Genomic DNA, 144,179 nt, shown 5'->3' on the forward strand with positions numbered 1-144,179 from the left:
GCAAAGAGGTCAAACCCGGAGGCCACTAATTTACATCTCATGGATTGAACAGCAGACCTACACTCAAGTAGAGAAGGTGACTGGGACTTGGCCCACATGTGTAAAATTTTAAGCCATTACATAAAGCTCAGATGAGCTGAAACAACTATAAAGGATTTAATGTCTTTGTCAAAATGGGCTCAGCAAACAGTCTACTTCCTTAAAATAGGATGACGACTTTTTCCGTCTGCAACGTATGAGTTATAAAAGTCATGTAAATTTGAAAAAGATTTAATAGTTAAAGGCACAGACACTACATCTTTGATGAAAATCTAAGCAGATAAGTTTAAACCTGTAATGCATACAAGCCCTGGCCATTTCTTTTCTTTCAGTTCAATTTCAAGGAGCGTGAACTGCCAGGTCATTTTCCAAAGCTCAAGGTACCTACATAAAAATTTATCAATATTATCATCATATTCTGATCAGAAAAATCAAACCGAAATTATGGAGATGCTGGCCTTCAGAAAAGAGAGACATAGTGAAGGGTGTTTTGCAAGGTCAGTTGAGTCCTTCGCGGCAGCAGGAGAATGACTGGAGCAAAGCAGGCAGAGATATGTGGATGCTTGAAAAATAAGAAAGACAATAATTCTCATTTCCAACTCAGCCCCTCTAAAAGATTCTACAAATGAAGAGTTTCTTGTCAAATCCTATTTTCGTTAGACCAGTAGTGGGATTCATATAATTTCATTTTAGCTATCCAAAAGTGAGTACCTGGTCTAAGCTAGTTATTTAGATTCTCTCTCCAATAAGTGAAGAAAATTAGGTACTTTGAGAGGATTCATCATTTTCATGTCATTCTAGGATTGTTGTCTGAGGTAGTAGAATTAATTACTCTCCGTAGCAATTGATCTTCATTTTATCTCTATTGATTACAGAGTCTAAACATTTACCTTTGATGAGATACTTGTTTTTAGATGGCTAAAATTAGGTAGGAAAACTCCCACTTGTTATGCCTGGGAAAGTAATCTCTGATCACGGGCCACAATTTAATGGGCAGGAGTCTGAGCAGTTTTCAGTGTAGCACAAGTCAAAAAATAGCACTTCTGTCACCTTCTCCCTACCACTCCTGTTATCCTCAAGTGAATGGAAAAACATATCCAAATACTGAAGCACACATTAAATATGAAATACAGACTCACATTCTAATCTCTGTTTAACACTACTGAATTGATGGATGACACCAAAGAGCATGAATCGGCACGTACTGGCTTGGATCGGCTTCTGTCCAACTGGGAACTGTGAATGAGTTTATGTACCACAAGACCAGTGCGGTGATAACTAGGGATGGCACATGTAGCAGCAGCTGGAAGAGGCTGCCACTCCAGCTAGACCAAAAAGAATAGGTGAAACTTGCAATAAATAGTGCAGTTAAGTACAATGGTGCAATATAAAATGGAAGGAAAGAGAATGCAGTCAGTCTTCTTACACAAAGGGACATCTAAAACTGGAAGTTGAGCTCCCAGGATAGGAGAGAACTAGAATTAATGGGCTTACAGCCTAAAAAATAGTGATACCCTGACTCGGGAGAGATTTTCAGGTCCCTGTTACAGCCCTGGGTTTTTAAGAGCCTAACTGTATGGCATTAATAATCAGGTGTGTTTGAAATCCCGTGTTAAATTAAGGAAAATTGTTCCTGGACGTGATTTTTAGTACTAGCTGCGTGAAGGGAAAAGGACAAAAGGAAAAAAGAAAAGGAGGGAACTTCTAGAGCCTGTTGGAGGCTGTAGAAGGATCCAGTTGCCATGTTGCCCAGACATTTCCACCAGGTTTTGCTGACCAAGATGATTCGAGTGAAGCAGGGCTCCGTAGGATTTTTTTCTCTAAGTAGCTGCTGAACTACACCCTCAAGGCTTAGTTTACATACAGCTGTATAGGAAAGTCACCAGTTGCAAACACCAGCAAAATTAAAATGGGTGAATAGCTGCTATCATAAGTTTTATCATCCCCTGATCAGCACTCTCCCTGATGACTTTACTCATATAAAAAAGTTACCCTATCCTCAAGAGTCTCGTAAAGTTGAAGGACATTTTAAAAATAACTCACTCAGTAGGCAGACCTTTAGCCTCTAACATTGCTTTATTAAATCACAAAACGCGATATATTCAGATAACATTAAGGTTCTGACCCTGGATGTACAAAAGTAAGGAAATTCAGAGGAAAGTTTGAACCTCTCTCTGTATCTAACATCCGACTTTTGCCTACTGTTTGCCCTGAGGTCTTGGGGCACCTACCGTAGCTGCGAAAGATCTCCTGGTGGTTTGGTGACCCTTTCAATTTGTAGATACAATAGTTTAAGGGTATGACTTTAAACTGGACATGTATTATCTTGTGCTTTAAGGTTGAAGTCAGATCTTTAGCCAAGTTTGGAGACATTTTGAGTTCAAATGTTCATGTGTTTTAAAGGTATCAAGATAAAGTGAAGAAAGACCCTTTATTGACAGCATGCTGTGGTGGTTAATGTAGAAATACGAGGTCTTTACAATCAAACTGCATGAAGATTGAAAATGTCTCCTCTTGCCTGAGAATCAGCAGGAGAATTTTCAGGACAGAAGAAGGGACTTTTTCTTACTTTCTAAAGGATGCCAGAACTGGGGTTTGATATAAAATTATAGTTTAATCAAGCATTCCATTATTCTCTAATGAACTAAATGGAGAAACTCACAGTTAGACATGTTCCCCTTTCCAAAACTTTATTGGGGGAGTTATGAAGAGGTTAATTCCCTAATTTAAAAAAAAAATTAAAAACACATTAATAATTATTGTCCCTCAGGTAAAACTGTAATACCAAATGTTATCTCTGAGTATGCCATTACAGGCCATTCATAATTTCTTTACAAAATTACACATATGCTAATATAAATTTAAAATAATAAAAAAACCCTGAACACCTATTTCCCAAAATAAAAATCATTGCAGAGTAACATAGGATAGCAAAGATTCTCCTACACTGTCAGGAAGCTCTGTGAGTGAGAGAACAGGTAAGCCTCGTTTACTTCGGATGTGTATTCCTAATACCATCATCTACCTCACTCTCTGATTCCTTCCACCGCAAGTTCCTCTGGTTCTTTCAGTCCTTCAGCATTGTCTGAGCTCCCACCACGCTGCTCACAACTTCCCCGCATCCCCAATGGAGTCCCCAGGTGGAGAGAGTGCGGGAAAGAGTGCACACATGTCCCACGTGAGTCTCATGGGCTGCTTGCTGGCCAGGGAACCCAAGGGTCCCACAGGCTCCACAAGACCCCAAGACCATGCATCTTGCGAGCCTTTGTGGTCTCTACATATCTGACAAACATGACTGAAATTAAGCAAGAGGTGACAGCTTGAGAGTGGGAGGATGACTGACTGACATACTCACAGAGAGTAATCCACTGATCTTCACTGCCTTTGAAAACCAGATGTTTAAGAAGGCTCCCAAAAGAGGAAATAACCCCCTAACATTAGCTCCACACTGCCTAACTCTGTGTTAATTAACTCCGTGTTACTTACCAAGCCACGTGAGTCCTTGGCAGGTTTAACCTTCCCTCTCAAAGCACCTTCATATCTGCAGGCCTTCCATCCCTCCCAGCCCTGCCACTACCCCACACTCACGCGTGTGATAAACTGCATCCCCCCAGACGAAGTACCTTTGCTTCCCAAGTGGTCCCCTCGGGGTGACCTGCCCACTGTCACAGAACACACCAGTGGGGACATGGGGAAAACACCATTCAGTGTGGATTTTCACCCCTTTAAAGGGTGCTGCTTTAATACTTGTTCATTTCCTAACTGATGCTGGTCTCATTAGTTCCACATAATTACTAGTTTATAATTACATTGTTGTTTACAAATGCTAGACAGGTGCGATAGATTTTGTTCTAATTTTTTAACACAGGGTAATGCATTAAAATGAAGTGAAAGAAAAAAGCTAAAGAAAAAGAAAAATAAGTTTAGGGATCATGCAGAAAGATAAGAGAAAAATAAATTGCATTTTCAGCTTAAGAACTTTGATAGTTTCCTAATAACTACAACAGGGAAAGCTAGCGTTCTATCTGTACATTTAATTTAGACTCTTGCATGCAGGTACTTCAAGATTTCAATTTTATGCTGCGTATCATCTAAAGTCTATCTGGGATATTCGGAAATGTGTTTCTAATTGCTTTCTTCATGCAAAAGAGATGCCATAGATTACCAACAGCAGACCTATTAATCATCAATCTAAGTGCAGCTAGTCTTCTGCATACAATATTTATAAGTGTTTATATACCTCTGGCTAATGCTCACAATCAATGACTGTTTGACAAGGCATGCTACAGGGTTATCAAATGTCTAAATCTTTCCAGGAGATTCAGTCTGTAGTTGACCTTTATTCCAGATTATATTTGTGATAAAAATATTTTTTTTTAAAGTAAATTATTTTTAAAACATTTACTTTCACAGGGTACTAAAAAACTATCTGACTGCATATTTCTTGTAGACTTGGGGGACTTGTTATTGCTGCCTGTCTGGTCTTTCAAATCATCATCAGCTACTTAATGAGCAAATACGATTTCTCTCTTGTCTTTGTAGTTTCAAAAGGTATCATTACGAAATAGGCCTTATGTGAGATATGGGGGGGGGGGGGGGGTGCGGGAATCCAATTACTATATTAGTTTAATTGTGTCTCCCCACACCCTGTGAGACCAAGTAGGAGTCTAATCAATTTGCAAATAAAGTCTTTTCACGTTTTACGTATTCCTGGTTGGTGGAAAAAAAACTGTTTACGTTATAAAGAGTGCATTCATCAGCTGCTAGTCAAACAACATCTAAGCATTCACTTTTTCCTTTCACAGTCAAGCGCAAAAATTTGTTGTAATTCAGCAATGATGACTACAGAGTCCTCTTTCATTTCTATTGAGCTCTCATGTTGAGAAACAGAGCCAGCCAAATGACTTATTTCATTTATTTATTTATTTTGCAAATAAACTATGTGATGATATTCATCCCTTTTTTGCCCCCTGCTTACAAATCATTTGTGAACCAATCCAAATACTGTGGCTGTATATCTTATTTACAGGCATTTCCACAAACTTATTCCAGTCTTTGAAACACTTGCAACCTCTTTGCTTTGAAAATGTGTCATTTGGTCTTCTTGGTGTGCAACCAGCCACATGAGAGATACTAGAGGACAAACATTAAATCCCTCCAGAAGTCATTTTGCTTGCAAGCAAAGCAATTTCCCAGACATTTCCATAAAACAAACCTGGGTGGAGAGTCATAAATGGGGGGGGGGGAACAGAGGACGGGGGACCGGACCAAAATGCAGCTGTTTGGAACTATCCACAAAATACCCTGTGCCTGACCCCACCTCTTGTTTATACTTCCTAAGAACTGTGCTTCTTGCCGTTGCTTTTAAGAAGCAGCGTTAAGACCGTTGCCTTCCAGACCCCTGCTGCTGGGCTGGACTCCCACGTTACCAAAGCATGGGGCTCTGCACTTGGCAGTTGCAGCACGGCTCAAGAGAGCACTCGGGCTCATGTTTGCCCATTTGTCTGCAGCTCCTGGCTGGAAATACAGAAACCAGCCTACAGCTATGAAGCTGGCAATGGGCAGCTGCGTACATCACTTGAAGAAAAGAAGGGAAGTATTTCTGGAGGTCACCAAGCCACAGCCAACACCTTTGAAATGCTGGATGAAATGCTAAGTTTCTGTCATGGATGTTAAAATTTCATGTCAATGGCATTCACTGCTCGATTCAGCCTAAACTCTGCTGGCTTTCTACTACCAGAAGACTGGACTTTGGAAATTTTTTGCTTCTTCCTCCGGTCTAGCTCAGACTTGATCCTCCACTTCTTCTATCATCCAGTGACAACAAAATTGTAATTACACGAAAAGAGGCTAATGTTCAGCAGCAAGCTGTGCTTCAGCAGTGCATTTCCTTTTGATTCTAAGGTAACTCAAGGCAGTGGCAGGTAAAACGATTTTTCAAGCATAAGCAGAAAAGCCCCTGAGGAAGAAATATCCTGTATAATCCTGAGAGGAAATACAGCACATTTTATTGAGGACACCGTCCCTCTACTCTGTGCAGACACAAAGGCCCCTCTCAAAGGAAACATAACCAATGTTTTTAAACATTCTGCTCCCTTGCATCCAAATTTGAAGATATTTACAAGAATTCAGAGTCTTAGTATTGAAGAACCGACACCTGGAAAGCAGTGATACATTTCTCCATGCGAGTATGTATTTGTGTGCTCCAGTGAAATGTACACCCAAGCCCAAGCACATCACTCTGGTAGCCTCAAAAGTAACATCAAGCTGTTCAGGCTGGGATGCCACAGGCTACACAAGTTAAACAGCTAAGAAAGATGCTCCGTGTGCACAAATGCACACCAGGCAGACAGCTGTGCTTTTAAGCCCCTAATTAAACACAATATTAAGCACACACTTGACTTTAAACTTGTAGGTTTTGAAATGAGCAGGGTTACTCATCTGCTTAAAGTAAAGCGACCGCTGAGGGGCCCGGTGCTGTCCCCCAGGAGTCCCTCGCTGACCCACCACTGCTCATCCAGCACTGGTCCCCACAACAAACCCCGGGTTGCAGGAAATGTAACCTCAGCATGTCATCCCCAGCGGTCATGAGTGCTTCACACTTCATGAGCTCATGTGCCAGGGACATATTTAACAGCTTAATCATCTTGTTTTCCATCTAAGCACACATGACCTTTGTTTGGGGCTACAATGTGAAGTCCTTACACTTCATAAGGAGCACTTTGTCACAGCCTCGTTCACCATCAATGCTAAAGCTGTCAGCAGGTCGACTGGGCACTGACTGGCAACTGATACCCGTAACCTATTCCACAGAGCAGTGCGTTGTTCCTACAGTGTATACCATGAACTTGGCAACACATACAGCACACATAGGCCTCTGGGGCTGGACTGCCGCTTTGTACACACACAGGTCACAACTTTACCCTTGTATAGATTTCAAGTTACGCGTGTTAAAGTAGCCAGCCTCATGCCACAGTAGGTGATATGTTATGTGGTGTCAGCTGTTTTAGGACTGCTTCCATTTTTCAGATCCCAAAATGAAACATCATGTGCCTGGGTTTTTTAGGTATGTTGAACACCATGAGGCTTAGTTCATGCTCTGGAAGGGAAAAGTAATACATAAAAAAAACCTAAAAAACAAACCAAAAGACTACACTTACCCCCCCTCTCAACCCTGTAAATATTTTTCCAGTGGGCATCAAAATATCAAAGCATCATTCTTTTATTCACTGGATTTCATATAACACTCTCTTATGTGTTTGGCTGCTCTTGCTGAAAGGAGCATCAGGACCTTCCAGAAAGGCAAGCACCTTGCCCCCATTTCCTTTAAATGCATTGCGTGTAAACTAGTTTAATTTATTTCAGCTTCAGCATCTCCCATTGTGTTCACCATCAATATCTGTGCATACACAGATTGAGCTAAATGACAAGAGCCTTTTCCATCAAGATACTGTTTTTTGAGTATGTATACATTTGTTCAGCTTTGTTGCCAGGCACCTATCCACTCTAATGGAATACAATTATGCCCAGAACATTATTTTTGTAATATTTGAGAAGTACCATTTCACACAAACCTGCTATCTTTTCCCCACATGCAAGCTATTTACAATTTCAGCAAACCTTTTCAATGCTTGCTTCAGATTTCATCTCCAGAATTAGAAAGAGAGAATATTAATCACTAAACTATTTGTGCTTGAACATGATCTAACATATTTTACAAAAAATGAAATTTTCTAATGCTCCTTGAGCAATTAGATCCATTAGGTATGCGTCTTCCTTGAAGGCAATAGCTAACCTAATAGGATGGCCAAATATAATATTTTATTCAGATGACATTTTGGATTTTAGCGCAGTTAGCCTTTATGAGAAGAAGCCATTGCTTAGTGAATCTTTTAAAAAGATCCAAACAGACTATCTATCATCTCCAGAAGTCTCTAACAGGCTGTTTATGTTTCACTTAGACTTAAGTAAGGTGACCATTTTCTGGCCACTGAGCAATTTTTAATATACCTTTCAATAATACTTTCTCAAAAGCTATTATCAGCCTGTGTGCATATAGAAAGACTGTCACCAGTGTGTCGGCAAACATCCGAATGTAAACATACTTTGAGAGAGAGATGTGCTAAAATTATGTCAAGGGACAGGTGAATGTTGGTTCAGGAAGACTGCCTTCTTTTGAGACTACTATCCATAAATTTTAGGGCAGCTATGGGCAGACACTATCCAGAACAAAAACCAGGCTCTTTTAATTTAGTCTGTGTGTTCTGAGGTAGTCATCGAGCTACTGGTGAAGTGCTTTTTCAATTAATTTTGAAGGCAAGATAGGATTGATACTAGCCCCAAGTTTCCCAGATGCACTGTAGAGTGCTTATTAAATCAAAGATGTGATCTCGTCAATCTTAAGCCTGCTGAAAAAGAGCTTGTACAGAGAGGTAAGTCACCTAACTGTGCTAGAGGAGCTGCACAGGACAGAGGTTCTGCCTAATGTGCTAAGATGACCCAAATGAGAAAAGGGAGAGGGAGGAAATCCTGTCATTTGTGGGTTAGAAAAAAAGAAAACGGATCTTGGTTGTCTATGGCTAAAAATCAGAAGACCCAATTTTTAGAAGATGCTTAAGTCTATTTAGATCTTTAGAATATTGGGTTAAACCCTAAAGTGCAAAACAAAGTATAAATGCCAAAAGAATTATTTAACATGAAGTGATAAATTCCCAGCTACATTTAAGGCATTTGCTTCAGCTGATACAGAGAATGACACCCTTGATGACACTCAGAAATGTTTCTGTTTAATTCAGTGTACTGCATTAGCCGGTAACCACCAAAGCTGTGTCTTCAAAGATCAGCTTTCAAATACATTCTAACTTAAAAAAAAGGCTGAATTGCAAGCACTTGTCTAAAACCCTGAAATTCTTGAACTGCTTGATTTGGGAGGCAAACAGGTACTGAATATTTTGCTTCTGCCATGCAGTTTGTCTATTGCGCTGACAAACAGGCTGATCATAAAGAGCTCTCCAAAACCAGTTCCCTGCTCCCTGTGTTTCCTCTACGTCCTAGCCATTGCCTTGTGGTCAGAATCCCTTGTCCAAAGGCACCAGAAGGCAGGCGCAATGGGTAGCTGAGGACTTTGCTACCTGACTGACCAAAATTCATAATCAGGACAGGCTTCTTCCTCAGAGATCCACAAGTGAAAATGGCAGAATGGCTAGATGAACTGTGACAACAGCATCTCCCCAACATTGCCTCAGAGGTTAGCTCCACATCCCGACATCTGCAAAAACATGGTACCAGCCTATGACCCTTACCCTCAGCTGGTGTCAATCAGTACAGTAACACCAGCTGATAGAACAGAAAATTTGACTTTGCAGCTTGCACCCTTGCAGTGTTATAAACTGAGAGTCAAACTCAGGGTTTTCAGCACCAAAAAGCACACATTTATACCCTGAAAGTTTGGAATAATCTTTTAGCTGTAGCTAGGCAATAGAGTCTTCCTGTCAGTGAATCAGCTGCTGAAGGAAGACTTTGTTACACATACAAGACACTGCATTTACATTTTGACCCACTTTAAAGATGGCTGAGGGGGAGTGACAAGTCAGTCAGATATCCTAATATTTTGGCAGAGTTCATTCCAGATTCTTAACAGGAAGAAAAATAATAGTCTATATTTAAATATAGTAGAGTACTCTTATGTTTTATTTATAAGAATCACTTAATTAGCAGTTCTTTGCCTCTACTCCACTCCTATCCTGAAATGTTCTAGCTATACTACACGTTCAAAGAGCATGCATACCCTCCTGGGAAAAGCAGAACGGGCACTGGGCTTTCTGCTCGAAGTGGCCCTTGTGATAGTTCTTAGTTCAGCTCAGTAAAGCGGCTTTGAAGTTACTTTCCTAATGTTTCCCCTTCCTGCACTTGAGTTCACATTGCAGAGGTCTCTGGGCTGCAGACTGGGTTCCCTTCAGATGAGGCCAAACGAAAAGATGCACCACTGAGGTGCACCTGGCATGGTCTAGCTATGAACGCACCTTGGGTCGATGGGCAGCCTGGAGCTAATCTGAGGTTAAAGCCACCAACAGGCAGGTAGTGCAGACCTTGAGTATCCAGGAGCTGTCTGACTCTACAGATCGCTGCTCTTGCACCCCATTGCGCTCTGATGCAGACATATCTTCATGTGTCCCTTTCTCCATACCTTGAAGATAGAGGGAAATTTGATCACCAGGGGCCAACAGCTTCTATGGATTAAACTGCTGGTGGAAAGTCACAAAATCCTGGAAAGCCACCTTCCAACCCTGAGGTGTCAAGCAAGGCTTTGTGTCCCAGATCTGGCTGAGCTCTTCACAGAATCACAGAATGGTGGGGGTTGGAAGGGACCTCTGTGGATCATCTAGTCCACCCCCCCTGCCAAACACGTTCACCTAGAGTATCTTCCTGATGGAGAGAGTACCACGGCAGTGAGCCCTATAGCTTCAGCAGGGGACAGAGTGTTATCCACCTTGTGCGTCCCCCTCCCTTCTTCTGACCCACTGCTAATCTGCAAAGTACCTCTTTCTCAGATCTGTGGTTGTATGAATATTCCAAACTAGAATTTGATTCTTCATACGTGCATCAGAGATGCAGTGCAGAAAGAATTTGAAAGGGGTGGCAAGGGACTGTGTAAAGACCACTGCAGCACCTACGCTTCACACAAGACTATACCACTGGGAAACTCATAAACACTTCTCTGCAGCTCACTTCTCTTTCTGAGGTACACAAAACTGTATTCATATTCCTGTCTGCCACACCACCAACACAAAATGTACTGCTTCCATCTTGTCCCTGGTATAAAGAAAAAGGAAAAGTCCCCAGAATGACATCACTCCTATATTTTTTTTAATCATCTTCCAGCCCTCTCCTCAAAGACATACTGACTGGGAATCATGGGAGCACATATCCCTACTAGGAGTCCTTATTATTCAGCAATAATCTTAGGGAACTAGTAACTAATATCTCAAGGGGGTAGGAGGGAAAATGGAAAACCTTTTTCCCAGGAGCACATGGAGAAAATCTGTTTTAATGGCAGGCTTATGCACACGCACCACTTTTTGCAGTCTAGTTCAACACAGACATAGAAGACAACTGGACTAATAATGAAATTAGGAATGCTGCATTCAAATCAGTCTGTCGCTTAACCCTGATGTGCATAGGAGAGCCTCCAATTTCAAAGACAAATCGTAAGTTGCACACATACAAATCTTCATTTCATCACATCTTCTAAGGCAGATAAACTGAATTCCATATCAGTCACTACGTTCTGATCTTCTAAGCCTTTCATCGTTTTAACACAGCACTGAAGTAATGGTACCAAATACTGCAAATTCCAATATAGCGAAGCTGGGTAGTCTGGAGTTCTTTTTGTAAAATATTCATCTCATTTATATATAAGTTTTGATCTTAAATTACAAGATGTTCTGCTTACTTTGTGTTAAAGTTGGTAGGGACATTTTGTAACTACAAAGGTGTGAAGAAAGTGTCTTAATAAGTACTTTATTTAAAGAGAGACACTGTATGTAGCCCACTAATACTCTTATGAATGTGAATCCCTGAATTTGAAGTGCTTGGTACTTTTCAGGCTGTGTTACCCTATGCACGGAATAAAGGACACAGCGGCATTCAGTTCCAGGTCACCACTTGCAAGACAGAGCAGGGACGCTTTGTTGTGTGCTTTTTGATGTCAAAGGCAAGATGCAGTCATCGGCTGAGCTGGAAGCACTCCTTTTCCCCAATTCTCTTTGCAAGTTTTCCGTACTCTGAGGTGTTACGGTCCGGGAAGACTCAAGCTGTGGAGACTCATTGCTATTCCCAGAATGAGATTAAGACACAAATGAGGTCAAACACCTCCAATCAAACAGCTTTATTAATCACTTGTTCAAACGAAGGCATGAGGAAATAGTGACAGGAAAGAGAGGAAAAGACAAGAAAGAAAGAAACCTAGCAAGCAGTCAGGATAGAGTCGCAAGAGATTGTCGCCACCATGGATCCAGCGGTGTCCCGTTGGTTCGTAGTTCCTGTGTGTGTCAGTGGTGGGGGGTCCCCTCACTGTTTGATCACACGGCCTTTCATAAGGTGCTCGGGGAGATTATTCCCTAGGCAATGGCATGTACTCCACATTCCCCCAGTCCCATGCATGTGTGTTTTCTCAGTCCTGGTTCCAGCAGGTCAAGGAGGGGGTCGGAGTCTAGACACATCTTCCACAACAATGTACCAGTCCTCCAACTCCCTTCACAGCTGGTTTCAGGTGGCTGTTTCTTCCTTGTCTGGCTTGCATTTGGCTGGCCTGCCAGGAGGTCGAGCTGGGCTCCAAACAAGATTTGCTGGCCTGCCAGGAGGTCCTGCAGCAAGCTTTGCAAAAAAGCTTTGAGGCAACTGTACTAAGATATGGTCTCAGACATGAGGTTCATGAGATAATTGACTTTAAAAGGACAAATGTTCTCAACTATTGTCTTCCAGAGAGAAGTGCATTGTCTCTTGCCTCCACTCTCTCAGCACGTTAGGCTGCCAATGAAGCCTGGAGGGGGCTGAGTGACTGCTGCAAGCTCCCATCTAGGCAGGAGAACAAATCTCAGCAGGATGTTCCATTGAAAGCCACCTTCTTCCTGGAAAAGTAGATGTTGACTCATTCCATGGGAGAGTAGCATAATATCCCTTACCATCTTGTTCAATTTAGAATATTTGTGTTCCTCTGCGTCTTACCACTGGGAATGTCTTAGCTGGTATTTAATGTTTTGGGTTATTTAAATTGGATCCAAATCTTATTTATGTAGGTATATTAGAATTCCCAATCTGTTTTTACTTATTCTAAGTTACAACTTCAAAGGTATCCTTCTCACTCCTTGCTTAGTTCAGTCTGTGTTTCTTTTTCCTTAAAGGCTTCCTCTCCTTCCAAGACCAAATATTTGTGAATTCCTTTTTTTTTTTAATAAACAAAGAAGTACAAACGTGGTCCCTAACCCTAAAATCTTCCAGTCTAATTGCATCAGCATGTCCAGTCTCTCTCAGTTTCTCTCCCAGAACCACCTTTTTCAGAAACAATGCCTCTGTGTGCAAAGCTGAAATGTCCAGAGGACCCTGTGCTGCGCTGTCTCATAACTGACACTGCATCAGCCCTCTGCACTCATATGCACAGATATTTTTAAAGGACAAACTGGAAAAGGCCAGTAGTGGGATCAGACAAAAGTAAGAAAAAAATATCTTGTTATCTTGAAAAGGACTTGTATGGTACAGTTATATCTTTTCTTACTTGGCCACATAATGGTAGATTTGCCCTCAGGTAAAAACAAATTGAAAGGAAATGGAAAATAACCTATAATTTCTCTGTCTCTGCAAGCATTCCATGCTACCCAAAAAACACAAAACTAATGGAGTTTATAAGGTGAGGGACTTACTAAGAGGGAAGGCTTATAAGAAGTTAATGAGGATTTCAATCAAATAAATAACCACCTTTATAAATACCCTCAACCAAAGTCACTCAAAAATATTTAGTTTGAATAAACACACTTCTAGTTTTTCTTATGTGTGCACATATGTGTATATATTTTTATCTTTATTTTCCTGCTTAGTGAGAGAGATAGCACACACAGGCTGAAAAGCTGGATAAGGAGTAGCTCTGATTTCCAGCCAGAAACAAATACAAAATCTTAGCTGGGAACAAGTCAGGAAAGACATGTTGGTAGGAAATATATGCAGGGGTTCCCACTGGAATAGGAATGACTCCTCTGAAAGATGACTGGGGACCCTTCTGAGAGACAGCCTTTTCCCATTCAGAAGTCCGTTTCCAGCACCAAATCCCATACTGTCAGGGGCACCCGCAACCCAAAAAGCGTAGGAAAAGCCCTGTTGGATCCAACCTTCTAGCCCGGTATTCTCCAATACCAGCAAAACAAGCAGCTATCTAGCTATTTATTCTCCTCATACTCGTGCAGCTTCCACAATTTTTGGACTGAAGACATTAGGGGGTACATCCCTGACTATTTCCATTAGCATCAGTTTATGGGCCTAACTAGATGTCCATGAATTTGTGCATTTCCCTTCTGAGTCCATTGATGCAATCTGCCTCCAGAGCCCCCTGTTGCAAGAGATTCAGAAGTTGTTTCTCTACTGTGCAAAAAGTTTCTTTTTAGTTTCTCTTCATAAGGTAATTTCTTCACCCTCTTAGCTGGTTGCCCTTCCTGGTATCTTTTCTATATCCACTATGTCCTTCTTAAATTGTGGACACCTGAATCTCACAAGGTACTCAAAAGATGCATCAAGGTTTTATATAGGAGCAAAATAGTGCTTTCTGGTTTGCTGTCAGTACATTCCTAATGATGCCCAACATTGTGTGACTTTTTGGCTGACACCACATCCAAGCAGTGATTTTAGAGGGTTGTCAAGGAAAACTCCAAGATCTCTTTCCTGAGTTGTAACTACCAGTTAAATGCTCAGCATTGTATAAGCACTGTCACAAATGAGTGATTAGGTCACTTAAATGATTACTCCAAGGTTTTGCAAGAAAACTGAAATTTTAGAAAAATGTGATTTTACAAAGTTTGATAGCAAGGTTCACACTATTATTAATTAAATGAATAGACTACAAAATTGAAGCAGGTTTTGGGCGGAAAATTATTTATACAGAGTTAGAGAAAAGTGTAAGGGGTAAGGGAGACCCCCATGTTGAGTCACCAGGTTCGGACTGGACCCCCTTGCTTTCTAAACTCCTTCTCAGAGAGGAGCTTGGGTGCGGCTGGATCCAGAACCGGCCTTAGACTACAATGGTTTATGTCTAAGGGACATGCTTAGCAGCAATTTAGGGTGTGTTCACAGTTTAGTGAGAGAGAGAATCACAGGAATTTGGCAGCTATTAATCACTGATTAATGTAGCAGTTACAGAGTGATTAGAAAGAATTTGCTATTATAATCACAGTATTATGTTTTGAATCAATTCACACACACACACATACAATCATAAAAATTCCCCTCGAGTTCAGTGAAATACTCACTTCAAATCAAATGATTTGTCGACCGGCGAAGGCTGAGTCTCAAGGAGATCAGCCCATGTTCACAAGTTACCCTGAGAGGTGTCCCCCTCAGAGGGAGTTACTGGGCACAGCCCGCTGCGGACCAGGAGAGCTCAGAGGGCCTTCCTTGGTACCGCTGTTTATGGGGTCTCAAGATGATTGACATTGGGCATCAGTAGTTTTCCATCCTGGTCACAATTCACATGATACAATCCTGATATGTAGACAGTGACTATACAATGCCAGTACTACCTAGAACGTGCAGTTCTGACATTTACCAGGCAGGTGAGATTCCAGGCAGCAGGAGTTTCAGGTGTGGTCAGGGAGCACCTGATCAGCCCAGCTCACTGCTCTTGTACAAAGACAAGGAAAGTGCCAAGTCATCCCGGTTCAATGCACGCCAGCTAACGATTCTTGCAGTGCAAGCAAGAGTACAACGTTGTCTGGTTTTGGGATTGTTGGGCAGGGGCTGCACCACCACAAGCACAATTTAGCTTATTTCTCTCTAACTGCATCACCTTACATTTGTCTACAGTGAAGCTCATCTGCCACTTTTTTCACCCACTGAGTTTTGTGGGCAACACTTCCTGGAGTTCCTCACCATCAGCACAGTATTTCACTAACCAAAAAAACTCCCAGTATCATCTGCCGATTTGGAGATGTCCCTGCTTATTCTCCTGTCAGTCAGCTGAGGATTGACCATCTCAGTTTGCCTTCCCTCTTCTTTGCAGTTTTGCTGGTCTTTTTGGAGATGCAGTGAGGGCTGTATTAGTTCCATACCTGTGGGATCTTCTCTGGGTTCTAGTCTAAATATTATTCTGTGCTTTTAATGAACAGTGCCAGCAGCTCAGCAACAACCCTTAGTGAAGGGCATCCTCCCTCCCATTATCAGGGATGGAAACTTATGCTGGTTCAGCTTCCCCCTCGCTTGGGAAGTCAGGTAACTCCTGTTACTAAGCTAGTTAACAGCAAAGTGAGATCTGGCCTGGCTGAAGTGCATCGGTCTAACTCACTTTCCAGGGACCAGTTCCACTTTTTCCCCTCACCTTTCTCAGCCAAAGTGCCATGAAAACTGGCCTGCTTCTGGTCCTCTGTTCACTACGTTTCTGTGTATGCAAGTCTTACTTCCGTGGTTTGTTTTCACTAGTGCAAGAACTCCCAATAAACATCGGCATACGCTAAGGCCAAGGTATAAAGGGCTTGAACCAGAAATGCACTACTGCAACCTGCAACTTCTTGCTCGTCTAGCAATAACTTAATAAATCTAGCAAGTACCATCAGACAGATGACTGGAAAATATAGTGTCTATATTTAGGAAGGGGTTAGCCAGCAGAAGAGAAGGCATGTGGATAACCACAGTCCTTGAATTCTGACGTTAGTGGTATGCAAAACTTCAGAACAGCTTTTAAGTGAAAAGATAATTAAAGACATGGAGGTCAAATGAAAATGGCATAAAATACAACATAGGCTTAACGAAAGTAGATTGTACCAGATTAACCTCATACATTTCTCTGACAAGATAACCTACATTCTAGACAAAGGACATGTGATTGATCCCATCTGTCTTAACTTCAGTGGAGTCTATGATAGCACACTGGGAATTATTAGTAAAACAGGAAGAGATAGGGATTAGCAGAGAAATTTTGAGGATGAAAAGCTGTCTTGACACAAAGTGTACTTTTTGAAAGGGAAAGTTTATGGCTGAAAGAAGATTATAAATGAGGGTCCTCAAGAATCAGCTTTGACCCCACTCTGTATAACTTTATAAAAGTCACTAATGAGCAGGGAATAAACATTAGGAAAACACTGATGAAAAAATTACTCACGAATGGAAAGCGATTTCAGTGCAGGGAAAAAATGGACAGTACTCAAAGAAATAGATAACATTGAAGACTAGATCAATAAAATGGAAAGAAATCTAAGTAAAAACTGAAGGGTCACAGTCTTTGGGACTAACAGCAAGAAATTATCCTATAGACTGAATGCTCCTCCCTCAGAAATGGCTAAGGAGAAGGAGGACTTTTTTGCATTTGCTGATTTGTGGGAGGGCTCTGAGCCACTAATATGAGGGTGTTGTGAAAAAAGCAAATGCCATCCTAGCATGCGTAAAAAAGAGCTGTTTCTGTAGAGGTAGGGAAGGAGGCTTGCTATTTGGAGAAATAAAATTTCAAACGGAAGAGGTACAAGGAGGAACCACAGGAGTAATCAAAGGAATGAACAGCCTATTTTTGGTGAAAAGTCTAGAAGAAATTTGAGATAGGCAGACTGAAGGGAGCATGATTGTTATACGCTAAATTATTTAAGCTAAAATCAGAGTTTATCCAAGAATGAATGAGAAAAAGCTTTAAATTCAATTCCTTGGGCTTGAAAAATATGGACTCAAGAATTAAATTAATTTTTTGGTGTGAACAAGAGGGATGAGAAAATTTGTTTTAACAGACAGTCTTACAGTGAAGGAGATCATGTGATACAGAGCTTACAGTTAACCAGGGATGGCACTCAATTAACTGTGAAAGCTCCTTTTCAGTCCTGTATGTTACCTGTAACAGAAGCAGTAATCCAAATCTGCCACTTAAAAAGAGCAGTTAGAGGACAAATTTCTGCAGAGCACAAGCTAATTCTCTTGAGGTTGTGGGTCTTTTTTAGTCAATTAAATTTAATCTGACAGACAATCTTGATATTCAGGAAAGGCCAGTGATTTTCTGTTTGTAGTGGCTACCCCTTGTGGGAGCAGAGCAGAGGAGGGAAGGCAGTGCAGGCCCTTGCAGGTCCACAGATGGCTGTGACATGTGGCCGTCACCCACCATGGTATACAAACCCTTAAACCTGTCAGGAAGGAGAGAGTCTATCAGAGCAGCGGTGGGGGTGGACACACATTTGTTTCTGGTAAGAGGTTTCCTTCTGTTTTATATTCACACCATCTCTGTGCAGCTGGCAAAAGCAGGCTTGAGGCACAGGCTGTGAACTTGTCCTGTGTTAGATTTAATCTAGGTAGTGTAAGTCGCAGGAAGCGTGGAGATGTGCAGCGTGGACTCCAGCGGGACTGCAGTAGTCCTGCCAGGGATCACGGGCACGTGTACTCCAGTTTAATCAACACCAGCAAAATGTGCTTCCCATGCTGCCATTTTTTATGTAGACATATCCTCCAAACTTAATAATGCTTACTATCCAGAGGATTCTGCATCTAGAAATACACCGCGGTTTAATTTATATTTGATACTGTATGAAAACAAGCAGGGAGCTGAGTGCTAGCCTCTCTAGGTTTCTGCATCCTAATATAGACACATTTCATTACTTTTGTGCAATTTATTGGGGTCTTTCTCAGTCCACTGATGGTCTGCGTTATTCATGTGCATGAAACCAGTAGAAGCGATATATTAGCCAAAGACTGTGATGCACTGAGAGGAGATTGCCCAACTGAGACAGTGCTCAAGTGCTTCCCAGCCAAAGCACCACTGCAATTCTAGATGCAGAAAGAGTAGTTTTTTCCCCATCTCTATTTTAATCCTCTCTCAGTTCTTTAATGACCCAAACAGTTATCTAAACATAGAAAAGTGTTTCAGTAAACACACTTCAGGGAGGTTTAACAGATCTGGGAAGTATTGTCTCACAGAATCATCACAGCTATTCATGCTGGCAACAGTAACTCAGTTGTGATCTGAAATTTGACAAAAAACACATGAAATAGAAGGGTCATAAGTGAAAATGGTTAAGTTTTCAGGATCAGGACAGAATATGAGAACTAATAAAACATCCTTGCTTCTGCAGAATTAAATACTTTTGTGGGAGATGGCTCTCTATGACAGAGATGAAACTCATTTAGGATGACAAAATTCTATGATTCTCTAACCTCACATGATGAAGTTCCTCATATATTACCAAAAAATCTACTCTTCCCTAACTCATGCCTGTTGCTCCAAAATTTACTTTAGAAGATGCTTCCTGTAGGGAAATGCTGGAACATAGGAGAGAAGGCTGTAGATAACAGACATCTGCTATCCACTTTTTAAATGACCTGTAAGGGCCCAGACTTCCCCCAGGTAGCTCCATTCCCATCAAGCTCTAGCCCAAATCTGCATAATATTGCAGCTTCTTTGCACCACATTAGAAACACAAAGAATCAGGCTGGGGTTATCACCAAAGAAACAAATATAGCCTGCCATTTCATGGTCAAAAAGTGGAGATCACAGCCAGAAATATTTCCTCTGAGTTATGGAACAAGTCTCACAAGAACAGTCGAAATTCATCACCCTTGAACTGGAATTCTAAAATTCCTTTTGCCTCAAAATCAAGCTCTGAGCACTAACCTACAGCCACTACAGACCAGTGCAGTGCCATGTTGATCTCTCTTTAGTGCAAGGTGTCAGCACTGACTGCCTTTTGGAGGAAAATTATCCACCAGGGGCTTCTTAATACATGAATATAAATTCAGAGGCCAACTTGAACACACAGCTCTTTGCACATTACTGTGTTTTTTTCTGAGCTGAAAGCCTGAGTCTTTCTGCCATTGGTATACGACGGCAAATGGAGAACAGTCTTCTGTCTCCCAATGCTGGTACCCAAAAAAACAAGGTTATAGACTCAGTTGTCAATGGCAACAGCAATATCATTGTTTAGCCTCTAATTAATAGCATAGAGTGAGTGCAATTATCACCAAGCTTATGTTACCGCAAATAGCAATTCTGGTTCCTTTCTGCACAAATATTATGCAGCACACAACCCTAATACAGCTGCCCAGAATGGTGCTTACCTGTGAAGTCTGTAGCAGATGACTCCCAACTTTAATTTTCAAGACCCTTCCTAATGATAAACAACAAACCCTTCCACACACTGAAAATATTTTTACTTGCATTTCATCAGAGTTGTAGATTTCCAAAGGGCAAATTCTGAGGATTTTTGTCTCCAGCTGAGCTGGTTCACACAGAGTACAACACCCTCACTCTTTGCACTCGAAGGCAGAGAAACTGCTTTCACGTGAATATTTAGCCAAACCACATCTACGTTTGTGCACCCTTTGAACAAGCCTCCTTCCCCCTTCCCCTTCCCTGTTTCCCTGCCTGCACAAGCAAGGAGTTTTAGAATCACAGGAATGAATGTCAGCAACTCCAACAACAAATTGCACTGATGTGCAAATTATATTTCCCTAATGCTTTCTTACTTTACCTCCAGCAATCCATACTTTCCTTTTGCAGGATATTTATGGATAAGATGATGCAAAGATGTACTACCCTTGGATAGAAGGCACAAATCAGTTAAAGCAAGGATGAACAGGTTTTCTTTGGGGAAACTAAACCAGTTCACACTCCATTTCTTTGTTTTCTTTCAGAGGCAGGAGAAGATCACGCTGTGACCACACTGGGAGGGGTGACACCTTCTGAGGGATGTCTGGTTGTAGCCAAAGATATCTCTGGTCAGCTAGGCGAGCAATGCAAAGGATTTCCAAGACTTTCAGTTTCCCTCTGGGCAAGCAACCACAGCATATGATTCTAACATCTGAAAGTGCATCCTAAAACCAGGAAAGATTTTGACCTTGTGACTCTGTCTTAAAGGCTGCTACATTGTTTTAATAGAAACCTTCCCATTTCCACCCTATATTTATTTACGGCCCTTTTACATCTGTTTCCTCTTGCACCAGCATTGTCCTCTACCTTAAATATCTCTTTTCCTTTGTAGAGTTTACCTCCCTAATGTATTTATAGACAGCAATCATATCCCATTCTCAGCCTTCTCTCTGTTCATCGTAATAATTCTAAGCATTTATATAGCATTTTTTATGTCTGAAGTTTTGCACAGACATTATGAGTTTCTCCTCACCAAGAAGATAGGCAGATAAGCAATATGAGAGTTTTCATTTTTTCATTTTTGGATCTTCATGTGTGTGTGTGATGAGATCATTCAGGCAGAAAGCTGAAGCTGTCACACTACAGAGAAGCATCACATTGCAGCCAGGAGAAGAGTCAGAATTCACAAGCACCAAAGAGCATCCCAGGAAACAGCCTGAATCAAGGCCTATTTCAGCTTGGTTTTCTTTATATCCATTTTCCCATCCTCCTAAAAATAGGTGTTTCATAATAGTCCATAATCTGACCTATTAAAGAAGTGACATATTAGTAGGAACACCATTACTAAATTTGCTAGTAACACATAAAAGAAAATAAACTTATAATATATATCCTTTTTGTATGACATTTCAGTACTCTGGCCACACTATTGCTCACCAAAAATCCAAGGGTCACAGCTGAGCACACTTTGTTCTGAAAATCTTGGAGGATCTTATGTTTAGAAATTTTCAAATGAGAGAATAATGGCCTCCTGCCTCCAAAAGCAGAGGAATATATCTGGAGATACTGAAAGAACGTATATTAAACAGTAATGAAGAAATGAGATATGTCTGGCTAGTTTTCATATACATAGCAGGGAACATGTAAATGTTTAGTGCTCAAAGAGCTGAAAAAAGAAAGCAAGGAATCAGATCTTATACACACAAAAGACAAAATCTGAGCTTTCCTTTTCAGAAGCTATCCAATTCCTGTTAACACAACCCAGCGAGTTTTTAATCAATAAGAGTCCAAGCAAAATCAAAGTGTTGGACATCAATTGCTCAGTAAAAGGGAATTTCAAATATCTGGGTATTCTTGTATCTGATTAAAAAAAAAAAAACACACACACACAACCACAGACAAATTAAATCAATGGATGAGAGTCTTTCTTCTAATGAAGTCCTATTTCACACTCCAGATGATTTCCAATAGACAAGTTTCATTGCCTCCTCATGACCACTGCAAAATTGCACAAAAAGTTGGCTATGTTAACAAAAATGCAGATCACTGTTACTGTAGGTACACTAAGGCTTTCTACTTCCTCTTTTCCCAATGATGAAAGTTGGTGGGGGAGGGGAAAGGTTCTAAATTGGAAAACATGCAATATTCCTAGTATAAATTATAGCATACTTTTAAAACCAAAGAAGACATGGTAGATTACCATCTCACTTGAGATTTGCATCTTTTCCTGAGCTCCAGCAGGACAGCAACCTCCAGCAGTTATGGGTGAGTCCAAAGTGACTGTTAAATGCCAGAATATGGTAATTGCTTTTAAATCTATCTGGGCTTCAAGAGCAAGCACGCGGTCAAAAAGGGGGTGTCCCTCCCTGCTTTATTCCCCAGTCCCTGGAGCACCCGAGCACACCCAACTCAAACCCTGCAGCCAGGCCTGAGCGTCCTCAGGACTCTCTTACACCCAACCACAGCAAAAAGCAACCCAAATGCCAAGCTAATGACTGCACCTACCACATGTTGTTTTTCTCACCAGGGAATGCCAGAAAAGGTGTTACACATTAGTAGTTAGCTAAATACATGTAGCAGCAGACTCTCATGCAAGCCCAACCAAGAAAATCCCCAAAGCAGGCCAAAAAGTAAATCCTGTTGTCAACAGGAGGACCTAGACCTACCAGACTGGTAGCAAAACAACTTGTTTACTGACCAGTCATCAAACCAATAAAAGACAATGTAATACAGACTGTTAAATTACAAAGACATTATCCAACAACAAATGGTAGAAAAGGGCTGCATGATTCATATCAACTTAAATTAAAGGTGAGACAATACCGGCTCATAATTACAGTCTGTTTAGTCTGAGCAGGTCAGCTTTAAGACCTGCTCATTAAAGTCAGTTGAACTGAAGATCTCAAGGACCTCAGAGAGGCAAAAAAACGCCCTCCAAGTCAAATGGACAAAATCAAATCCAGTACATGCACTCTAAATGCAGACAAGGGAAAGACTTCATAGACCCTGCTGGACAGACATCCAGATGAAAAATGACAGTGAAGATGCCTACAAGAAAGGGATGAAGATGGACCAGTAAAGAAAACCACCTCTTAACTTTATACTGAGACAACAGCAATCAGTAGATTGCTAGAAAAATGGAAGAATGTATTTAGTGCAGTCCTGCAACTTTGTCCTCAGTCCAAGACCATTCAACATTTTCATTAATGATGCAGATGATGGAATACAGCATATGCTTATTAAGTTTACAGACACGGACTAAAGCGGTGAGAACAATGCAAGAAAGGACTGAACATCAAATTGTGTTGGCAAATTCAATAAATAGTTTGCAAAAATGGGATTCAACTCAACCGGGAGGACAAGCGTGAAGAACAACACTTAGGCAGGAGTAATCAGTTTGCCAAAATACAAGATGGGGAACGAGTGGTTAAGTAGAAATTCAGAATAAAAGGATGCAAGGACTATAGGGTATTACAAAATAAGTGTAGTTCAGCAATGTGGGGCTAATACAAAAGGCACAAACACACAAAGTACCACAATGTGCAAGCAGGAGGATAGTCTGTGAAATGTATGAAGCGGTACTTCCTCTCTCAGTGCTGTGTAAAATCTTTGCTTTAATATTCTGTCTACTTTGGATACTTTAAAAAAGACATAGACCAGAGTCCAAGGAGAAAAAAATAACTAGAATGGTCAGAGTTTTAAAATATCTGACCTCCACAGAAAGAGGGAATGAACCAAAACCAAAAAAAAGATGGAAAAGACATGATGGCAGTTATTGGAGGGATATATAAAGGATAAATCAAGAACTGTCATAAGGCAAGTGGAAAGTGTTCGAAGGAAAAGTAAATGCACAGTAAACCTTTTTTTAGCTTGATACATAAATGGTAAAGAAAAGAGCAAGGTTATTAGACACTGAAGATGGGATCAATATGAAACATAATCTTGGTAGGGCCCATAAACTAAACGAGCACTTTAGCATATTTTCACTAAAGATGATGGTACAGAACACTCGTATGATATAGAATAAAGGCACAAAACCAGGGTCACTATAAAACAGAGGCTAAAGTGAGGTGGAACAAAAAGTCAAAGGGCCTTAAGTCATGCAGTTGATGAGTGCAAATCACATTCATCCCAAAACTCTAGGAGAACTGTCATATGAAATACACTATGACAGCAATATTTATTTTATTGGACTCAGCAAAGAAAGTATGAAGGCAGTTAAGTAATATGCTGATAAGACAAAGCTTGTGAGCATTGCCATAAAATAAAACACCAATAATTACAAGAAGGGTGGTGACAACAGATGAAATACTGCAGTGGAAGGCCACAGTAGCAAGGGGTGGATGAGAAACGCATGCAGAAGACGGGAGGGCATCAGTTAGAGGAGAAGGAAGACTTGAGTGAGCTATCTTATCACAAGTGATAATGAGCAAAGGTAATTGCACAAGACATGTGGCATGGGGAACTGCTGAAATGTCCTTTGGAGCTCTGTGAGCAGCCCTGCTGATTCACATTCAAAAAAATGACAAATTTAAGCTATTTAAACTGAAGTAGTTGCACAGATCATCTTCTAGGATGATCAGGGTAATAGAAAGCTTATCTGAGAAGAGAAACAGTTTAACAAATGAAGGCTGAGAGGGAATATAATTGTTCTCTATAAACATATCAAAGAGGTAGACACCAGGGAAGAAGAGCTATTTAAACTAAAGGCCAGCATTGGCACAAGAACAAAAAGGCAGAAGCTGGACATAAATAAGGTTAGGCTGGAAGCATGATTTCTAACCATCAGAGGAATGAAATCCTGGAGAAGCTCTAAGGAACAGGAAATCTAGCTATTTTACAGTGAAGTTTTATTGGTTTGTAGAGGTAACATGTAAGGTGGCTGCCTGGGACTGCATGGGGACTTAATTCAATGAGACAGAGAAATCCCTTCAATCCTGTGTCTCATAAAAAATAGAGAGGTCTCTCTAGAGTAGGCTGAACATGAATGTATAAATCACTTGTGCTCATCACAGAACCATCTCTTCTAACATGCACAGTGCAGGGCACAACCAACCATCCTGAGGGGACCTTCAGGACTCTGCTGTCATAAGACAAATCTGAGAAAACTGTGCTATGGAACTTTCCTCTAAGAATTGTCAAGTCCTCTGCACTATAAGCTTTCCAACACTCTGTAGCAACACATACATTGGTAACACTGCACATACAGCCTGATGCAGCAATAACTTATCAAACTGCATCGAGAAAGTGGCTATGCACATGTATAATCTCTTCAGGTTAAATCCTGCCATTCCAATTTCGTTATTACTACCTAAACAGAAAACTGCAAGAATTTGATCTCTTACATGATGGTGCCTTTAAATGCACAAGTACTTCCAGAGGAAGCCACAGCATACACAAATCTACTTTGCAACAACTAGAACTGGTCAAATCTAAAAACCAAACCCATCAGGAAGTAGTTCTACAACTTTTTCTGTCTCTTAAGGCATGTTTTTGACCCCTTTTTATTCCTCAAGTTACTTCATGAAAAATATTGCTTATAGTGAAATAAAATATTATGAAAGTTTCTGGTTAAATATCTACGAAATGCTTTAAAATTTCAGCTACTAAAAAGTCTCTTTATAAATTAATTTTATTTGAATAATAGTTTTGATAAAGTTTGATTAAATATTCTATTAAATCTGAAGTAAAATGAGTGAGATACAATTTATTTTAAATTTTGTAAAAGTTAGCAGTTTATTAGTTGTCAGATGACCTTTTTGAAAAAAAAAAAAAATTTTAGTGAGAAGTTAGCAATACTTGACACTCATTTTCTACTCAGCACTTTGCCAAGGAGAATAACTTCAAGTCTTGTATGACATTATAAATGGGGATGTGGGGAAAGGAAGATAATTTGCCCAAAGAGAAAACAGTACCGTAATAAAGTACCGAACCTCAAGCTTCCAGACTCCAAAGCTCATGTCTTTTTAACAAATAATTTATTTCTGAAAGTAAACATGTAAGTATATGAAAAGCAGTAAATTTTTTTCTATCTGTGCAAAAAAAATGGCTATATATGATATATTTTGCAAAACTATATAGCTTTTGAAAGTTCTCTTTGCTGAAGAATAAACTCCATTTTCCAAGGATGGACATAGGCCTGGTTATGACTCTAAGAAATGCTGTGAAATTAAGTTTCGCTTTGAGACAGAACTCGAGCGAATTCCAAAATTCACAATGAAAATCACATCTGCACACTAGATCTGTACAAGTCTTCAGGAATTACAAGAACCCTAGTCAAGTTCTGCATTGAAGGGTAGAATTTACTCCTCGGCACAAGGATGATACGAGTCGATGAATCGCTGAAGTTCCCAAAACACAACCGAAGTAAGATGTAAGTGAGAAGGGAGCTTACTTCTGGCTGCCTAACCATGGGGGGAGACTTACTGCAAAGGTGTGCATATTGCAACCCATGTGCTGATGCTGGGTGGGCCCTCCTCGCTGAGGTGAGCTCAACATCATGTTCAGCCAAGTTTTGCTCTGTTTCAGATAGGAGTCAGCATACAGCACACAGCTCTCCGCTGAAATTAGCTGAGGTGTGTTCGAAACCTCCTTCTGACCTGCTAAAAGATCTCGAAGTATCAGAAAGCCTTGTTTGAATTTGTGGCTTATAATTAAACTTCAATCCACAGCTGATTCATTTAGCATGGTTTCTTTATTGCCTTTCGCACAGAAAAAAAAAACCAATCTCAATGGGCCAGTGGTAGGACCCTGGATTTAAGGGAGCTTTAGTGCTATAGCACTTGTCGACAGCATGTTGTTTCCTTTAAATGCTATCATAAAAAAGAAAAGAAAATTAAGCTATCAAACAACCATTCTCCAGTGTGTTACAGCCAATACACAAGGAAGGGAAACCTTTTATTTAAGAGACTGAAGCAGGCATCTGGACATCTGAGAATGTCTATAATAGAGAGGATCAGATGAAGTCAACTACTCATGCCCCTGTCAGTCAGAAGGGAGGTACCTTCAGTGCATAAACTGGAGCTACATTACTACCCTGACAGGCCTGAGTTTAAAAGTCCTGGAAGCAATGACATGGATGTTTGGCTTTCTGAGACCAGGTCAGATTTTCCAAAAATCAGGATAACATTAAAAGTGAGTGAGGATGAATGTTACATTAATGAAGTGCCTCACAACCTAAGAGTTTTTTTTTTCCATCAGCAAACATACTGATGGCAGCACAGACACTTCTATTCACGGATGCTCACACTAAAATGTAGATAAACATTGTATGAACAGTGGAATGGGCTTGGGAATATGTAAAATTCAGGACACTTAACACTAAGCTTGTTCTTGGCGCAAAAGAGGAGGATCTCTGAGGGATGCCTACAAAATCACAAATGCTTTGGAGGAAGAGGAAAGGGAACGCTCTCACATGGCAGAGCTGGAAGAAAGCCATGGGAACAATCAGACAGGAGGTCAAAAAAAAAAAAGGAAGATTCCTTTCTTCACTCAGAACAACTGAATTGTGAAGGTTATGGTGACACTACATTTACAAGGCAGTTTCATGGAAATTCATGGAGCATCAGTTCATCAGTTGCAATGGTGCAACATCCATTTTGGGGTGTTTGTAATCTGTGAAGATATGAGGATATATCATGATTTTCACCTCCTAATTCACCCTGAATCTACCCAGTTCATAATAAAATTTCTTTAAGTATTCATTGCTGGCGGCTGCATCCTGAGCCTTTGGTCAGATCTGTTACAGCCCTTCGCTCCTGGTGTGCCACAGGATCACTGTATCACTGAGGGTCTCCTTCATTTTCTGCCCTTTCCTTGTCCTGGTGACTCAGCCAGTGAGTTTTCAAAATCAAAGACAGTCTGCTAGCACGGACTGTCAGTACTTGACAGACTGGGATGTCAATCTTATTTAGGGTTTATAAATACTGCCAATACAATTTGAAGATAACAATTACGAATTTTGGAGGTTTTTTGTCCCATTATGCTTGCACAGGAAATGGGCACTCGGTACCAGGCAATTTGTCTGAAAATGAGTGTTTAATTCCTTATTTAAACTTTCCTTTGTACCTCACTGCTGAAAACTGTACCTAAATCTCTTCAGATGGATATTATCTTACCTATGTGAAAAATGGGCATTGCTGAGAAATCCATCAGCTCTGAGCTTCCCTTGGAACCTGATTTCCCACGTAATCTTGATTACCAAAGCAAGTAATTTCTCCAATGCCTCCAAAAATCCTTTCCTACAGTAACAAAGAATGCATGTTTTATGTACACAGAATGCAGCCAAAACCAGCAAGTTTTGTAAGACTGATTTCCAGGTGCAAATGAAATATTTTACTGCAATAAAATAATTTGCTTGCTTTTTGATCTCTAAAAACAATAAGCTGAGATCCGGAGGACAAGCAAAACTTGTAAAATTCCAGCAAGAAAAGCCAACACCTATCAGCTTCTGTGGCTATTCTTTCTCATGGCAGGTCTTCAGAAATTTCTGTTATGAAACTTTGTGGTGCCACAGAGCAGCGTGTGTTTTCACTCTCTGCACATGTATCCAGGATAGGCATAAGAGAGAAAATTAAGCAAAGCATTCAACTTCAGGCAGACTTTTCTCGCTTTGGTGAGTTTCAATCACAGAATTAAAGTTGTTTGTAGTAGCTTATGTGTACTTTAATAGTCTAAGGGCTCCAACCACTAGAAGTAGGTCAAATATACACAAAACCTTTCAAAATCAGAACTCAGCAGACAAAAAAATCCAGTGTAGTTCAAAATGTTAATATCTCTCTGTAATTCACTTTGCTGTCCTTTTGTAAAACTCTGCCACCGACATAGCCATAAAAAGATGTATATATAAAGTGCAGCACAACTGACTTTCAGAAATTAAGTCACTTAATAAAAACAAAACGCAGACAAGTACTTTACATCACATATTTATGACTTAGCTTGCTAATTAAAATAGATAATGAATATGTTCACATGAAAGGCATCCCATATGATTTCCTGTCTCAACTCAGTGACTTCTATTTTTTCAATGCTCTAAAGCAAAAAAATATTTATCACAACTAATTATCCAGATAATTCCTTTAAATGTCCTTACATTTAATTATCCTCTAGCTCAGGGTCTTCAGTAACTAACAACAAGAAGCAAGCTTGAGAAACAGACAATAACTTGCAATCCATACTATCAAAATTGCTCAGCTATATGGCTTTGATAAGGAAACATCATATTTTATAACTGAGTGCCTCGAAAAGAGGCCCAGTGTGCAAGCATTTCAAAGCTGTCCTTTCCAGTAGTCTTAATGCATTTGTTTCAATACCTCTTAATCACTGATTTTACTGGCATTTGCTTTCTTTTATTTGATACTTTATTCTCTGCTTATCATGACGCACAAATTTTCCATATAAATCAGACAGATTTATAGGCCTTGCATACTATGTAGGGCACAAAATGTTACACAAACAACATTTTAGTCTGATTAATGGGTTTGTGCACCACATTAAAAACATCTTGCTTGGCTCCTGCTTTTATTACCTTAGTCAGTCCCTATATTTAAGTTAATCTTGCTCATCATATCACATTTGTCTCAGGGTGACTATTTTCATCATTCAGCATCTTTACTCTGCTTCCCTTCTTGCTTGCCTGTCAAAATCCACTGGGAGGTCTGTGTTGCAGGTGGTCTAGTCTGCTGGGCTCTCACCACTGCCAGGAGATGCAGATACAGCCTTCTCAAAACATGGGGAGAAGCCACATCTCAGGTCAAGACTCTGGACAGGGATGTGAAGCGTCACACATTAATCAGCAGGAAACTTGCGGGGCTCCTCAGCTACACCTCGGCACAGGGCAGGGCAGAGAGGGTAGGGTGGAGATCATGATGGAGACTTCAGGCCACCTGATGCAAGCAGAGCTGCACAAAAAAGCCCTCAAGGCACTGCTAGAGCAGGGCCAGCTTAACCACTACAGACTGGTCGTATGGCACATAAAATCTGGCACAGATGAGTTGCACATCCCACAGTGCCCAGTTACAAAATCATAAAAGATTAGTCTGGCAATGTCTATAGACATCAAAGTTCTGTCACTTTGCACCCCTCCCAGTACTCCAGACCAGCGGTTTGGCCCCACTTTTTCATTTCTTTCCTGAAGTACAGACGGTCCTATCAGTTTTCAGTCTGAATTGTAACACGAAGGTAAAACCTTCACAGTCACAGGAGATATTCCAGATTTGTAAGAGCACAGACAAGACGAGAGTTTTACTTTTCTTATCAAAATTTAATGTAACAAGTGATTTTATTAGCCTAAAACTTCCTTCTTGGAACCTGAAGCCCATATGTTTATTCGAAAGTCTCCTGGGATACCGCTGGCTCAAATAATATAGATCCTCCCCTATACGCATCCATGGCCTCATGACGATTTTACCCTTCACTTGCAAGAGATCAAGACCAACCAGAATGTAAATTAATTCTGTCAATGCTGTTCCAATAACCTGCATACTGTGCCACCATCTTACACTTAAAATCAATGGCACAGAACGCTGCCATCAGGAGCAGAGCTGGTGTGCCCCAGGGGGTCAGCCATGAAAATCCAGCACTAGTCAATTAAATCCTGTTAGTTCTCTGCTTCAGTTTACAGGGAGAGTGCTGTTGATACAGAAACAAACAGAGCCACGTTGCTCTGTGCTCTGTAGTAGAGCGCGCTGATAGCAGGGGGTGAGGGCTGATACCCTGATGGAAATACAACAAAGTTGTGGAGAACAGAAAAGTTTCTGTCAAGCTCGTAAGAGACGAGGCAGCATTAGAAAGGATATTTTTTGCCCACTTTACAGCAAAGAATGGGTGCTTTGATTGCTCTCTTCTTTTTACAGGTTGCCTTAACTTTCCTCAGGGTGTTAGGGAATAGAGTTATTTGCGAAGCAGGTGAGGGTAATACTGAAGTCAGAGAGAGCACAGTGACCTGTTGGGGTTGATGTGCTTTCTGCTGGACAAGTCTTCTGGTGAGTATTTTCAAGTACAGAGTCTCATTGTGTCAAGCACAATAGCACAAGCAAAGCAGGATCTTTTATGGGCCACAGATTTGCTTGCTATATACCCATGCTTCTTCCTACAAGAACTCCTGCTAGCTGCTGAAAAGGGGAGTGAAACCTGTGGTGAGATGAGAGACATCCTTCAGGGAAAAACAAGCATTTTGTCCAACTACATCCTCCAGCAAATATCTTGGACAGGACAGAAAAATAAGGAGGCCCACCATCAAATTAATGGAAGATTTTGATCAACACGATGCCAGGCTGCTGCCAGCTCCAAAAGGGGCAGAGATCACCTGTGTCTCAGGCTACACAAGGACAGTCAGGTCTCCATCTTCTCCTGCATGGCATCAAGGACATCGCAAGAGCCATGACAATCAGCAGCACTGAATTGCCATCCTCTCCTCTTTTGCTATGTCCTCAAAGGTGAGAGAAGCAGGTTGCCAAAGAGGCAGCCCATGTCGAGCGAAGGCGCTAAGGAGCCAGGAACCAGGTGCCACTACCAAGAGAGATGCCATCACCTCTCTCCTGCCCTTGTAAGAGACATGTTAATGTGCAGCTAAGATCTGAAACACTGGAGCCTATCTGCTCTCTCCTGGGGAGTAAGTTGCCCAAGAAGAGGCAGAGGGATGGCCCAAGTCTGCCTGGGTTTAGGAGACAGATCAGCTGACAGGATGAAGTGAAAAGTAGGTGGGAAAACACAAAGTCCCAGCCCATGGCCCAAGCCTTTGGCCCACCATGATGAGCCACAGCAGCGCCAGGGCTAAGAAAGCCCATGGCAGGGACAGCGGGATGTGTGCCTCAGTTTCCCAACCCTTCACTGGAGAGTCCCGCAGCGCTGAGCCAGGAGGGGCAGCTCCCAACCTTGCCTGCAGCATGAGTCAGTGCCTGCTGCTGCCTCCATGCATTGCCTGCACTCTCCCAGCACGGCACCTTCCACGCAAACGGCAGTGCCTCCACTGAGGTGGCACCAAATCCCACCCTATACCAGTAAGCCTTCAACCACTTTGATCGCACCAGAAAACCCCATACCTGCCTCACAGCACAGGGTTTGCTTTGCCTGTGAGCCAGCACTAATTAAAGCTGCAGTGTATTGCTTTCCTTAGGTCCAACTGTTTCAAGCGTGATGTTCAGCCAGTTTTCTCTCCCGGCTTGGTGAGTTCTGGTGGTGACCAATTGCAGAAGCTCATCCATCTCCACCACTGGCTCCTTTTCACCAGCTCTCCTGTAGCTTAGCAGCATTTACAAGCTGTTCTCAGCCACCTGCACTACGGACATTTCTAAACCTTGCTTAACACAGTAAGGTTAATCAGCAGTTTTGCAGATACATGGCAAGTAAAGTTTCTCACCAGCACATACTACCAGATACACCAGACCTCTACAGCTGAGCAGTACCATAAACATCTACCAATCGAACCCACTACAATATGTCAAAACATATTGTCTCCTTCCCCTCCTACTAAGTGATAGCACCTTTTGATCTAGAGCATGGTAGCAACTGGGATGCAATCAGTACCATAACCGGCTTTCCAGTAAGGTTACAAGTTGGAGCTCAAGTCAGACAAGGAACAGTCCTTTCTCATTGGCTTTGAGTAATTCAGTGACAAATAATTTTGCACAGAAGACAACTCAGGAGCAAACTGAAAGACATCAGTATTTCACCTGTGTATCAAGACTTCCAGAAAAGTTCTGTATATTCTACTGTATTATGTATTTTCCACACACCTGGATACCTGTGCAAAAACATGGACTACAGCAATATTTCCTAGGACAGTACCCTGCTAAATTTCACAGCCAGGTCTAAAAATTTAGTTCTTGACCTGCAGTAGATCACTACAACTCCTTGCTCCACGGAGCTCTGTATGTACAGACGAGCAAATTCATCTCCAGTAGTTCCATAATATGAGTGATTGTTGCTTTTTATGCTTAAATCACATCTTCTCCTAAAATTGACTACATATTAGTCTCTAACAGAGCTGACCAGCTAAGCTTAAGACTTGTTGGGCAAGGCTTTATTAAGATTCTAAATCAATTCAGTTAAGTCACCTCTTTGTCACTTCATGAAAGTTAACAACAAATACAGCCATAAGCAGCGTCAATCTGTTCCTGTGGTAGCCAACATTATTCATTCCCAGCAGGGAACAATTTTTTCTGCCTCCAAAAACAAACACAAACTAACTGCAAAGGTCTTTTAGTGAAAGCAAAATCTTTTTCACTGTATAGAAACAACTAATGTTTCTCCAAGGTTTCTACAAGAGGAACCAAGGGAAGCTGCAGAAAAGAAACCTTGCACCAAGACCACCTTTTTATTACATTTTCAGTTGACCATATGATGAGTTGACTAGCAGGGCCGACATCAGTATCCTTGCTTACTCATATCACCTCCTTTCTTCAGTACAGCATGAGGATGGCCAGCCAGAGGAAACCTCTTCACGTTTAGCAGAGCTTTGCACAGTGGTAGGTAGTTATCCATCCAATGTCATCAGGAGTAATGCAGTAGCACAGCCCACCTGCAGGAACACTTGGAGACAGCTCTGAGGCTCAGGCAGGTGCGGCTCATGCTTCCCTCCTGGGAGGCAGGAGTTGCAGAGAGAACACTACTTCAGTCCTCCAAAATCTTCATTAGCTCTCTGTTTATCTCAGGAGTCATCTCAGGATGTAGATGCTCTTTAAAGCTCTCAAAGGTCTGCATGTGAGCTCTCCTCCATACCAGAGAGAGTCATCAGACTTGAAAACCTGGAAGTTGCCTGTGGGGGTCTTAGTGGAAGAGCTCAGTTTAGAGCTTTCTTCAACAAAACTTTCAGCTGTTGAACAGGTTCTTCGGGTCGCAAGGCATATGAAGAAGCCTACCATACATTTTTGCCTGGGAGGATGGGCCTCTCGCTGATGAGCGATCAGCCCACTTTTTGCACACTGTTGCCATGTATATTTTTCTCCATAATCTCCACGCATTCTACAAACCCAAATATAAATACAGAAAACATACCACATGCGTTAAGGAACAAGATCCTGCTCATTTTCATTTTTCTTTTCATATGGGAGATTACTTTATCACAATGAATTAATTTGCTAATATATTGTCCCTTAGGGCCTGTACTTTTCCTTCATTGAATTAGTTATTGAAATTGATTATAGTTTAAAACCCACCCCGCAACATGTGCAAGGCCCTGACTTATTATTAAATGGTTTGACTTCTGTGCATTTGTAAAATGGACATACTGTGGATTTAACTTAGATATTTTGTTATTTCACTGGCAATAAAGCTGTGGATGTCACCCACAGTTTGCATAATTTTGATCAATGCAGCACTTGCTCTTCCTATAAAACTAACCGGTGCAGCAATTGCCCACTTCAGTGTAAACACATTTGAGGAACCCTTCCTATTAGGCTGGGGAGACAAAAGACATTTTCTCCTTTGCCAGTGAAAAGGAGAGGCGCAGGATGCATGGAGCTCTGTGCAGTGCAAAGGAAAAAACACTGTTAATTCTTTCCATAATTACAGGGATTTTTCTGTTTCTTTTCTTTGTCTTTATGTGTGGCTCTGGGTTAGCAGTTTACTCTCCCTTGAATTTTATTTCTGACTTTGTGAAATGGTAAATCTAATGCATAATCATAAATCTAAAACTTTTCTCTGCTTACCTCAGAGAGCTGAGGGGAAGATGACCCCAGTAATGTGTATTCAGAACAGCACTCTCAGTACCAAGCTGTGAATGAATGAGTTCAGGTAACGAGAAGAGAAAAATTGCTTTAATGCAGCCTGGTCCAGATGCATGCCGGCTTAATCCAGCTGACCTAGCAAGACATACTTTTTGGAATAGTAAGATGAGCCAGAGGAGCCCTTAGCTTTTGCAGAAATAAAGAGAAAAATCAGCATTAAGCACTTGCCAAACTGCAACCCTCCGCAGTTATTTACTACTCTAAGCATAGGGAGGTGCTTCGCAGTGTGTCATAGATACAGTGGCAGCAGAGCTGGAAAACGCTGATGCTGCTTTACAAGGTTCACATTTGTATCAACAGACAATTACGCCTGAAGACAAGGAATGGTCGCTTTCTATAAGGGAGCACTGCTGGATCAAGGGCCTCCTGACAAGGCCCACCATTACTGTCTAATCTCCATTTACACGGTAGGCACAGGCACAGAGACACACACACAGGGAGTTGCTATCCAGCCAGTGGCCTGCTTGCAGGAGTGACTGAGGGCTAACAGGCAGGCTGTTTCCCCTTCTCAGAGCAGCAAAACCAAGCAGCAGATTAACTCTGGTCTGCCAGGAATTCAGCACGCCTGCAGATCTCAACAGGAATAAGGGAAGATAATTTTTTTTAACTCCGCAGCCCTCTTTTACACAGTTTTGAAACAAACTGTTGCTCCCCACCACATTCAATGTGTTCCTTTTGAAATGAAGAAACAAAAAGGTGTCCTGCCATGGCTAATTTAACACCTGTAAACTCCATGGCTTGCAGTGTAGTGCCGTACGATGGACAAAAATCCTACTCCAAATCAAATTCCAGTAGTGCATTTGGATACAAGCTTAAAAACATACACTCATTATTTATTCCTCTGGCATTCTGACTGCATGTTCATCCATGATTCCTAAGGCACTAAATTTAATCAGAAAAAGCAAACACTGAGATTTGCTCACGTTGTGTTCAAAATAATTTCATTAATTTTCACATCAGAAACAGCATGCACCTTCTTTTTCAAGTTGCTTTAACCTGTCTCCCCCCTGGTTTCCATGGACATAAGAGCTCTGGGCAAATAATTTAGGATTAAGAATTCAGGATCAGTCTCAATAAAGGAAATCCGTACTGATTTCACAGAAGCTTTGCCATTTACCTGTGGTGAAGGTAGCTTAGCTGCAGATTCTTTCAGAAACTGTTGAAGTTCCCCAGGTACTTGTCATTCTTCTGTAGTCCACCTGTGCCTCATCAGGGGCTTACTATCTCAAATACTTCAGCTGTGCCTATTTTATCCATGCCAAAGGTTCAAGTCCAATTTACCCAAGGAGCTGTTCTTTTGTTTGATACCTACTTCAACAGTTTGTTTTCCACAAACATGTGATCTGTAAAACACAACTTAACGGTAAAAAAATTATTTTCTTAGGAGCTGTGAGTTTAGCCCACTATGAGAACGACAAAGTAAAAATGTCCCCTTTTTTTACTCCTGCTCAAAATGATAAAGAAAAACTTCAGCATCCTCCGATGCATTTCCCCATCTGTCTGAAAAGTTTAAGACAATTAGCTTCAAGTGTTTCTGATGTTCCTTCTAGTTCTTGTTGAAATTTTGTTCCAGCAATAGTTTGACCTAATGTCCCCAATTTTTCTCCCAGCTTCTTGCAATCTCAAGCAGAAGTATTCAGACATATTGTCCATTATAGTCAATCAGACATGAACTGTGTCCAATCCTTGCTTATATCTTTGCTGTTAAATCCAGTGAATTCTGGACCTCCTGCTGCTGTGAAAGCTGACATGTTATCTTCCACCATCTGAAAGATGTGAAATGCACTAAAAATAATAATAATAATAATAATCTTTAATGGATCTAGATTCATTTTAATTACTTGTCCTCCAGCTTGAGTTGTCTTTGAGCTCACCTCCTTCAGAAAACCTTGAACATGTCCTAGATAATAGACTCATTTGTTCCTGGAGTCACTGCCCCCTCTCAAGGCACAGCTGTAGCTGCTCTGTCCACACAACTGATGCAGGTGCCCAGGTGCGCAGCCGAAGCGAGCACCAAGGGCTGAATCTCACCATGAGGAGCCAGCAGCAGCGGCTGCCCACAGCAGTCCTGCCAGACTTAATCTGAGCCCCACGATCAAACACACGTTACAAAACTGCCTCTGTTGGAAGAAAGGTGGATTGCAATGTTTTTAGTCTTTTGAAGTGATTTCAAGGTCCCTATTGCTATTCAGTGAAGTGAGCGAAGAGCAAATTTGAAGGGACCCCATAGCTGAGGAAGCCTTCAGGGCAGTTTTTCATTTCATTACCTTTCATTGTCAGAGCTGTCAGCTCACATATTTTTATCATGGCTCTCTATTTTGTTTTCTTTAGGCTTTTCATGATTAAATAAGAATATCTGATCTCTGACCAAAGCAAAAAAAAAAAAAAAAAGAAAAAAAGACAATTATGGAAAAGACTATTGTAAAGAAAAGCTGGAAAACTGCTACTAGAGTGAACTGTAAGTACCCAACCACAGTAGGCAGTTTATTTAGTTGAGCTGCTGAATTAACAAAGTCGGGTTCCTACAGACCCAGTCTCATACCAACTCCAGTTGAAGCTTTTCCCACATTTGTGACGCTTGTAATCTTTCTCCCTGCTTCTTCCCCTGTTCCCTTCACTCCCTGGAGCCTAATTAGGTTTGAGCTCAGACTGAGCCTTTCCATCTACTCGTTTTGCCTTGCAAGTTGCAGGAAGCTAAATACCCCAGCATCTCTGTGAAACCAGATCAATAGGTTATTATGAAGGAAAGGCCAAAGAGCTGCACAAATTCTTACTCATCCAGAGTGTGACCACACTACCTTCCTCTCCTTTGAAAAGCAAGCTGAAAAACGGAGCTGCTCCATTTGTTTTGAGCATTATGAGTGCCTGTGCCTAACTCGGAGGGGATGAGACTGGCATTCAAATGCGACATTTTGAAAAACACAAGGAAAAATTCAAAGGAGCTCCTATTGCCTCTGAGTAAGAAAGGAGGATATTGGGTGAAAGGGGACGCATGCCTGTTCAGCTGGGTAAGCAAAACAATTAACTTCTAGTCTTCGGCTATCTTTTTAATTGCTCATTAGACAGCTCATCTGTGTATACTTGCAATGGAAAAAAAACCATCCAAAGTATGTCACAAGCAGATGTGCGTGCCGCTCAGCAGTAACTCCTCACGGAGCGCTGAGACATGATCTCAGGAGCGGAGCAGGGGAAGGAGGAGGGTATATTGATCGACCAGGGAGCCCAGTATGCTGAAATAGCCCCTTTTATGTTTTCCATAGCTGTAGATGAGTTGTTTAGATTATAAAAACCCAGTAAGAATGAACAGTGCAAGTAACTCCCTTGCATGCGCTGCAGCAATTCAGAAATGGCTACTGCCTTCCCACACTGAGACGCGCAACAGGACAAGTGTGCTCACAAGCAAAGGCGCATGAACTTCACAGCTCCACAAATGACCACCTGGCCCAAAGCTATGTCTTCTCCACACCTGAAAAGATAATGCTGTGCCTTAATACATTCGTGATAAGCAGCTGCTAGGCGAGCTTGTCTCTGCTGCTCTTCTGCTAGCTCCTTGCCCTAAGCATGAACGCACGTGTTACTTCGCCTGCCTTCCACTCCAGCAGCTATTTTATAAATTCTTCATGTGCATTAGTCTATTGGTTTATTTATTAGAAGTCAAGAATACATTTACAACGTGCCTCTCTATGAAGCATTCTTTTAAGAGAGCTTCCATACTAATTAAGTTAAATGTGATAATGACACCCTGTTGATGGAACTGAAGCTAATGATAATGATGCCATACATTTAGTTGCAAGCACCTACTCAGTTAAATGAATGGGTCTATTGTTTGAACAGCACTATGTCCCACAGCCTGGGAGAGTGCAGGAGAGAAAATAAAAATATGTTACAATGCAGTTGCTCTGCAGGACAATAAATAGGCTTGAAATGAACTACTCTGGCTTAGATGAACATATGTCCAACCAATTACGCTGTCCTGGTATACAGAGATACTTACTAGTGGTAATGTGGTGATTTATAAAACTGGAATAATGAAAAATTGATGCCTTTTTGATTAAATCAGTACACACTTGCCCTGTCCAGAATATTTTTATTTGAACTACCACAGGTATTTGGAAAAATTTATTTCTTCTGAGAATATTTGAAAATCAATAACACTCCCCAACCTTTGTTGATCAGATATCAGACCTTTTTTTTCAGACTGGAAATGTGCACTTAGTACTGAGTGCAAAACAATCTGAGTAAAATCACAATTTTTCATTGATTTTACACCCCAAGACTTCCCTGCCTCTTGCTCCAAATGTTCTGCAAATACAGCACTGGTTTGCTGTTGTATACCAAGAATTTCCTTTCTGAAAGCAGTTTTACATCTGGTTTAAAATAAGGAGGGTTTTTAGGTTTTTTTTCTTTCAGATTACAATGTATCTGCAGTAATGTTGAACTGAACAAATGATATGGCCAATCTTTTCCACCCACAAAGGTCAGGTGTCTCTCTGATAACAGTTATCTTCTTTGATCTTGTTTCCATGATCAAAGAAATATTAAACATATTCATCTTCTCAAAAATAATTGTCTTGAGTGTGGAAGCTCACAGTTACACTTACATGTACTACTATCCTTGAATGGCTGCTTTACTGCTCAAGATTCAGCTGCCACGTGCTGTAGTAGCTACACCACAGGATATGTCCTTTCCTCCGTCTCAGAAAGTTTGTTTCTGTGAGATGAAGACTCCATTGTCTCCTGCAAGCTGTTGCTAAGCAGCTGCCATGAGACTATCTTTCTCAAAACATCACTGCCTGAGCAAATGCTGGACTTTCTCGCCCATTTTTACGGTGGGTGCAGCCCAAAGTGCACCCCTCATCCTCTGGCAGCACTGCCCCCTCACACACCACCAGCTTGGGGCTGGCACTCTCGCCCAAGCCCAGACTCAGCAGACCAGCTCATCTTCAGTGTCCAGACAGCTACGATCCTTCCTGTTCACTGTGACTACACCAGCTGGCTCGATAAGAACCATGTAAACAAGCGATCTCGACTAACCGCATGGGAGCAAAAACCTTCTTCAATGGCACAACTGAGTCTACAGGACAGATCAACTACATGTATTGGCAGCCTCAGGCTCTGCCGTATTTTTCTTTCTGCCCACTTCCTAACCCCCTCCAGCTGGTTAAAAGTGAGTTTTTGAGGGTAGCCCGCTCTTCTGATCACACACTTGATTTTGCAAGACTGCCCAAATGATCTGGTAAGTAAATCACAGACCAGCTCATGGTTGCCCGCATATATACGCAATTAATTTCTGGTCCTAAGATAAACTATTCTTTGTCATCTGGTCCTGCAAACTCTCACGCACATCCTTAGCATCACATCCATGAACACTTCCATTAAAAACACAGTTACTCAGATGCATGAATTTAAAGCACATCCGTCTGTGCTTGCAAGATTTTGGCCTGTTTCTGCTGCCATTTCATGTCTATTGAGCCCCTATGACTTCGCATATTTAGAAAACATCTGCTGTAGTTAACAGAGTCCATACTCCTATATTTCCCCTCTTTCTTTTTTATGTTCTCCCTCAAAGACATGACAGCATTGAGTGTAAATGGAAGCAATATGCTGTATATACGCAGAACCTAATAGATTCCGTCTCAGACTGATATATGTGTGAAACTGAACCAATACGTCTTTAAACCTGTAAGATCTGCAGATGTCATTTACAGCCTTGTAAATTACGAACTTTTACTGTCTTATTTTTACAGTTGATGATTGTAAAATACAAAATTGTTCATTATCACTATGTAATAGCACAAGCTTTAGAAAGAGTACTGCAGAAGGGAGCGTATATTGAAAGCCAGAGTATTCAAGGGAGCCTTATAATGCAATTTTAAGCTCTACAGCTGACTGTATAATAAAACTGTAAAGCCAGATATGAAACAATGTTTGCTAATAACAGGAAAGTGAAAACTGTATTGAATTCCTGGGACTTCAGAAACCAGCAAGAAAAAGCAGATGCATAGAGGACATTTAATTAAGGATAAAGGCTGTTTGAGTCATGCTGGGGCATCTGGTCACCCTACATTAAACTGAACGTTACTGAGAATAATAAAGTACGTAAGGATGACATAAAAATAACTTAAAGGCGGGGTTGCAAGCTGGCAGGAGCAAGGAAGTCTTGAGTTAAGGTCCCCGCTCCCCCCTTAAATCACCCTCCTGTGGCTGAGGCATGTTGCAGCCACCCTCGGTGACACTATTTCTCTCCAACAGCCAGGGCAAGAGCAGAGACACAAATGGCCAGAAAGGGCTTCCAAAACATGTAATTTTGCAGAAGCCAAATGAGACTGCACCACCGTCTTGAGTAGCTCGAGACCGGGACACGTCACAGCAGTTTCTTCTGTTCATAGCTTTCCAGCACGGCAAGTGTGGTCCAGGCACCCTTTCAGGACCCAGGCTCTCCAGTGCCGTGTATGATCCCACATCTTCTGTCTGATCATAGCCCCGTGGCCTCCTGAGCATCCCCCACACCGTCATACATTGCACTTACTAGCGTGGAGTAGTTGGAGCACACGATGGGAGACAACAATGCTTATGATTTTAAAAGTAACCATCTTCGTGGTGTTCCCCGGTGCTAAACATGTCACTGCAGAGCTTTGAGGCTTTTCTTACTACCACTGCCTTCTGGCAACAAGGCCCACAGAACGGAGGGAAGGAGGGAGGATCACAGGATGCACAAACAGCACAAAGCAGCAGCAAACCCATAAAACTCCCTTGGCTTTTAGCCAGCTTTTAGCATATGTATCCAGTATCCTATTACCAAGATTTTTGATCTCAGAGGTTGATGCCTACCAAACACATCACAGATCAAAGTCTCAAAGATACTCTGCTCCTTAGAATGCTGTTAAAATAAGAGAGATCCACAATTCATATCACCTGAGGGGCAGGCTGAGGTGTGACCTCAATCTCATGCTCCATGCTGGGGAGTCCACGGAGAGAACTGCTGCAGATGCCCCAGCTCTACAAACAGCTTGAGCCACAGTTTATGCCTTACTGGGCACCAGAAAACCCACTACATGGCCCTAGTTTTGCTCCCAAATGGACGTCTCTCCATCTGAACATCTTTCCTCACAGTGTTCTCCTGAGAAGACTCTCTGGTGTCCAAAAGGGTGACCTCATACTGCTGCTTTAGGAAAAAAATCAACTAAAAAGTCTGTCAGCTGTGAGAGGCACATCCATAGGAAGCCAAGCTTCATTAGTTCCCACGCTCACAGTCCTATTGCTCTGCATAGTGCCAAACCAGAGTGATTTTATAAAGCCGCTTGCAGCTTCTCCTCAGTACTATGAAGTTTACCTGCTTTACCATACAAAGGGGGTCCCTGCAACACTGCATTTTATACAATAGCTTATTTATAACCCAATATCAAGAGGAGACAATAACAATTGCTTATTAGTAGATATTTTTGGTGCATATCCTAATTCTTGCTCTCTACAGTAAAACATCACAACCCAGGGTCAGTCCCCCTCCCTCCAGCTCATCAAGAAAGGACCTTCCTGAGATGTGACAATCTTTTCCTGGATTTACTGAAAAATAGGTTGCAAAATAGGTAGCCTTTGAATGGTCCCCCACAACATCCTTCTCTCTAAATTGGAGAGCCATGGACTTGATGGGTGGACTGTTCGGTGGATAAGGAATTGGTTGGATGGTCGCAGCCAAAGGGTAGTGGTCAACGGCTCAATGTCCGGATGGAGACCAGTGACGAGTGCAGTCCCTCAGGGGTCTGTACTGGGACCGGTGCTGTTCAATATATTTATCAATGACATGGACAGCGACATCGAGTGTACCCTCAGCAAGTTTGCAGATGACACCAAGCTGAGTGGTACGGTTGAGACACCAGAAGGACGGGATGCCATCCAGAGGGACCTGGACAAGCTGGAGAGGTGGGCCTGTATGAACCTCATGAGGTTCAACACGGCCAAGTGCAAGGTCCTACACCTGGGTCAGGGTAATCCCCAGTATCAATACAGGCTGGGGGATGAAAGGATCGAGAGCAGTCCTGCTGAGAGGGACTTGGGGGTACTGATAGATGAAAGGCTGGACATGAGCCGGCAATGTGCACTGGCAGCCCAGAGGGCCAACAGTGTCCTGGGCTGCATCAGGAGAAGCGTGGCCAGCAGGTCGAGAGAGGTGATTCTGCCCCTCTTCTCTGCTCTGGTGAGACCTCACCTGGAGTACTGTGTTCAGCTCTGGAGCCCTCAGCACAAGAATGACATGGAACTGTTGGAGCGGGTCCAAAGGAGGGCTACAAAAATGATCCGAGGGCTGGAGCACCTCTCCTGTGAGGACAGGCTGAGAGAGCTGGGCTTGTTCAGCCTGGAGAAGAGAAGGCTGCAGGGAGACCTGATTGCAGCATTTCAGTACTTAAAGGGAGCCTATAGGAAAGATGGGGACAATCTTTTTAGCAGAGACAACAGTGACAGGACGAGGGGTAACGGTTTTAAACTAAAACAGGGTAGGTTTAGGCTGGATATAAGGAAGAAATTCTTTACAATGAGGGTTGTGAGACACTGGAAGGGGTTGCCCAGAGAGGTGGTGGAGGCCCCATCCCTGGAAACATTCAAGACCAGGTTGGACAGGGCTCTGAGCAACCTGATCTAGTTAGTGGTGTCCCTGCTCGCTGCGGGGGGGTTGGACTAGATGACCTCTAGGGGTCCCTTCCAACCCAAAACTTTCTATGATTCTATGATTCTATGATTCTAAATCATGCTGAGACACAGGGGAGCCCCACAGCTTTGCAGCTTCTCCATGTTGCAGGACACAGTGCCATCTTACTTGGAGCAGAAAGGGGGATGAGAGCCCAACAAAGTCATTTCAGAGGTGCCAGTCCTGCCAAGACCCCTTTAGGCAGATTCCTATTTCTGCCTGGAATCATATGCAAGATGAAACTATCATTTTATTGCTGGGACAGGGAGGAATTACAGCTTTTACTGACCTCACCTTCATGGAAATATTAAGAACAGAGAAAACAAAAAAAAAAAAAAGAAAGAAAAATAAGCAGGTAGTGGTCTGTGCAATCATAGGTTCAGTATTGGCTCACTTTTTAAGTAATACCTGTGGGAATCTCTTTTTCTGAATTGCCTTCTGTTTTCAGAGTGTGGGCTGACCATATTTTCTCTGTGATAACACCTGGAGTTTTACATTTGCACTTGTCTCCAACATCTGGAGCAGTGCATGAAAAATTTGGTCCTATGTGTCCTGCTATAAAAAACATTACTTCACCCATACATGTGCCTTTCACAACAGCTCCTTCCTCCACCTCTCTCCCCCCATCACTAATCCTTCCTGGAAGACTGGTCCTCAATTTTTTTTTTTTTTCTTAATATGCCATGCACACATCAGGTGAATAAAAAAAAAAAAGCAGAATTTGAGTGAAGAGACAGAGGAAACGCATGAAGTGTTCTGAAGAGATAGGAGATCAAAAAAGGTTTCTTTCGCACATCCCTTAAAGGCCTATTCATCCATATAATAGGCTCATCATACCCTGGAATTACTTTGCATGGGAGCTCAGCATGTGCACGTTTTTATCAGCTGGCTTGCAAAAGTGCGTGCCTTCAGGAGGGACAGCCGCCACCGCAGCCTGGGGACAATGGCAGGAGAGCTGGGCACCCAGGGCCGGCTGCTGCTGCTGGGAGCAAAAATCCAGCCTCGCCCACAGCCATTTTCAGACACTCACGGGTGAGGTTTTGAAAACAAACACACTTGAGATAAAATGTACACATATAAATAATCATACATATATACACACATACATATATATGTATGTACCTGTGGACTCAGGAATCCAGCAAGCCCTAGGACCGCAGAACAGTCATGGCAGAGATTTGCATCCCAGTGCGCTGAGCCCTTTACCCTGAACGGGATGTTTTCCTTTCTCTTGTGGGAGCCCTCTCTAGTCATGGGGTCCCCCAGCACGGCCAGGAAAGGGGAGATGGATCTGGTAAGAATATAGGAATTACCCTGTGTGGGGAAGATTTTTTTTTCTCCTCTTCTGTCAGCAGTGGTGCTTCAGCTCAGTTTGAGACAAGTCCGATAGGGCTGTCTCATGACATCTTTTCCAAGGCATCTTCTGAATGAGAAAGAAAAAAGGAAAAAGAAAAAAAAGCACAGGCATGATTTCAAATATCTGCTACCTTTTGTTGAAAGCCTCTGTCTTACTTTCTGGCCAGCTCATCCCTCTTGGGGTCCCCTCATTCGGAAAAAGCCATCCCTCATGAGATGCTGCATCCCAGGCAGCCATAAATTCATTTAAAGTAATGCACAGCCCCTAGATGCTGGCTGAAAGGCAACCCTCCAAACACCACAAATGAAATACTGGATTACTGAAGTCAACAGAAAACCTTCCCTGAGTCAATGGGTTGCTGTCCTGGGGCCTCAGCAGTGCTAAGCCACATCCTCCTGTCCTGAGCACACCCATGAGCCTAAGTATCTCCACGTGTCTGTTGACCATAGCCAGACATTGAACTTTTCCTTTTTATTAACTTGAACCTTCAGCTAAAAGTGGTGAGTACTGGTGACACACTTATCAATTAAAAAAAAAAAAAAAAATTAATATTTTAGTGATAGAGAAAAGGCTTGAAAAGCTGTGATATGTGTGTCCCAAAAGTTCAGAAACCATAAATAAAAGAACAACTACATTACAATTTTTAAGCAAGTCTCAGTGGATTTAGGGAGGTCTGGCGTGTGACTTTCTAGTATCTAAGTTTGACAATATTGCCTAAAACCACAATGCTGATATCAACATTTCACAACTATTCATGACAGAAATAAAAGCAAGAAACAATATATATGTTTTAGCTTCAAAAACTGGAAAAGCTACAGGAATACCAGAGTTTAAACAAGCATTGCAGACATCAAAATCTACTCTAAAATGACACTTCTTAAATAGGTTGGTGCAAGGAAACACCAGGATTAACATCACTTAACATTAACTCTGCCTCCATGTAATGCCCCCACAGCACTTAAATATCAAGGAAAAAATTACTTGCAACTGAACTGCAAGACACAAGTGGTCTTTGCCCTGGAAAGCAAAATCCCCCATCCTCTTTTTTCTCTACATATCCAGGTTTTTATCTCAGCCTTCAGAATTGAAGCAGCTGCTGTAATCTCTTTTCTTCTGCTCACCACCTCTTCTGCAGACCCAGTCTGCTCTCAACTGCTCTCTGCCAGTTTGACTCCGCTGGCTTTGGTGAGCCTGCATCAGAGCACCTGCAGCGGGAATTTAATTCGGCTGCCAGTCCTCCAGAGCCGACCCACAGTCCCGTAGCTGCGTCGGCTCTGCAGGACTGATGGGAATAAAAAGTAGCTAAGAACTTCTTATTGTGACTGAAGTCAGCAGATATGACTACGCACAGAGGCAGCAGATGTGTCGAGTAAGAGCATTTTTAAATGGTGACTTCTCAAAGTGGGATTTTACTGTAAGTTATACAGCATGCCAGCTTTGTGATCTCTCAGCCCTGAGACTGTCCCTGTAATGTTAATTATATACCTTCCAAAGTGCTACCCTTAACGTTTTTCTCAGTGCTAGCAGAAGTAGTAAGAAAAGGCCAGTACCTTCCAATAAATATAAATTTTCTCTTACTTCCAAGGTAATCTAATCCATACAGATACATTTCAAGGTCTGTCAAAGTTATTCAGGCTCATTCCACAGCAGCCCGAATACCCTCTGCCCTGGAGATTCACCAAGATGTACTATGGAAACAAATCCAAGAATAGGCGAATTTTGTTACCTGGTCTGCAGAACCGGTAATATGAGATATAGCTGGATAAAACTGTGGTATTTATTAGGCAAATAAACCAACACATGAAAAAAATAAAGAAGATGCCAAATGCAAAAATGACACTCCTGTCACTATGAGAAACATTCAGAATTACTCAGCCCACATAAAGCATAAGATTTAATAAACTGTTCTTGCAGATGTGATTATAACTAAGTTTTAGCAACGATAGGTTTTACTGCTATTCGGGCTTAGAACCAAAAGCACTGGCGAGGCTCTATGGCCAACGTTATTCAGGGGATTGCTAAATAAAAGTCATCACAGCAACTTGCTCTGGTATTTAAATATCTGAGCTGTGAATAATAACGTGACGCTAGCACGCATTGGTCCTTGTGTCTGCTTGTATCAGCTGTGAGGGTGTGTCCTGGTTTCGGCTGGGGCAGAGTTAATTTTCCTCGGGGTGTGAGCAGATGCTACCTGAAATATGCCATTAATTGTGCAACCCAGGAAACCCAACCACAGGACAAGGGGCTTAGAAATTTGAACAAGCTGATCCCAACTTGGAAACAGGCCCCCCTCCGGGGTGCCAAGACTGGCACTCAATCTTTTCCTAGCAGGTTTCCATCCCTCAGCTTGTAACATCTATCCTCGGGGGCCTGCAAGGCTCAGCAATGTCATGCAAAGCCTTGCATAAAATTTGAACATCACTGCCCCTAAAATACAAGATTCTCCTGGGTTCAGTTTTGCCAGGCTTTTGGGAACAACTCCTTAACGCTAAACTGGATCTCCCCACCAGCAGCAGCATGGCAGCCCCTGTCCCATCTCCGTGCCGGGATGCTGCCCTGGGCCCCTCACCCCCTGCTCCATCCCTGCGCTGCCCAGGGCAGGGGCAGGCACCGGCTGCCTGGGGGGGCCAGGAGAGCGGCCACATCTCACAGGCCAGAAACCTTGGAGGGTGTTGGCATGGCGGGTGCTTCTCCCACCAGGGGCATCCCAGCTGCCCATTGCCCCATGACACGTGGAGAAGTGAGCTACCAAAGAAACCTCCAAAAATCCGAGAGAGGACCAGAGCACTGCTGGAGGTTAGGGACTTGCACAGGTAAGGCATGATGCACACGTGGTCCCAAGGACCTACCCTCCCAGCAGCCAGCTCACCATGACCCCACAAACAGGCAGCAAAAAGGCCTCGTTAGTCCCCGTGCTTTCACCACCTTTGCCTAACAGGACAATGAGGAGGAGCTGGCTCTTCTTTGCTCCTATGGCAAATAACTTGATAACTAAACCCTTTCTTTACTCAGGATGTTTTCAAACCACATGGCTGGGCTGGGCTAGTCCCACAAATTGAGAAACCACCTCAGACTATGCAGAGACCAAAAAAAAAGCAAAAAAAAAGTCTAGCAAACATTCAGACAGAATTGAAAATCCCAGCCAACCTGCATTGCCTCAGACCATAGACCTGGATTACAAGTAAATTTTATTTTCCTGTAATAAAACATTCCTCTTTACAATGGGAGTATCAAGCTGACATTTGAAATACACCGTTTGACTGGAATTACACCAAGAGTGAATGCTGCAAAGTGACTGCATCACTGCACACGGCTGACAGTAATTATTAATAGGACTGCTCTTCCTTTGATAGGCATGCATTACAGATGGTTCAATAACGGAAACATTTGTGAACAATTGTTTGGTGGTGGAGAAAAAAAATGCTGCCAAAATTTTATCGCTTAAACACTATGCAATTAACCAGCTCGAAAGCTGATCTCTTACAAAAGCATGATCGCTTTCATGACACCCGCTGAGCTCTGCGGGAGCACATACGTGAGCGGCGTTTACAGGGTCAAGAACGGATGGGGCAGAGGTGGTTAGACTCACAAATCATCCTCCCAGCAGGTAAGCTGCACAAGTTATCAGGGAGTTACTTTCACATGGAATCATTCAGAGTCATCTACAGCTAGAGCAATATGCAGAGAGGGGTGAACAGAGTCCTGAGTTAGCGGGTGGCTGTGCAGCCTTATAACCACACTGTAAAATACTGGAGCCCACAGTATATCCACTGCTAAAAAGAGGAGGGAGAAGTTTCTTTATCTCCTCTAGTAAATTTAAATCAGGAATATGTCTGAAATAGCAAAGGGATTCACAGGCTGAATCAGAGAGGATCTCTAACTCCAGAAACTGAATTAAAATGTCAGCATAAAACAAACAGCGATGGTCACTTTTCTATCTCAAAATCAAAAAAAACAGATTTGGCTTGCAGAGGGAGGCAAAGGAATTACCCATTGTTACCAAGTGTTTTCTCCACAAGACCATCTCAGGAGGGCAGGAGGAAAAATCGTGCATCATTGAAAGAAATACTCAAAAAACAATACAATGACAATACAATGTCCCAAACTTACAAACTGTTCTCCTCAGTCAAACCAGGACATCCACATGTAACCCACACTGGGCTCAAATGCAATGCCTCACATGCAAACGTTTCTCCTGCCAGTGCTCACATATCTCATTGAATCTCAGGCGCCTGTCACTGCTCCTTGCCTGAGCCGTGTTACAGCTGAGCCCGTGCCTGGCTGCACCCCATGCTGACTGGGACCCCCGCCTGGGGTCTGGCCTTCCTGGCTTGACCTCAGACCTGCCTCCACGCTGTGGACTTGCCTGGTGGTCTGGGCTCTCGGCTGACCCAGGACTCTCCGTGTTTGGGTACCGCGGGAATGCACCTCTGGCCGCTCATGCACTGCCCCTGCCTTGCTGTCCATCACAGGGCAGCGACGATCCTCATGCTCCCGGATGGGCAGGGGCACTGGCTGCCTCCACCCTCCTCCCTACCACCTCTCTGTGCAAAGCACCTGCCTGGGATGTCCAGCAGTTCCAAATCTTCTCATGCAAATGCTCACCGAGGGCCAACAGTGCCCACCAGGAAAGTGCAATGGGTTTGGTACATCCCCAAATCTCCACGCTATGAGCTTTCCACCATAGCAGAGCCATTCCTACCTCCAGTATGATACACGGTGGCAAGATACCTGGAACTATTTCACCAAATCCTGCCATTTTCCCTCTCCACTCATGATTCTCTTTCTGCTTTGTTTTCTCCGCTGTTTTTAAGCTACATAAATTTCAGGTAGTCAAAATTTTAAAAAACATATGAGATCAAACATAATAAACTGATTTAATAAATAAATAAAGCTGAATAACTAAAACACTGAACAGTCACTCCCAATGTTTCCACTGACTAGCATTTGCAGTACACTTCAAAGAAGTGAAAATTATAAAAGTAGAATCAAATGTGTTGTAAGTTCATTTTAGCAAATTAATGCCATCAGTTTTTGCTAAAAAAGTCTCCAAGCATTTGTACTTAAAGTTTTAAAGAGGCAGAAATGAATAAACACAGCTGTCTGTCTGTAGGAACAAATAATCAAAGAACCTGAACTGTAAATTGTCCAAAACCAGAATATATCCTTCAGCCAGGCTTGTAATTAAGGCCAGCTATTCAGAGCAGCAAATAGCAAAGTCTAAAGCACTTCTCTCCCACATAAAGTTTTTGGCATTTCGGTAAAAACCACCAAGAATCTTTTCACCCTCTTGAGCTCTGACTTGTCACGTTTCCCCTGTGTTCACAACAGGGTTACAGATATCAATCAGCATTGTTTAATTAATGGAGTAACAATATTAATGTTGAATTGCCCAAAAGACCAATGTTAACAACTTTCTCTACTGCCAATACACGAGACAGTGGTGAGATGTTTGTCCCCGTGGTGGGAGGTTCCCAGTCAACTCACATCAACATGGGCACCGCAGGGCGAGACAAGCAGAGATAGACCATGTCCTCACCTGCACACCAGTGGGAAGATCGTCTGCCAAATGAACCCACCATCACCAATCCCGCCACCACCCCTGGGAGAGGGAGCAGCTGGTGCACACATTCAGCATCCATACCCGCCCGAAACACCATGGAGGTAGCAACAACCATGCTCCCTGGGGGAAGGATTGCAAGCGGCAGTGGGGAGAGTCTGGGGAGCACACTAGGAGATCAGTGCTTAAAACTGAAGCCGCTGTAGTTCCCTTCGCTGGACAGCACTGCTGTAAAATCCTTGGTCACAGACGAAGCGTAGTCAGAAGTCAGCAGAAGCGTGAAATGCCGAAAACCCCAGACCTTTGGGCCAGCCCCTCGCAGATCTACAGGAGAAAATGGGCAAAAGCTGTTGCCACTCTGCGCTGTTGCTAAAGACTGCCATAAATGTAGAAACGTACAGATAAAGACATTGTCAAAATCTGCTGCAGGATCCCTGAATGTTGCCATGCCAAATGCCATATCTTTCATTACAGAAAAATTTCCAGCTGCCTCACTTGAAAATGAATTGTTTCCTGTCACTAAGGCAAAGCTGTTGCACACCAAAGTAAAAAAAAGAAAGGCCAAGCAAAATCTGCTGCCTCTCATTAGATCAAAGGTTGGCAGCAGAGATAAACCACCACACAAAACGACATTTATTCAGAACAGCAATTGACTACAGAGTCATTTGTCACTTTTAATAATACTACTGTTGTAAAAGGATGATAATGGATATCAGGTTACCCTAATGGTAATAAAATATTTGTAAACTAAACTTGTTCATTTTGACGATAAAAAAGACATTGAAATAATTTAACTGCAGAGAATAAAATTGAAATGGGTCTGTAATTACATAGATTTTCAGCATCTTCTCCTTTATGCAAAGAGCTAACTGCTGATGACTCCCACATTTCCAGCACCTTACTCTGCAAAACAAAAGATTAGAAATATGTACCAGATGTACAGAAAAGGGGCCTGCAGCAACATTTCAGAAGTGATGCATACATTTCTTCCCATTTCTCCTTCTTATTAGTAGCATGCCAAGTGTCATATCTCATTAATCAAGTGAGCCTGTATGCAGTGAAACTATAGCGAGTCCAGAGAAGAGACAAAGCACTATCAGTGAAACCACCGGATCTCAAAATTCTCCATGTCACCATCAAGGAGAACACTGGAGGATTTTTGATGACTTTGATATACCATCATGCTGGCAAAATGCATATTGTTGTGGGTTGATGTGGCTTTCTTATCCCATATGACCTGCCTTCAGAGATTTGATGAATTCAAGGTAAGGATTGCAGGAAATTCAACATTTTTCTCTAAATTCTAGGATCTCTTTGAATTCTGCTTTTACCCATTTCCTAATGATTTTCCTGGAACATTTCACTTTAAACAAGTTCAATGCCGTCAGCTGAAAAGCGTGACAGTCCCAAAGGAAAGACTGCAGGGAACTGAAGAGTATCTTGGTAGCCTGACTCATCCCTGGATTCCTCTTGCTGCTGTTTCAGATTTTATTTTATTTTAAATTAGAACCATGTGAGTTTCTCCACCACATCTAGATTCTAGGAGAGTCAAATCTCTCTGATCTCAGAGCAAGACAGTTTATCTCACAATTTTGCACATGCCTTTCACCCCAGCTGGATCTAAACCGTGGTGAAATCAATGACTCTGGTACTCCACCTTGGGGGCGTTGCTCCCTCAGACCCACAGTATATGATAAACAAGGATGTATTTTGAAAATGGATGACCTAACCTACTGCGCAGGAAACTTCTTGGCTTCTCAGATGACTTTGTCTGCAGAGACTTGCTTGTCGCATGTCAGAAACTTAGAGAGAAAATCTAGACCTTAGGGAAAGTGGCAAGAAACCAAAAACTGAAGCCAACACATAAAGGTATGCCAAAACTCTTGCCAGCAAGGTTTTTATAGCTGCATTTTAAAACATTCCTTGCAGTTTGGTTTTTTTTGTTTTTTTTTTTTTTATTAAAAAGGCTGTGATTAGCACTATACTGTCATTGCTCCTGCCATGGAGGAGGGTATCCAGAACAGCGTCTCCTGAGGACCTCAGGGGACTCCACAATGCCTGCAAGTCCACCATATTCTTTGAAGGAAAACTATAAACCGAAATATCAGTAACCATCCCGAATAATTAATATGAAGTATTATGAAGGGTGCTTAGCAGAAAAGAACAATTGTCTTCAAGTTCCAGTCCTGCAACAAAATGAGACCTTGGGAAGCAAATATTTTATCTCCTATATTCTTATTCAGGGAATTACTGTTTTTTTGCTTGGAGACTGTCTATATGCAGGCTTCTGACAATTATGTATATATGTTTGTATACAAAACTTACTGCAGAGACAAAGGATGAGCCCTGTGCTTTGAATGCAAGTGAGCTCAGTTTCCCTACCCTAGGACAGATTTGCTATGTGGACCTGAACACAGCACGCAGGGCACTCCTGCACTGCAGTCAGAAACAGGGTTTCAGTACCTGCAGGCAAACCAGAATCAGCTTTAATCCAGTGAAGCTGCATGGAAATAGACATCAGCAAAGCCACATTCTTGGCTGGGGTTGTGCATTGTTGAGCCTGACTGCTGGGCTTTGCTGCCATCAGCGCTGAACGAGGTACATTGGAGCTGGGTCATGCGATTGCCTTCCTCTGCTTCTCACTAAGCATCCAGAGCCAAGGACAGTCACAAAGCAGAAAGGGGTCTGCCTGAAAATGAAAAGGTTTACAGTTTTCAGTGGAACTCAAATGGCACTGCGCAAAATGGATTTCCTCCCAAGGCTGAACCCTCTGGTCAAAGCCTCTTGCATGTGCTGCAGTCCGTACCCCCATTCAGTGTCAAGCTGTCTCCTCTGTATCACTGTATCTCAACTCCGCTCTTGTAAAGGTAAACTATACCAACACAGACCTCCCTTTAAGCTCTGTTTGAGAGCAGATCATGCCATACATGCAGAGACTGACTTGTGCAAGCTCAGCAGGGCTCATTGGCATATGCCTAATACCATGATTATGAGGACGAACTCCAGCCCTGGAAACAGCCTGCCCACTCTCCGAAGGGATGGAAGAGTTTTCAGGAAGCCGTGTTTGATTGGATCTGCTCCAGGGAAAGCCAGCCCATGTGTCTATCTGCTAAATGCTGAACTGCAACGGGAAACGATGGGGTGCAAAACACAATGGTATCCCTCTATCTTCCCTTGGAGTCAGTTCATGCCCGGCCAGGCTTATTACCTCTGGCTCCAGACTGCTGACTGCAGACCATCTTGTGTGACTCTGTGCCATGGTTCACAGGACTTTGGGGACTCTTATTTGCTATGCCACAGTATGGCACAAACAGAGCCAGCTGGGGTGCAGCCACAGCCAGCTTAGATGTCTCCCTTTCTAAGGGTAGACAAGCCCATTGGAGAAGCATTCAGATGCAATGCTGGCACACAGCCCTTGAAAACATAGTTCTCTGCAGGTGCAAACACCCCACCAGCATCTGCCAGCTGTGGGAGGCAGGACACGGTAACCAAGCAAGTTATCTGATTCAGTTAAATGTTATTTTTCCAATTACAACTGGCTGTTTGTATACCTTCTTAAAATATTGTCATGCAACATCTAAAAGAAAGGCAACTGTATATGACTTTGGTTGTTTTGGGGGTTATTTTTTCCCTCTGCAACTGAAGAAAATCATAGTAATCTCTGGAGTGAAAACAGTGATCTGCCAGCTCAACCAACTCATAACCCTAATTCACCTCAAAAAATTAAATCCCTTGAACAATTTTACTGAAGAAAAAAAAAAAAAACACATGCTCTGAAATAAAATCTAAGTTAATTTTCAAGATATGAACAGATGCACAATCCACCCAATCAATCATACCCAAATCCAACATACAATTAGTCACTCACAAGCATCAACAAGATTTCACATCCTGTTTAATTTCCTTGTGCAAAACCTGGTATTTATTCATTTCTTCAAAGCTTTTAAGTAATATGGTAACATTAATTTGTCCCAAGTCACATCCGAGAAAATTTGATCAATGATATGCTAAACATCAGTTTCAGTCTCTGACAAAACAATGCATGAATCCAAGATCCTGAGACTCATCAAGTGTACTAGGTGCCAATGCAATTAATCAGTGCTGACCACTCACTGTAGCTTCAGCAACATGTTCAATTTTAGTCCAAGAGTCACAATTTTGACACAGGAAAAAAATAAACGCTGTCACTAGTAGTAGGAGAAGAAACAATATATTATTGCACAAAACAATACATCCTGATTTTGTCATGGGACTGAATGAAACAATGAAGCTCAGACGTGTAGATGTGGGCTGCAGCCCAGTGCTTCTCAGCCTGCTGGCCTTCACAAAGCACACGTTGCTGCCAGGGCCACCCTAGGCCAACGGAATAAGACCAATTAATTTCAGAGGCATTGGCTCAGTCCTGAAGTTTCTCAGTGCTGATGCTGGAGGCCCACTGAATCAGACCATGCCAGAGAAGTGTCTGGCATACACCAAGAAAGAAATTACGTGTGGTCCAAAACTAAATTATAGGCCGAGAGATTAATTTTGAATAATGTATTTTTAAAGAGGATATATATATATGCATATATCAGACACAGAACACTGCTTTAAACACAACTCGAGCCTGCTGTCATTATCTTAGGATGAAGGACTGAAGGATGTATGTTTTGTTTTCCTCTTCTAAAGAGCCAGAGGACCTATGTTCAGTGTTTATCAGTTTGCCTCTTTTCAGTCCTTAAAATAACGTACATATAAAAGAGACTGAATGAAGTGCTTCACAGAGCCTTGTTTCCAGCTGTAACCTAAATGAGTTTTGCACATGAGTGGAATCATTTACTGCTTATTTAACTTTGCAAGTGCTTTGGAAGACCTCTTCTAACACTGGCTTTTTTTTCTCCGCTTGGCTGCTGCATTGACTGCCTCGAGCAGTTTCCCTCTGCGCAGTCTCAGAAAGGGACGTGGTCTTCTGGGTTTTATGCCCCTTGAGCAAGGGCTGTCAATACACCACCGCAGGACAGATATCCCAGTCTGCAAAACCTCCCCACCAGCCCAGCGCTGTAAATGCCAAGTGGGGCTCACTCGAAGCAGCACACACCGCACTCGGAGAGCCCAGTGCTGCCGTAAGGTGTTGAAGCGCTTTCATCGCTGCCCTAACAATGGGCTTAAATGGCCAAAGAGCATCGCCTCGTGAGCAGTGTGCCATATATGAATGCGGACTCAGAGTTCGTTCTTTGCTTTTTCATTCTCTGTTGGCTGGGCTCAGACTTCTCACACGCCCGCCCGTGGTGCCCAAGGGCTGCACGCTTTTAAACTACACTCCCAGTAACCATGGCAAAATACATGGTCCCATTTCTTATGAATAAAGCTCTTCCCAAACATCTTCTAATGTGACTGCCCGTAAGCAAAAACTTATTCTTTTAATTCCTTTCCCTCCCTGCTCTCAGATCTGATGCATCAGAGCCACATGGAAAAAAACCCCAATATTGCTCACAGGTTCATGAGGTGTAAAACTGAAGTCAGTGCAAGATCAGGCCATACAAAGCATTCATATATTCTTGGCTAAAATAGCCCTTTTTTTGTCCAAGCATGTTCATTCTCAGGAATCTAGATTTTTCTGAATATTTTTGTGTTCATTACAACTCTCAAATTTAGGGTTTGCTCTTTACTTACAATTTCTATTCACAGGTCAAAGACCCAGCTCTAACAGCTTCAGCACCAATCTCTTACAGACACTCTGTTTTCCTTTTAATTCTCCCTCATTTACCCAATTAGCTTTCTGTTAATTAAACACTGAAAGTGCTTTTACTTTCTTCAGAAGAACACATTCCTGCTTAACCCTTGATTTATACATGTACCTGTGCAGGCTGTTTCAATGAGATTAGAGTTTGCACATGGTTTTTGTTCTTGGTTTGTAGACATTATTCTGAGGAAATGTTGCGGTATAACATCAGACTCGCTGTCTGCCATTTATACTGGAGTTTTGCCTAGCATAGTTTGACTGCTGAGATAATTAATAGTCTTTAGTAACCATGATTCCCTGGTTGTGAACTTCAAAGGCAACAGTAGTTTTATATTCTTTCTGTGACTTGAAATAGCAGACAGTTATTATAACCTTAAATGATTTGGAAGTGAGGGGCTGTCCAGGAACCATTAACTGAAGCTGGCTAGAGGGGTTCCACCAAATCTACCATCAGTCAAGCTTTCTGTTTGGGAAAGGATTATATCATTTTTCTATTTTCCTTTCCCTTTGAATCTGCATTCTGTCAAATTCAAATTATTGTCTTATTCAGCCTACATTACAATACGTCACTGTGCACCCATCCCAGAACCACCCAGTGCTGAGCAACTTCCAGCCAAGGGCTCTGCCTTCCACTGGGCTCCATTTGCACCTCCTGCTCAGTCTGAGGCAACACCAGGATTTGTGCCTACGCACAAGCATGGTATTTCAAGTTCCTTCACTGGTCCTCAGACCGCCTGAGAAACACCTCAATGTATTTACTTTCTGTTCTCCTGCCTCTTTTTTGTGTGCCACATGGTTAAAGAATACAAACCAGATGTTGTATAATAAAATGAGACATAGCAATTACAGCATCTCTCTATGGCTTCATCTGTGTGGGTACGAGTCTCTGCTCTGTTCCTGTGCCAGAATTTGCTGCTGTTCTATATAGATGAACATGGCTTTCTCCTCCTCCAGCGCTAGCTGTCAAAAAAACACCACATTGCCCAGGTTGTGGTACAGGGCGATGGAGGAGGCTGTGCAGCTACCAGGTGTCCTGCAGCCCCAGCTGTGTGGGTACCAGGTTGCCACTGCAGGACCAAAGCCTGTAGTCTCCTGTGCTCCTCAGAAACTGCCACCTGGTTAGCAATCTCATTGCTGTTGCACCACCAGCTACAAAAGCCTGGTGTATCTTTAGATCACCACTCCATTGCACCAATGTGATGTCAAAGGGTCTTCTATACATAAGCAAAATATGGTGCATACTGTGTAGATAAATACTAGTGAATCTAAAAAGAAGAAAAAATTATATGGCTTTTACAAACATATCATTTTAATCTTTTCATAAAGACACATGATGTGAACTTGAGAATGGAGTGGTCTCAAACCTGAGAGAACATGGAACCTGAACCCCAGGTCATAAGAGGCAAAAGCTATTCTCATTTTACAGAACAACAATCCCATGATTACAAACCCACTCAAAATTAAAGCCTTTATCTTCTCCTACATCCCACTGCTGCTCCTTGGCTGCAATCTGTACCACCTCCACATTCTCACCATCCCAAAACCTTTGCTTGGTTTTTGGTGAGCCTCTTCTTCAGAACGCCCCTGCCAAGAACATCAACACTACTACACCCAATCTGCAGGAGAGAAGATTGAACAGCATGCTAAAACATGCACACAGTGTTCGTAGTAGAAAAAGGTATGGAGTTTAGCTACCTAGATCACTAGACTATAGCCCAATCCTTTGATCTCACCATTGAGTTCATATTCCTCTTAACTGCAACCGAGTTCACTGCAGCTCTGTGAGCACCACTGTGCCTGCCAGGAAATACGTTGGTGGGCCCAGACACTCTCCCGTAACATTCCCTAAATGCTTGCAAGAGGAGTGTACCTTACAGCAGAATTCCTGGGCAAAACACCATCTGACTTACAGGAATGGATGCATATACCTCTGGGATATCTAAACCAAGTTAAGATTTACCAGCCCCTCTTGCCCATTATTAGACTTCAACACAGCCCATTCGATTTTTCACCAAGGACTGATAATGCCAAGACATTACAAGAGAGATCTCATGTCAGTGTTTCTTCCAAGGCTGTGAACAACTTTACACTAGCTTTACTAACCCAATTTAAAGTCATTGCCCGAGTCAGACCCAGAATACAGGTAAGGCTACAAGAACAAGTTCACCTGAAGTCTCAAGAAGGCACACAGCTGCCACAGGACTGCCACTCCATCCTTCAGCTCCCTGCGAGGCAGGGCAACAGCATCACTCGGCTGAGCTCTGTGCAACACAGTCTGGGCTTCCTCCCTTCTGAGTTTTGGAGTAGGGAAAGGCCTCTTCAGGGGGCATTTTTTAAAAAAAATAAAAAAAAAAAGACAATATGACTAAGGAGGTACACTGTTAATTAACAGGCATATAGTTATCGAGTAGTGCATACTATGTGGAACTCTATACACACATTTCATGAAACTGCTGTTACAGACCAGAAAAGGCTTCTTGTCGCAAGCAGCTCTCAATGCACTTAAACAAGTCTTAACATAAAATCACATCTATATAAATGCATTAGTCGACTCTCAATCCCATTTTATTGAGCAGATACAAAGACTACTGCACTTGTATTGTTGCCCCATATCTATTCTTCTCATGTATGTACATTTGTACCTCAAATACGAGAATTTACCTGAAGCTTACAGTCAGTTAGTCACCAGTTTATGAAGTTTTTCATCCAACTAAAGAAGAGGAACAGCACGACGCAACTCAGGTGACCAAGCGGAAAAATAAACCCAGACACAGTGTTTGATTTATAGCAAATCCAACAGCTGCAGTTTTTTAGACAAATGAGTCCCAGCACTATTACAAATAATAAACAAAGACACAAATACTATAATTCACAAAGCGGTTTGAAGAGGAAGAAAAAAAAGAAAGGAGGCTAAATTCATTAAAAATAGTGCAGCCAGCCTTAGATTTAAAATGTAAAGATCCATGTTGGCACTAAAGCAGCAGAATTTCCTTTCCTTCTACTTTTCATAAGACTCAGCACCCAAGTTTTGCTTACAGTTTAACATACTCCACGCAGGTTTCTTCATCTGGAAGACTGTTGCTACTTATGTTGCCAGTGCATTTGAGATAATCCGAAATTGCCTTACTCCGAGACATTAAAAAAAAAAATAAAAAGCAACATCATTACTTTATCTATTTACTGTGAAACCCAAAGGAAATATTTCATATGTATCATTTATTGAAGCAAAAATGGAAAAAAAAAGCATATTATGCTTTTAGAAATCAGTTTTCAGCTCTTTTCTCAGATGATTTCATCAAAGACATATCAAGGGGCTTTGGGGGAAGTTACAGGACTTTTTGCTTTTATACTATTAAAAGTCAATTTTCTCTGTGTTTGCAATTGATTTAACATAGCCTTTAGGATTTTTGACACATATTTTTAACTCTCTGGAGAAAGCACAGCCATTTAAATAATCTAAATAGGACTAATATGTTTCCTTAGTCTTAGCTGCTTTTTAATTGTTCATAAGAATTCAAATAAAATGTGCGAAATGTGCAAAACTATTTTCTCAGTCTTTATGGCACTGGATGTTATCTGTAATTCATGGCAAAGACAGCTAGACTGACTCCAAACAGCAGTCTAACAGTGATGCTCAGCATCAGACATTTCAGCTGAAAACACCATAGAGTAAGCCCCAGAAATATAAAATTTCCTCCTGATGTCCAAGTCAGAGGTTGGCTGCGGGCTCAGATCTCCTTCTCAGCTTCGTGTTTGTTTCAGTTGTTCACAGCTAACACCATGAATAGCTTCATTGTCTTCACCCAAGTCCTTTCAAATCCTGCTAAAGTTCCGTAAGGAGTCACATTGCCTGGCAATGAGGCCCGCTCCACTCAACACTGCCGGTTATGTACTCAGTTAGAAAGGGCAGGTACTGAACTGAACCTCCTCTCCATCTCACTGACTGTGCCCTTGGTTTTGAGTGAACAAAAAGGGTATCTCTGAACAGGACCTGAAGATTTCACTCCAAAAGGTATTAAAGATGTGATATAGAGGTACTATCCCATAGCATTTCAGGTGAAAGTACTCTAAAAGAATTGTAAAATCATTAAGATTTCAGTACATGTGTTCTTTTTTCCCTAGCAGAAGAATCCAGATACTTCAAGCTCTTTAAGAAAAGAGACAGTAAAAGGAGAATGACAAAAACTTGAGCAGAGGGTCAGTGGCAGGTCCCTGGGCATGATTACCTCTTTGAAATTCAGGCAGCAGGGGATGCAAGGTGTCAAAGGCTGTACAATCACTTCTGCTGAGCATCTAATCACCAATGGGTCTGATCAGTGGAGAACATGAGGTGAGGAACCAAGAGAGGTCACTAAGCAGGAGCCACAAAGTGAATCATGCTGCTTTACACAAAAGGCAAAAAAAAACGCTGTCTAGAGAAACCGCTGGTAAAGGAGATGGAGAAAACAAAAAATAAGTAAAACACCTAGGAAGGAAGGTAAAGCAGTAAAAAAGACAACAAAGGAGATCTAAACACTTTTGCCAAGTCTGTGGGAGCTCACTGACTTTAGAGAATGGCTTCTCGCAGAAGCTCTTTCATCTGATGCCAGAGAGTCTCTGGGGCAGGTAAGAAGGGATAGGTCATAAGTCACCATCTGGCCCTGAAAAAGAAGAAAATGGCAGAGAAAATGCCAATTACAAAATATGCAAGTGTCTTTTCAAAGCAGTGGGGAGGACAGGTGGGAGACACCTCACTGAAACACAGGCTGTGTGATCGCACAGAGGCAGGCATGGTTTCACCCAGGCAAGGAGTCAAGCCTTGCTGGGAGCGATGTGTTTGAAGGTAAAGTACTTCAACGACTGAGTGCTGCAGAAAGCATCCCTCCTTGGTGATCACCCCAGGTACCAGCTCCTTGGTACCTACCCAAGACATACCTAGAGAAGGGAAAGTGTGTCCATGCTTCAGCAACCTCCATGCAAACTCCAGCCCACCTCACACCCCAGCTCAACCCTTTCACTGGTTTAAAAGACCACATTGCTCTATTCACCAGAGGTGCAGAGGCATGCTTTCTACCCTGTCTACACGGTTACCTGCACAGTGCTGTCTAACAAACATCTGTCTCTAGCAGATGTGGGGATGCACACCATTAAGCATCTCCATGAAGTCCACCAAAGCACATACTCTGTGTTTTCAGGAACAGGTTTCATAGATGGCAGATGTGCTGCTTAAATGCCATCACATGGTAAAGACAGGAAGAGGGTGGAGGGTCTCTAGGGACATGGCCACATTCCTATCATATGGTTCAGGGTGTCCCCACACAGGCGTTTTTACGGCTTACTGGGGAGAGAGTCTACAGGTCGCTTCCCTGGCCCAGGTCAGGCTACAGCCCTTCACATTTTGCTTTTCGTCGTGAGGAACAGGCATCAGTCAGCAGCAGTTTAACAAATGCATAAAAAAATTGTTTTTCCAGTAGATTGGCATATCTGTTGTCAGGAACTGAGAAAGCAATATATGCATACATGCATGAGTACATGCACTCTGGTCTTGAAGGAACTGAGAATTACTTTTCTAGAATTAAAACGGAAAATTGCAACTCCACTTAATGATTGTCACCAGTTTTGCTCTACATTCCTAGACAAACCTGGGTAATCGCAAGATGTCATCACTTGTATTATTAAAGGCTGTGTTTATCATACATTTATTGTATGATCTGTGGCAAGTTCAGAAACAAATCCCCAGAACCCAAGATGGATACTTACCCCTGGACTGCTCTTACCTTACCAAATTTCAGCAAATGCAACTGATGTGTAAAGGTACCTAGTGGCTAATCAGATGTTTATCAACACAGTATTTAGGCAGTACTGTTGTTTTTTCCCAGTTACAAGTTGCACATTTGTTTCACAGTGTTTCCACTGCTTGTATGACTGCTAAAACTATATATTCAGGATAATGAGGTTTCTAGTGGTTTTGAAATGTTATTTAAATGCTGATTTCAGAAGTACTGTTCGTAACCTCTGTTACGTCTGCAGCGAAAGCACATTTTCCAAAAGGTTTATATCAGCATAAATCTGTGGAGCTTTGTTGAAGCATTGCATTCAGAGCAAAAATCTGCCACTTCTTTGACTAGATACCCACAAACCACTGACCTAGCTAAAATGTAACCTGCAGCACAATGAACTGACAGGCACAGAAAAGTATCTCAGCTAAACGCAACCCCTAAGTCCCTTCAAGGTTCTTTTTCTCTGGTTTCCCATCATTACCCTTTAAGTTTGGAGGAAATTTTCCACACCCAGTTTGGTTTCAGCCCAGCTCAAAGGTACTTGTGCAAATGGAGTTTGCTATTCAGTAATCCTGCTCCTGCATGGCAGGGGGGTAGGGAATGGAGAAACCTTTGCTTCTGGTTATCTAACAAGCCAAGGTCCGCAGCCAGGTATGTGGCTGGGCTGCTGGATGACATCATGTAAGTCACTCCATCTTTCTCTGCTTCAGATTCCCATCTGCTTGGAAATAAACTGACCAAAACACTTTGAAATCCTCTGGTCAAAATCGTTGAAACATCTGTGTCTTATTTTTATAAGAAGAAACAGCCCTGTGGAAGTGCAATGGGGCCAGAGCAAGGAGTAGTACAGCAGGTCCTACCCTGGCTCTGACACTGCCTTCCTCTGTGGCTCGACTCACTCCTCTTTTCTTTCATTTCCTATGTCTGGTGTGGTAGTCATTGTGTCTTTGGTATTTAGCCCTGATACAACTCTGACCAGAATACTGTGCTAAATCTTTCTGTCTATCATGTAAGAAAGACTCTGAATCACAGAACCACAGAAGAGCTGAGGTTGGAAGGGACCTCTGGAGGTCATCTCATCCATCCCCCCTGCTCAAGCAGGGCCACCTAAAGCCACTTGCCCAGGAGCACGTTCAGATGGGTTCTGAATATCTCCAAGGAAGGAGACTCCACCACCTCTCTGGGCAACCTGTGCCAGTGCTCAACCACCCTCACAGGAAAAAAGTGTTTCCTGATGTTCAGAAGGCACCTCCTGTGCTTCACTTTGTGCCCATCACCTCTGGTCCTGTCACTGGGCACCACTGAAAATAGCCTGGCTCCATCTTCTTTGCACCTTCTCTTCGGGTATTTGTACACACTGACGAGATCCGTCTGAACCTTCTCATCTCCAGACTGAACAGTCCCAGCTCTCTCAGCCTTTCCTCGTGGGAGAGATGCTGCAGCACCTTTAGCATTTTTGTGGCTCTTCACTGGACTTTCTCCAGCAGCACCATCTGTCTCTTGTACTAAGGAGCCCAGAACTGAATGAAGTAGCTACAAGTAGCTAAGAAAAAAGCTATGACAATTATAAAAGACAAAATAACTTCCCTTAGAGTTAGAGACTTCAGGAGTCTACTGGTTAGTTTACCAAGGAGAAAGTTATAAGTGAAGCTTGATCACAACTTTTAGGGACCAAGACAGGGAACACAACATTACCAAAGTGCTTGTCAGTTCGTCATACAAAAGTGTAAAAAGACCAGATGACCCAATTTGAAAGGGGACAGAAGGGAAACAAAGTGCAGCACAATTATTTGTTTAACAAAGGTAGCAATTAGCTGCTGGAAAATTTACCAAGTGATCTGGGTGATTGTCTGTAGCTGGTAATTAAATCAAGATCGGATTTTTTTGTCATCTTTGAAGTCATGTTCCAGTTCATATAAAAAGTCCTAGGGCCTGTGTCATGCAGTAAGTCAGACAAAATGATCACAACGGTCGCTTCTGGTTCTGTCATTTCTATCTGTTATATGAGATGAGATTTCCTGTTCTGATGATTAGGCAATTAACATTGCAAAACGCTAGAAAATTCCTAAAATTCAGCAGTGCTGAATGCCTTGAGTTAGGCTTTGCCTCAATCTCAGAACAAAATCCTTAACACAAAATCACCACTGTACCTGTCTCTCAAGCGAGCCAGAAACAAGACAAAGAAGAATTTGGTAGCTTAAATGACAGTTTGGTGTACCCAGCATATCTCATTTGTGTGCTAATCAGCAGTAGTACCTATATGCCAAACACAGGCTGATAAAATCTCTATACTGCTAATTGTGATCAAGTGTGACAGCCGGATTTGACTATAAGAAACTGAAGCATCTCTAAAGGAAAAGTGTTACAGGGTTCTTTATCCTAGCACAAGTGCTCAGAGTGGTTTGCATTTACTCTGGAGAGGATTCCTTTAAAAAAAATCTTTTAATATAGCTAGGAGCTGGAATAAATTGACTAGTGCAGGTCAAGTTGCTGCAGCAACGATGTGTTTGGCTTCTAGAGACAGTCTACCAGATGTACCAAGCAAGAGCAACTTTTCTGAAATAGCCTTGATAATAGGTTTCTGAGGGAGACGTCCCCTTGAAAGCAAAGTGTTCTGAAGCCTTTTAACAAGGTATGCCATGAAAGGACAGGAAGGCATTAGAAAAGAAAATACAACATATGTTAATCATCTGCAATTCAATCACTTTTCTGTATAGCTAGGAAATGAATAATTTTGTGTAATGCTAAGCACAAGGCTGTGACTCTTTGCAGACAGTCCTTGAACTGAAACAATAAAGCAAGCAGCATGCTGTTTTTCATTCTATTGCAGCCCTTGTGAGAGCCAAAATAAGCTTCAGGAAAGTTCATGTCTAATTTTCAGCTTTGGCTGCTAACAAGAGATTACAGAGCCTAAAGAATTTCCCTACTGATGAGGCATCCTCAGTACTTTCATGTTATTTACCAGACCAGACCGAATGTCCAGCCCAGACCCAGAACCATAACACTGTGGGGAGGTTTGGGTGACACATGACTGTGGCTAGAGACCTGCTCAGCAAGAATATGCCACCTCCTAAGCCAATGCCAAAATGGGCAGCTTTATAGAGGACATGGATTTATTTTACAGGCGTGGACTATAATGTTCCCAAAGCCATGGGCAATCCCATGTGTGAAGCCTGTCTCTTTCCCACTATAGTATGGTAGAAGGAAGAGGGAGCCAAACATCTACCCGTGTTTGCAACTCATCTCTATTTACACTTGCAGCTGATGTAGATATGCTCCCATGGCTTTTCAGGAATCACGGCCTCTGGAGGTCTCAGAAGCTGGCCAGAAGGATACCATGTAAATCCTTGAACGGATCTTTTTTTTGTTTAATTTGGTGCGTATCTTCACGCACTAGTCCAACCAACCATTGCTAAGGACAGCTCCCACCTCACATAGAAACAGTTTCTCTGTTCCTCCTAGCACCCTGGTTTAGAAACCCTCTGCTTACACTGCTTCCAGCTGCACACCCGGAGGAGGCACAGGACAGCAGTGAATTCATTAGTCCCCTAGCCAGTCTCTAGAGCCCCTGTTCTTAATTTCTTCAGTGAAAACTCAGATCTAGACTGAAGCTTTTGGAAGATTACATAGTCCCTAAGTATATCAAGATAAGAAGCGCATTGCCTCAGCAGGACCAGTTCATCCCCACCTCAGCCAAGCCTGAAACCAAGCCCCTTTGATGACAGGCATCAGCATTCTAGCTCATTTGTTACAGCCAAATGACTTAAAAAAATACAGAACAGGGTGAGAAAAGATGCTGGAATTGAAATTTAAACTGTGTTTGTTTATAAGCTGAGCAAATAGGAGTACTACTTACCGTTCTCCAAAACCTCTGCTAATCAGCACACAGACAGCTATATCCAAATCCTTTCTCCTCACACACTCCTTCAACTCTTCTCTTTCCTGCTCTTGGCATCACTTGTTTTACCTGTTCCATTACATCTGCTGGAATTTTTTGAATAGGAAAGCTTGAGAAAGGCTGAAATAAAAAAAAAAAAGTATCACTACTACACCATCCTCAGTCAATAGAAGAAAGTCAAGCAGCGTGGACGCTCACACGCGCACACATACTAAAAATGTAAATAAAAGAGGTTCTTAGTTTGGTAGAAATCCTGTTAGTGAGCCTGCATATAAATGCAGGAGTTTTGAGATTGTTCCGGTGCAGCTGTTCATGTGTACATATCAGATGAAAAAAAAAATTGGCTGTGCCTCCCTGTGGTCCCAAAGCAGAGCTGGCCCTTGGCGCACAGGCACCATGCAACCCTCCCTAGCAGGAAGCCACTGCAGCAGAGGAGAGCCCAGATTTGTCCTGGCAAACAGGAGGAATGCCCCAAAAGGTAGAGGGATACAGTAGAGACAAACACGCAAAGCATGACACTTAGGCAGGAGCACATCAGCTGGGGGGGAGCTGATGGGTGGCAGTTCGGCAGAGTGTGGGCTGGGACAGAGCACGAGTCCATGATGTCTGGCTGGCACAAGAAAGGTGCACATTATCCCAAGGCATGTAAGCACAGTGACATAATTTTTCTCTTCCTCAGCTTATGTCAGACTCCCCTATTCATTACTGTGAACTGCTGGCCTGAAGGCAAGTACAGACCGGCTGGGCACAACATAGGAGAGCACCACGAGTGGCCTAGAAAACATATCCTCTGACAGCAGGTTGCAAGCTGAGTGAAGTGGGGCGGTTTTCCCAGAGGAAGAAAACACTTGGTGGTAGAGGAAAGAGGGGTGACAGCAGTCTTCAAGTTCATTAAGGCAGCAAAGAGAAAGGGAACAATCTGTTCTCGATGTCCACAGGAGATTAGACAAGAGGAAATGGATTTAAACCTTGTAAGGAAAATAGGAAGATAAAGGGAAAACTCTGAAAGGAAGTCTTTAAGACAAACACCCCTGAGTTACATCCAGTCACGGGGCTGGCTACAGTATATGTCAACAATTACAACATTCAGAAAGCACAGACAACATAAACCACCCTTACAAACACACAGCATATACAAATAGGTATAGACATATGATAGGTATGTAAAGCATCAACTGTTGTCTGAAAAAGGCACTTAGCCTAAGGTCTCTTTGGCAGCATTATTTTTGTGAGGACCAAAGGTCAAATTTACCAGGTACAAAGGGCATTCAGATGAACTTAGTTCATTTTCAGGGGGAATTGGATGCAAAACACTTTTCACTTTAAATCTCGTATCCTTTCCCCCTCTGATTTTTCTTTTCACCTCTAATATGCTTTGTCTATGAATTCTGAGAGTGTAGAGACAGCACCTAAAATAATCCAAGTTTCACACACTCCTGTTAGATACAGGTAAATGAGGGTGACCAGTACATTTGCAGAAAGCCTGTCAGACACTAGGGAACAGCCGTGTCAAATCGAGACCTTCTCTCCATTTCTGTGTGGAGCGCTGGCTCACATCCAGTTCAGACAGAGTGGCTGAAAGGCGTTACTCTCTGATGTTGTTTAAAAGCCTAAATGCAATGAAATACTAGTCTGAGTCCATTTCCCAGTGAGCAAAAGTGTCAAAAAGCCACCATCAGAGCTGGATCTAATTGGCAGTCCCAGTAGGGAAGCGAGGAAATAGATAGACGGGGAGACGCGATACCCTGCCTCCTGTGGTACTCGTTACAAAACTTCCTGCAGCAGTGGCTCCAACTTTTGGGGCACTGAATTTCATTTGTTTCCACACCACATCAAAACACCGCATGCTCCCATGTGGTTAACCAGACACTGCACCGAGATGTTCTGCTGCTTTCTCCCCGCCTGGCTTTTGTTGCCAGTGAAGTGTTACTGCTGTATGAAAAGTCACACCACGGATCTATATCCTTGACTAATTTTATGCAACTTCAAATGCTTGACCCCATGCCAGACTCATGGCCATTCTGGCCGCCAGCCTGACATGGCTGTATTTCAATATGTTTTTCCTTTTCTCTATATACAGAAGCATAATCAATTGAGCACAGAGTTAAAGGATCATGCATCCTCAGTTCTGCAGCTGAGGCCTTACCTCCCCACCACTTGCTCCCAAATCACTCCCTATTACACAGAAATAAAGTCAGACCGAAAGCCCTGGAAGACTGGCTTGATAACATGACCATGAAAACAGATTATTCAGCCTCACCAGGCTTGCTCAGATTTATGTGAATTTTTGGTGCACACATAACATTGAAGAACTCACATCAAGCTAGTACAAAATGTATAGGTAAGTATTGCTGTCGGTAGTCCTGTAGTCAAGTTGCCAGCCTAGGAAACCTGCTTTTGGATAACTGCTACACCACAGATTCCTCCGGGAAAATGAGCAAGTCCCACTGATTGCAAGGACATAAGCATCTCTCTTTTCTCCCTTTCTTTCCAGGCTTCGCTTTGCAGAATTACCCCATTCCAGGCACTTCAGCAGCCAAATCTGCTTTAAAAAGCTGCTCAGATACAGGACTGATGAGGGAGGATGCTTAGGTACCAGCAGCAGCAAGAGAAAGCATTACTTTGTTCCCAGTGGTTATCTACAGCTCTCCATGAACTGCCCTGTATATCTGTGCTAAAACAAGTAGTGCGTATTTCCCTTCAAGAGCTTACAGGAAGAAATAGCTTATTTTACAGCATCCATCATTAGAAGGTTTCTGCAGCCTTCCCAGCAGTAGTAACAAAAAAATCACAGCAGGCTCATTTTCCTCACTATTTTTCCTCCCAAGGCATTCAGAAGTATTCTTCTGCTGGTCTGCGCAGTTGAGTTTATTTCCTCATACCCCTTTTCCCCTGTCCTCTTATTTATATTTCCTCATCTCTTTTATATTTTTGTCCTCCTTTTCACCTCCTGCTCTACAATTCATTGTGGTCTGCGGGGAAACTAAGTCAAAGCAGCAAATTTTATAGTTCAACCTGAGGACAACAAGATTGGTCGCTCTCATCTCCTTGGTAAACAAGTTTGAAAACTTTGGTCTTGCTGTCAAAACTGCCCTGTATATGTAAAGAACCATAAAGCAGAACACTAGCAAGAATTGGCAAAGAGCAAATAACAGAGGGTCACCAACAACAGGTTGCTTCTGGGCTCTGGCAGGGGATCTCCCACCATCCAGAGCTGGGAGAGGACAACACATTTGGCACAGACAAAACTTAGGCTCTGCAGCAGTGTTTGGCCAAATAAAAACCGCAAACTTTCTGTGCTGTCAGACATGTCCCTTCACATGTTCTTTCCATGCAAAAAGAGACACACTGCACTCACAAGACCATCACTGGCAAGGGAAAGGGTGACAAACTTGTCCAAGAACATGCTTTGGGAGGTTTGCCCAGGAAGGGTTCAGGTGGCCATTCTAGACACCCTTCTTGCTAAAGCAAAGGTCAAACCTTCTGTCGGAGAGGGGAAACAGTGGGAGGTCGCTTTACAGGCAAGCACCAGGCCAAAAGCAGGAAGGTGCCTGCAGAGGGAAAAGACTAAATGAATAGTTCCTGGACAACCCATTAATAGAAATGCATCCTCAAAGCTGGTCAGATAGTTTCAAGTAAACACATTTGTAGTAAGGACTGTTCGTACAGATCATTAACAAACTGCACAAAAGTCAAATACAGGCTTTCTGTAAATTCAGTTCTATTACTAACCTGTAGAACACCATCAACACTGTACCACACATTAAGCTCTGTACAAAAAGGGGGAAATCAGATTCCTCTTTGATTCCTCCTCAGTTTTCATAGTACACTGTTAGGAAATTATGCCCTTTTCTTTGCCACATAAACCAATTCTCATTTTGCTTTTCTAGTTCCTTGCCACTACCACGGACAGGACAGCTTTGCGTGACAGCAATGCCTGGTGATGTGCAATAGAGCAGCTGCTTCCAAAAATTTGATTTCACTGTTTATGTCCCTGGCTTTAAAGTCCCATAGCAACTGAAAAAATAATGAAATCCCCAACTAAATTACCATACTGAAAACTTCCACATAATCCTATTTATGCAGAAAGGTTTTTCTTATGGTATTTTGCAAAGTTCCTTCCCAGTTGCTAATATTTTAATAAAATACCTTTATTATCATAGATTGTGCTGGGAATTAGACTTGGAAATTCTCTAACTGCTGGTTAGAAGGGTGCAATGAATACGCCAGTAAGAACCTTTGCAGCTCAGGTCTTTTTACCATTTCTTTCCCTTTCAAAATGTTTTGGTTAATTTCAAGTCTTGCACCTGCTTCGATTACCCATTTTACTGATTATATTGTCTTTACCCCAGCTAGAGCGGAGGCCTGCTTTGCTTTACGCTCCTCAGTGACAACACTTCCATCAAGAATGCTTTCAGAGCAGAGCACTTTCCTTGGCAGCAAAGCAGCAAACCATGACGTGTTTCACACAGAAGGCTGCCTCAAAAAAAAATAAATAAAAGAACTCACCTCATATTTTATCCAGCATCTTCTGAGTCTCATCAGAGGAAATTAAAAAAGAAATTGGCTCCTTGAGAGGATAGATCAGACACCTTAAGGAACAGCTGCAATTTGTGTTACTGAGAAATGAAAATTGAAAAGCAGACTAAAGTGGGTATTGGGTGATTTACAAACCGCCTTTCTCCATTCTTTCTGAGTGTCAGTACATTCAGCAGATCATCGATAGCACCGTCTTTAACATACGATTCTCAGACCGAAATTAAAGGGGCAGCTCCCCGGCCCGCTTCCTTCCCGCCTCACACAGAGCACAGGGGCGTTCGAAGGACCGTGCAGCCCCCGCTTGCCCGGCGCGAGGCACGGCTCCCGCACACACGCTCTGCAGATCTTGTAGCCCCGGCAGATCGCGACAGGCACCAACTGCCGCAGCGATTAGCGCTGTTTGTGCCAAACGCTGGAGCGCCGGGTGTTCGCGAGCTTGTCCAAACACAGGAGGCTTGTTCGGGAGCAAAAATATTAAATGTTACTCCTTGACATTCTGTTGTTTTAGTAATCTAACCCCTTGGAAACTATATCAAGATCTATAAAACCATTCAGTTCTTAATCACAGCAGATATGAATCACTGTGTCAGTTAACACTAGGTTCATAAATCGCTGGCAATGTGGATTTATGACACCAGGATGTAACTCACCAGTATCAGCTCTTAAATTTGATTAGAAATATGGGATTTGAGAAGAACTGACTTACATAGCTGGTTGAAATTTGAGCTGTGACCTTAACAAAAAAGTCGGGGACGGAGGTTCACAATCTGCTGGTGTGCTTAAGTAACAGTTTCACGTTCACCCTGCTCAGATTAATTGCTTCTTTAATCTGCAAACGCTGACACACATGCGCAGCTGTGCACACTAATAGGGAGGATGGTAGCCGAGGCTCTGTCAAGTTTCATTATATCCTGCGTGCTTAATTGTCCTCATCACTGGAAACTATCATTTTATTTAACAATTTAAATACAGCAGAAATGCCATAATCACATGTAAGTATTAGAGACATTTACAAGCAAACAGAAATGGTTTTAAGAAGAACACACATATCTCTGCTGCATGGATTCAGTTGCCTAATGCAGGTAGAAGATTTTTCTGCTCATCCTCTGTGTCTGTAGCCAAAGCAGGTTCAGAGTCCACGATAAAAAGTTTTTTGATTCATTCAGCTTAGCCTAGTGACACTGGCACGCTGGGTCAAGTGCACAGTAGCTGACTGTAATTGCAGATATTAATGAAGCTTTAAAAGGAATTCAGAAATGACTCTAAATGTCCACGCTGGCTAGAAAGTCATTTTGTTCTCGTATAAACATGCCAGATCATCCAAAAAGTAATTCAGCTACGTGGGTCAAAACATACAGATAACACGAGCTCTTTTATGGCTTATACCCACGCCAGGCTTCTCCCTCCTTGGCTCATTATCTTATTCTCACCCTCTCATTTGATGTGGGAGCCTACCAAATATCAAAGCACTGCTTCCACACACTGATGCTGTCTCACTTTCTATTACATGACTCAATTTGCAGAAGAACACTACAGCCTGCAGTGTTGGGGGGAAACCACTACTCCCCACTGAAGCCTTGAAAGTGAGACATTAGGTCCCAGCCTTAGAGACATGTCAGATTTGGATACCCTTCCCTCATAATAACCCTCCTGAGTGGGTGGATTTTGCCTGTCAGAGACCTGCAGGGCATTAAAGCACAGGTGCCACCGCTTTCCTCAGGGCACCCCTCCCCTCCGCTCTTCCCGACACCTTTGCTCTGATCACTGGCCTCCCGACCTTCTGCCCAAGTCCCCTTTCGAGATGCTGTGTTTATGGATAAAACAGGTAAAACCAACACAAACACAGCACCCCGACAGCAGGCACTGAGGGGCCTGGGGTAAACCCCAGCTCCCTGGAGACACCCCACAAGGTTACAGCATCTTTTTAACCTGCCAGCATGTCTCTGCGGGCAGCCTGTCTCATCGCTGGAGCAGCATCCCAGCTCACCCAAGGAGGGGGAATGAGGGGGCAGCTTGGACTTGGGCATCTTCTCCCACTCCATCTCTGCCAGCCACTGACCACACTCATACGGAGAGCAGAAACTTCCACCAGCTAAAATCCTTCTTCGAGTCAAGATGACTTTTAGCAGACCCAAAAAATGTCACTTATCAGCATGAAAGTGTGTATTTTTCTAAAGAAACCAGGCAAGTCGCTCAGCAAATGCTCTGCAGAAAGTCCCCGAGGCGTCGCGGTGCCACGTGTCAGCCCTCCATCGCCTCTTCCCAGCGCCAGCCCTTCTCTGCATGAGGAGCTCAGAATGGATCTGTTCTCCTTCTCCCTGCTGTTAGTCAAACTTTGAAGCATCCAACCGATACTAGTCTATCAGCCTTACAGTTATTTAAAGAAAGCCTGTCAGTTTATTATTAATAGTAGCAATTACATTATAGCAGTTAAAAGACACAAGCGAGATTGGGAACGTACTGCAGCTGGGGTTAGAGATCTGTTCAGGCCTACTCTGTGCTAGAAGAGGCTTTCAAGTGTGATTATATGGGCAAGCCCTTCGAGCTGAGACCCGAGATACATCTTCCCACAGTGCGTGGCATAGATATGAGCTCGCTCTGCCAGCCGCCCATCTGTAAGCTGAATGGCCGCAGAGCCAAACTTTAGCTAATACACCCTTCCTCTCAGCAAGATCTATTGCCTCAGGTTTAGCGAGGCACTCATCGATCCACGTCACTTCTGGTCGTTTCGGTGCTTGAGGCGGAGCGTGCTGACATTCACTTTCGGCACATCACGCAGGCAATACCGCTCCCTCGTTTCCACGGGAAAAACACCGCTTCCCAAAAAGAACGTAGATAACCAACAGAAAGCTGCACTTTTTTTGCCCGTATAGCTGCATCTCAACTAGGGCTTTACATCAGCATGAAAGTATTATTAAAATAGCTCATCTAACCAACATTATTTTACTGTCAGCAACTCTAAATGTAGGCCTGAGCCACTGGGAGAGAATCATCTTCCTAAACAGGCAGTAAAGAGTCCATGCTTTAAATGCTTTCTCAAAGGAGGGAAACTGAGGCAGAGAGCAATTGAAAGACTCCCCCAAGGTCATGCGATAAATTTATGCAAAACGTGACCCCACCTGTGTTTCAGTCCATGGCACAGATGCCACGGAGGTAGCAATTTAATAAGCTACGAGCCCCATCTGTTCATTATTGTCTCAACTGGAGATTGTCATCCCCAAAGCTGAGCCACATTAATTGATTATATGAATGCTCCTTGTTTGCCCCAATGCAAAGGCAGTCAATTTAATTTAAATCCTCGTTGGAGGAGCTTTCAATTTGCTGGCTGACTTTATGCTGAAGCAGACAAGGAGAACTAACGTAAGTTTCACAACCCACTCCCACTACATCTGACAGAGCGCATCTGTCCACCTCCTACCTCTGTGCAATTTTTACATCAAAACAAATAAAATGTGAAATGAGGAAAAAGGAGATATTTCTTGGGGTGCTACCCAGAGCTTTGAGCCTAACAGAATTTTAGCTAGCAGAATTTCCCAAATGTAATAGCATTTCTTCAGTCTGAAGTTTTCCCTGTTCTGAAGTTTTCTCTATTTTGCTTTTTGGCATCATGTAATTTCTCTCCATATTTTAATCTGGGGCTTGAGGCAGAGAAAAGGGAACGCAGTTCACATTTTTATTACAACTACCAGCACTAGGCAGCAGTGTTAGGGCCACAGAAGATATGGGGGGGCGAAAGCTCTTAAAAAATTCCCCTAAATGATTCATCCACTCTTCTTGACATTCTAAGTCATCAGAACTTCACTAGCGATATGAGAGGCTGCTAAATTTTTCTCTCTTACCCTTTTCTTTCGTTTTTATTAGTGGCTGGATTTTGATTACATTATGTCTGACAAAGACCAGCTGCCTCCACAAGTAACTTCATTATCATCAGAGGCAGCCACAAGTAAAAGCAGCTATGTATGTAAAGGGGCTACAACATTACTGCTTTTTTTTTTTTATAAACTGCACGAGCAACCAATTCACCTGCACCCTTCTAGTGCTAAAATAACAGACTTGTAAGTCCTCCTTTTGCTCCCAGTAGAAAACCTACATCCATCGAACAATCCACTTACCCTCCAAAACCACCATTTCCCACTTCTGTCCATACAAACAAGCTCCCTTTTTGCACACTGGCCCTGTTCACAAAAGAAAGAGCATTTTTTCACTCAAGAGCTAGCATTAATTTTTAGCTCTTTGTCCTAGCAGTTACAGTCCTGCTTTGTTTGCATTGGGGATATTTTTCATTTATTCTTCAGAAAAGTGAGAAAAAAAGATACAAATTCCATCTCACAAACAAGCAGGCACGAGCATAGACACTTAAGGTGTTTTCCTCAACTGCAGTGACGTTACTAAGAAGTGTAAATAAAGTAAGCAGATGTTCGCAGGCAGCTGAACAAGGTGGTTTGAAGGTACTCAAATTACCGCAAACAGCCCATTGCCCTTTCTCTTCCACCTTCTATCCCATCACTTGACCGTAATGGCACTTTTGCTGTTCATCACCCTCTCTTCCCATCAATTTTCATTGCCCACCGCAGCTTCTTTATCACTTTTGTTGTCAGACCTACAGCTACCTTTAGTTCAGATGTTTGCCATAAACCGTAGCAATAGACACCTAACCCACGAACAATACAAATAAATTGGCAAGTTTTAAGAGGCACTACGCAATAATGTATTTTTTCATATCCACAGATGTAAGTAATACCTCCACATCTCTATTGGAAAACTGACATAGCACGAATGCCCTTACTCTGACTGTTTGTCTGTCCCCTCTGCGCTATTTTAAGAAGTGAGCACATTCTGGTGTAGTAAATAAGGACCAAACCACCACGTGACTTAAAACAGTCACCAGCGAAAAAATTTCAGCCATACCCTTTTCACACACCTTGCAGGCTGTTTTACTACAAACAGACATTTAATAAAAAAAATTAAAAAATAAAAAAAAAAAAAGGTTTGATTTTAACTCTAAGCTTTGCTAAAAGGCACTGAATGCTCCTGGGTTTAATGCTCATGAAAAGAACTATTATCACTTGTAAAGATTAAAAAAGACAGAGTTTTAGCTTCCAGAAAACAAAATACCACAACTCTTGTTGTCTTTTACTTGCAATTTTGTGGTGCGTTTTTTTGTGGAGGTTTTTGTATGTTTGTGTTTCAGTTGGCTTTTTTTCATTTTTACACTGATGTAAGAGCATGGACTTTAGTGGCATGTGACATTTATTCCAGTACAGAAAAAAAATCAGTCTCTTCCTGCAGATCTGTCCGTTCCTCAAGGGGAAATGTGTGACCAGGAGTGGGCTCCAACACAGAGCACCCCATGAGCCACGCACCCTTTCACCGCAGTGCTGCAGCAGAGCCAAACTGGTGGCTCATTCTCAGCCCTGCTTCATCTACCCAGACTGAAAAAATTAAACCTAGTTCCATATCACATATAAAACAATATTGGTGATGAGCAAGTCCAGCCTCAAGAGAGACTACCAGATCCATGCTTACCTGACATATCAAGGAAATTTCAACTCTGTTTCCCATCAGTTGAAATCCTGGATGTTTTGGGGCAAAACCTCTGTTTTGGTTAACGGCTCCACAGCCGCAGCCCTGCTGTGCTCATCAACAGCAAGACACGGTGCTATTCCCGGTAGCCTGGACCACACAGTCACAAGCTGAAAGCGCAGCTTCCATTGACAATGAGGAGACAAATCTCTAGCTGCTGACAAACCTGGAGAAACACAGCCCAAGTATCACTGAAACTCTCAGAGGCCAAATAAAAGGTTTCTTTAAAACAAAGTTTAAGCCACCATTTGCTCTTTTTGAGGGTCTCAGGGAAGAAAGGGGAGAATGGAGGGCAGAGCTCTGCGCATTTTCTGGCACTGTGATACTCCTAGGATGTGGAAAGACAAGCTCCTAAAGACTCACCAGCTGAAGGACAGGGTAGCAGCGGACACACACGTTCATGGAGGTCTCCACTCCTTTTGCTTCTCATTTGCCCTGACCAAAATGAGTCAGGCAGCCCCCAGCTGCCAGGGAGACCTCCCACCAGCTCTTACCTTCTCCCCGTCCTCCCACCATCGCAGGAGCCCCCGCAAGAGCGACAGCCGTGCCCCTCACAGCTCTCATAGCTGCTGTCCCCCACCAAGAGGGCCCAGCCAGTGCAGTTACACCCAGCGCCGCTGCCATCGCCTCTGCAAAGCGAGGGGCCAGTGCGCTGGTGATGGGGGGAAAGCTGCTCCCCAAAGGGGTGTAGCAGAGCCCGGCTGCTCTAGAGAGGCAGCCTCATGTCTGGAGCAAGTGGGCTTGCCACCTCCAAGCGCTTCGTGCCCGAAACTGCAAAGGAACACAACCTCCGAAGCAGCCACTGAGGCTGTAATTAACTGACTTTGCTAGGAGGAGAGGAGCTGGGAGGACTGAGTCGGCAGCTGAGTCCCTTTCCTTCAGAGAGGCGCAGGGGCCAGTGCCCCTCCGTCATGACGGTGGCAGTTGTCACAGCAATTGCCATTGCCACCCTGAGGCCACCTCACAGGCAGCAGGTTGAGGCACCCTGGCAGCTGACTGCGCACCCAGTGTGTTTGAGCAGCACAGTCAGGCGTGCACCTCTGCAGATGCTTCAGTGGGTAGCCTGGCGCTGCTGCACACCCACAGTTCGTTATATCAGGTCAGTTCGTTACACCAGGTCAGCACCAAACCCGCTTCCAGCCTCCTCCATCCAGGCAAGTGCTTAGAGAAATGTTACGCCTGAAGTGGTCACCGCCACCTCAGATCATGACAACCTGCAAGCATAAATCAAGGCTGCCACTGTTATCACGGCGATGCCCACGGGGTTTCTGCCTCCCTACTTCCCCTCCTACCTGAAAACATTATTTCACTTCAATGGAGCTACTTAGGCACACCTATGATACAGGGCTTGGGGGTGAAAAAAAAAAAAAAAAAAAGACATCAATTCAGGGAAACCAAAACAGGGAATGGAAGAGGGAATGGAAATACTCAGGTGTTAACAGACTCTGACGCATAAATGGAAAACATATTCATTACTGGAAAATAGTGTTTAATATTTGCAATTTACATTCACATTTGAGAGTTCAAAATGGAAATGCAATTCAGCCTCTTAGAAGTGCTGCCTCTCACCATCCTTCCCTCTCGCTCCCCAACAGAGCTGCCAAAGACGAGCAGCCTCCAGCACACCACCACACTCTCCCTGAGAGCAGGCTGCTGCAGAGCCAAGCCTTACCCCACTCCTCCAGATTATTTTGGTTCCCAGGGGACCCCCACCCCAGTCCTGCAAACCTGATGGGGGAGAGGGCCTGTGTGGCAAGTGACTGCAGTCGATCAGTGGCATGAAATGGCCATTTCAGGAACTAGACTGTATATACAGGACAACCAAGGTCTCCAAACTTCGCCTGGTGTCACATCTCAGGCATGCCACAACTTTTACATTCCCGGTGTCACACACAATTCAGCAGCCACCACATCGTCCACACACAAGCCTCTTCACAGAATCACAGAATCACAGAATAGTAGGGGTTGGAAGGGACCTCTGTGGGTCATCTAGTCCAACCCCCCCGCCGAAGCAGGGTCACCTACAGCAGGCTGCACAGGATCTTGTCCAGGCGGGTCTTGAATATCTCCAGAGAAGGAGACTCCACAACCTCCCTGGGCAGTCTGTTCCAGTGCTCCGTCACGCTCAGAGGGAAGAAGTTCCTCCACATGTTCAGACGGAACTTCCTGTGCCTCAGTTTGTGCCCATTGCCCCTTGTCCTGTCACTGGGCACCACTGAAAAGAGCTTGGCCCCATCCTCCTGACACCCACCCTTCAGATATTTGTAGGCATTTATAAGGTCCCCTCGCAGCCTTCTCTTCTTCAGGCTGAACAAGCCCAGTTCCCTCAACCTCTCCTCGTAGGGGAGATGCTCCAGTCCCCTCACCATCCTTGTAGCCCTCCGCTGGACTCTCTCCAGTAGCTCTTCATCCTTCTTGAACTGGGGAGCCCAGAACTGGACACAGTACTCCAGATGAGGCCTCACCAGGGCAGTGTAGAGGGGAAGGAGAACCTCCCTTGTCCTGCTGGCCACACTCTTCTTGATGCACCCCAGGATCCCATTGGCTTTCTTGGCAGCCAGGGCACACTGCTGGCTCATGGTTAACCTGTCGTCCACCAGGACACCCAGGTCCCTCTCCGCAGAGCTGCTCTCCAGCAGGTCCACCCCAAGCCTGTACTGGTGCATGAGGTTGTTCCTCCCCAGGTGCAGGACCCTGCACTTGCCCTTGTTGAACCTCATCAGGTTCCTCTCTGCCCAGCTTTCCAGCCTATCCAGGTCACGCTGAATGGCAGCACAGCCTTCTGGTGTATCTACCACACCTCCCAGTTTGGTGTCATCAGCAAACTTGCTGAGGGTACATTCTAACTCTTCATCCAGGTCGTTGATGAAGAAGTTAAACAAGACTGGGCCCAGTACTGACCCCTGAGGGACACCACTTGTCACCAGCCTCCAACTAGACTCAGCGCCGCTGATGACAACCCTCTGAGTTCTGCCATTCAGCCAGTTCTCTATCCACTTCACCGACCACTCATCCAGCCCACACTTCCTCAGCTTCCCCAGGAGGATATCATGGGAGACTGTGTCGAAAGCCTTGCTGAAGTCAAGGTAGATAACATCCACGGCTCTCCCTTCGTCTACCCAGCCAGTCATGTCATCGTAGAAAGCTATCAGATTGGTCAGGCATGATTTCCCCTTGGTGAATCCATGCTGACTACTCCTGATAACCTTCTTTTCTTCCACTTGCTTCATGATGGCCTCCAGGATAAGCTGCTCCATCACCTTTCCCGGGATGGAGGTGAGGCTGACCGGCCTGTAGTTCCCTGGGTCCTCCTTCTTGCCCTTTTTGAAGATTGGAGTGACATTGGCCTTTCTCCAGTCCTCGGGCACCTCTCCTGTCCTCCAGGACCTCTCAAAGATGATGGAGAGTGGCTCAGCAATGACATCCGCCAGCTCCCTCAGCACTCGTGGGTGCATTCCATCGGGGCCCATGGATTTGTGGACGTCCAGATCGCTTAAGCGATCCCTCACACAGTCCTCCTCGACCAAGGGAAAGTCGTTCTCTCTGTAGGCTTCCTCTCTTACCTCCGGGGCCTGGGATTCCTGAGGGCCAGTCTTAGCACTGAAGACTGAAGCAAAGAAGGCATTCATTAGCTCTGCCTTCTCCGCATCCTCCGTCACCAGGACACCCGCCTCATTCAGCAGCGGCCCCACGTTGTCCCTAGCCTTCCTTTTGCTGCTGATGTAGTTGAAGAAGCCCTTCTTGTTGTTTTTGACATCCCTTGCCAGCTTCAATTCCAGGTGAGCCTTGGCCTTCCTCGTCGCATCCCTGCATGCTCTCACTACGTTTCTGTACTCTTCCCAAGTGGCCTGTCCCTCTTTCCACATTCTATGCACATTTCTCTTCTGCCTGATCTCTGCTAGAAGCTCCTTGTTTAACCATGCAGGTCTCCTGCCTCCTTTGCTCGATTTCTTTCTCAGGGGGATGCATTGCTCCTGTGCATGGAAGAAGTGTTGTTTAAAGAGCGACCAGCACTCATGGACCCCCCTGCCTTCGAGAGCCCTGGCCCACGGGATTCCTCCCAGTAGCTCCTTGAAGAGGGCAAAGTCAGCCCTCCTGAGGTCCAGGGTTTTGATCCTGCTTATCGCCCTGCTTCCTCCACGCAGGATCCTGAACTCAACCATTTCATGGTCACTGCAGCCGAGTCTACCTCCAACCTTCACGTCCTCCACCAGTCCCTCCTTGTTTGTTAACACGAGGTCCAGCAGCGCACCTTTCCTTGTTGGTTCCTCCACCACTTGCATCAGAAAGTTATCATCGATGCTCTGTAGGAACCTCCTGGATTGCGCCTGCCTAGCTGTATGGTCTTCCCAGCTGATGTCAGGGTGGTTGAAGTCCCCCATGAGAACCAGGGCCTGTGACTGTGAGGCTGCTTGCAGCTGCCTGTAGAAGGCCTCATCAACCTCCTCCTCCTGGTCAGGTGGCCTATAGTATACACCCACCGTAATGTCACCCGTGTGAGCCTGTCCCTTAATTCTAACCCACAAGCTTTCAACTCCTTCTTCACTTGCCCCCAGGCCAAGCTCAATGCATTCCAGTTGCTCCCTCACATATAGAGCAACTCCCCCACCTCTCCTTGTTGGTCTGTCTTTCCTAAAGAGTCTGTAGCCATCTATGACAGCATGCCAGTCATGTGAGTTGTCCCACCACGTTTCTGTGATGGCGACCAAGTCGTAGCCGTCCTGCTGTATAATGGCTTCCAGCTCCTCTTGTTTATTGCCCATACTACGTGCATTGGTGTAAACACACTTGAGCTGGGCTGTCAATCTCACCCCTGGCCTTGGCACTCCAAGCCTAGGCTCATCCCTAGTGAGCTGGGCAGTATCCCCTTCCCCCTTCGAACCTAGTTTAAAGCCCTCTCAATGAGCCCCGCCAGCTCGTGGCCAAGAATTCTTTTCCCCCTTTGTGATAGCTGAGCTCCACTTGTTGCCAGCAGGCCCTGTGCTGTGTACACCTCCCCATGATCAAAAAAGCCAAAATTTGACCAATGGCACCAGTCCCTGAGCCACCTGTTAACCAGGTGAGTTTTCCTGCCCCTTTCAGTGCTGACCCCTGCCACTGATGGGATGGAGGAAAACACCACCTGCGCCCCTGATCCCTCAACCAGTCGCCCCAGTGCCCTGAAGTCCCTTTTGATGGCTTTGGGACTTCTTTCTGCTACCTCATCCCCGCCAACCTGCATTACCAAGAGGGGGTAGTAATCAGAAGGCCGCACCAGACCAGGGAGTTTCTTCGCAACATCCCTAACCCGGGCCCCAGGGAGGCAGCAGACTTCCCTGTGGGATGGGTCCGGTCGGCAGATCGGGCCCTCTGTTCCCCTCAGAAGGGAATCACCTATGACAATGACCCTCCTTTTTTTCTTAGTTGAGGCAGTTGTAATACGTGGGGCTGTCTGACTCGTTCTAGGCAACCCCCTGGATGGAGCCTCACCTTCACCCACATCGTCTGTGGCCGGTCCCTCACATTCCAGAGCCCCATACCTGTTGCTTAAGGGCAACTGGGCAGGTGAGGGAGGCCAGGGGGAAATTCGCTTGCCCCCCCGAGCAGGGACCTGTTTCCATTCCCCCCCCATCTCTTAGGCCCCCTCTTTCTGCTCGGTGGCAAGAGGGTTGGGGGTTCTCTGCTTTCTGTGGAGCCGCCTCCTGCTGCCGCTGCCTCAGGGAGGGCAGGGTGCGGCTCCACCAGTCGATCTCCCTCTCACACTCCCGGATGCTCCCTTATCAGGCGCCTGCCGCTACCACCGCCCGATTTAAAGACTGCCTGGTGCCGGCTGCATCTGTAATGCAGTCACCGGTGATGAATTGTGATGTCACGAGCGCTACATCGCGGCATCGCTGAAGGAATCAGGATGATAAAGGAGGAAGAACGCCTGCATTTACACACAAATGTCTTCATAATCAGCAGGGCCAGCAAAGAAAATAGAATTAGGCAGGAAAATGGAATTAGCATTATCTGGATGCTAACTGGAAGAAACGTGATGCTTTTAAACAGTGAGTGCGTGTGGTGTTTCCTGGAAAAGGATATTGGCTGATGACACGCTGGAGACAGGCTGGGCAAAGCAAGAAAAGCGAGGGCTGAAAAGAGGTTTGGGCTCCGCAGGGGAAAATATGGGTAGAGAGAGCATTGCTTTCTGCATGAAGGCTTTTACTTCGAGGAGAAGCGAGGAAAGCGGAAAGTATCTCAACAGATGGAGGCGACTGAATTTTCTTTGTTTATTCCAGAAAGGGCTGATACTTGAGGCCCACAGACCAGCTCTGCAAGAGTTCCCTCCCTCCCCACACACTCTCCCCTGTGGCCTCGTGGAAAGGTCACCAGCCTGGGGAGTTGTACCTACACTTCTTTTTCCACAGCTTCGCTTTCCGCTTCCACCTCCTGCCTTCACCCTTTAGAGCAGGATGCCCATGAGGCAGAGGTGACAACTTCACGCTGTCAGGCACGCGCCTGATTTCACCTGCTTCTGTCGCACAGGCACCACCAAGCGCATTTCCACCAGCATTTTTTAAACCCACACCCGACTGACGTCCATCATCCACAGGGCTCTGCCTCCTCCCTCACGTCTCCCTTCAGCTCTCACCGTGCTGCCGATGCTGATCGCAGGGTCTCTGCTTCTGAAGGCAGCTGGGGGTGGGGGGACTGCCTTCTTTTGGCTCTGTGAGAATACAAAATAATGACACGTTTTTTAGTTTTGTGAACGGGAACCATTCAAAAGCTCCTGACAGCTCCTGGAGAAATGATGCTCCAGTGACAGGCTTCTTTTTTAAAGCCTGGGCTCCTCCTGATGCCCAACTATGGTGCTTAGCATTATTAGGAGATATTTACAGCCATTTCGGGGACAGCGGGCTCCAGGCTTTCAATCTGCGGAAGAAACACAACTTCGCATTGAGCGCTATGCTCTGTTCAGGCTGCGTGACTTGGTTAGAAAAGGAAACCAAACGTACTGTCTGAGGGAGGCAGATTTTCCGGGAGAGCAGAGGTGCTTTTGAAGAGCCGCTCCCCGATCCCTAGCTGCAGGGGTACGGCAGCGCTGGCTAGAGGCAGTAACTTCCCGAGGGCCACCCAGCACCGGGCTCTAGGCCACGTCTCTCGAGGCGGCTGTGTTGATGCATTGCCCTACGTCGCCGGTGGCACGCGGGGTTTGGGGGTTCCGCCGCCTTTTTCCTGTTCTGCCACGAATTCCCTGTGCTGCTCGCGCAGGCCAGTCTGCCCGCACGCAGCTGGCCCGTGTACTTGTGTTTCGGAGGCGAAGGTGGCACTTTTCTGCCTGACCGCCGCCGGCGCGGGGGCTGCGAGGTGGCTGGTTGAGAAGCGCCACGGCAGCGTAACCAGCCCCCATCGCCAGACACACGAACTCCCCAGGAACCCCTCTCCGCAGCCTCCCGGCCTGATTTTGCCTTTCGATACAGGCAGCCGATTTCCGAACCGCCCGGCTCCAAGCGACCGAAGCTCCTCGGAGCGCGGCCCTGCTCCTTCGTCCCTCCCTCGGCTCCAGCCGAGAGCGCTGCACCCCACCGGCCCGGGGGCAGCTCCCGCCGCCACCGAGACCCAGGCCCCCGGCCAAGCTTAAGCCCTTTCCCAGCAGCCGGCCCCGGAGCCCCGCGGTGAGGGACCACCGAGGCGGGAAGAGGCCGCCCGCCCCCGGGTTGCCCCGCGGGAGCACAGCCGCCAGCCCCGCTCCGCTCCCCGCCGCGGGGACCCAGGTTCGGAGCCGGGCAGACCCTTCGGCGGACGAAGCTGAGGCTCGGCGCCCCCGTGTTAACCCGAGCGGTCGCGCAGGGGCGTCCAGGGCAGCCCGCACCCCGCTGCCACAGGGGCCGGGCAGGGAGCCGCACGGCGGGGCTCGCCCCGCAGCAGCGCCTGCCCCGGCCTCCCCGCGGCGGGCGGGGGAACGGGCGGGGGTGGCGGGGGGAGCGCGGCGCAGGCCGGGGCTGCAGCGCCACCCAGCGGCGGCGGGGAAGCAGGCGGGGTCCCGGCCCGGGGCGGCCCCGCCGTGGGGGCGGGGATCTCCGTCCCGAGGGCTGGGACGCCGAGAGCCAGGGGAGCCCCTTCCGGGAAGCCGCCGGAGCCGCCAGTTTATGATGGCCTTTTAGGGGAAAGACCCCTCCACCCCCCCAAAAAAAACAAAATCAATCCCCAAAAGCAAACCGAACCATCCAAACCTCAGCCTGATTCCACACAGACCTCAAGCACGCTCGTGCAAGCCACAAAGCGGGAAGCTGCTGGGGAAAGGACACGTGCCTTTCCCTCTTCCTATCGCACCCGACTTCACAGTGTGGTGCTTTCACTTCAGCCTTACGGGTGAGAACTCGGCAGCTGTGTACGTACCTGCTCAAAGAACTGTTTTCAGGTCCGTGTACCTGGCTTTCAAGAGGCTGAGAATAAATCTATCTTCTTTTTGCAAGATAAGAAACATTTCACACTTAGTTTCAAAGAGACGAAGTTAAATAGCTCTGCAGAGAAGGGCAGTGTTTCAGTCAGAGCCCCAGCAACAGATGCTCTACGCTGAACAGTCTCACGTAAATGACAATATAATCAATTGATGGATGAGTTAAAGTCTGTTAGGACTCACTCAAAGCACGCTCTATATAGTGGCGTGTGTCCTTTTTCCAGATAGGCTGCATCCATCAGTAATACCAAGGGAACAGGGATATACCTATTAATACCAATAACAGGGAAAGGCTTCGGAAATCACGAAAGATACAGTGACCCTATCAAGCTTTGCTTTGCTTTTCTACTGCGCTTCATCTTTCCCAGCCAATCCAGCACAGCCATTTGCCTTACAGAAGTATTCTGCGATACGGAGAAATTACGTGCGAGGAAACAGGGGTATGGGAATTAGATTACATCCATAGCCCAGACCCATCTGGAACTGGCTGTTTTGTGAAGCCAGAAGAGATCACACAATTTCCTCACCTTCCTGCTATCATTTTTCCAACTGGTCTTAAAACTCTCCTGTGTCCCACCTGAAACCCACCCAGGACTGGAAATTCGAGGGTTGTACTAACACAGAGACCATCTACTCTGGCTAAAACCAGAACTCGTTCACCCTAGCAGTACATTTGGCAGGCTTGTAAATTCAGGAATTAGACAATACAAGTTCCGAACCTCATTTTTTCCACACCAAATTAAGCATCTGAGTTTTGCCCACCACTACCCAGTGCTGCAGTTGGCTACGTAATTGCCTCTTCCTAACGAGCTGAAGCTCTGCACATCTTGCCATTTGTGTGGTTTTGTGCTATGGATACAAGGATTAGCAAGGACTTAGGATTTATATCTTGTTTGAAAGATGAAAAACTTACCACTTTGTGTCTTCTACCAGTGGGAAAGTTAATCAAAGTGCCATGCACTACAGTGCCCTATGAACGCCCATCAACAGAGAAAGGGCTGAAGAACAAGTGAATTTTACCCCAAAATCTAGATTTGGTGAACTGAGGCGAATCCCAGAGTGTAGGAGGCTGCAGTGAGCACAGGCTCCTCCATTGCGTGCTGAGGGAGGGACCGTGAGTAAAGTGTCCCCAGAGGCAGCGGGAAAGCTCTCATGTGCGGTGGAGCAACACCTCCCACACTCCCTCCCCTCAGATGTCGGGGCAGGAGCAAGGAAAACTCCCTTTTGCGCTCCTGTCGACTTCATGCAGCTTGAAAGTTAGCTGCAGCACCCTCCCAAAATCTCTAGCTGAGACAGTAGTACAAGAAGAGAGCTAATTTCTCAAGCAGGCTGAAATGTCAGCCATCGCCATTCTCCCACACATTTGAACTCCCTTCTCCCCATTTATTTTTCCGTTCCTCTCTCCAGTGCCTTGACAAGGTAGCTCTTTGTTTTTAGTACTTCAATTACTCCCTCACAGCACTTGAACTGCTGAGCCCTCCCACAAAATCAGGATAATTAATAATGTTCATCATCTGCTTTGGTGTATCTGTTTCCCCCTCCCCCACAACTGGGGAGGCACAAGCACCGACAGCAGAACAAATCCCACGCTGTCACAGAGGTCAGGCACAGCAGCGTACCCTGGCCACCTGCTCAAACATTGCAGCCTGCTTTTCCATGTTCAGGGGTCTTCAGACCGGCAAGTGGCCGTGCAGGACCCAGTCCCACTTGAGAAGAAAGGCTGCGCAGGAGCCCGAGGTACAGGGATGCCCAGCAAAGCAAAAGGGGGTGCGGTGCTCCCCTGCTTGGTCCTCCTTAGGACTGTTACTCCTCACACCACCCACGCTAATAGCCAGTTCCAGCTGCGGTGACCAAGGCACAGAAGGGAGAAGGTCAGAAGGTTTCTAACCTGGGCTGCATTTAGCAACATCACCTGCTGAAATCAATGGCCAGTTCGCTCCAAGTTAGCTCCTCCATTTCTGTTTGTCTAGGCTTGAACTGGACTGTTGCCTGTCGAAAATCAAGAAACACACAGAGATATGTGTAATATTACGTATAATACGGTACATATTGCTGTTACTTATTTCTACAAAAGCCCGTTTCTCTAAGCAGAAGTCCCTGTCGTTACTGACTCCCCTTCGGTCAGCCCGACTCCATCACCAGGAATCACATTTACCTGCAGCCCGGGAGGCATCCGTCACTTCGCCATCGACACCCTCGCCGTAGAGCCTTACAATGGTCGAAATTGTTGCTCAATTAATTGCCGGCTAGTTCCTGCCAAACCGCCTGCAATAGCTCTTCCTTTGGCGTGGAAGGAAAGCTTACGGCCCTTTAAAGTGCTCTGAGGTCACATTAGCCTCGCACACACTCCATTACCCGTGACCTTGTCTCTCCAGCAGAAGTTGGAAGTGCACGTTGGATATTTGCCCTGGGCGGCTGTCCTCCTCTGCCAGCACCTACACGCACCAGGCTGGAGGCTAAAGGGGGTCCTGGTCAGGGGATGTGCAGCAGTCGGGGGGAGGACCAGGGTCAGAGAGGCTCGAAATGCTGTCCCCAGCCTCCCTTGCCTTGAGGGACCAAAGCAGCTGAGCAGCGAAGAGCGGCCAATGCTTGAAGGCGAGGAGGAAGCTACGAGAGGGCTGGGGGGAAGCGAGGGTGCCCTTGTGAGGGGTAGGAGGGTGCCAGGGGTGGAGGTGTCAACTTGCATAGCTCCTTGCCTCAGGCCCTGGCCCAGCCTCTTCACCTGGGGAGTGCAGCCAAGGGGGAAATAAGGTGTTTTACTTTATGTGCTGCCATGGACACACAGAGGTTGCTCCACTGGGAGAGTTTCAGGAGGATCAGCAGGAGGAGACGCAGTGTATTTTCCATGGGAAACACATGGGAGGTTTCCTTTCTTTGTTTCTTTCCCTTGATGAGCTAGGAATGCCCTTTCCACCTGGAGAGCAAGCAGCACTCACTCTCCTTGCCAAGAGAAGGAAGGAGAAATGCAATTCTGTGTACTCTGGAAACTCAAAAGTGTGTCTCCATCTTCTCCAAGCGCACAACTGTGTGATCTGAGGTTACCCTGCAGCCCAGGAACGCACAGTGGAATCAAAACCTCTGAAGTTAAGCAAGAAGCTCGCTAAGTGTGCGAAAAATATAAGGAACCTTCGTTAAAAACTATCACAAAAATACTGGCTGTCGTCATGGGTTACGGAATATTTTGGGTGGGAAGCCGCTCTGTTATACCTTCCTGTGAACGCTTTTTAACATCAACTTGCCTTGCTGGAAAATGAAGAATTTAACACAGCAAAACATTCTGTGAAGCCATAAACTTTGCAAAATTTTTGTGAAAAATGTTTAAAAACAGTGACATTTTCCAAGCAACATTTCAGTTTTGAGTTTTGAATGGCTTTCAGCTTTCACATCAAATTTCCCTTGTAAAAATGACAAAAACTGAACACTGAAAAGAAACCTTTTTATATTTTTACAAAGCAATGTGACAAATGAGCCATTTTTCATGTTGCAAATTTGCTGAAAAATATTTTTAACAGGTCTTTCCAACCAGATATTTTTCCAAAATATTGACACTTTAAACAACTTTCCCAGGATTTGGTTTGTTTTTTTTAACTAGCTCAGCGAGGACTACATATTTTGTGATTTTTTTTTTTATTTTTATACGTTTTGCCACAGATTCCAGTCATCCAGATACTCGTGATTTTTAATTAATTGTTTTACCATTCATGGCTGTAAAAAAGTCAGAAATAAAAATGAAATGTCAACTAATACCACACATTCTACATGTATTCTGGAAAAAAATTAAAAAGAAAACAGGAGCTCTGAGTTGCAAACTCTGCCTTCCTGTAAGTGAGTTCTTGATAGGTTTGAGGACCTACAAAGGGTATGTTCTTGTTTCTTCTGAGAGTTATTCCACTCCTCAGGATTTAGCACGAATATCCGAATACTATGGTTGTCACACCCTTCCAGAAAGCTACTTTTACTTCTTTTCAGATACAAAATTATCTCTATAGTTTCAGCTTCAAATGCCCAAACTTCCCTCTTACTGTACCGCCTACAGCATTTTCCACAAGTGATGTCTTGGGGGGGTGAGAAGATAGACTGAAAAATGGGGTTGGGGTGGTATAGAATAAATTCAATTTGGTATAAAAAGGTAAAATACAAAACAGTTCTAATTTGAGTAATTATTCTAACTGAATAAAACTCTCTATTTTCATTAATATAAGTGCTACTTTATTTAGTGTGTTATTGTAGTGCTATTTCTAGCATGGCCCACTGACACGAACATAGGGATCACCATACCGATCCATCTAAATATAGCACCTTCTAGCTGCCAGTGACAGGTACTGGGTGCCTATTATTAAACTGCAAGAAGATGGCAAATGATGAAACAGCGAGCTCTCCTGGAAACCCGAGCGGGCGCCTGCGGCTAGTGAGTTTGAAGGGAGCCAGGTTGCTTTGGGGGGCTAAGCGTAGCCCTCCTGACTGATGTCCCAGGATCTTAACCTTCAAAACAGAAAGAGTCAAGGCAGCAAGGTGTAGGACCCGTAGTGCCGTCTGCTTCTGCCTCCTGGGAGCTTATGTCAATAGCTCTAAGAGCAGCAAGATATTGACTTTACTGTCCTGAAACAGTGGCTCTCCTGGCTATTTACAACAACTTAGAAAGTCAGCACAGCATTCAATTATTTTCCTGCTCCTTCAGAAAGTTAAAGAGGTAAGACAGAAGGTGAGAAACACATAAAGACAAAACATTACCGGGATCTGCACAATCTGCTGGGAGCAAAGCATTGCTATATAGCCCCATTCACAGTAGCATTATCTGTCTTTCCCTCCCAGCTCACCCACTGACTTGAAGCAATTTCAGTTTTAATGAATGCTTAAATTCAAATATCATCGCAGAACTATCCAAGACTCTGCATACAAATATTTGGTTTATGCCTTTTGTGCAAGGTGGCATCCTTTTCAGCCTGACTGGAATGAAGCCCAGCCAGAACCTCAGAGGGTATCAGCAGAGCTTGCATTACCCTATTTTAAACTTTTGTACAGCGCACACTAGCATCGCAGGTAGTTTTGGTGCCTCAGTCAAGCAGAGCTCTGCTGGAGATGGAGCTTACAGACAGCTAATGCTTTCCTTGCCGGGGGTGGACTGAGGTGTCCAGCGAGCTCCATATACCAACTGGCAATTCAGAAATGTTTTCGTTTGCAATCGCTCTGGTTACTTTTCTCCTACAAGTGAAAAAAATAGCCCTTAGTTCTGCTCTTTTTTATTTCTTATATTTGTTATTTTACCTCTCTCCCCCAGCCAGCCTTAATAATCTCCTCTAAAAAATTAGACAGTCTCAAAGCCAGAAGAACAGAATTTTTTCTGTGCCTTTGAATACTTGCCCATACCGTAGAAACCCGGGGTTGGCTGCAGAACACTGGCCGGCTCGTCACAGCGCAGAGGTATAACACATGCTGCTCAAAGACAAGGAGAAAGAGCACAGGAATTACACTGATGGATTCACTCTGTAATTGTTCATTATGATAATGAGAACAAGCTATCAGAAGGATTTCTGAAAGGAGCATATTTGAAGGAAGGACCCCAGAGAGGGAGTAAGGAGGCCTGAAAGCAAGAAATTTGGAGATTAGGGAAAGAGGCGGCGCAGGAGACGGTGCTCAGAGGACCGCAGAGGCAGGGAGGGAGACAAGCTGCCCGCCCGCTAAGGGCAATCAGGAGGGAAGCCTCCAAGGAAGCCTTTCTCATAGTTATTTTTAATGAAAAAAGCCTGAGGTGACCTATCCCCTGGGTCAGACACCGCACACCGTGGCTGTGTGCGCTCCTCTCTGCACAAGACACCCATCGGTGTGTGGGCAGGAGGAGGAGGGAGCGAGAGGGGCACCACGGGGAAGGGACGCCGGTGCCCTCCGAGCTGGGACAGCCTCAGCCTCTGTCCTCCTCCCCACAGCTTCCTCTCGCCGCCCACAGCCCTCACTCAATTAAAATGACACTGCTTGACAGGACGTCAGTGGAGATAAATCAAGGCAGCGGCTGCAGACACGGAGCGGAGCTTGCTGCCGCTGCAGCGCAGTCGAGGAGGGTGCCCGCAGTGCCCTCGGAGCGTGGTCGCTTGCCCCAAGCCCAACGTGTGCTCGCACAAGCCCTCCAGAAGCTGCCTGAACTCGCAGTCAACCGACCACCACAACCCTCATTCCAGGCACGCTCCCCCTGCCTTTCCCAAACGCTGCGTCTTCCAGCCAGCAGCGTCTCTCGGCAGCAGGCTGTCCTCTCTGCCCTTGCTTCCCCAGCATCCCCAGAGGGACCGGGGAGGGGGCTCCCCCTGCCTCCGCTCCCCAGCGGGGGCAAACGGGTATTTAATGAAACACCGCGTTGGATGGCAGCCCTCAGCTCTCATTTTGTCACCGCTCAGGCTCCCTGCAGGCAGAGCTCCGCTCTTGCAAAATCCGTCGGCAAGTGCACCGGTGCCTGTACAAACTCCTCCTGACTCACCAAGCAAGACCCCCGCATGAGAGCACGTATATCAGGCTGCTCACAGCAGGAGGAGGAAAAAGGCAGCTCCCTCGTCCCCCTGGGTACGGCAGTTCCCCAGGGAGCAGGATGGGCCTGGTTCAAGCCTCCTCTCTGGAGTATGTGAGGAGCCTGGCTAAGGTACTCCACTATTTGGATGCATGTGCCCCGCAGCTGAGCCACTGCAAGGCAGACAAAGTGGCAGCACACCGTGCAGCGACCTGTCGCAGCAGCACAGTTGCTTGCCCCCAACATTTCACGCAGAGGCGAACGAGGAACCGACACCTGATGTATTCCTGCACACTCGGCTCTACCAAGTTTCTCTCTGGCTGGGTTTGAGCTGACAACCTTCTCCAGGGACTTTTAGAAAGTCCAGGCTCAAGGCTTGATGACTGAGACATGGAGCTGGTGGTCATGCTCACGCCCGCATCTACCCAGACTGCATAAAGCAATGAAAGGTTTGGTGCTTTGGCCACAGTCCAGCAATATTGCTCTTTGAAACTCTTCAGACCTGCAGTAAATCCTAAGACATGACAGCACCCTCAAACTCCCCTGGAAATAAAATATTAAAGGAGGCTCTGCAATATTCATGTGGAGTTTCCAGTAAAGGAAATTGGAAAAAAAAAGAGCTGTAGGTGGGAGGATGAAGGGACCTGGGGAGACCAAAAGGAGCAAAAAAAGAAAAAAGCGTGTCAAGAGGATAGTGTGAGTGAGTGTTGCTGTGAACAGGAGCAGCAAGCAAAAGGAGGGATGAGAGAAAGGAGCAGAAGAGCACTAAGCCAAGGAAAGCCCCAGAGCAAGTCAAAGTAACATATGTAAAAGAAAAGGACAAGGATCAACAGATACATATTGTAATGCACGTAGCAAAGGAAAGGGACAAGAAAAAGAGCAAAAAGCACAAGTTCAAGGTGAGGGAAGGGCAAATGCAGGAAAGAGAAATAAGGCAAGTGTGAGTCAACACACATGAGGCAAGAAACAGCAGGAAAGGGTAACACCAATGGAGGTCAGGCTTCTGCTAAAGTTCTGGGGACTGCAGGACCCTAAATGCAAGGGAGGAGCCTATTTCACAGCAAAGCAGTGCATAAGCAGTGCAGAGCTCTGCTTTGGGATTTGCTACTTCACCTGATAGCACCTGTGAGCCAGGTGAGTCTGGGCAGGAGGTTTTTCCCCCATGCACTTGCTGAAGAGCACAGCGTCACAGCCGACAGGCGTGAGACCAGGTGCCACTGCAGAGCAAAGCTCACTCCGTCTCTGCTCGCCCCAGTCACAGAGGAGCCTGCCAGCGTTTCTGAACTAGAAGCCAATAAAGCAAAGGGCAAAATTATTTTGTTCTTCACCCAGAACTCCAGTTGTTTGATTTTGAGGCTACAAGCTCAGCTCTTACCGATAACCCACGTTTCCCCGATAAAGCCAGATTCTTACCAACACCAACATGCAAGCCATTTCAGATGTAATCTTACCTTATGTTGTGGGTCATTACGTTTGTATTATGGCAAGTCTGAAAGACTTCCATGGTCCTTTTTCCACATCTCTGAGGGAAAAGAACAGAAAATTCCTCAAGTAGTTTCTGACAAAACTGCTTGCTGTCAACAATGCTATAGTTTTTCTAGGATCTCCACCGTGAAATTCACCTACAGTTTATTCCAACACAGATCTGCTGCTTCTCAGCTCTCCTTCGCCACTTTGACCAGCTGGAACATCCAAGACTGGTGTGAGAAGTTTCTTTACCAAAACCCACCAAGTGGGGAGGAGATAATCTCCTGTTTTTCTTCTGGTCATTGGAATGGTCTTAAAGACCAGCTGCAGACATGACACCACCACCCATACCTGACATCCTTACCACACCAAGGGCAGACTCATCTCTGATCCCTCTTCTGTCAGCAAAGGTGCCCCTCATATAAAGACCACCTGGAAACCTCTGCTGTGAGAGCAAAGCACAATTTCTTTCCTACATTAGTCACAGAATCACAGACTGGTAGGCGTTGGAAGGGACCTCTGTGGGTCATCTAGTCCAACCCTCCTGCCGAAGCAGGGTCACCTACAGCAGGCTGCACAGGACCTTGTCCAGGCAGGTTCTTGAATATCTCTAGAGAAGGAGCCGTCAAAGAGAATAACTCTGCCTGACCAAGAAATCCTTTCAGAAATAAGTGTGTTCCACACCGGAAAATAGAGGATTGAAGAAAGGGAAGGGTCACATATGAAAGAAAGCTGCTGGCAAGCTGGAGATGCCCAAAGGTAAAAGGACAGTTTGAAGGACTCCAGGGAATAATTAAAAGGGAAGAGAAGTACACACCTGGTGGAAAACACATGAGAGCAGAGATTGTCAGGAGCAAAGAATATCCACATCTATAGCCATGATTAATTGTGAGAGTAATGGGTTATTTGCCCATCTAGAATGCAGAAGAGGTGAAGTGTTGTGTGGAAATGCCATTAATCTCCCTTGATGGGTACATTATTTCCACTGAATTCTACCTGACATTTCAAGTTGCTTTCAATATATTTTATTGCATATTTTTTCACATTTTCAGTGCTCTATTGCCAAAGATTCTGAATCATCAAAATTAATCAGCAGCCTGGAACAGAGCCAGATACAACAAATAAGGAACCAGGCACTTTTGATATTCTCCGAATCCTAGATGGATGTATAACTCACTTTTATTGGTATGAGAAGACCTGGGGCTGCTCAGAGAAGAAAAAAAAGAAAAAGAAGAAATAACAACACCCATGTGCATTGTTGCAAGAAACTGATAGGCACTGTCGATGAACAAATGGCTACTACTTCTGCTTTGAAGCATTTGTTTTACTCATCGTTTGGAGATCAGCAGAGAGAGAGAAGAGGCCAGGACACACTCCTCGCATGCTGGGTAGATCACCAAGAAGTGCATCAGATGCAATGGTGTTAAACCAGTGTAACTGAGGGAGGTCTCTGAGGATGATGGAAAATATCTGGGCTCCATACATAAAAACTACCCCGAAGGCCTGACTGCAAATTCAAAGCTACTCTAACAGAGGAAGAATAAGAAATATATTTGCTTAATTACCCCTGAAGGACAGCCCAATGCGATGCAGAAAAGCTTCCACGTAATAAAAGTAAATGAGAATCCCTACCCCTGCTGCCTGTCGTAGGGTGCTGTTACTCAGCACGCTGGAAACCAGCCGTGTAGAGGATTCCCTGTTAAATGACACTGTCTGTGCTAAACCCTCACCAGTGCCGATAAGCACAACAACGGGAAGCTAACGCTGATGAGAAAGAGAGAAGACCTGAAGCAGAGGCACAGCAGTTGCCACAAATCATGAGGCAGCCGGGGGAGAAGCTTCAGCAGAGGGAGAAGCAGCTTTTTTGGAAAGCCAGTATGCTTTCCTCCTCCTTCCCACTCCCCTCTCTCCGAACAAGTGAACACTTCTTGAGAAGTTTGTGGTGGCAGCAGCTGAGCTGGCCTGGAGTTTGAGCCAGGCCCTTCTTCCCACGCGGGCGCCAGAGGGGCTCCTCATCTGCATACCTCTGCATCAAACCAAAATTAAAAATTCTGTTAAGAGAGGAAATCTCCTGCCAGCTGATATCCCTAAGCTCAGAGAAATGCTGCAACAACAAATGCTGTGACAGGAATTTCATGCTGAGCCCCAGCACCAAGAGGACACTATCATTTTTCCGTGCTGTTTTGAAGTGATGCAAACATGTCAGCATCGAAGGGCCTTAAAGGACCCATTACCGTAAAGCTCTCTGACAAATAAATAAAACATGAAAGTAGTTCCCTATGCTAGGAGAGTAGTGGAGAAGAAGGATAAGGGGAGGGCTAGGAGCAGGAGCACCATTTTCTTTACGGATTTTGAATGTTTAAAAATCTGCCTCTGAAGGCAGGTCAGTAATTAGCAGCAGCTTACGTTTACAAGTGTATTTTTGCACAGCTCCATTGCACTGGCTAATTCATGGACTTTCTTCTTTGCCATTGAGGAAATCAGGAATGGGCTTTCTTGATGACGTGCTTCAATGCCCTGGCTACTCTTTAAGAGCCACCTCCATGCACACACAGACATCTCCATATATATATACACTTACACAGCAAGTGTATTTACAAACACTGCAAATATTTGACATCTTAGAAAAGCTCTGATAGAGGCTTCTGTTTTCTCAGAGTATTTAGCATAAATGTTCTAGCTAGGAAGCAGAACTGAATAAAACTGTTTACTCTAAAAATAATTGAAAACATGGCACAATACAGTTAGTCTGAGAGATGCACTTGCTTCGCATAGAACCTTAGACTATTATCTATACTACCTGTTGCAGAGTTAGACAAATTAAAAGATTATGAGATTTTGCTATCTATGCTGTATTTACCACTATGAGCCCATTTAAACACAGCACTTCTGAAAACAATTGCTCCCGAAACCAAAATTGAAATGCAGGAACCCTGTAATGTTAGCTGCAAGCAACAGTGTGCTGGTGCATGCTGTGTTCCTCATCTCGAACACTTCTCCCACTGACTTTTGAGAAAGAACAGACAATAGGCTGCTGCTTTTTGTTTCACAAGGGAAGCCAGGAGGAGTCAATACAATTATTTTTTGGCTTCTGCACACAGCGTATGCTGCCAGATAAGAACATAGTTGTTTGTTCTTTAGAAAAATCTTTAAAAAAAATGTTCTGAAGAATTTCTATCAGAATGCACGATCTTTGTCAGTAACTAATGCAAGCTGAATGCCTGAAACACAGGAAGAAGTCTTGAGTTTACCTTTTTCCCCACTGGGAATAACATTTTCAGCATTATGAGTGAGGATGCTAGCTGAAACATTGCATGCTGGGGTAGCAGCATCCATTAAGACTACTAATCTTCTCAGCTCCAGCTTCATCAGGGCTGAGTTGAGACCTCTCTGTTGACTTGAATGGACATTGCATCAGCCCTCCTTCTGATGCAATTCAGGAAAGCACTGAAGCACCTGCTCCTAACTTCAAGCCCAAGGCTAAATTCCACCAAGAATGAGGCAGACGTGTTCCAGAGCTGATCTGAATGGGAAGTCGGCAAAAATCCAGCAAGTAAAAGCATTCATAACATTAGGGAGAAAAAGGAGCATGATTTCCTTTGTGATGGCTGCTTCAAAAAGCTTTCCCCGTTCCAGAGCTGCTCCTCCCTTCCACTTGCTGTCCCATAGAGCAAGACTAGTGTTTCCATCCTTCCTTCCTTCCTGCTGGGCTGTGGCTCTCCAAAACGTGCTGCATGAGGAGTTGGGTTATTTTTTTTTCTGTAAGTAAACAACAGTATACTGTGCATTATAATATTGCTAAACCTGCATTTTAGCACATTAGTCAATAGAGCCTCTATAGGTTGTGAAGGCAGACTTCTACACTGGGTCAGCCCTGGAGAAGGAAAACACCAGTGCATAAATATTGATGCAGATACGGAGTTGTCCAGCACTTCACCTGGAGGAAATGCATTCTCTCCCTCTCTCCTGCCTCCAGCTCTGGGTCCCATAGTCAAGCAGGGAGGCCAGTTCCTTTCACAAGTGAGCACTGACCTCTCGAAGCAGATGAGTGCCACATTTCCCTCGGCGCTGCGTTTACAACACATGCCGGCTATCATGTCATCACTGGGCCTGACAGTGTGGACCCGCTGTACAGCTTCCACAGCTCCAAGCAGCTGAGATGATCCTTAAAAGGTGTATGATGGCTGCCCCAGCCAAGGCCAAATATCTGGAAGGACGGGCACCTCGCATGGTGCCATCCGAGCCCTGTGCTGTTATGCACAGGGGATGACCTGTAGGGTGAGAGAGGCCAGAGAAACAGCTGAGCAGGCAGGGTTAGACTTTTTCTCCATTATTCACCTTGAATATATATGTTTCTACTTCCAGTTGTCCTTTTAACACACCTTAAGGAGAGCCAGGCCTGCAACCAGAAAGGCTGCAGAGGCAACATTAGATCAAATATTCACATATGCAGTGATTTCCACAGAGGATTCTGTTGTCTCAGAGGGAGAGGGTTTTTGCTGAAGTATATTTTTCTAGTAATTAATTTTGGCAAAAAGCCTTCCCTCAAACACTGCATTCATACAGAACTGCAAGTTTTTCTTAGAATGAAAATCCTCCCTTTGAAATAGACTGTGGTAGCCTATGAAGCTTAGGCTTTAGTAATCTACTTCAATCAGCGGAAAATTGTTAGATTCATCATTTTCAGCCTTCATGCAAGTTTCCCATTGTCTGAGAACATGCTCCAGCAAAGACTTACCCTTTGCACCAACTACTGTGAACTAAAAGTGCTGCCAGCTTGAGTTTACATTTGGTATTGATTCTCTGTGGCCCCCAGCAATCTCCTCCAGCTTTGACGCTGGCCCTGCTTGGAGCAAGAGGTTAGACCAGGTGACTCCTGGAGGGACATCCCTTCCAACCTAAATTATCCTGTGACCATAAGATGAAGATGGAGAGAAATCTGCAGCCATAGCCGAACTACAGAGTCAGACTTGCTCCCTCAGCAGCTGATGCGAGGAAAGGAAACCAGCCTAACTTCAGACTGCTTGAAAATTACAGGGTACAGAATGGGAGAGCAGAGAATTTACAACTTCCAAAATCCAGTTTTTCACATGAAACCCATCACAGTGCCAGAATATTTTATTTTCTCGGTTTTGCAGTGTAGAAAGTAGTACTGCATCTCTGCTGCATATCACGACCCTCTCTCCTGAAAGTCAATAGGAAATGCACATATCTGCGCCTCCCATTCAAGCTCAGCAGGATGACTCGCACCCCAGTACAAGCACATGCTTAAATGCTTTGCTGAGTAAAACTCCAGGCACCGTCCCATTCTATCTGTAGCTATGACCCATCCTCCCACAAGTGTTCGTTCTTTGCTACATCATATAGAAAGGTTCAAAAGCATGTAAAAAGGTTACCGTTTTCTATTAAACTCTGTAGTGCTTTTCTATAAGGCTAGTAAATTCAGTTTATTGAGCAATATGACTGCTTGAGCATTTTTGGTGTGCTATAATGCTGAAGAGATACTGTATTATCCAGTACATTTCAATCTTTTAAAAGTTTTTAAAGACTGAAACGCTTGCAAATTAATTTTAGGAATGTATTAGCACATATACTATAGAGAAAATACATTCATATTCAGCCAGCTTTATAATAATTTCTGTTATCACAAAAAAATCTACTTTACTGGCACTAAAAATGTACATGAAGATGGACTGTATTCACCACAATTATCATTACTGTTAAGCATTTAAAAAGCCTGAGCCCATTACAATTTGATGACATTTAAAAAGAGAAGTAATTTTGTGATTAAAATCCTAAACATTAGAAGAAAAACTCCAGCATGACATTATTTGCAGAGAAACACCAAATTCACAGCTCTAAAATAGGATTTTAAATAATTTAAAATGTTATAGTTCTTTAATGAATTAACAATGCATGCCTGAGTACACTTTTCAGTGGAGGAATACCACAGAAAGGTCAAGTTACACTGAGAGTTTGTGTATGACAAGGTTGTTCACTTAGTGTTGGAACCAACATTTAAGGGCTCTGATGTAATATTTGAATGCCTACCAACGCACAATTGGTCTGCAAAGAAAATGCTGATAGTTTAGGAGAGGAGACTATTAGGCAGCCAAAGGTTGAAATCGATAACGATGCAGCAGGCTGTTGTAGAAGGAGGGTGAATTAGACAGCATGCTGTAAGACCAACAGTGTTTGGACCAGCTGCCATAAACTCAGCATTTGCAACAGCAAATCTGACAGCATGTTCAAAAGGCTATACTAAGATGCAAGAACAGATATGGGGGTCTGTTGTGATAATGATACTACAGATTGGTCTTCCATTGTGTGTAGGCTACACACAGTTGAGAAAAGTATGAACGTATCTTCGAAATGGAAAACATCAACTGCTTCTGGGTTTATTGCAGCGGATTTTGTTTACAATGACATGTTAAATAGCAGGACTAAAGAAATGCATATTAAAACTACCAGCAATGAAAAGAACAGTAATATTTGTGCAGTTACATCAGCACACAGAACAGCATCCTCCAGCACTGAGAGTCCCTGACAGATAAGTTTTGACACACCAAAATGATTTTATCAAAACTTGGAAAGCTATGCCGCAGGCTTAAAACTTCCAAGCTCCTAGCAATGCTCAGCAAACCAGTGGGTATCCAATCACAGCAAGACAAAAGAAGAAAAGGTAATTGAGCAGTCTGGTTCCAGCTTCAAAAGCAAGTCTCTGTTATTGCATATACCCACAGCTGGCAGAGCTGCCGCCAGCTGTGGAAAACTTGGCTTTGCAACCACGGCACAAGTGGCATTTCAGGAGCATTTTGTCTGAGGGCTCAAAAAGCCACACAGAGTAGCATTGTGCCTCTAAACATGAACTAATCTCTTGAGTAAAAGTGTAGTGTCCACGCGAACCCATCAGCCAAGAGCTCTACTGAAGAATGAAGCACACAAGATCTTTTATGTTTGGAGGTCTGTTTCATGAGGAATTCCTCATAATCTTGCATGACAGCGAGACTGCATCAGGACAAAGTGAGTGCCACCAGTGCATCCCTTGCCCCATGTGTTTTTCCTTCACCCATGCTTCACGGTTCCTGCACTGCACCTTCCCTCCACCGTGGAGTAAACTCGGCAATGCTTGTTTGCAAAGGGTGACTTTGGTCTAGGGATGCCTAGCATGATGTGTCCAGTGCAGTCGTGGGAAATCAGAGTCCTCCTAGGGTGATGTGGAGAAGCAACCCAGCACAAGCGATCAGTCACCCCTGGAAGAGTTAAAACACTTCACTGGCATAGAACAAACAGGGACTCCTAACCCTCTTCCTTAAATTATCCTTTGTCAGGCTCCAATGTGTATTTTAAATCACACCTATCCAGACATGAGATGGAGCAGTACCTTGGGCCATGTGAAGTATTTTAACTTCACCTGTCCCCGGGCAGTCTTTCTCCCCTCCTCTTCCCCTGTCTAGTGCTAAAAAAGTCCTACTGGGGAATGAAGGTCACTCCAGATGCACAAGGATGAATGGAGCTTTAGCATGAGTTCAGCTGAAGGAAAATCTTCATAAAAACTCCCCTGAGGGCTCAGGTAACCCCCATCACGTTTATTAGGAGTTTCTTGCGCAACAGTGTTAGAGATAAGCTGTCCAGAGCAGTGGAAATGTTGCCTTTTCCCTTGGTTTCATTTTCTGTGTATATTGATTTTATTTTTTTGTATGCATGGAGATTATAGACAACGTGAATAATGTCAGGGCAGAGGTGATTCATTTTTATGACACTTTTTCAGCAATGGCATGTGAGATATGAGCAATACTGTGCCAGTTGCTTCGGCTTAGATTTGAATCCAATTGTCAATGAGTAAAATGAAATCTCACAGCTGCCAACATTCAATTTCTGAGGCTCTCAGGATTTTCATCACACATCCACAACAGACAGAAAGTAACTCCCAGATGACTTTTGCTTTAAAGTTGCATTATATCTATTTTTAAGGACAAAAATTAGAACTAGAATTACTTCCAATATGTCATTGATACTGCATGCTATATGCCATTATACAATTATATTGAATGCACTTAATAAAAAGTTTATGTTTGTGCCAAAAATGCCAGGTAAACACATTTATTTGCTGTGTATCAGTCTAAATTGATTGCAGTTAACATGGCAGTCTTTCCTCTGAAAGCATCTCAGGATGGACTGCCAAGTTATACTGGCAAAGATACATTAGAGGCCTTCTAATATTTGTGCTCCAAAGCATAGCAGATCAGCTGTCAGGAAGAAGTTTCCTGCTTATATGTGATTTAATAGTTCTCGTTCAACAGATCTCAAGTAGCCGTTTCCGCTGATAGCTGATCTTATGGTAAAGAAAGCTTTCAAAATATTGATGGATCTAGCCTTTCAGGCTTCAGCAATTCTGTCCTCTCTTTCTCAACCCACTGTGTGTATTTCAAAGCCTCTCAGACAGCTAACTTACAGGAGGCTGGGCAAAAGGTGCCTGATCCGGACCTCAGTGAAGTCAAAAAGATTTGTCATGACTTGAATGTAGTTGCACCCAGAACCACCAAGGTGCTGCATAGGCTGTGTCTGTGCTAGGAAGTTCACTAAGGGACAGATGTGTAGAGAGAAAGTTGGTGCTAATACTTCATACCTTTTGGGGGTGAAGGGTTTAGTGTAAACGACTTACAGTCTGGTCCCATGGACTGAATGCCCAGAGCTTCTGCAGTGCTACAGGAGCGACCCTTCTGGTTTTTACTCACCTGAATGGTGCCTGCATTGTGCACCCCAAGACCAGCCCACTGGGCAGATCAAGGCACAGTGAGTATTGGACAGCTACACTTCAGAAGCAAATTTGTCATCAAGCCTAAAACGCTACCATAGGCACACCCACACTTACTAGCATAGTTATGTTTCTTGACATTTTGTTAAGCATGGAAGCAGTAGCTGCAGTCCCGCATTCTTGAACAGTTCAGTCATGACACCGTGAAGTATCTCTAGCATTTTCATTATTTGGCTTACTAAATAGTAGGCATTTTCAGATTAAAGATTCTAAATGATATTGAGATAGATAGACTGAGTCAGAAGTCTATCTAACACAGACTTTTACCTGTATAGCAGCTGACATCAGGAGCTTCTGAATCATCCTTTAAATTACCCTAACCAAAAGTGCGTAAGAGTGATTTATCTCAGACGCTCATGTTCAGATGATAGCAGCTACACAGTTCAAGCCCCTTCCCACAGCCTGCTGCATAGTAGAAAACTAAACAATCAAACAACTAATGAAGCATAGCTTTGTTGTGAGAAACAACAGGTGCAAACTTTCGTAAGCGTGAGAAGACCTGCTATCTTGAGGACAGTAATTTTGGCCGCTATGGCATGAAAACTGAATTTCTGAACAGTATGTTCACCTCCCACAAATACTGCCAGGAGCTTACCACCCACGAATACTGCCATTGGTACAGACTCTAAACACAAAAGAAAGCTATCGCTGTTCTTTTCTGGAACTAAGAAGATAATGTTAATCTCCTGTGTAACATGCTTTTTGTTATCAGCGCTCAAGGTAAAACAGCACATGGCAGTCTGCCATGACACCAATTACATACATCTATATAAAACATAAAATTAAGATCTTTATTAATCTGAATTCTTAAAAAGAAAATAAAGGACAGCCTACACTCTTCTCCTCAAAGTTTAACTTTTCTCACCCTGTGAAAAATTCTCCCCATCAGTAACATATCTTCAAACGATTTTAAAGGCTTTACAAGCATGTCTCCCAGAATGTTTTGTTAGAGCCTCATTGACAACATCCCACATTCTTGAAACACTGTGTCTACACAAATGAGCTCTGAACCCTAAGCTTATTCACAGAGACCCTGCCAACATATCTAATGAGCATTTACGTCTGTGGCTTTAGTTCATACAGAGTCAGTCCACACTCTCCCAGTCAGGTATCAGTTCTCAGCCCAGAGAAGAAATGCCCAAAATATTGGCAGCTTCCTAAAGTACAGCCCTGGTACGGGCCATTGCACAGATGTTCCCAGTCTGGTTCTGTCAAACAACATAGGGCAAGTCACCTTCTCCAGGGTGCCTTTCAACACACCCCTGAGCAGGGGGAGAGAGGGAGGTAAAAACTAACCTCTTTGCCTTTGCATTGCAAGGGTGTTCCCAGAGGCGCTTCCAGGCAGGCAGCAGTTTGCAAAGCTACCGTCTCTCATCTGTTAGCTACTTCTTGCCAAGGGAAAACACAGTGACTGCCCACAGGCGAGCACCTCTGCTTCCCAAGTCTCCAGTGCAGAGCTTTGGTCTACTGCTTCACATCTGCTTGATTTGAAGGTGCTTGCTCAGGCGTGGGACTTGCACCCTGGACTCTCTTAACTGTCCTGGTTTACTTAGCAGCTGTTTCACGCTCTGGGTGCAGTACAGTTCCATGTGTGTACCTGCACAACATGGCAAGGTGCTTTTGCGGTCTTGAGGTCCCATTGAAGTTACTGCACAGACCTCCTTTTAGCCACTTACAAGGACACGCCTGCAGCTCCTGCATTGCAAATTTCTTGGTGAGAACCATAGGCAGCCTAAAAGGTCTCTGTTTCATCAAAACCAAGGGACCCAGTGGGGAGGAGACAAAAAGTGCGCGGTTCACTTGCTACAGGGTGCAGTTCCTTTCCTGCAGCACTGACACTCCTGTGTCCCTGCAGGTTTCAGATCCTTTTAACGTCACCTTGCTCCTTCAGAGAACCTGCGTTTCGTGCAAAGCCCTCCCAAAGGGTCTCCACTCCATCTTGTGAGGACGGTATTCCATGGAAGTTATTTTTGCTTTTTATTTCACAGAAAAAGCATGAGACGGTTTTGTTTTACTGGAGAGACACTGATACAGACAGCATCAGCTTGAAATTCTGTACCTTAAAAAGCTCGAGTACTTTCAGGTAGAAGTCTGTCCCCTGCCAGTATTTTTGGTTTTACAATCACCTTCTAGTTTGTTCCCTTTTTTTTTTTTTTTAATAAATTATCTTCCCCACTGCTGAGCTAAAGGTCTGCACAAACATTGAGGGAAACTGCCTTTACATAAGTTGTTGTCAAACAAACAAAGGACAAACAATTCTTGCCTCTACTCTAAGGCACTACAAGACACAAGAACAGACAAATAAAATTGCAGCTCTGAGCACGAGGTTTTACGCTAACCCTATCTCTTCCATCCCGGCTATGAAGGTGCCCTTCACCGGGAACATCAGGGGCTGCTGGCAGAATGCTGGGTTCCCTTTCACCTTCTCCTGCAAGGACTCGGCGTTCACCCTGTGCTGTCAGTTTCAGGTATCGGCTGCTTTCTTGCAATGCTGCAGTGCTTGGCTTTCAGAGCCTGTCACACGCACTGGATCTGCTCCATTTTTCCTAAATATGATCTAGGACAAACACATTCACACAGACCTTGCCCACGTCAGGTAACTGCAGAAAACTGCGAGGTCTGGGGTTCGGTGTTGTTACATTGAAGCCTGGCTCTCCACCTGGCCTCAAAGAAACCACGCTGAAGATGAAAGTAAAAAGGACTTCGGTTTTTTGTCTCCTCCATGTTTTAACCATTCTCACAATCTTGACTTTTGCCACTCTGAATAGAAATGAGAGCTCATCAGATAGTAATTGTCATAAATGTGAGCTGGTGGCATTATGAACTGAAAAAGTTGAGAAATATTTAGACTTTGTCACTGTGAGCACTGCATAGTGTCAAAGGTGACATCTGCTATGGAGGTCGTCTAGCATAAGGCACTAATTGGCATTTATTGAGTAATATTTGTGACTTTAATCTATAGAGTCTGATCTCTGACTCATGTTTCAGACAACTTTGCTGAGTCAGTTAAAATATGTAAACACCCTTTCAACATTAACACATTTCAGATTCCCTTATATTATACAGTTATCCTTTTGATCACTTTCGACCAAGTCTTTGGAAGCAATTATCTTCTTATCAAAGACCTTTTACTTGTTCATGGTAATTAATGATTTATACAGGAAGAAAAATAACAGGAATGGTCTGTAAAGAAAAGTTCATATACTTCCTAAAGGCTTAAATCTTTTGAATTTAATATTTTGGGAAGGATAGAGATTCAGAAAAAGCTTGCTAAACTGGGGGGGGGGGGGGGGGGGAAACACTAGCAAAGCCGTGAAGACTCAGCATACTTTGGTAATAAATCTTGGCTGTCTACATGCTTATCTTTGTTAATTCATGAGCATCAAAGTATTCTCACAGAGCTCCAGTGATATACTCAATCCAAATTTTTGTAGTATTTAGATCAAACAAGGACACAATCACATACCTGATTTTATGGCTCTGGGGAGCATGCAGTTTTGTCACTAATTCGTTGACTAATTCATTCACCTGAGACCCAAGGCAGCCCACTGTAAACACTGAATTCTGTCTCTGTCCTCCAATCTCAGAACAAAATCCTTTTTTTATTCACATCAGCCTTGTTCTGGCTTTTCTTTAATTGAAGGAACTGCACTGCAAAAATAAGTGATGTATTACCATTATGAAGTTTCTCTCCATGGCATTGTGCTGAAGTTGTTGAATGAGTTGCAGGCAGACAGTGCTGTGGTGGGAAAGAAACAGTTGCGGCACCTGGAGCACACATGGCAAGAGACGTGTGTAAAAGGTCTTGCGAAATTATGCAGGCCTGAAAAATAAGCTAACATGGATAAGAGACAAGCAGGAGAGCACAGCAAAGCAGAATAACTGTGCCAGCTAGTTTCTGGTGTAGGTATGAAGCTGTACAATGAAGACACACAAAAGCTAGGAGGAGAGCACGCATTTGTTATTAAGAGCCTGTCAACCACACAAGCACTCACAAACAGAAGAGTGGTGGCCTTTGCTCCTGTATTTTATTGTGTTGAGACGAGGTTGGTCAACCCCCGTGCTGGCAAAGATGGATTGTTAGGAATATGAATGTACAGATACTGCAAATGAATGAGGAAATGTAGTTGTCAAGATCTCCTAAAGAGGACATCCCTAAAAGGGACAGAAATGTTTATCTGGGAGAGAACCATCATGAAGGGAGTAGAGAAGCAGAGCAAAGCCATAACAGAAGCAGATCTGTGTGCAGATATCCTAGCTAAGGCAAAAAGCACACAGAGGGAGTCTAGGAAAAACAGAGGAGTCAGCCAGAACTATGCCAGTACTTCTTCAGGAAGGAAGAAGTAGCTTATCAAGTGCTACTTAGTGATGCCAGGGAAAAGCTTCGATCGTACAACTCCAAAAGAAGAGTAACTTTAAAGAGGGTGTTGCTTGAGAGGGAGGCGCGATACTGACAATCGTTACACTTAAGGACACAAATTGTCTCCGAAGTTTTTTTTTCCAGGCTTGCTTACTGCAGGGATATAAGAATGAACATAACCGAGTGCAGAACAGTTACTGGTAAGGATGGCTAGAAGGAAAAATGCTGCTGTACCCAGCAAAGAATATGAGGCCATGAATGGTGCCAACGGCATCAGTGAGGAATCTAAGGTCTGAATGAGAGAGTAAGGATTGCCCATTTGTTGTCTTTTACATTCCAGTCCCTTTATTTCACAGACAGTTTAGTTATGGGTATGTCAGAAACTGATTCTTGCTTCTTTCTATGGTCATTCAATCCCATACTGAAGTTTGGAGTCCCCAGACTGCCATGTTTGCTTTGTATTGCTTCAAGCATGAAATCAGCTTTCCCCACAGGGAGATATTGATCATCTAAAAAACCTACATCAAAAATGATGACAGCTTCAAAACCATCATTAATGTTATCTTTTTCCCTTGAATTTGATTCTCCATTCCAATTTCTTAAACCGCAGATAGCACAGTCCTTACAATGGCTGACCACAACGTTTTTTATATTAATGCTGAACTTTCTCAAATGCTTCTGCCAACTTTTGATACACCCTTAATAAATCCACCACAAGGAGTCTTTCAAAGTACTTTGAAAAATGAAGCTGTACGATACTAACCAACAATTCTGGGAAAAGTAAGTGAAGGTCAAAAAAGACAGGTAAGAAAATCAATGAATTGCACTATTTGAGGAACAAAAACTTGAAAACTCAGTCCTCAGTTGAACAGATGGCTGGTTGAGATGGAAAGGCAAAGATGGTCTTGGGGAGCAGCTTTGCCTCCAGACTTCTTGTCTGGAGAAGGAGGTGATCTAAAGCTATTGGTAGTTTGTTACCTGCTTTACTTGGAAGTTTCCACCTGCATTACAGCAGGAAGATGGGCTTCTGCAGTAAAAAGGCTCATAATTCATACCTCTTGTACTAGTAACCCCCAAAAACTTTTCAGCTGGGCAGTCACAACCTCCACTAAACCTGCTTTCAAATATCTGCAATCTAGGGCAATAGGAATAAAAACATACCTCCAAGAGCACATGGAAATGCCAAAGAGTTCTTATCATTCTGCAATTACATTCCTTCATAGTTTAGCTTTCTGAAAGCATCATTATGATTTATAAGATTCAGCAACACTGGCACCTACTGAACACAAAATGCTGAAGTCCTGGTACAGTACAACGTGTACTTACCTATAGAAGAACATTACTTGGCTGCAGTTCAAGTGTATTTTAAGTATTTATGCACTTGTTCCTCTTTGGTTTACCATTTAAAGTTCTGACACATCCTCAGAGGAGGTTGCTCTTTGGGTGGTTTTTCGCTGGCTAAGATACTAGTCTGTTTGAACTTTTTATTTTGAAGAATCTGAAACTGGAACATAAAAGGAGAAGACACTGACAACTCTCCAGCCTTCATCTGCAGGTTAGATCGTGCAGTGTCTGATGCCTACAGTTTTCACTGTGATGGTAATGCGTGGTGTTGAACTTTGTCAGTGGTGACAAGTTCGTGGACTTTAATACCTTTGGAACACTTCTCTGTGGAGTAAGGGTGCATTTAGGCTCTGCCTTTTGTTGTGCACCAATAAACAGTGGCCTCTCCCATCCCTATAAGCTCGGTTGCTTAGAAACACACAGCTGGAGCGGACTTTAAGAAATCTCATCTGCTGCCTGCTATTGCAGGCAGATGTATCATAATCACACTTTCAAATGTATCGAGATCCAACTAAGAAACCAGCAGATGTCTTGCTTTTACTATTTTTTTTGGAAGATTTGCTCCATGATGCCCCATTACCACATCACGCTGGTGAATCCTGCCTTTTCCTTTGATCATGCTGGTGCCTTTCTTTGTGTGCACTCCAGCCCGAGTTACTGTTTCAGACATGGACAACCAATATTTCAGGTGGCACTAGGTACTACTGAGGCCTCATAGAGTGGGATCAAGATCTGTTCGTCTCCCACTGAAGTCCTTCTTCTCTGTTCTGGCAGACTGTGGGACTATTTTAGTCTTTCCCATCACACTCTGTGTCACAGGCATCCTCTACCCGTTTTTCTCCTCCTTTGCAACCTCTAGCCAATGAGCTCCCTGTTTACAGCCAAAGTCTACTTATTTAGTCTCAAGTGCTAAATAACTTATACACCGTGCTACTAAATTTCACCCCCCCCTTGTTACCCAGACCGTCAAGATCATTCAGTTTTTCCCATATCCGCATTTTGTTTTTTCTCCTCCTAAAGAGTCACTTGGCTTTAATGGCATGCCCAAACCTTTTTTTAGACATGGGCCTAATAAAAATGTTAAAACATATCCATTCCAAGACAGAGTCTTCATTAAAAGGAAAGTGCTGAACTAGAGGTTGTTTAATCCTAGCCACCATGGTTTTCCTTTCTGTTAGCTCCTTACATGCCATATGGTTCTAAATAAGGTGTTTTTTTCCCAGTAAATGGGCAATAGCAAATATTTAACAATATGTAGCAATAGCAAACATTTTTTCATGTCCAAGAGACTAGACCTACTGCATTCTTTCTGCTTATTTTCTCGACATCTTATCACAAATGCTTGGTTTATCAACTGGTACAATTCACAAGTAGGGGAACCCAAGCTGATTTCCACCCCCCTCTCCCCTCCTCCCTTTTTCCATTGAACGTTCGTCCAAACTTGGTCTAAAAGTTTTCCAAACTCAATCTGAAAAGTCTTGCCTGTATTTGAGGTCACACTACAGGATGAATAGTTGTTCAGATTCCTTTTATTCCTTTTTTAAATAGAGGTATTACACATTCAGCAGAGCTATAACCTTGCTCTTACATTGTTCGTTCAGAGTCATGGAGAACAGTTTACCTGAGAACCAGGAATTCTTGTCGTTTGCCCTTACAGTCTAGCATTATACTTAAAAAAATGTAGCAGTGTATTTGGGAAGGAAAGGAGAAGAAGAGTGCTTCTGATATTTTCTTTAAAGTTTTTTTTTAAGTGGTTGAAGAATGCTTCTTGGTTTTCACCCTGTGCAAGCTTCACCTGAGCTCATCAATTCATCTACAGGCAGCTGCAAGCAGCCTCACAATCACAGGCCCTGGTTCTCATGGGGGACTTGAACCACCCTGACATCAGCTGGGAAGACCATACAGCTAGGCAGGCGCAATCCAGGAGGTTCCTACAGAGCATCGATGATAACTTTCTGATGCAAGTGGTGGAGGAACCAACAAGGAAAGGTGCTCTGCTGGACCTTGTATTAACAAACAAGGAAGGGGCTGGTGGAGGATGTGAAGGTCGGAGGTAGACTCGGCTGCAGTGACCATGAAATGGTCGAGTTCAGGATGCTGCGTGGAGGAAGCAGGGCGATAAGCAGGATCAAAACCTTGGACCTCAGGAGGGCTGACTTTGCCCTCTTCAAGGAGCTACTGGGAGGAATCCCGTGGGCCAGGCCTCTTGAAGGCAGGGGGGTCCATGAGTGCTGGTCGCTATTTAAACATCACTTCCTCCATGCTCAGGAGCAGTGCATCCCCCTGAGAAAGAAATCGAGCAAAGGAGGCAGGAGACCTGCATGGTTAGACAAGGAGCTTCTGGTGGAGATCAGGTGGAAGAGAAAGGTCCATGGAATGTGGAAAGAGGGGAAGGCCACTTGGAAAGAGTACAGGAATGTGGTCAGAGCATGCAGGAATGCGACGAGGAAGGTCAAAGCCCACCTGGAATTGAAGCTGGCAAGGGATGTCAAAAACAACAAGAAGGGCTTCTTCAACTACATCAGCAGCAAAAGGAAGGCTAGGGACAATGTGAGGCCGCTGCTGAATGAGGCGGGTGTCCTGGTGACGGAGGATGCAGAGAAGGCAGAGCTACTGAATGCCTTCTTTGCTTCAGTCCTCAGTGCCAAGGCAGGCCCTCAGGAATCCCAGGCCCCGGAGGTAAGAAGCCTACAGAGAGGATGACTTTCCCTTGGTCAAGGAGGACTGTGTGAGGGATCGCTTAAGCGATCTGGATGTCCACAAATCCATGGGCCCCGATGGAATGCACCCACGAGTGCTGAGGGAGCTGGCGGGTGTCATTGCTGAGGCACTCTCCATCATTTTTGAGAGGTCCTGGAGGACAGGAGAGGTGCCCGAGGACTGGAGAAAGGCCAGTGTCACTCCAATCTTCAAAAAGGGCAAGAAGGAGGACCCAGGGAACTACAGGCCTGTCAGCGTCACCTCCATCCAGGGAAAGGTGATGGAGCAGCTTATCCTGGAGGTCATCAACAAGCAAGTGGAGGAAAAGAAGGTTATCAGGAGTAGTCAGCATGGATTCACCAAGGGGAAATCATGCCTGACCAATCTGATAGCTTTCTACGATGACATGACTGGCTGGGTAGATGAAGGGAGAGCTGTGGATGTTGTCTACCTAGACTTCAGCAAGGCTTTCGACACAGTCTCCCATAATATCCTCCTAGGAAAGCTCAGGAAGTATGGGCTGGATGAGTGGTCGGTGAGGTGGATTGATAACTGGCTGAATGGCAGAACTCAGAGGGTTGTCATCAGCGGCGCTGAGTCTAGTTGGAGGCCGGTAACTAGTGGTGTCCCCCAGGGGTCAGTACTGGGCCCAGCCTTGTTTAACATCTTCATCAACGACCTGGATGAAGAGTTAGAATGTACCCTCAGCAAGTTTGCTGCTGACACCAAACTAGGAGGAGTGGTAGATACACCAGAAGGCTGTGCTGCCATTCAACATGACCTGGACAGGCTGGAGAGCTGGGCAGAGAGGAACCTGATGAGGTTCAACAAAGGCAAATGCAGGGTCCTTCACCTGGGGAGGAACAACCCCATGCATCAGTACAGGCTTGGGGTGGACCTGCTGGAGAGCAGCTCTGTGGAGAGGGACCTGGGTGTCCTGGTGGACGACAGGTTAACCATGAGCCAGCAGTGTGCCCTGGCTGCCAAGAAGGCCAATGGCATTCTGGGGTGCATCAGGAGGAGTGTGGCCAGCAGGTCGAGGGAGGTTCTCCTTCCCCTCTACACTGCCCTAGTGAGGCCTGATCTGCAGTATTGTGTTCTGGGCTCCCCAGTTCAAGAAAGATGAGGAGCTACTGGAGAGAGTCCAGCAGAGGACTACAAGGATGGTGAGGGGACTGGAACATCTCTCCTATGAGGAGAGGCTGAGGGAGCTGGGCTTGTTCAGCCTGAAGAAGAGAAGGCTGCGAGGGGACCTAATATATACTTGCAAATATCTGAAGGGTGGGTGTCAGGAGGATGGGGCCAAGCTCTTTTCAGTAGTGCCCAGTGACAGGACAAGGGGCAATGGGCACAAACTGAAGCACAGGATGTTCCGTCTGAACATGAGGAAGAACTTCTTCCCTCTGAGGGTGACGGAGCACTGAAACAGGCTGCCCAGGGAGGTTGTGGAGTCTCCTTCTCTGGAGATATTCAACACCTGCCTGGACAAGGTCCTCTACAGCCTACTGTAGGTGACCCTGCTTCGGCAGGAGGGTTGGACTAGATGATCCACAGAGGTCCTTTTCAACCCCTACCATTTTGTCATTCTGTGATTCTCAGGGTAGTCCTACACATCTCATTGATCAACAAGTCTTTCTATTCCTTACAGACTTTCTGCATATCCCAGATATCGCCACTGAAGCACTTATTCAGTTGGATCTGGAGCTCTTTCCAACACACGCATTGCCTTTGCTCAAGAAACAATTTCCATCTAACATGTTTGTGTATTTCTGCTTTGAAATTCCCAGCCTCTTACACAGTCATTTAGCAATGCCTTTATATTTCATTCAAGTGAAAACTCTGATTAGCTTTAGCCATGGGTTTGGTCATTTTTTCAGTAATTTTAAACTGCAGTACCTTGGGCTAAAGCTGTTTTGCACATGAAACTCGATCTGTAGGCTATTGCCCACCTGAGCCCGATTGTTAGTAGTTTTTTTTTTTCCTCTGCTGTATATATAAGGAGACGAGCATCCATAATAAAGTTCTAAGTAGAATTTCTACTCTAACATGTTGTCTCCAAGGACAACTCTCCTTTTTTTTTTCTTGACTCTAATCACTCACATGACATTAAAATTACCTTTTCTTTCATTTCCTTCTAAGACCTGACAGAAAACTGTTTATCTTCAGAAAATAACTGAAAGAAAGACTGACTACAGAAAGGTAGGAGAATAATATCTTAGCTGCAGAATTCAGCTGAGGTAGTACGTAACTGTTCCTTTGCTCAAGTCTCTGTCCACACAAAGTAACCTTTCATTCAAAGGTCTAGTGTTTTTAATTTACATGGTATTGCTATGCATTTGCTAGAACTCTGTAGCTGCTCTGTAAAGAGAGACTTTGCCTCTAACACCAGAACACACAACTGCTCCCTTTCTAGATGCACCCAGCAAAGACATGACTGATTCTCTACAGTGCTTCAAAACATGTTTTGCTGGAGTTATCCCCACTCTTTCTAAAATACTTCCTGCACCCACTGCTCAGCAATAAACCTCGCAACATAAGGAGGTACAAAGATGCTTATGCACCTTCTAAATTTACTCCTTCAGAACAACCACAACCTGTCCTGTATGGTCTCTGTCCTTGCACACCATTTCTATGACATGTACATTAATTACGTTCATATCGAGAAAAAAACCTGCTTTTTCAGAATGCTATCATTACACACCTTACAGTGAAGAAAACAAGGAGAAAAACATCCTCCAGTATTAACCAGGATTGTTCAATTGGAAGATGCTGCTGAGGGCACAGAGGGAACATGCTCACACACACAGTCTCCTGTCAACACTTGCAGCAAAACAAGGTCCTTGTAGTGACTTAGAAAACCTATGGATAAGGACAAGGAGCTGCCAAAGCACCGTATGAAGGTTATGCAAGGACTAACAACCTTGCTCTTAATTTGACAGAGTGCAACAAACTCCTTCAGGTCCTCTTGTGGCCCTTTGAACATTCTTAGCAATTATTACTAATGCCCTTGACAAGAATAGCTTTTATGAGCCCTTCGTTGAGTTTTTCAACTCAGAATAAGAACTGCTTTTCTATTCTGCATGATAAACACAATTTAAAAAAAAAACTGCAATAAGCAGCACTAAAATTATCAGCTCAGTGTCTCATCCCGAAATTTTGAAGAGGTGTAACTGCCTATACCCTTTCATTTTGTTTCCATTTATAGTTTTTACATCATTTTTCACATATTTAAACCTACTTCAAAAAACCTAAAAGTGGCAATAAGTGATAATAATGGATAGTCCTATTCAATTTTTTTTTAAAGATACATGATAAACTTCTGCCATTTTCATGTCTTGCTAGGCATGCTTTTAAGTATGGAGACTATACTTTCAGATTTAAGAGACTAAAGAAAGGAAGCAGAACAGTGATCGTATGGGAGTTCCCCATACCTCAGCTGTTTAAGGAATAGTCATTAAAAGTTCATAAAAGAAAAATATCAATCACCATCCTTATAAAGAGGCCTACAAGTAGCATTTGAAAAAGCAGAAAATGGCTGCTGCTGACTCCTGTCAGCTATCAATATCCAAAACAAAGCCATAATAGTGCCACAGCCAAATAATTACAAGGTTGGTTTTGAGATTTGATTTAAAGGGTTAAACATGGGACTAAAACTTCTGAGGGAAGACTAATCACTTCCTTAACTCTCCATTATACTGGAGAGATGTGTGTGATATAATATGCTAATATATTATAAAATTGAAAAGTGCAAGCAAAACCAAATCATAGGTGTTTGGCTCCAAACACTAAATTAACGCAGCTCTACAATAAATCAGAATGTACCAAGGTCATGCAATCTCTGTCATTGTCCTAGCATTTTTCATAAAGCTCTGTGCTAATATTTACCTGAACATGTAAAAGGTGTATAAGATAGGCATTTAAAAGTATTATTGAACTCCAAAAGTTGGAAGGTGGGTGATAAAGACAAACACATCCTGCATTAGAGACACCACACTCAAACAGGCATGCTCAGCCAAGCAAGCGAAAAGCAAATTCATCTCAGAGATATGTCTCCATCGTATCACCTAGCAGAAGGAGGAGGGCTGGACGCAATAATCTAAGAGGTTCCTTTGAATCTTGTCACCTACAATTTTGTGGCCTGATTCTTTCTTTATTGGATAAACATTGCATATAAAAACCAGAAAATGCAGAAGTCTGGAGAGGATATAAACCCTCAGGTATTAGAGCATAAACAACCTCTTAACTAGCGCAGGAAAGAACTCTTCTCACCTGCAAGTCATTTCATAAGCACCCAGATCTTGCCTCTCATAGGGAAACATCTGGTAGCAAAAAGAGGATAATTCCTTTTTCCTCTAGTTAAAGCTTGCACACCTGAGGGGAAAAAGCAAGCACTGAACACAGATGGTACCTCACATTTTTCTTGTTGGAAAGTGTGAAATTGGGAGGATTATAGAGTTAAGCCCACCTACCTGTGCTGCTTTCTTTGACCAAAAAATGGCTAGGGTAATCCAGCAACATAAATCCAAGCAGAAGATAATAATCTTCTGTTCTGACAGCAGTCGGTTGCCTTTCCCGCTCATCTAGGACTGTCTTCTCCAGGTTGGCCATGCAGGTCCGCAGAGTACCTGATGTGGAGAAAATCTTCCTATTTAAATGTTTTAAAGCTCATCTGCCTTTTTTTGAACCTCTGACCTTGATAGCTTCTCCATCTGACCACGCACCAGCTGTACATGTTTGCTATGACACTGCAGAAATAACAGTGTTTGTCAGTTTTCACCAGATTAAAATATGCATGTGTAGGAGAAAGAGATTTGAGGGTTTAAACGCAAAAGAAAAAAAAAATCATTTACATTTGCAGCTGAATTCTTGAGCTCATTTCTTCTGTCATTAAAAGAAGAAAATTATCACAAAAATGTATAACTTTCTCAAGTGTTTCTTCCACTTCTTTTCCACAAGACCTGAATATGACCCAATCTTGCAAAGCAATGTTTATCACTCCAAGACTACAATTTTAATGTAGTCTTCAATTCAATAAATTCACTAAAAATGAAAAAAGCATTCATTTTTATCTATAACTACCTGACACCCACATAGTATTTTTGCTAGTCTTATCCTAATGTGATAGAAAAATACAATTTATCAATATTCAGTGGTTCTGCCCATTGAGCTATGAATCCTCATTTCTTTTCCATGTGTTGTTCTCCACAAAAACACATTTTAAACCATTTTAAAAAGACATACTTTCTATCTTAAAAGTTGTGGTTTTACATTCTGTCTGGTAACTCTTCCTGAAGTATATATCTATTTTTATTATTATTTATTCCATTTTAAAAATTAATCTAGGGCGCAGATTGAAATCAGAAACCAGATCAGTTTCAATGAAGATCATGACAGAAGACCCACCGACTTCAGCTGACCCCAGATTTCACCCAAGTGTCAAAGCCATTTGCAAGGTGTTCTCTGTCTGCCAGAGGGGAACTGCTGAAACCAGTGGGTTTCGGTGGGGCTGAAATGGTCTATCTACCCAGAAATCATTCCATCTCATCTGATTTATCAGAGTGTCTCCTGAAAAATTTTCCCTGCTTTGGCCACATGAGAAAAAACAGTATTTCCTTCTCAGGAGGGATGCTATACTTGTCCTTTCATATTTATTTCTTAAATCTCTGTTTCCACACAGCATATAATCAGATCTGTGGCAGAAAAGGGTCAGCTTAGTTCTTATTACACTAGAAAAGGTTAGAGATGTGTTCTCAAAACTGACTTCAGAGTAATTAGAAAAAGAAACAGAGGAAAACAAAGAAACATGATGACCAAAGTCCTAAGGCATACAAGAGACAAGATGCATGCCAAATATTATGCCCATGCAGCAAAAGAGTTCTGTTCACATCTGCACCCAGAAGCTGGAGTAAAAATAGGAACACTATTCCTATGCCTGTATGGCTAGCTGCCATGCAAGTATGCACAAATACATTTTACACTTCCTAAACAGCTACAGCACAATATTTTCCCAATGGTTTGTTGTAGAATATACGCAGTGCTTACTTATACACAACAGCAATATTTTGGAAGTATGGTGAATGTAAAAATCAATGTCCCTTTATAATGGGTGAATTTGTAAATGAGATAATCAGAACTGTCTCTTAAATACTGTCTGTAATAAAATGATGCTGTGTAATCTCCAGACAGGAAGACAGAAATACAGTATGAAGGTTGTCATTTGGTGGTTTGCTGACATTGCTGTCTTCTTCCCAAATTTTTCTTCACATTGTGCAGACATTTTCAGAAATAAGGCCCATATAATTTTTAATTCCTCTGCTTTTTCTGGAATTTTTTTATGACAACAGAAATTACCATACAATGAGTAAAACTACCAATCATATTAACTTAATCACATCACACAAAATTTAGCTGCCAGAAAGAGTAATAAAAACAAAGAGGAGATAAAACAGGGGAAAATAAACAGCCAGGAGGTAAGGAGGAAAAAGGATCACTGAGAGGAGGATTCCCAATACAATCCCACAAATTATCCCAGTATCATCACAGACAGCACCAGTGAGGAGTGCTACATACAGCACCAGATTAAAACGATTTACGTTGGTCTGATGCACAGTCCTGGTAATTTTCTGTGAAGAAAATCAGATGTCTAAGTCACAAGAACTATATTACACATGGTTTTAGACAGAATAACATGAGATGCCAGTGGCTGGTAGTTACACCTGTGACTGGATTTTTACATAGGCTCCGCCTCATTCCTCATCCTGCCAAAAGGGCCATAGCACTCCAGCAAAAAGGGTTCTGGAGGACTCAAGACAATAACAATATTTAGTCCCAAATTGTCCTGTAACTGCTTGCTTAAGTTTTGTTCTCTCTCATGAACCCACTGCTTCCTGCGCTCTAGTGCACATTTCTCCTCGAGATGTGCGGAAGACATACACCCATCATTTTCCACAAGACTTCTGGGATTTTCTGTGTTGGTTCTACCGCAGCAGAGGTGGCTGAGCAGCAGATATTTGCAGCTTAACCAAGCTGAAAATTCTGCTTATGAGAGAGGACATTTCCAGCTGCCTCTAACCACGGTAAATGTCCTGGAGGAGACAAGTTATCAGAATTCAAAATGCCCCATAAAGATACTAATTCTCTTCTCTCTATTGCCACACTGAGGACCCTAAAAAATAATGATTTAGCAATCAAGCCACCTGGCCCCAAGATAGCAGACATATAATGCACCATAATATTGGGTAGTTTAAGGCTCCTAAGTTTCCTTAATGATTTTTTTTTTTTGTTTCTTTCCTAATCGCCAAGAACTTGAAATGTATTAAATTTCAAAAATTAAGAGAAAGGGAACAGAAACTGGTAATGTACTCAGGATGGAAAGAAGGCTGCGTAATATATTAATTTTAATTGCATTAACCTTCCGCCATAATGAGAGGGGAAAAGCCCACCATCTGTTTAAGTCATTAGCCTGTTCCATAATTAAAGGATTAAAATTAGCTCTAACAATTTCATTACTTTTCCTAGGAAACTGAACATCCAAATACTTAAAACTAGTCTACCACCATTGAAAAGGGCTATTGATTAGTTTTCTCCCTCTTATATATCTTATATAGATAGCCATCACCTCAGATTTAGTCCAATTGATTTTATACCAGGAATATTTCCCAAAGTTGACTACCATGTTCAATATATTAGGAAAATATTTTTGTCGATCCAATATAAATAAAAGCATATAATCAGCATAAAGTAATAGTTTAACCTCACATGTTCCCAATTTCACACATTGCAGTTTCTTATTAGCCCTGATTTTTATTTCCAATCATTCAAGGGCAGTGGTAAATAAAAAGTGAAAGGGTATGCCCTATTCTTTTGCACAGCTTTTAAGAATTAAGCAATTAGCCTCCTTTTAAGTTAGAGTGATTGTAGACTATAATAAAGCAACAAAATCCAGGTGAGAAACGATCACATAAGCCAAATCTACATAAAGGACCACATCAACCTAATCTTGTCTAACACCTTTTCTGTATCAGGGCAGCACTGCAGCAAGGATTTATCTGAGTATTGACACACACTCATTAATTTAGTCGGTAATCTTGTACTATCAATGCCTGACCATTATTTATTAAATTCATCTACTTATGACGGTAGATATCATCTATTACCTTATTTGCTCTTGTATCCAGCATTTTGATGAGATATTTAGGTTGGCAGAACCGAAAGTGTTGTTGCAGATCTTTGCCTAATTTAAGCATAGCTGAAAAAGAGCCTCAGGAGAGCAGTCTCCTTCGAGATGTAGTTTCTTACATGATCCAAAGGTCTAGGGGCTAACACTTCGACGGAAAGCATTGCTAAAGTTCTGGTATCTCTGTTAATGGTGCCTTTGCTTAAATCTTTCTTCATGTTTGCTATATCTCTTAGTAAAGCAGGTGAGGAATCCTGAGATAACCACCTACTACCCACCACCAAGTCCCCATACCATCCATGATGTGGGTTCTGTGTCATTCCACACATTCAGAAACAATCCAGAAAATACAAAGTGTAATGATGTTGATATTCGCCAGCAACAACAAGTAATTTTTGGTAGTAAAACTTAAAACCATCAGTGAACTGTCACAAAGAATCTCACAATACTGGAAGTGACTCAAAAATAAAGTGGCAGGTGAAGCTCAGGGTTCCTAAAAGTGAAGTAATGTACATGAGAAAAAGTGCTACCTTAACTATGTGTAGATAATGAATGGGTTTGCATTAGCTACTAGCAAAAGGAAAATTATCATGGATACTTTTCAGAAAACACCAACAGAGTGGTCTGGGGGATCACGAGGAAAAAGAAATATCAGCACTCTTTGTTAAAGGACTTGAGAGGAAGAAGTGTTTTGCCATTGCTCTAAGCCACAATGTGTTCGTCTCACACAGCATGTAGCCACAATCAGACCAACGTTGAACAAAAGACTGTGAGGAACTAAAAAACTCTGTAGAGATAAGGATGACAGAGATGATCTAAGACGTGAAATGGGTTCAGGTGGAAAAGAACCCGTATAGTTTAAACTTCAGTGTGGAAAAGGCACCCTTGTTAGAGGGAATATGACAGAAGGTGAGAAAAAAATGGTACCAACTGGTGTCCAAAAATATGTATGAGCAACAATCATTTTCCACAGTACCCAAGTTTTCCCAAGATTGTCAAGCTACCAGTTTAAAACAAAGGAATTTGTTAATTTTGGGGGCAATGCATTGTTATATGGTGGAACTCAAAGCAGTAGGATGCTGGAGTGATTAAATGGATTCACAGAGATTAGCTAAATTCGTGAAGAGTGAGTCCTTAAGTGACTATTCACATGGTATTTCTAATGCAGGCTCTGGTTCAAAGAGTCCTTTAATCACTGATTGTCAGAAGCTAGGACAAAACGTCAGGGAAAATGGTCGTCATTACTTTTTCAGGATGTAAACAGCTAACCTTTCCCATCTTTATTATCCTATTTTTGATACTCAAACCTTCATTTTTAGCTAAAAAGCCAATAATTTCTTCCTTCCTCTCCTGAACACTCAAAGTTGTTGGTTTAGTCTCAATGCCCCAAACAGGTGTCAGATCTTAAACACATTTTTTGTTCTTATTAACCTTCCAATTAGACATTCTGACTGACGTTTTTATGTGGAGCAAGCCTGTCCATACGCAGCCTCCATTCTGCTGGTGCGGACACCCAACACACGGTTGGCAGAACACTTCTCTAGACTTATTGACTAGATTCTTCATCACCTATAATAGCAGCCTAAGCACTTACGTTACACCCAGATACCAACATTTAAGTGTAATCATATATGAACTGAATTCCAACCTTACTATAGCATTCATCTCATTAAATGTGTTGATGTTCAAATGTAAGTCAGCCAGTGTGGATGCCACATGTAGTCAACAGAGAAAAATGGGCACTTGTAGAGGCTACCAATTTCAATTTAATAGACACAAATAAATTCAGTCACACAGACTGTGTCTTAAAGCCCCCTCCTCCCCCCAGTATGGAGGGAACAGTGTGGTGACCTCAGGTGAAGACACCCACACTGAGAGGTTTAAACATTATGTCAGCTGAACGCTACCTTCTGTCATGTTTACACTACTCAGAACAGGCAAAGGAAATCAAACTGCTTCCCAGGTAGAAGGTATGTGTTACTACTGTAAACTGACACACAACCGATATCAACACATGAGCATGCATAAAATGTACTAATTCCTACAGTATGGGATTTTTTTTTTTCCTGCTTCACCAGGAAATGGAAACACAACTCTGCGCAATTCTAACGTTAGTTTACTATAAATTCCTGGTCTTTAAGCTAATGGTAAAATAATGCTCCTCTCATTAGCTTAACGATCATATCATGCTTAATACAAGATTTCCCCCCTCTTTTTTTCCCCTCTTTCATTAACTCATTCTAATAGTTGCAGACAATTTGCTTTCACTATGAAGCTGTCAATCTTTCTCTTGTATGTAACATGTCAGTCTGTTATAGCACAGAAATAATGCAACACATTTATCAGACTAAGACCTCTTTTCATTTACTGACTCAAAAATTATTTTGAGCTATCTATGATAAAGCGTGTTAATGGAGCACATTATAACAAGTGAACATTGAGATCATTTACAGATTTCCTTTTTAAGCTATGATATATGCTTCCTCATCAGTGTCTGATTTAGAACAATCTAGCTGTCACTTGGTGAAAAGGAAAGAGGTGAAACTGATGCAGAGGAAAGTCCCCCAGCTCAGAGTGCGCTGGCTGTTCCCCTGAGGCACCCAGACAAAAGGCTTTTTTGCTCATGGCAGTCTGCAGCAATACAGAGCAATAGTAAAGTTTCCTTCTGTCATAATGATGCGGTCTTTTCTTAGGAGCATGAAAAAGAGGAATAAAATAGGCATTTTTATATGCTGGATTTTAGAAGCAAAATCAGCTATTGTATTGAAAAGGATGAGGGAAAGGAAGAAGTGATAACAGAGGATGTGTCTGAGAGCTGTTATGTGAGACCCATTACATGCTTAAGAACTCAGATGTATTAGGCTTGACGAGAAATTTGGAGATGCTTTATTCTAGGCACATGATCTGTTCAGCCTTTCTGTTGGGATCTCCTACATTCAGTAGTGCCACATTATCTAAGCTGACATCTACTTGCTATGACAGGACAGCCCTCCATTTCCACCTATACTCTGAGTTTGCATTTCAGGCCAGTCCTACCTGGGACTGTCTCTCACACGTTTCTGTCTCTTGCTTATGTTTATCCCTGCTTCTTCAGAGTTCACACTGCTTTAATAGCAGAAATTTATCTTTGTTCCCAGTCCTGCCTCTGGTCTGTTGCAGTAGAGTCTGCAGAAAAAAAGCTGCTTTTCTTTTCTTCAGTTCTTTACAAGAAAAGACTTTATCAAAAGAAAAACAGCAGCTGGTGAAAAAACCATTGCTTCTGCTGCAGGGAAATTTAAGGGGTTGCTGTGCTTACCCTTTGTTCTTGATTACTGTTCTTCTCAGAGGCTGCCATTCCCATCCAGATTTGTTTGTTTCTTCCCTGTTTCCATGAAAGTTTATGTTAAGACTATCTCATTTTAACTTCCCCCCCCCCCCCTTTTTTTTTTTCAATCTAATGTATTAGGAATGCTCCTAAGTGTCCTTATCTCAAACAACCATACCCAAGACACCTGATCAAGCATTGTGTTCAGTCAATCTGTCAGTAATTATATTATATTTTGGCCTTTAAAAAAGGAGGTACTTGTGACGCTTATTCCAAAGTTTTTGGAGCTAAAGCAGAGTCTTAAGCAAGCTTGGACTGAAGTCAGTAGTTGTCAACTTTCTGAAACAAGAGACCTTCTTGATCCCTAAAATACAGGATGAGGGCCAAAACAACACTTTTCAAGGCTGTGAGAACAAGGAAAGGGAGACGTTGAATGAAGCAAATATCTCGAACTACAGCTGCTCTGTCACTTACATCAGGAAAAGGAGCTGGGCAGGAGGCTGCAGTGACCTGAGGACAGCTCATGACACGTCCTAACATCAAACTTCATGCTGATAATGGCACCATGGGAATGGGGTGACAGACCATTAAGCTGGTGCTACCATTAGTCTCCTATGCCAGCTTGGCAAACTGATGCTCTCAGGGGAAAAGATATGGGGAATGACCTAGTTATTCATCCACAAAGGAACCGCGTGTACTTATGAAACGGGTAAATAAGAGAAGACTCAGGTGACTTTTTCACACTCAGTAAACTACCTGTGAGCTACTATTACCTCTTATAATTTCCTAGAGCATAGGTAGGCCTTTAGCTTCACTCACATGGACAATATCAATATTTTTAGGGCTGTGACAAGAGCCTCTGTTAAGAAGTCAGATGCTTGTTGCCCTAAAAATGCACAAGCAAACCACTAGCCAGCCCCATACGCCTCTGACTGAAGAGAGATCAGAAACAAAGATGAATACCTACCAATAACTATCATATGAAGTGCACTGAACCAAAGAGTCATATCTACCTCTCCCCTTGCAAACACTGTGTGGCTTTTTCTCCCATTTACCCAGCCAGTACACACACACATGCTTCCTCTCACACACATGCACAATGCTGTGTTTTCTGTAGCTGAAAATGGATCAGGCTATTCTCTCACACACTGTTCCAGCCAGACTGATTCTGAAATTTTCATGGGGCTTTCAAGGACAAAGAAGGAGGGGTAATAAAAAAAATCACTGGCTGGAACAGCTGAAGAGCTCTTCCTAGACTTCTTTCCCTCACTCGTCCCTGAGGTACAGCTGTGACAGTTATAGCAAGATCTCACAGCCTCTGTGATCAACTAAACCTTGGCCTTGCCCTTCTCTCCAGATCCCAGCCACTCCTTTCTCTCTCCTCTGTTGTAAGAATGTGAGCGTTTTGGAGGGAAGTGATCCATTTTCCCATTCTCTGTTTTTAATTTGATCCACCAGCGTCATTCACATGGAGACCGCAGTTTCCAGCGAGGTCTGGAGGAGCTAGTACCATCCCTTAGCTTTACACCTGTATCTCTCACTCCTGTCTCTCCTCCCTTTTCCTAGGCTTTGGATGCAGCACAGGATTTCCACTGAAGTCCACAAAATTTTTAGCCCATGACATCTCAGAGGCCAGCAGACTGTCACTCCTTTGCTCTGGGTTTGGTCTGCTACACATGCACTTCACCCACTTCAGGGAGAACAGAGAGAGCCCAGCCAAATCCTGACCCCCTTCTGCCTCCACCCCAAACCAGAGGGCTCCCAAAACTGGGTTCCAGATCCCACAGCAGGATGTCTCCAAACCAGACCACTATAGGACAGATCAGAGGAGGCTCTCTGAGCCTGATTTTAGCCCCTGTTCAACGCCACGGTAAAATGCCTTTCGGCTTATCTCCTGTGTGCAGCCAATGACTAGAGAAGAAGCATTTGATCAAATTTGAGGTTATTTCAGGCACACAGCTGCGAATGAAACACGCAGCAGCTCCTGCGTGGTTCCTTCCACTGCACTCAAGACCAGACAAAACTGCTTTTTCAGGCACCCAGTGCAATTCACACCGCTCCAGGCACTGGCATTCAAAGGTGAAGAATACCAATTCAACAGCTACAAACTTGAAAATACCACATTTTTTCTTCTTGCACGCATCCCTGTATTTCTTTTTCAGCCTGACTTTTACACTGCAACTCAGTCATGTGCCTCTCTTCCTGAAGAACTGGAATTATCACCTTTGGTCTTCCTCAAATGACCATATATATATATATATATATTTACTTTAGCAAGTCAACATGTGTAAATGCTGTTATCTGTCATGGCTGATTGTTTCTCCTTCTTTCCAAAGAGGACAATGTCGTGCAATGAAAAAGGGCACACAGATGGACAACTTTGTGCTGCAGTCTATGTGTTTTTCTTTCAGACTGAGATGGACAATAAATACATGTCTGCTCCTGGTGTGAGGAGTCAGCAGAAGATCAGTGAAGGAGGCCAATATGTCTCAACATTTTTCAAACTCACAGTGCCTGTTCCCAAAGCAGCTGAACTCTGACAAGCACTATCAGAGTAACTGGCACTGAATTAAGAGGTGAGTTAGATGCCTACGTTTTCAGAAGGCTTCTCTTAAGAAAGTAGATGCTGAAGCCATCCAGGAGGACTTGCTCCTGGATTCATACTGATTTGTTATGCTATGTATTAAAGTTTCTGAGGTATTATTGAAAAGAAGGCTGAAGATGAATCAAAGAAACTGCTTTTCATCACAGTGCCAGAGCAATACAGCCTGAAGCACAGGAGACTCGAAAGCGCACGGTATGTTTAACGAAACATTAAAAGGATGCCCTGCATGTTTTTAACATTTTCTCTTCCTTTTATATATGTGTAACTCTTGGAGGCTTGAGGAGAATGTGATTTCCCCAAAAAGACACATTTACAAGTCTGCAAAACAGTGCAGATAATTTGTGACCTTTCCGGACAGAGCTGTTCTCCCAGAGCAGAGAGCACTGAGTGTACCAGTTCTGGGGGGTTCACTGTAGAGCAGGACTGTGGCTTTCCACATGCAGAGGTTACCATGTTACAGCACGTTAATTGAACTGTTCATTGCTGTCACAAGTGAGGAGATAAATGATATGGTGGCACTTCACTATTAAGAAAGGGATGGAGCTGGAAGCTCAGATTCTGGCAAAGGGTAAAAGCTAAAACTCCGAGGGAACATGGAAGAGAAACAACATCGACAATATGCTTTTTCCTAAACATAAAAGTGAATGCACACTCCTTCTAAAACTATCTTTTTCCAAAATTTTCAATTAGGCTTACCAGCCATGGAGTTGCATGTTGTTGCTTAAAATGAAGTTGTGGAAGCCTCCGATACTCTTCTCAGAAAGAGTTCTTATATTCCATTGCTTCTCCAGTTGAAATGGTGTTACAAACCTGTGACCAGTGCACAGTTGTGACCTCCTGTTGATGCCAAGTGACCATGTTAAACTGACCATGCTTTCACCCAGCATCATCAGAGTGGTCTGCTTCACCCACACCTGCTATGAAGAGAGTGAACTCACGGCCCAGCTCCACCGATGAGCTGGGCTGAGAGGCTGGGACTGCATGCCTGTCAGCTAAAGCAAAAAGGGCTTCTCAGCCCCCCACACTCCAAAGCGAAGAGAGAGGTTTCAAGGCGTGATGCTCTGAATGGTTGCCATTTGATGGAAAAAGAAAAAGGGCTAGGAGATGTTTAGGTCAATTTAAAGTTCTTATCCAGCACCAAAACATTGATGCCTGAAGATATTGTTTGCAAGAAATGTTGCACACTCGATCTGAAAGCAATGTTGCACTACCTGTACAGAAGGCCCACCTGACATCCATGCCGTGCCCAGCACAGGCCAGCAGGAGAAGGTCTCACATACAGAGCAGCTTGATTTGGAAAGGAGAACTCAGACTGTCGAGCTGTGGAGTGAGCAGAGAATAAACTTCAGCAAAAGCTCTGCATGGCGAAGCTTAGAAAGAAAAGAAAGAGGTTCACACAAGTTTCTCAAGAAGCCTTAGCAAATTGCTCATCACTTTCACATAGTAGATTGCAGTACTTTAGAGACAACTTCACCTCTGCCAAGAAAATGCTGCAAGAGTCCTTAACAAGACTTTAGGCTGGTTTGTAAGCCTTTTAATACCTGCTGGCCCTTAGAAACTCAGAGTGGATGTTCCCTGCATCTGTAACACGCTTACCAATCACCCTGTGCTCTGCAATGTTTTTTGTCCACTTCCTGCTTAAAGAAACCGAATGATCTTGGCTGCAGGACAAGCTTCTTTAATGCGAGTGCTAGAGGTCGAGTCTGGTGACAAGCGGAGGGAGAATCCATGTGAGGCTGGCAGGTCGCTTGGCACATGGACCGGAGACACGTGCAGCCTGAGCTGAAGCAGCAGGGAGGAGAAAAAGCTGCTAGAGGAGGCTCTGGAAGAAAATCGGCATGGTAATTCCTCTCCTCTTGTACATAACCAAGGGACACAGTTTTGCAAGTTGCCTTTCTTCAATCCAGCAGGATGGCTGCTTTGGGAAAGACACACATTTAATAAGTGTTCTCAAAACTGCATCTTTTAAGTTGTTTTTAGCTGGTAGTCCTGTATTCCCTCCCCCCTGCCAATTCTCAGCCAGGTTTTTAAACAGCCGTCTTTAAACTTTTGACTCTTCAGGTTTCTCTGCCAGATGTGGTCAAGTTTGTGTCTGTATGTCTTGCTCATATAGTCTGATCTGCCACTCTAGCCCAAATTAAGGACAGTGCTTGTCCCTGTGGCATTCCTGTATGCTTGCTGGATATTGTCCAAAAGCCTCTGCTATGCAAAAAGGCATAATCAAAGAGCGTTTTACGTACACTGATTATATTCCTTTGTCTAGCTATTGTATGGCATTTCCTTAACCATCTCATCTCTTTGACTGTGTCCATGATGCCAGATGAACTTCATTCATCTAGATTACTTTTTTAAAAAAACAACTTTAAAATATTAGGCATTGATTGAATTCCACAGGACAACAAGTACAGCTAGAACTATTTGCAGTTCATAACTTACCTCGTCTTGTTCCTGTTCATAAATTATCCACAAAGGACTTTGATTTTTACTAATCTGCTCATTATTCAAGGCAAAAAAAATATTGCAAACATATCTCAACATATGGATTCTGTCTGTGGGCTAGTCATTTCAGCTACCTCCTCAACGACTAATTATTTGTGTCCTGCAAGTGGTCAATTAAACAATATGGCATTCCCCTCACCTTGGCTGGATGTTTGTGCCAAAAACATTGAGGCTTTCTCACACAGAAATGCCATTCAGCTTTGTCCGACACGTGTGACTGAATCAGCTTCAGATTTGAGGTACCAGTTGCAAGAAACTTATGGAAACCAGACTAGTAGAAAGTAGGAGTGGTTGATGTTACCCTCTTCATGACGAGCATAACCCATTTCCCTGCCTTACCTGTGTTCACAGACCAGAGGTACTTCCCACAGCTTCCTGGATGACTTATTTCATAGCTTACAAGTCAACAATAAAAATCATGGGTAGAGGAAGACCTGTCTAAACAAAAGTTTATTGCTTTTTACTCTATTACCCTGTTTCTTGGTAGTCTACCTCACCTTGTTTAGAGCTAGCTTGGATACCTCTACATCAATGATGCAGATATCTCTACAGGTTATCCTAAAAAAAAAAAGAAAGAGCCAGGTAGGATGTTTTGTTCATTTACAACAGAACAGGCAATGTACTTACTCAAGTGAAATGAAGTCACCAGGGAAAGTTTCCTCACACACAGCACCAAGCTGGTTTCCGTAGATGCCCTCTGCAACATCGTTGTCCAGCCTTTCCTCGGGATTGCCTGGGCACTGCCCCTTCGCACTCTGGCAGTGGTCAGTAAAGACCCTCAGTCCTCATGTTCCTGAGTGCCTTTGGTCTAAACAGGGCTTCACACCAAAACTAAAACATCTGTCGCTTCATGAACTTATGATTTCTAAGAGATATTGGAGCAAGGCAACAGTTATACCTACCAGTTTCTGGGGAGGTTTTGCTTCTTATTTTTTCAGATGAGAGAAGTGGAAGAGGCAGCCAAAGGGCTTTTATACCTTTTTACAGAGCTGTTATAAAAGCCACCAAAATCGTAATAGCTGCTCGCTTCTTGTTTAAAATGCTCTTGCTTGGCTGTAGAAAAGACAAAACAACTCTTCAGTGTCATTTTGATCAGCACTGCCACCATCTGCACAAGCCTTAACTCATACAGCAGGGATTTGCAGACAAATTTCAACCAAGGCAGCACCAACAGAATCAAAGAATAAGGAATTAAACAAAGTGATTCATTGAAGAACTGAATTGGCTGACCCATGTTGCCAATCCGTCGCTGCAAAGTCTTTCACAGAAAAGCCCGATAGGAAAAAAAGAAAACCACAAATGAGGGGAAAAAAAAGTTTCACCAACACAATCAGACCTGCTCAGTGTGAAAGAAAGAGACAGAGAAACAAAGTGTATGTGTTTATCTGGTGCATTGTTGAGCTGTAGCTCTGCTTCCAGACTCAGTCGATACATTTTCTCCTTAAATTCCCCTGTCCACTGTACAGAAGTCAGCTATGTTTGTTTACCAGCAGATAACCATCTTAATTAGACTACTGTATTGAAGCCCTGTTCTCAGCAAGCACAGAAAGAATTTTATTTCCTCTGGTATTGTTTTCCTCAGAGGTGTCTCTTGCTAAACGGAATCTTCTTCTGTTTAATGAAACAGAGTAATGTACATGCCATCCTGTGATCTTTGTGCCCATGTCACTCCCACTCAAGTGAAAATATACAGGACCCAGTTAATTAGTACAGGCCATTAAAAGCAAAGAAAAAACAGCATTAACGGCCGCCTTATTTACTTCTAAGCATCTCATTTCCACAGCATCAAAAACAACTGAAACCAAGTAAAAAGGCACCCAATTTTTTCTATGTTTTGAGCAGGGAGCCTGTGCACACTGCAGGCAAATTCTTGCAGAAGCCATAGTAACTTGAGAAGCAAGTCCTGAGTTATTGAACAAGCTTTCCCAAGGCCAGCATGTCTGCTATGCAGGAACCCTGACAGCACAGACCCCTGTGCCATGTGCTGTTACTACAGGGCTAAATCCCTTTGCCACGAGAGTTATTGCAGCCTCATAGTTAGCCAAGGCCAATTCCCAACACCAGCAATGCTTGTCAACCCCTACTGAATTCAGTAAAGATTTGCCTGTGAGAGAAGGCAAAACCTGACCCCACACTGTCACATCCTACTGAAGAACAATTACTTCTCATACACCTGCTCCTCTTTTCTGATACTCCACATGTACCGCATACCAACCATAGAACAGGTACCTACAGGGTGTGCTCAGGGGCAAAGATGCACTGTACTTTGCTTACAGCTACCAGCACACCTTATACAAACTCCTGGTAAGGCAAGAAGGTGAGAAAGTACGTTTGAAACCATGGGAAACTTACTTTTCCTGGGGCAAGTTTTCCACAGCCGTAGGGCCAGCACCTTTCTGTTCTTCCCTCCTTTCTTCTCAAGAGGGCTATGAATAGAAGAGTTTTTCAGGAATGAAGTCTAGAGCCCTCCCTCGCCCCCCTTTGGACAAAGCTACAAGTGCAGGCTCACATCCTCCTCCAATTTCTTCCATCTGCATGTTAAAGCCAGAAGGCGCCCAAACAGGCTTATCAGTTGTTTCAGTGCTCCACCTCTTCAGCAATAAGAAGCAACAAGCAGCCGTACCAGAGGAAGAACTATGCCAAGAGACTCACCAAAAGGAATATACTTTTCACTAAGTCAGCAACTGAGACAAGCTATCAAGGGGAAAGGGGGATCAGATTGACAGTGTAAAGTATAGGACTATGCCCAAGTCATGCCTTCTAAATCTGGGTATTTCTGTGTGAAACTAGAGTCACAAAAGCTAGCAGTATATTTCTTTTAAGAGCGTGCTTTGATGGCTGCCATTTTTTTTTCCTCAATATTGTGCCACCTGAGAAACTGTAGGCTTTCAGTGCAAGTTAAGAAGATTGGCAGAAAGTCTTACTCTGTCACTGGCTTTTCTTGAAAATTTACTCCAGCAAACTGCTAGCTTTTTCACAGTCAAAATCTAAAAATAACGTGAAGCAGATTAAGACAGACAACATAACCAGTTCTGCAGAGCCATAGCCAAAGAGCCAGGTTAAATAGCTATTCTAGTGTACACTCTCCATCACCATTCACCCCAGCAGAGACTCTAATATCAACAGATGGGTAATACTTTTCCACACAGTTTTAGCACCAACTAAAGCAGGTAGTGATGCCAGAAAAGCACAGGTTTCAGAGTAGGCAGGTTCCAGAATACCTGCATGTTGCTTCTAACCCAGGGCTTCCGCTCCACTCCTTGCCAAACCTCTTTACCACAGGCAGTGTTGGAGGCAGGAACCCAGAGTCCCCTCAGCGAGGAGCCCTGCTTCCCCACTTTGTGCTGATGCCAGTCTAAACGTGGGCACTTCACAGTTAGCATTGGAATATGCAGCAAGGAGGGCAATTCAGTGAGTTAAAACACCATACGCAGATATTCACGTTAGAGCACCTGGTCTCCATAGGTTTATTTTGGACGTGATCCAGCCACCTTCTTATTGTATTGTATCTATTAAGGCTATTGTGTACTAAATAGCAGGAATAATAATAAATGCATCTTTGTTTAAAAAAGAAAAATTTGAATTTCATTTTCTCAGCAGCCTTGAAGCTGTACAATGAATGTTTGCCAATTCAAACACAACATTTACTCATCTGTCCTTTACTGCAAGCAGTTATGATCATAGAAATGGTTGAATATTCTTCAGCTGCTCCCCACTCCAATTTGCTTTTTAATTAGTACTGATTCCAGGAAATTAGGTGGCTAGATTTTTCCATACTGTATGCTGTTATATGCTGTGATATTATACAGTGACTTAATCAAAAAACATCTCTTTCTGGCCCTGGAATATTGCACCCACGTCTGTCCTGCTTACTTTCCGTCCATGGTCCAGTGAAAGCAATTAGAAAATGAGTAAGCCCATTTGTATCTTTGTCATGCCCATGAGCACAGATGAGATATGGAATCTAATGACGAAGTTTAAATGAGATCATACATGACTCCCAATCTCTTGGTCAAAAGCCAAGTAAAGTTAGCCTTGTTCTCAGACGTCACCAAGCTAACCAAGTTCAGTTCCACTTACAAATGAATGCAGACAGTACGTTTGCCTTTTTATCCTCCTAGCTTTTCTCATGTGCTAAAGAATTCTCAGATTCTTCAAAGTCCTTTTTAATTGTGCCTAAGCTTTAACATGGTGAAAGCTAAATGAATTTTATACATTTGAAATGGGCTCTGCTTTAATCTCATGGCATTTTCAGTCCTTCACTTTTTTTCAAAAAATACCATTTGTCCCTCTTCCGTTTGCACATGTTCAAATGACTGTACATTGGTCTAGAAACTAGTGTTTGAGAAGACCTTAGGAAGCTCTAGAGATCAGATACCACGCACAGTCACCCAGCTCTCTCTGGACCCCACGTACAGGGAGAGCACTTCTAGTGCACGTGACCCACCTCCATCCCTGGGAGGAGCTTGCTAATTCCCCATCTCTGCACTGACTTCTGTGGCATCAGTTACGTGGCCCAGTAACCCACGGCATGACAGTGCACAACGTCCAGACCTCTTAGACTTTCAGTAGCTCTTTAGGTAGGACTAATGATTCATTTTGAATGACAATTCACATAGAGATCATGAGGATTTATTGAACATAATCTACTGTAGTCTATTCATCAAAGTGACACTCAGTCGCTTACAATGTTCCCGCACTTATTGTACTTGATCACTTCACAAGTTCCTGCAGTATTATTTGTGCATAACAGGAAAGCCTCTCGTGTGATTCTTAGGGAGGCAGAGGAACTTCCCTAAGCAGTGAAGAGATCGCCTTGAGCCCTTGTTGATCACAGCACATGCTGATGTTTGATCAATGCCATTCATGTATTTTCATTTCCCACTTACTCTTCCCACAACACAGAACATACTTTAAAATCAACCTTTTCATCACTGTTTTGCAATGCAATCTCATGACCTGCTCCAGAGCAACAGGGTAACACAATCACCCTGTGCTGCTGACTGCCAGCTTCACTTGAGTGGACATCAGCAGCACAACTTCTGCTTTGCTTGAAATGTGAATGACTGCAATGATTATTTCCTTTCTTTCTAGGGGGAGAAACTCACGTCTTCTCATTTCCAGCCTTGTCTCTATCAACAGCCCTACAAATAAGGGATAAGTAAAATTCTCCCTGGGGTCAAACAACCGAAAGTAAGAAACCATTTGCCTTCCCTTAAGCTGTTTCTACATACCCTTGAAGATGTCTCTCATCTTCCCTTCATCATTCTTCGAGTTCTCCCATGCGCATCTCCAGTTTTCTTCTGAAAAAGTGGTTCTGTGACCACCTGCTCTCCCTCTTAGCTCTGTCAAAGCAGAGGACAACTCTTTCGCACTCCCTAACCCTTATGCTGGTCACTCCTCATTTTCATTATTAGCAAGACAACTGCCAGGCCAAGTCAAAAATCCTCCTACCTACAAGTCCTGGAAGGCAACCAAAACGTTCGCTCTGCTTTTCCTCAGGCTTATGATCAACATGCAGATGCGGCCTCTTGGGACATCATGCCAGCTTCAACAGTCCTCATGCAAGTTTGAAATCTCTAGTGATCTTTTAGCAGAGTCACACTGTCCCTGCCCCAGCCGGGGACAGTAACCCTGGACAAACACTGATGCTGGCACGGTCGGGAGACAAACTGCAAAGGGAAGTTCCTATTTTATCTGAATAAGCACATACATCGCTACTATACATCCCCAAGCACCTGGAGAAGGATGGTCATTACAGAGTCACTGGCTCTGCTGCTTAGTCCCAGAGATAAACAGACTCCTTTACCCACCCCTGCCACCATACAAGCTCAAGACAAACCCACGTCCTCTCACCATGAAAATACCATTCTCCCAAGGAAGGCAAAAATAAGCCTCTTGAATTTGGAAACTTCAGTTCTTTTCCAAATTTTTAGCAAGTCACTACAGTTTTCCTGCCTGTTTAAAAAGACAAAGACTCAAGCGACACAGATTACCTGAGAAATTGGTTACACAGCCCTGCCCAAATAACTTGGGAACTGACGCTTGCTGGAGATGTCTCAGCAGCTTCTGTCAAGTCCAATGCAGAGCACGGGCTATACCAAAGGTGTCCTAGTGAACAGTCTAATTACTGCCCATATTTCTCCAGCATCCATATGAGGAGAACAGCTGCAATAGGGATGCTTCTCCCAGACTGCCCTGTAGCCTCTGATCTAAACCAGGCAGGTGTGATTTGACCATCTCTCTGCTGTGTCTTCAAGTGTCTCTGCCTACACTATCAAAACAAAGAAGAAAAAATACACACTGACAGCATTATTGCCCTTCTCTAAACGGCATCTGTCTCCTGAGATAGTCTTTGTTTTCTACAGGTTTGTGTACTTGGTGAACCTAGCTCAAGTTTGTGCCTGTCTTCAAGACAGTTGTATTTGTGTTTCCCAGTGAAAATACATGACAAAATAATTTGTCCCAGTGTCTTCCAAGTCCTCTCCATAGTCAAAAACAGGGGAGGTAGCACATTTGTCTGTGGGGAAAAGTGTGGGCCTCTCCAGTCACATAAAAGATGCTGGCTAGAATAAGAATGTGGATGTCCTGAAAATATTTGTATGTAGGTCAGAGAGTCTTTAAATATGCATTGAAACAATATTAATGTCACTGACCTGTCTGATCACAAGTGCAGCTGCTGCCTCAAACCGTCTCAAAATTGTTTCTTCTGAGAGCAAGTAACTGCTGCCCTTCAAATCCTTCCTTTGTCTGCAGCGGGATGGGGGGAAATTATTTACTATCAGATGTTCGTCTATATCTACTGTTTTTAATAAAAAAAGAAACTTTAAAAAGGACACTTGGTTTCCTCTTAATGACCCCGGAAGGTTTATCGTTCGAGGTGTTTGGCACTGGAGCCGAGGGGAATGGTACTGCTGTTGCTCAGCTGCGCTTTGCCTCGGGTTAATTCTCACTTCGTGTTCTGGTGCAGCTAATCTCCTGTTTTTCCACGAGAGCAAAATACTTGTTTTCCTTGGGGAGAAAAATAAAGACAAGAAAACAACAAAAAAGCACCATAGGTACAGAGACAGCAAAGATTATTTGTAACTGCCATAATTTAAGGGCAAAAAGAATCCTCTTATCTCACCTGCAGAGTGGATGTAAAAAATGAGAGCAGGAAGAGAAATGACTTGCTGAAAGGAAGTTTTGGAAGATGCTATTAGGGTCCAAATACAGAATTATGTGGCCTCCATACAGCTCTCCGATATCTTATGTGCACTTTGGCTTAAACAGATATTGAAAAGGAACTGGAGTGGATAAGAGTTCACTGCTGACACATATTCAGTCATGACGTCTCTGCTACATGTTTACTCAATGACCAGTAAAAGGGTTATCTCATTCCACATTAGGGTCCTAAATGGCCAGTGAAATGGTTAGGAAATCATTTATATAAATATTTAGGGTGGGGAGGAGACATACATGTGTCTACTCCCAAGTACACTACATTTGTGCTGGTAGAAATCGTGCTGCAAAGGAGAAGGGCTGTTTCTCCATTCCTAGCACTGCCAGTCATTTGCTTCAATGTTAAACGAGTGTAAAACCACTAGTTTGTTAATGGTGGTGCTTTACACGGAACTATCACAAAAGTATCTCCAAGTATTATTGGCTGGGAGCAAAACTCGTTCTTGAGGGCATAAAGTAACCCACATCAATGTAAATATGTCAGTTCAGTGACATTGCTAGCAACACAGACATACAAAAACAGCTTCTGTAAAGAACATATCCCACAACAGCAAAACTACATCACATGCACTGTGTAAAGAATTTCTGCTACTAAAATAAATGTGTATTTATACACACACATGTGTATATGGCCTGTGGCACAACAAAACAATTTTACCTCCAAGTATCCTTAGAAGGGTTAAACAAAACAACCTTTGTGCATGGACAAGCCCTAAATAAGGAACTCCTCTACAATAAGATGCCAGGATACAATATCGACATGCAATTAAGGAAGGTGGTAATCCTGTTCATCTAACTGTGCAATTAGGATAATGTCACTTTGTATTTCCACTTTGTAAAATACTTTGAGATCCCCAGATGAAATCTGTGTACCAGCATGAAGCATTTATACCTTCATCAACGAGGCAGATGGCTTGTGGTACCCTTGTTTGTATGTGAACCCTATAGTCATCACTGTTATAATTAGTTCAGACTCATCTCCTGCTCTGCTGCAAGCTCTGCTGTTTGACAGCATTTGGTAGGGGCTGGCATTTCCACAGGGGCAACTCTATCTTAGTGGCATACACTTACACAGCTTCCATCACTGTCATAGCTGTATAACTATATTCTACGAGTATCATGCATATATGGTTGAAACACAATGCAACAAAGGTGTACATCAACTAATGAAGACTGGAGAAGACTTTAAGGGGCCGTCTTGTCCATTGCTCTGTACTGAGCAGGATCAAGTACTCTTAAGCACTTCTTGAACAGTTAATCTAAACTCTTTTAAAGGCTTTCAGTGACAGAAGCCCAAGTCTTCCTCAAGAACTGTTATTTTGTACTAAATATGAGTTTTTCTAACATCCAATCTCAATTTCCCTTAGTGAAATACATGCCTATTTTTTCTAGTCTTCTTTCATAAAGAAATTTTTCCAGTCAAGGCCCTTACTCTTTGCAGCTGTCTTTCTGTGCTTGAAGATTATTGTGTCAGGTACTTTGTATCCTTTTTCATTTCACTGAGAAATATGCAAAGCGCTATGTACCTCTCAGCTCCCTCCATCTTTCTGCTGCAAGTCCATGGCTGAATAAAAGGAACACTGGAAAATAAAAAGTAAAAAAAAAAAAAAAATCCGGCACAGGATCCATCTTTCAAAGCAATTGCTGTTCAACAGACCAAGGATAGAAAACAAGCATAAATGTGTTCTAATTGTATCAACTCCTGAGCTATATTTTGGGTTTATCAACATGAATGGGAATTACAGTGCTTTTGCCTTTGCCAATAGGAACAAAGCACCTTGAACTAGACAGGCATATATCTAGCTAAATAGAAGTAAATATATTACTGATACTGACTATGTGACAGTCCACAAATCAGCACTTAAAGAAAACTTGAAACAAATTTGAGTAACTCATGTAAACATCATCTCATTCAAGGACAAGGAAGAGCTGCGCTTCCCTCACAGCACGATGCATCCACGCCAATGCTCAGGACTCCTTTTGCATCTTAGAGCATCCATACCCTGTAATTAATTTCTAAATTATGCAAATTTTACACGTTTAAGTACTTCTTAGACAACAAGTCATTCACTTACAGCAATGTTACCTGTACTTGTAACTAAAGCTCTCCAGTTGCAATTATTGCTTTTCTCCTCGAAGAAAAGCAGCAATGCCCAAGACAAAAGAAAAGTGGCAGGATTTTGCTCTGCTCTGTTTTACTGGACAATAATTCCTACAGAGGAAATTAATCTCTGGGCTGAATCAGGCAATAAGTCTGTTATGCCCAATAACTTGTCTCTGACAGGTACCAGCAACAGATGCTTCAAATCCTCACGGACAGTCACACAGTAATCTTCTCACAGAGCATGTTTCTTCCAAAATGAAGGCACTTAAGATTGGTTAATGTCTTGAAACAGAAGGGCTCAGATCCATAATATTTTACTTTATCCCAGCTAGTGCAGCTACAGACATTCACTAGAGTGGAATTCTCAGTAACAGTGTCCAGAAGCAGCGAGTTTCACAGGCTAAAAAGAGGTGGGTGAGGAGGAAGTATTTTCGCATAAATTTTCACAATTCCCTCCTTCCCTTTAGCAAGTTACCTTCATTTCTGAAATAAAAATAAAGGGTAAAAAGAAAGGTCCAAATTATCCCTTTAAATATTTCTTTATATTTACTTTTATTTTTTAATAAAGTCTATTTTGTCAACAGGATTTGAAAAATCTCTCTATGCCGAAGACAATTTCTGTGGCATTTCTTCACAACTCTTTGATGTCTTTTTGGCTACAAAAGTAGCAGGAGTGAACAAGGTAACCAAGGGAAAGCATTTCTGGAATTACTTTCTATATTGTTATCTACTGCTTTCTTAAAATATTTTACATCTTCAATCCAAACCTGTGTAAAGAGCTACCCTTGGTATCTTGTAATTTCCTTGAATGATTTAACTGAGCATCAAGACCTCAGGAAGTGCTTTAATCTATCTTCTAGCAAAGCACAGATCAACCTAACCAGAATCACTGCTTATTTGACTAATCTTTTCCTAAACGCTTTAGGAAACAGCATTCAAGAAGGTCTAGGGATAGACAACTCCAGCGCTTAACTGTTGGAAGGCTTGCCTCAACGTTTAGACCAAATATTCCTTGCTACAATTTAAACCCATCACTATTTGCCCTGTTCATATGTCGTTACACACCCGTAATGCAAAGGACCCCTCCTAAAATAGAGGGGTTTACCCACCCTTGCCCGCAGGGTTTTGGCCATAGATAGTGTATCTGATGCCAAAAGCAGAATTTTTGGGGCAAAAAATAATGTCAGCTTAAGGCAAAAATAGTTCATTCAGAATGATGTGAAACAGGCTCATTTCTATTTTAAGTTTTCCATCTCTTCAACGCCTCCCTCTTTTTTTAAATTAATAAAAACAGAAGTTGCTTGGGATCAGGAGAAGACAGCATCTTATTTCAAGAAACAATGTGTTCCTTAGAGAATATCAAAAGAAAGTACTTTGTCTCAGAACATTTCATTCAGAAATAAAAAGGGTTGACAAAATGGTCACATAAAAATTTAGAAGACCCTTTGTCACCAAACGTATTCAGATGGAGCATTTGGCAGACAACATGCCATATGAAAGAAGTCTGCCAAGCTTCCACATTGTGGCTCAGGCTACCTGCCCATGCTGAACAGGAATGGCACTTTGTCTTTCAAGACCTGGATCACTGTGCAACAAGACAGACTGACCACAAAGCAATAAGGCCACTTTCCAGCCACAGCCGCTGTTGCTCTTTGATGACTCCACGGAGACATCCTGTGGTCTAGATGGCATTTGCCTGTCGATCTTTCAATCTTCTGTAGTCAATTGGCCTACACACCAGCTCTCCGTGCTTTAGTCTCGTTTTTTTTTCTCCTGCGTGGAGTAGATATTTCCCAAAGAAGCTTTAAATCACTGTCCAAAGCAAAGCAAGGGCTGACAGTTACCCAAATGCAACAGTGTTATCAAGTGAGCTGTATTATTATTTAGCTATTTACATATACTTACAGGTAAGCTTACAGGAGAGATCAGCACAGACCAGAACAGGAAAAAATGTGAGACTATGTTGTCCTCCTGGAAACCTCTGATAGTTTTTAGAAGAAAGTAATTATGTCACACTACAATATTGTTAATTTTTCAGTGTATTCCAAATAGAAGTAAGACACTGTCAAACATCTGAGAAGGCCTTAACAATTACAAAGCTTCTTAAATATTGATGTGAATTGAATGGGTCATTTGATTTTTTGGTTTAGCAGTATTTTGCCTTTTATTACTTTGAGAGTACTCAAATGGGGAAACAGGAGCAGGATGCACTATTATATGGGTAAACTGCCAGAGAAAGCAATATGAAGAATAAATTGAAATCCAAATCTCATACACAAATTATTATTAACACTAATTTCCGCATATTACAAAGCAGCTCCTTTGCATGTATGACATTGCCTTTTGCACCCAAACATGACTTTAATTAAGATCTAACTTATTCATGACTATAATTCAGATCTAACTGCTAGTCTAGTTAAATGAGTGTAATTAGTCCCAGAGGGCATATCTAAGGGAACTAGGTTTTTCTTTTCATCTCTGCATTTCGGCAAACACAATAGATGCCGGAAGATCAGTCGGAGAACCTGGAAACCTAAAGAGCTTTACAGAGCTGGCGGGGAGATTCTAAACAAAAACATTGTTAAAAAGGACTTTCATAAAGGCTCATTTAGTTTAATTTATTCTTTCAGACTACACAATAGGAGTGAAACAATGGTGATGATTAACCAATGCAGAGCTGTTAAACTTTTCATAATGATTTCCTGGTTTATTAAGAAGTAGAACCCTGCAAGTTTGTTTAGGCCATCCACATATTACTGTAAAAGGGATTAATGAGGTGGGTGTTCATTTTTGTTCCCATCCTGAAGAGACTACAGACAAACCAATCTCCTACCCACATTGACATTGGCGTAACCAAGTCAGAAGAAGGTCCTACCAAATACTCCGTATTTATGAAGCATTCATCATCCTGGTGTCCTGATCCATAGCACACCATGCCCAGAAGGCAAAATAATGAAGACAAATCAGTCCATATGATTTTTTCTTTCTTCTAGAACATCACTTGACCCCAACAGCTGCTTTGCTTTTCAGCTGACTCTTCCTCCCCACCCACTTCGCAGCACCTTTGCCCCTTCTCCACATGGCACGAAGTCCACCTCCCCCGCAAAACCACTCCTCATCCAGTCCCTCTGTCCCGAAGGGAAGTTAGCGGAAACTGGGTTTGCAGCAGGGACCCATTCTCAAAACAGATTCTAAGGCAGATTACAAGGAATTGCTGCTCAGGCCCAGCTTAAATCTTCATGTGCTGTGCGACACACCAGTTTGGAAGACCACACTTTTATTGTTGTGCCCTTAAACCGTCCTCTGCATTGGTCACTGCTTATGTCTGAACTGCAAGGCGAAGCGTGAGCTTCCACACGCTGAACCCTGAGGACTGGTGCTGTTCTGACCTTCACAGCTGGCTTTTAACCTGTTCGTAGCAGGGACTCAATAAGATGCTGAGGTCTCCATGCTGTGCTTGAGAAAAGCCAAACTCAGGAGAGCTTCTGGTAGAAAAGACCATTACATGTCCACCCTAACTTGCCCTCTGGTCCAGCCAGAGAACCAAGAGCAAAGGCACTGAATACTTTTCTTGACTTACCAAAGATAAAGCAACTAAGTGCAGACACTACCACGTGCAGTCGGCCAATTTTTGGTCTTCAGACTTATGTAGCCCTGGGCATCACTATGTAGATAACAGCAGCTATTTTTCTGTTTATACTTAGTGCACAAGAAACTTAACATTCCCCAAGAATAAATCCACCAACTTGGTTCCCAGAGTTCATTGACAGACAAGTGCTGCTTTTTAGAAACATGCACAAGTTGTTAATATTCGTTTGAAGTAAACAGGGCTTGGTACATACCTAGTTTCAAGCGTATGGTAACTGTTTTCCCCAGGTAAGACTTCTCTTAGTATCTGTAACTTGTTTGGAAATTATTCCCAGAGAGAAGAAAAAGAAACACAAATACAGTCAGTTTCACAAGGAAAGAGGAAAGTTGAACTCACAATGTCAGCTAATGCAAGAGGCCCGTAACACCACACTCAACTGATGTGATGCCTTTATGGGAGGTATTATCAAGTGGCCATTATATGAACCCCGATCGCTTTTAACAGAAGTTAGAAAGATTCTTTTTAAATTGTATTTCAGGATACACACATACAAAAAAAATGAAGACTTTTTTTGGTCAATGTTTTGGAGTGAACTCCATTAACCAGGTGGTAAAAATTAGGATTTGATTCTGCTTTCAGCATGCTTTTCCATCTGTGTGCTTCCATAATTTTAACTAATTTTCACCTTTGTATGCAAAAAGACAATTAAGCTCTCAAGAGAGTAATTGTTTAATTGTTTGCCATTTGTCACAAGATCTCTGTTACAAATAAGCATGACAGCTATTCAGTCAGTCATGAACACAAGACAGTTATTTTGATCTTAATCCCAACCTGGAGAAGAGCATTCAAAGTTTAACAGGGAGATGTAAGGTTTGCTTAAATACCAGAGGCACTTCTGAATTTTCACATCCCACACAACCCTACCAAGAAGAGACAATGACACTTTAAGAGGAGGTAACTGGATCGTGCTAACTAAATTGCTTTTATCTCTGCCAGGTTTCAGGTGATGTACTGCCTCAAATGACAGGAGGGTTTTTTTCTACAAAAAATATACCGAACAAAGCATATATGAGGTTCTTCATAGTAATTGACCCTACACAGTGCTGAAGAAAAGCTAAATCTGAAATAGGACTAAGAGGCTGAGACATCAAAAATGCCATTTATATTGCCACTTGTAATGAGTTCAAGACAAAGCCATACTCCATATACCCTTTCTCAGGGGTTGTACAACAGACATAAGCCTTAGCAGACGCTTGTGTAGGCAGTAATAGTAGTATGCTGCCTGATATGCAAACCTGAACATCTTGAGAAGAAATAAAAACATGTTAGCATATCTATTTCATTCCCTTACCACCGTAAGATTTCACTCTATTATAATTTCATATCATTCATTCTAGTCTAGTTTAAAAATGCCTGGGGTGAAGATGCTTCCCCTGGGTTATTATTCACAGCTTGATAGATCTCAGTATGGGGAAGCATTTCCTAATACACAGCATTCACGTATCCCTTTGAAATTTCATCCCATTACTCCTGGGCACCCACCTTAAATCAATATTTCTTTTCCTTCTGTTATTTGTCACCTTCAAGTTTCAGCAGCCCACTCCTCCTGCTCCTTTTTAACAATCCCTTAATACACAGCAGTCTTAATGTCTTCTGGTAGCATAAATTGAGTCTTCTCAACACCTCCATCACTTGTGCCTTCCCCCCTAAATTGTTTGTAACCCTCAGCCGAGCACAGGGTCTCTTCTGCAGGGCGAGGCGGGGGCTCTGGGGAGCCCCAGCCCTGCTTCCCAGCCACCGCTGTCTCTGGCTGGGGTCAGGGGTCTTCACCTTGCAAATGTATCCCACTTCTGTGCGTAATGTGCAATGCAAGGGCATTAATACACCTGGAAATCCTTGACCGCGGATTTATTTTTAAAATGGATACATAGACTACAAGGTGACTCGGGTAGTTGAGCAACAGTACAATCAGAAATTAAATACACTTTTTCTTCTGATGCATTTTGCTTAAAGGCTGGCAGGTGGCAGTGCATCCTTAGGAATGAGCTATGAAAACGTGGCCACTGCGATTGCTATTTATCATTTGTTGAAGGTGGGGAGTGGTGGTCCGTTTTTCTTTTCTCCTTCCTATTTAATTTCTCATTTTCTTCCTTTTCATCTGTTTGTTTCCTTATGTTTTCCTTTCTAATATCAAATAATTTTTTTACATTCCTTCGTTCATTTATGGAAAACAATTTTAAAAGTGTTTCAGATCCTGACTGCGCATATTCAGATATAACGACATTTTTTGTTTGTTTCTAAAGATGCTGTCTTCCCATGGACATTTGAAAAAGTTAACCTGCAAGGTCAGTAAGAGACACCAAAATGAATCAAGCTATTTTGGACAACAGCTGAAAGGAGAAAGAAATCTGAATTAATCTTACTGATGCAAAGGATATCAGCCAGCTAGCTCAGACTGCCATTGAAATATGCATTGCTGGTCTTTAATAAAAGGGTAATAACTTCTCTGGTTTCTGCAGGAAGCCCACATGAGACTGAATACACTGCGGGAGAGGAGAAAAACACTTCTGATGCCATTCGTGGGTTGTCTCGTCTCAGGCAGGGAGCACAGTCTCTGTTTCAGGAGAGGATGATGGGGCATCCTGGCAGCATCTCCCGAAGCAGAGACCATTCCCATGCACCGTGGACTCCAAGCAACTTTCAGCTTCATTCCCGGGCCCCAGCGTGGGGTGGTGGGATAAATGCGAGCCAGACTCTCGGCTGAAAGGCCCACTACCTGTAGGGCTGTAGAACAAGGGCACGTTTGCTGCCATCTGTCCAGCTCAGGTGGGCTGTGGAAAAGCAGAGGACTGAGCAGCTTCTGGCACCGCCCCGACTTACATGACTGCAGCCATCCCCAAAAAGCTTATACACGGGTTTACGTCACCTCATTCCTCATGTTCCCCATCCTGGCTATACTGTAGGAACTCAGTGCTCAAGTGCTGGGCCGGTGACTTGAAAGAAAAGGGCAAACGGAGACAGGGCAGCAGTTCAGGCAAGAGAGCCCACGGTTGGCTTTCTGGGGCATGGAGGAAGGCAGTGGGATTGTGCCTGAATGGGAAGGTGCTAGAAGCAAGTGATGCAGAAAATGGCACACGACCAGACTGTAAGGGCAGAGTGGTGTCCAGATGGAGAGATGAGACCAGAAAAGGAGCCTGCAGCCCCAGGGAAGAAGCCTCCCTCTCCTCCTTTGAATGCAGAGCCCACAGACAGACATGCCAGCATGGCAGACAACTGCTCAAGAGAGCAACTTCCCAGCAAGGGAGGAGGCAGGACAGGCACGGCTCCTCTACTGCAGGCTGTCCCTCCCCACCTCTCATCTATACAACCTTTTGCTGCAAGAGTCCCATAGGTGACTCTTGCCCCCAACCCCACAAGAGCAAAATACCTTGTTTTTCAGGTGTGCTGCTGCCTCTCTCCTAGCCCTGACCACCCAGCTCTCCAGACACAGCTGCTTCTCCTCATACCCAGGGCAGGAGTGGAGGCTGTCTTCAGGAGCAGAGAAAGCCCACATTGCTCCAGTCACAACCTTCCCAAAACCGCGGAGATCCCACCAGCCCTGCAGACCTCTTCTCCCCTTGCTCCCACCAAACCCCAGCAAAGCAAAGTGTCACACTGCGCCACAGGCTGCGACTGAACCCTCCCCGCGCTCTAGGGAGCCCCCCCTGCTCCCCAGCTCTCCTCTCATCCTAGAGCCCACGGGGAGCATCGCCTGCCGCATAGCTCCCAGCCCACCACTGCCAAGCTGAGCTCTGCCCACCCTGCCAAAATGCCTTCAGACTTCTCCAGCTGCAAAAATGACTCTGGCCATTTTATTATTATTATTAGTTTATTGCTGTTGCCTCTTGGTTATGGCTGCGAAAGACCCTCAACCTTCAGATTCTCCATCTTTGCACTGTGACACAGCTCACATTTCAGTGTTTTAAGCTATGAACCATTATATTATTCCCTGGTTCTTCATTATGGTCCCAATCCAAAATCAATGGAGGCTTTTCTCTGGCTGCGGTGTGTTCTGGATCAGACCCACAACCCCAGCACAGCAGCATCTGGCACATAGCTTGGTGGTTTGAGCAAGCTGTTATCCTAAGGGAGTTCAGAAGAAAATGGCCAATAATGTTTGAGGGCAGGGGCAGAGTGTTATGGAAGAGTTCAGCAGCAGGAATTTTAAAAGCACCATGAGGCAGAAAGCAACAGCTCCCTGAAGTGTTTCATATGCCCCTTTGCAAGGAAATTTAAATGTGGATAGCATAGCTAAAAATACTTCCAGCTTGACTGCATAAGCACATAGACAACAGACCAGGTAAGAACAGAGGGAGAAGTGGAGTGAAATATAGGACACTGAGAAAAGAAGTATTCCCAGACAGTCTGTTGCTTACCTTCTGGAATTCTCTCCAACAGAAATGAATGCCAAGCTATCAAATGGTATATTCAAATGTAGATTTAGCAAAGCACCAATAAATACTCTATTGGGAACAATTCTACAAGTGACAAGGCTATGGATGCTCTTACAAAGACTTTTTTCAGCACTCAACTTGGTGATTTTCAGGATACTAAATAGAAAAAACGACAGTCCTTCCCTCCTATGAGATCAAAACTAAAGGAGCCATGCCAAATTACTGTACCATATATGCAAATATCTGAATGCAAATTATGTTGTTATCCTTGTCTATACTCCCAAGGAGCCATAGCATCTTTTAAGCTCTTTCTTCTTCACGTATAGTGGAGGTAGCCATCCGTGACAAATTTGTGTTTTCTTTTCTGAGAAGTAATATATTGTATTCCTCAGTGGCAGAGAAGTGAACGGAGCTGCCATTTACAAAATTTAAATGTTTACACCCAGAGGGCAATTAAGTCAGTTTTATATGATAATGTTATAAATGAAATGCTAATAAGTACTGTAAATGGCCATGTAATCACATCCCGTCATTTGCCAATTATTAGAGGGGGAAAAAAGAGCTGAAAGCCAGCTGTAGAACTGACGATGACGTACTACTTCAAATGAGCAAATGCAGGTACTGTGTAATGTGCAGCCCTGACTGGCATTTTATAGTAGGAATTCAATTTTCTAAGCAATGTCTGATTTCACCTTTTATTATCATGTCAGTAGTAATAATAATTTTCTCTGGCACAGGCATTTTCTTACAAGGATCACCAAGGGACTTAAAATTGAAAGTTGGGATTTCAAAGGAACTAGAGGGCACACCTACCTCAGCAGCTGCACAGTGCCCAGGGGTGGCTTGGCCTGGGCTCCAAGGCTGTAGTACAATGCCATGCTCTGGAAACTCTTTGGATGCTTTGTTCTGTGATTGTGTCTGAGCAAGAAGACCTCAAGCAGATCTTATTTGCTATACCCCTGTGCCTA

The sequence above is a fragment of the Opisthocomus hoazin genome, chromosome 1, assembly GCF_030867145.1.
Source record: "Opisthocomus hoazin isolate bOpiHoa1 chromosome 1, bOpiHoa1.hap1, whole genome shotgun sequence".
NCBI lineage: Eukaryota > Metazoa > Chordata > Aves > Opisthocomiformes > Opisthocomidae > Opisthocomus > Opisthocomus hoazin.